This window comes from Homo sapiens, chromosome 1 (genome assembly GCF_000001405.40).
Source record: "Homo sapiens chromosome 1, GRCh38.p14 Primary Assembly".
NCBI classification, from domain to species: Eukaryota; Metazoa; Chordata; class Mammalia; order Primates; family Hominidae; genus Homo; species Homo sapiens.
The window spans coordinates 229,592,732-229,735,924 of record NC_000001.11 but is presented as its reverse complement, the minus strand read 5'-3'; the positions used below and the strand labels follow the sequence as shown (position 1 = coordinate 229,735,924).

At 42.5% G+C, this 143,193-nt stretch overlaps 2 protein-coding genes and 2 pseudogenes across 10 annotated transcripts, besides 11 other annotated features; 3 read left to right on the top strand and 1 right to left on the bottom strand.

Moving 5' to 3' along the window:
* Positions 28,206-28,733: an enhancer, noted in NCBI's record as "OCT4-NANOG hESC enhancer chr1:229842939-229843466 (GRCh37/hg19 assembly coordinates)". NCBI's record gives its function as "activates a minimal SCP1, AML or CMV promoter by ChIP-STARR-seq in primed H9 embryonic stem cells {active_cell/tissue: H9 hESC(primed)}" and the evidence as "EXISTENCE:reporter gene assay evidence [ECO:0000049][PMID:30033119]".
* HMGB1P26 (high mobility group box 1 pseudogene 26) lies at positions 29,903-30,914 on the top strand (annotated as a pseudogene).
* Positions 40,512-41,013: an enhancer, noted in NCBI's record as "OCT4-NANOG hESC enhancer chr1:229830659-229831160 (GRCh37/hg19 assembly coordinates)". NCBI's record gives its function as "activates a minimal SCP1, AML or CMV promoter by ChIP-STARR-seq in primed H9 embryonic stem cells {active_cell/tissue: H9 hESC(primed)}" and the evidence as "EXISTENCE:reporter gene assay evidence [ECO:0000049][PMID:30033119]".
* KIAA1191P3 (KIAA1191 pseudogene 3) lies at positions 45,830-46,993 on the top strand (annotated as a pseudogene).
* URB2 (URB2 ribosome biogenesis homolog) lies at positions 75,725-109,678 on the bottom strand. 3 transcript variants are annotated; one of them, NM_001314021.2, is made up of 10 exons: positions 109,569-109,678; positions 108,166-108,335; positions 103,480-103,656; positions 97,678-101,008; positions 92,232-92,392; positions 89,956-90,066; positions 88,173-88,415; positions 84,603-84,690; positions 81,537-81,676; positions 75,725-76,825 (listed from the first exon to the last, which is right to left on the bottom strand). In NM_001314021.2, the coding sequence occupies exons 2-10, from the start codon at positions 108,289-108,291 to the stop codon at positions 76,628-76,630; spliced, it is 4,575 nt and encodes a 1,524-aa protein (NP_001300950.1). In that variant the 5' UTR covers positions 108,292-108,335; positions 109,569-109,678; the 3' UTR covers positions 75,725-76,627. The 3 variants fall into 3 exon arrangements, with proteins under 3 accessions (NP_001300950.1, NP_055592.2, XP_005273417.1); NM_014777.4 differs by having other exon boundaries at positions 108,166-108,304; XM_005273360.3 differs by lacking the exon at positions 89,956-90,066 and having other exon boundaries at positions 108,166-108,304.
* Positions 91,384-91,543: an enhancer, noted in NCBI's record as "active region_2707". NCBI's record gives its function as "activates an Ori minimal core promoter by ATAC-STARR-seq in GM12878 lymphoblastoid cells {active_cell/tissue: GM12878}" and the evidence as "EXISTENCE:reporter gene assay evidence [ECO:0000049][PMID:35858748]".
* Positions 99,120-99,619: an enhancer, noted in NCBI's record as "H3K4me1 hESC enhancer chr1:229772053-229772552 (GRCh37/hg19 assembly coordinates)". NCBI's record gives its function as "activates a minimal SCP1, AML or CMV promoter by ChIP-STARR-seq in primed H9 embryonic stem cells {active_cell/tissue: H9 hESC(primed)}" and the evidence as "EXISTENCE:reporter gene assay evidence [ECO:0000049][PMID:30033119]".
* Positions 99,620-100,121: an enhancer, noted in NCBI's record as "H3K4me1 hESC enhancer chr1:229771551-229772052 (GRCh37/hg19 assembly coordinates)". NCBI's record gives its function as "activates a minimal SCP1, AML or CMV promoter by ChIP-STARR-seq in primed H9 embryonic stem cells {active_cell/tissue: H9 hESC(primed)}" and the evidence as "EXISTENCE:reporter gene assay evidence [ECO:0000049][PMID:30033119]".
* Positions 109,105-109,184: an enhancer, noted in NCBI's record as "active region_2706". NCBI's record gives its function as "activates an Ori minimal core promoter by ATAC-STARR-seq in GM12878 lymphoblastoid cells {active_cell/tissue: GM12878}" and the evidence as "EXISTENCE:reporter gene assay evidence [ECO:0000049][PMID:35858748]".
* Positions 109,375-110,074: a silencer, noted in NCBI's record as "silent region_1935". NCBI's record gives its function as "represses an Ori minimal core promoter by ATAC-STARR-seq in GM12878 lymphoblastoid cells {active_cell/tissue: GM12878}" and the evidence as "EXISTENCE:reporter gene assay evidence [ECO:0000049][PMID:35858748]".
* Positions 109,803-142,791, top strand: TAF5L (TATA-box binding protein associated factor 5 like). Of its 7 annotated transcripts, none has more exons than NM_014409.4 (5): positions 109,803-110,040; positions 121,440-121,584; positions 125,715-125,819; positions 133,006-133,730; positions 140,831-142,791. In NM_014409.4, exons 2-5 carry the CDS (start codon positions 121,443-121,445, stop codon positions 141,626-141,628), a joined length of 1,770 nt encoding a protein of 589 aa, NP_055224.1. In that variant the 5' UTR covers positions 109,803-110,040; positions 121,440-121,442; the 3' UTR covers positions 141,629-142,791. The 7 variants fall into 7 exon arrangements, with proteins under 7 accessions (NP_055224.1, NP_001020418.1, XP_005273156.1 ...); XM_005273099.5 differs by lacking the exon at positions 109,803-110,040 and adding an exon at positions 110,282-110,327; XM_047417996.1 differs by lacking the exons at positions 109,803-110,040; positions 121,440-121,584; positions 125,715-125,819 and adding exons at positions 128,090-128,151; positions 129,049-129,507; positions 129,732-129,806.
* Positions 110,165-110,354: a silencer, noted in NCBI's record as "silent region_1934". NCBI's record gives its function as "represses an Ori minimal core promoter by ATAC-STARR-seq in GM12878 lymphoblastoid cells {active_cell/tissue: GM12878}" and the evidence as "EXISTENCE:reporter gene assay evidence [ECO:0000049][PMID:35858748]".
* Positions 110,845-110,894: an enhancer, noted in NCBI's record as "active region_2705". NCBI's record gives its function as "activates an Ori minimal core promoter by ATAC-STARR-seq in GM12878 lymphoblastoid cells {active_cell/tissue: GM12878}" and the evidence as "EXISTENCE:reporter gene assay evidence [ECO:0000049][PMID:35858748]".
* Positions 111,739-112,289: an enhancer, noted in NCBI's record as "NANOG-H3K4me1 hESC enhancer chr1:229759383-229759933 (GRCh37/hg19 assembly coordinates)". NCBI's record gives its function as "activates a minimal SCP1, AML or CMV promoter by ChIP-STARR-seq in naive H9 embryonic stem cells {active_cell/tissue: H9 hESC(naive)}" and the evidence as "EXISTENCE:reporter gene assay evidence [ECO:0000049][PMID:30033119]".
* Positions 140,909-141,409: an enhancer, noted in NCBI's record as "H3K4me1 hESC enhancer chr1:229730263-229730763 (GRCh37/hg19 assembly coordinates)". NCBI's record gives its function as "activates a minimal SCP1, AML or CMV promoter by ChIP-STARR-seq in naive H9 embryonic stem cells {active_cell/tissue: H9 hESC(naive)}" and the evidence as "EXISTENCE:reporter gene assay evidence [ECO:0000049][PMID:30033119]".
* Positions 142,792-143,193: the final 402 nt, after the last annotated feature.

Below are 143,193 nucleotides of genomic sequence, written 5' to 3'. Positions count from 1 at the left end.
CAAAGATATAGACCAATGGAACAGAACAGAGCCCTCAGAAATAATGCCACATATCTACAACTATCTGATCTTTGACAAACCTGACAAAAACAAGAAATGGGGAAAGGATTCCCTATTTAATAAATGGTGCTGGGAAAACTGGCTAGCCATATGTAGAAAGCTGAAACTGGATCCCTACCTTACACCTTATACTAAAATTAATTCAAGATGGATTAAAGATTTAAATGTTAGACCTAAAACCATAAAAACCCTAGAAGAAAACCTAGGCAATACCATTCAGGACATAGGCATGGGCAAGGACTTCTTTCTAAAACACCAAAGCAATGGCAACAAAAGCCAAAATTGACAAATGGGATCTAATTAAACTAAAGAGCTTCTGCACATCAAAAGAAACTACCATCAGAGTGAACAGGCAACCTACAGAATGGGAGAAAATTTTTGCAAGCTACTCTTCTGACAAAGGGCTGATATCCATAATCTACAATGAACTCAAACAAATTTACAAGAAAAAAACAAACAACCCCATCAAAAAGTGGGTGAAGGATATGAACAGACACTTCTCAAAATAAGACATTTATGGAGCCAAAAGACACATGAAAAAATGCTCATCATCACTGGCCATCAGAGAAATGCAAATCAAAACCACAATGAGATACCATCTCACACCAGTTAGAATGGCGATCATTAAAAAGTCAGGAAATAACAGGTGCTGGAGAGGATGTGGAGAAATAGGAACACTTTTACACTGTTGGTGGGACTGTAAACTAGTTCAACCATTGTGGAAGTCAGTGTGGTGATTCCTCAGGGATCTAGAACTAGAAATACCATTTGACCCAGCCATCCCATTACTGGGTATATACCCAAAGGATTATAAATCATGCTGCTATAAAGACACATGCACATGTATGTTTCTTGTGGCACTATTCACAATAGCAAAGACTTGGAACCAACCCAAATGTCCAACAATGATAGACTGGATTAAGAAAATGTGGCACATATACACCATGGAATACTATGCAGCCATAACAGATGATGAGTTCATGTCCTTTGTAGGGACATGGATGAAGCTGGAAACCATCATTCTCAGCAAACTATCGTAAGGACAAAAAACCAAACACCACGTGTTCTCACTCATAGGTGGGAATTGAACATTGAGATCACATGGACACAGGAAGGGGAACATCACACTCTGGGGCCTGTTGTGGGGTGGGGGGAGGGGGGAGGGATAGCATTAGGAGATATACCTAATGTTAAATGACGAGTTAATGGGTGCAGCACACCAACATGGCACATATATATATATATGTAACAAACCTGCACATTGTGCACATGTACCCTAAAACTTAAAGTATAATAAAACAAAATAAAACAAAACAAAACAAAACAAAAGCTGGCCTTTAGTAAATGGCAAAATCAGTGTTGTTTATTCAGAAATGTTAATACAAATAAAGTGAATAAGTATTTGGGAAAAAAATAAATAAAATTAGTTTAATTATATAAGAATTTTGCTCCAATATAGCTTTGTGCCCCATCCTTTGTACTATTATTGTAATACAAATTACACCTTTATAGATTATAAGCCCATTAACACAGTTTTATAATTATTATTTTATGCTGTTGTCTTTTAAATCAGATAGGAGAAAAGACTTACAAATAAAATGTATTCAAATCGTCATATTTACCTATGTAGTTACTATTATTTCTTTATCTCTTCATGTGTATTCAAGTTATTGTCAAGTGTCTTTTCATTTCAGCCTGAAGGACTCCCTTTAGTGTTTCTTAAATGTCTTACTTAAATGTCTTAATTTCTCCTTTGTTTTTTGAAGGATAGTTTTCTTGGAGATAGAATTCTTGGTAACTAGTTTGGTGGGAGATAGTCTTTTTCTTTAGGCACTTTGAATATGTCATACTACCACCTTCTGGCCTCATGTTTTCTAATAAGAATTCATCTGTTAATCTTACTGGGGATGGCTTGTATGGAATGAATTGCTTCTCTTTTGCTTCTTTCAAAATTCTCTCTTTGTCTTGTCTTTCAACAGTTTGACAATGATGTGTCTAGATATGACTCTCTTAAGTTTTTCTACTTGGAGTTCATTGAACTTCTCAGATGTACAGATCAATTAATTTTTTTCATCAAATTTGAGATGGCTTTGGCCATTATTTCTTCAAATATTCTTTTTCCTCTTTCTCTCATTATGTATATGTTAGTATGTTTGACAGTATCTCATAGGTACTTACTCATTTTTTTTCATCCTTGATTCTTTATGTTCCTTAGACAGGATTATTTCAATTGGTCTGTCTTCAAGTTTGCTAGTTTTTCTTCCAATTACGATCTTCTGTTGAGCCCCTTTAGTGAGTTTTTCATTTCAACCTTTTTATTTATTTATTTATTTATTTATTTATTTATTTTTGAGACAGAGTCTCCCTCTGTCACCCAGGCTGGAGTGCAGTGGCGCAATCTTGGCTCACTGCAACCTCCACCTCCTGGGTTCAAGTGATTCTCTGCCTCAACCTCCTGAGTAGCAGGGATTATAGGTACGCACCACTGCACCTGGCTAATTTTTATATTTTTTAGTAGAAACCGGGTTTTGTCATGTTGGCCAGTCTGGTCTTGAACTCCTGACCTCAGGTGATCCACCCACCTCAGCCTCCCAAAGTGCTAGGATTACAGGCATGAGCCACCATGCCTGGCCTCAACCTTTTTACCTTTCAACTCAAGAATTTCTATTTGCTTCTTTTAAAAAATAATTCTAAGTTTTCATAGATATTCTGTATCTGGCAAAACATCATTCTCATTATTTCCTTTAATTTTTAGACATAATTTTCTTTAGTTCTTTGAATATATTTATTCATAATAGCTCATTTAAGATCCTTTTCCTAGTAAATCAAATATTTGGACTTCCCCAGGGATAGTTTATATTGACTGCTTATTTTTCTTATGTATGGCTATACTTTCCTGTCTCTTTGCATGTCTTGTAATTTTTTATTGAAAACTAGGCATTTAAAATAATATAATATGGCAACTCTTTTTGGCAGAATCTGTGGAAATCAGATTCCCTCAACTCCCTATAGTTTGTTGTTTTATCTTTGCTGTTGTTGTTCCTGCTCTTTGTTTAGTGATCTGCCTGGACTCAACCTGTAAGATCTGTGTTCTTTGTTATGTGCAGTCATTGAAGTCTCTGCTTGATTAACTTTGTGGTCAGCTAATGACTGGACAGAGATTTGTTTAAATGTCTTGAGCCCATACATCTCCTAATCTTTGTCAAGTGACTGTGTGTGAGTATTGAGGTATGCCATCAATGGTACTGGCAGGCAGTTTACAACCTCCCTTAGTCTTTAATTACTTCTTGGGTAGAGCCTGAAGGCCAGAAAGATGGGAGAAATTAGGGCCTTCTCAGTTCTTTCCTAGGAATGCACATTGTCCTGCACATATGTGTGGACTTGTAGATTCCCAGGATTGTGTTGGAGATTTTCAAATCCCCTTATAGAGATCTCATTCCCAAGTTTTTCCTTTTAAGTTTTTTGATCAATCTCTTATTATCCCCAACTGGAAATGCTACTTCAGGCAGCTGGAATGTTAAACGATTGCTGCTCATAATGTTTGGCAAATGTCTTGGGGATAGGGCTGCTTGCACTGAGTTCTGAATCTGATTAAATAAAGACAAGTCCTGAGAATGGAGCTTCTTAATAAGCTTCCAGACTACTTAAACAGTGGCAATTATCTTGGGACGAGGCTTCTGGGGAGCTTCAAACTCATTCTTCCCCCTCCAGCGGCTGTTGGGCTACTACTGTAGTTGCAGGCTACTTATTTTTAAGATTATTGTGAAGCTGGAGGGAGGGGAATAAAATGAGGACAAGTTAAAATGCCATAACACATATTGTTCTTACTGATGTTCAGCTGTTTTTCTTGAATAAATATTTATTGGATTTCTGAAAGCTTTTGATTTCCAGAGTTCTGAAACACCAATTTTGGTAAATTTTGTCAGTATTCTAGTTACTTTTATGGAGAAGCAGAATTTGGGAGGTCTCTTTCAGAAGTGCTTCCTCTCCTCCCATCATCTTTAGAAAGCCATGTGAAAACAAAAGAAAAAAAACTTAAAGCCAGAAATCTGGTTCTTAATCTAGAGTGGTTGAAGGAGTTTTCACAACTCAGTTCTCTAAGTCAGGAAACAAGACAGGGATTTGGGACTAAAAGGTAGATCTGGTCTGAACTCTTCTCTAAAGAAAGCCTTAGGAATCTATTGAGATAATGGGTAGCATTCTGGGGTTTGGGACCCTGGGCTTACTAATCACAACTAGCAGTTTGGATACCTTTGCCCTACACCAAGGATTTTGTCACTCATGGAACATTCTGTCTTTCAAATTCTTTTTACATGCGAGTAGATCTTAGCTTATTTTCCCAACAACAAATCCACTGATCTGTTCATTCATCTTTCTTCCACCCATTCTGTCTTGTTGTTAACTATGCCATCCTTTTCTGTGTCTTAGCTCCTCAACTCAAGTCTTAACAGTACTTTCTAATCCTAAAGGCTATCATATGGGTCTCAATGTTACAGTGAAGGGAAAGAACGTGAGTATAGCAAGTGCATGGAGAAATACCACATAAGTACATCCCTACAATCAGAGATCAAGGACAGATAATGTCACCATTCAAAGTCAGCTTTTTAACTATTATCAGATAAGTAGTAATCTTGGTAATTGCAACATTTTTATGGTAACTGCAACATTTTTATGGTAACTGCCAACTGTTGCATGGAACCTGGAAAAGGGAGAGTTCAGAAGCAAACAGTTTGCCCAGTTTATCTAGCACTTCCCAAAGTGGAGGGAAAAAGACTCTGAATTCAAAAGTGTTAAGAAATTATAGTTACTTCAACAGTAAAATCTACAGTGGCATTGAGAGAGCTTTCCATGGCCTTCCGTAGACTGGATGAAATTACCCAAAAAAACTGCCTTGGCTTTGATTCTCTGCTCAATCTCTCAATTACTCTTTCAGATACCTTGCTAGGAAGTTTTGCACAGGGCATCAGAATGTTTTTGTCCATATAAATGCCTAGTTCTCTGACTCCCATCTCATCCCCACACTCCCTAGTGTAAATCAGTGGTCTGGGTTCTGCTCCAGTCTCCACGGCCTTGGTTGGTGTGATTTACTCTCTCTAGAGGCTGGTCCTGGACCTGCATCATCCCTAGGATGCCTCAGCTGAACTAGCCTACCAACTTATTTCTTTGCTTTCAGTTATAACATTAGGGAAATCCAAGATCACAACCACAAAGATTAAGAAAAAAATGCACTATGAGAAAGTAGTGCAGCTATTTTGGAAACAGTGCAAATAAAAATGTCAGCAACCTTATTTGCAAATAACCAGGTCAATTCAAAAGGGCTGTTGATGTGGGTAATTACAAGCCTCAACCATCCATCACCTGGATCTGAGATACACATGCACTCCTGCAAGGGGAAGCCTCTCATTTCACCTACAGTGCTGCAGTTTTTCTCATTTAAAAATGCATCCCCTCACCCTGCCAAATGTAAACCACACTCATTTATATTAGTGAGGATTTTCCATGCCTCTGCGTTTCTTACTGGCGTCTCTCAAGACTGATCCTCACATTAGCTAGGCTGTGATATGCTTCCAAGCAAAAGGACCATCTCTGCAAAAACAGATGTCAACCTCCCCAGGCACAGTGTGCCCTCTCCCTGTGATATGCTCTCTAAATTTGCATTTGTGCTGTCAGTCAGGGAATTGCACAGAATGACAATTGATGCCACCAGTAAAGGAAGTTAGGATGGGAGTAAAGGATGGGGAAAAAGGATAGAATCATTAATGAATGGCTCCAGAGTGGGGAATGGGCTCTCAGCTCACATAAGCTTTTGAACTCTAGTAGGGTTAATTGTTTCTATGCCAGCCCCACAATAGCTTTCATCTCAGGAGATGGAAGTGAATTAGCCTTAATTAGCCAACCTGACCTAATCTCATAGTCAGCTACATATAGGACATCACCCAGTTTGTTCTCAGTTCTTCCAGAATGAATTAAAACACACACACACACAGACACACACACAGACACACACACACACACACACACACACACACTGAACTCAGGAAAGTGGATAGTTATCCCCTCATGGAAGGGTGAGGGAGGAAGTGCCGGTGTTGTCACTGTAATGCATCTGAACCGAGCCTTGCTTGAGGCAGGCCTGTATGTGGGTGCTGGTGGGTAGCCCCTTAGGTTTTTTGCTGAGAGACAGCCTCGTGATGGAGGTTGTGTGCAGGAGGTTGCTCTGAAGAACAGCACCTAGAAGGGAGAAAGGGAGGGAACAGAAGGGGAAACTGAGCTGTCATGCAGTTGCAACAAATGCCTCATTCGACCTCACAGTGGCTCTGCAACTGAGATAGCCCACAAAGCTGTCCTAGAATGAGGCCGGGGCTGGGCCTTTGTATCCAGCACAGGCCAGCCATTGAATGAGGCTGTCCCCAAGGAAGGGGCATAACCAGGTACCTCGGCACTTCCTTCAACCAAATTCTCAGAGAGGGATTCAGGTGGGGTCTCTCAGCAGCCTGCTGGCCTTGACCTAAAGGCAGAACTGGAGGGCACTGTGGCTTCTGCCCTATAGCTGCTGGCCCTTTAAGTAGCCTGGAGTGCAGGTGGATAACTACCTCACCACCTTACCACCTGCCAGCGTTCTGACCAGAGCAGAGTTTAGAAAGGGTTCCTATAACCAGCAAAAGGGTCTGGATGCTTGCCTCTTGTGGAAAGAAGTCAAAAGAATAATGGGTTATGACCAAAGGGGTGAGATTTTTCTATTATCCATGCTAAGAAGGAGAAGAGTAGAAAGCAATTTCACTCGTCCATTTGTGGAGGGAACACAGGGGTTGTTAAAGAAGGGGTTTGGAATGTAGAAGAGGGAAGAGGGGTACGAGGAGGTGCCAGGTGGCGTGACTTGCTCCAGTGGCTCATCTTGAGTTACTGTTCCATTTGGTGAAGGGGTGCCCCCGTAGATCCTGCCAGGTTATAAATTAATCACAGTCAATCTTGTAGTCAGTCTTCAGCTGGGAGCGGGTTCTGGCCTTGAAGTAATCTTTTGTTGGAGAGAGAATTCTGGAGGTGTCCGGTCCCCATCAGGATCTGACTCCTGAGGCTTCTAAGGAAATACATGACCAGACAAGAGAGCATGGTGTGTGCTTACAAGCATCTAGGTGGCACACGTCTGTGATTCCAGCTACTTGGGAGGCTGAGACACGAGAATCCCTTGAACCCAGTAGGTGGAGGTTGCAGTGAGCCAAGATTGCACCACTGCACTCCATCCTGGGTGAAGAGCAAGACTCCGTCTCAAAAAACAAACAAACAAACAAAAAACATTATTTGGCCAGTCACAGTGGCTCACGCCTATACTCTCAGCACTTTGGGAGGCCAAGGTGGAAGAATTGCTTGAGGTCAGGAGTTTAAGACCAGCAACATAGTGAGACCCTATCTCTACAAAATAATAATACTTTTTAAAGTACACCGTGTGCACCTGTGGTCCTAGCTGCTCAAGAGGATCACTTGAGCCCAGGAGTTCGAGGCTGCAGTGAGTCATGATAGCACCACTGCACTCCAGCCTGAGAGAATAAAACCATGTATTCAAAAAAAAAAAAGTTATTTTGTAAAGAATTGGGAAGGACTCATTTGCAAATGTGAGTTTTCCTGTGCTGTGGCTTACTTTAAATCCATCTCAAGCTACCAGTAGAGAAGGACCACCCGAGGGGTTTCTAGGCCCACGTTTGGCCTAGAAAGTCCAAGTTAATTGAAAACGAAGCAGTTGAAGTTCATTCCCAATTTGCTGCCCTGCTAGGATCAGAAGGAGGGGTTTTATGATGTTCCAGCTGGTTTTGGATGACACAGATCCCTGCTGTCCTTGTGGGGCAAGGCAGGCTGCCCTGGGTGGACCCCTGTGGTTTAGGGAGGGAAGCAGGAAGCAAAGGAGGAAGAAGAAGTGCCACAGGAGTTTGGGTAAAGTTCCTGCTACAGCACACAGTGAATTATCCACTTACAGTGTCCACGGAGTTAGGCAGCAGCAGAAACTTTGCCGGACAGAGTCTGCGTGTCACCTTCAATCTCCTCATTCGTTTACACAGTTCTATCCAATCGATGCCTCTGTTCCCAACCCCTTTCCCCTCCTCCGTCTGGTCACCTGGGGTTTCATCCTGAGTGCCATCGCCCGGACCCCTCCAAGGGCACTGAGTACACAGTAGCCGCATGATAGACATTGATAGATGGTCTTTTGGTCCCACAGGCTCTCCAGGTTGGCCCCAGAAGAGACCACAGGATCTCATCATCTTCCCTGTTTATATTGTCTGTGGCCAACCTGTATTTGTTCCTCAGATGGAGCTGATGTTTACATAACTTTTCCTCCAAAACACAAAACAACAACCCCCATACTGTGCAAATGACTTACATGCCACAGTCATGATTTATAACCAACCTAAGTTGTGGCCACATCTCAGGAACATGGGAAAGGATGGGTGGGAAGGAAGCAAATGGAAAAGGTTCCTCAGGACCAAGGAATCCTATTTTTCTAATATGATGGGATGCTCCAAATATGGGTAGGCTGCCTGTCCCATATCCAGGACTTGCTGAGGGCAAGAAGAGCAGGGTTTCTGAGGAGTTCATCTCTAGGCCTCAATCCTTCGCCTAGATCAGGCTGTTGCTCTAGGATTTTCCCATTGCTGGGGGTGGCAGGGAAGGTGTATGCAGGTGGCTTTGGCATTGGCTTTTTTCTTTGAAAACAAGTTATCAGTCAATGTAACAAGGATGGGGATGGCCGATCTTTTTTTTTTTTTCTTTTTTTTTTTTGCAATGGAGTTTCATTCTTGTCGCCCAGGCTGGAGTGCAATGGCGCGATCTCAGCTCACTGCAACCTCCGCCTCCTGGATTCAAGTGATTCTCCTGTGGGCTGAGTTTTTTTTTTTTAACCAATTGAGGGACTGGAGAAATGAAGTGTGATGAATCATTACCCACAATATTTCTTTTGCAGGTTTTCTCATGTAAGAGGAAAGATACATATGCCCATGCATGTACATATACATACATACACGCATTCACGTATGCACACACACACACTTTATGTAAAAGTATTGTGATCAGAAAACACACCCGATTTCCTGGGGAAAAAGCTAGACCAAAAGACCTGAGACCAGGGCACACAGCTGGCAACGCCTGCAGCCCTGGAGTCTCACTCTGTCATTTCTATTAAGTTGCAGTGCTGCCTTCAACAAGTCAATTAACCTTCCTTCCTTCCACTCCCTAACCTTCTAAGCAGAAAAGAACAACATGGACCCAGCTCAGAGGGGTGTCAGGAGATTAACCTACATCTTCAAAGGGCTCGTGATCATTAGAGTGCTGCATAAAGGATGGATATTGTTATTTTTATTAAAAGTTGGATGACTACTCCTCAGCTCTGTCTGCCACCTTCCCCAGGCCTCTCTGGATTCTGCTGAGTGAGGGGGTGAAGCTGTTTCTGGAATGTGTAAAATGGAAATGTCCTGGGCCTCCATGCTCTAAGGTTAAGTGAATGTTCTCTGCAAATAGCACTGGTTTGGTGCAACGTGGAGGCACTTCAACAGTGTGTATTTACTGATAAAATGTTAAAGAACAGGAATGGCATTTGGGTGTGAAATCGAACTTTCAAGGTGGTGGTAGGGTGGTGATGGGGGAAGGAGATAACATTTAGCCAGTGCCAAGTACTGTGAAAACTCCTTATCCAGTGTGAATAGAACTGGCATTTTGGTCTGCTAAAAAGTCAGTCGAAGCAGGGAACTGCACAAAGTGATATACTCATACCTTAAGCATTTTACTTTAACTTAAGACATGGATCTGTACATTTTCTTTGCCAATCTATTGATTAAAGCTCAAAACCCTGCCTTTAAGTACTGGTCCCTGACCAGTGTCCCAAATCATTATTATTGCTAAACCACATCTGCAATCCATCATCTAAGATCTCCAGTTTAAGACTCTTTAAAGTGGAGCAGGAACTTATAGATACGTGTGAGCAATGGAGAGTCTTTCTCGATGTTTGCTGTTTCCCCTACTCCTTTACAGTTGTCTCACATACACGTAATCTGATAGTAATATATTTTAACTGCTTGCCTTTATGGAGACTCTCCAAAGCATTTAAGTTACTGTGTCATAGAAACAACAATGCTCTTTCTTCTGCACTCATATTTCATGGATTTAGGTAATGTTTAATTAAATTACATATTACATATTGTAGTTGCAATTAGTAAAACAGGTTTGATAACAGATGCACCTAATTTTGGAATGCCTTTGTCTTAGCAGGTGAGGGAGGGCATGTAGGAAGGCCACGGGGGCCATGGGCCCGTATCTGGCCTCACTCAGGAAGACAGAGATGGTTAAAATGGCAAGTGGGTTAGGTAGAAATTGGGTAAAGGGGGCTTCTATTTGTTACTTACTCTACCGCATTTAATCCTTATGATGAGTTTGCTACTATCATCTCTATTTTACAGATACAGTATTTGAAGTCCAGAGAAACTGGATATCGCACCCAAAGTCACACAGGTAGAGAGCAGCGGACTTGGAATGTCAATCCAGGTCTGTTTGGGCCCATATACAGGCTCGTTGAGGACTACGGTTCTTTTAGGGAGTTATCTCTTCACCTGCAGTCTCGGATTTTTGAAAGAATATAGAAGTTTACGTATTGACTTGGAAATGTGAGCAGGAACCTGGTCCTTCAGCCATGATGATTGCTCCTTCTTCTAAATCAGTGGTTCTCAATGTGTAGCCCCCAATCAGCCGCAGCAGCAGCATCTGGGAACTTGTTGGAAATGCGACTTCTCAGGCCCCATCCCTGATCTATTGAATCAGAGATCTGACTCCAGCAAGCTGTGTTTTGAAAGCCCTCCAGAGATTCCAATATGTGCAGATACATTCTGATACTATATATTATGATACATATTGAGACCCACTGCTCTGTATGTTTTATTCATTCATTCATTCATTGGAAAAATGCCTATTTTCTGCTGTGTGACAGGGGCTAGTGACAAAACGATGAATGCAGAGAGGGCACCTGACTTCCTGGAGCTTACATTGTACAATGTACCCGATTCTCTACCACTGCCCAGGTCCTGATGCTCCAGGCAGGCCCGGCCAGCAGCCTGCTCCACAGACCCCTGAAGCTCCTCTCCCACTGCCAAGCAAGGAACTGCATCTGCTGTTCATGGAGTCATCCAAACAAACTGTATTTTTTACAGTCCTGGTAAGGAGCATCAGCTTCCACTCCTTTGCTTGGATTGTTCCCTTTATTTTTATTTATATTGTGATAAAGTATGCCTAACAAAATTTACCATTTTAACCATTTTTTAATTGAACTCTTCAGTGGCATTAACACATTCACAATGTTATGTAATTATCACCACTATCCAGAAATTTTCATCATAACAAATAGGAACTCCATACTCATTAAATAATAACTCCAGGGTTAGCTGTGGTGGCTCACACCTGTAATGCCAGCACTTTGGGAAGCTGAGGTGGGCAGATCACTTGAGGTCAGCAGTGAGACCAGCCTGGCCAACATGGTGAAACCCTATCTCTACTAAAAATACAAAAACTAGCTGGGTGTGGTGGCGTATGCCCGTATTCCCAGATACTCAGGAGGCTGAGGTAGGAGGATCGCTTGAACCCGGGAGGTGGAGGTTGCAGTGAGCTGAGATAATGCCACTGCACTCCAGCCTGGGCAACGGAGTGAGACTCAATCTGAAAAAATAAAATTAAATTTAAAAAACATAATAAAAAATAATAACTCCCACTCCCTCCTCCCCCCACACCATGGCAATCACCCTTCTACTTTCTGTCTCTATGAATTTGCCTATTGTAGGTACCTCAATAAGTGGAATCATACAATATTTTGTAGGTACCTCAATAAGTGGAATCATACAATATTTGTTCTTTTGTTACTGGCTTATTTCACTTAGCATCATGTCTTTGAGGTTTATCCATGTTGTTGTATGTATCAGAATTTTCTTTCTTTCTATGGCTGAATAATATTCCATTGTATATGTATACTAAACTTGTTTATTTATCTGTTGGTGAACACTTGGGTTATTACCATCTTTGGCTATTGTGAATAATGCTGCTATAACTATTGATGTCCATTTTTAAACTGAATTGTTTTATTTTGGGGTTGTTGTTGAGTTTTATTTGTTCTTTATATATTCTAAGTATTATTCTCTTATCAGATATAAGACTTGCAAATATTTTCCCCCATTCTGTACATTGTCTTGTTACTCTCTTGACAGTATTCTTTGATGCACAGAGTTTTTCAATTTTGATGAACACAACTTATCTATTTTTTATTTTGTTGCCTGTGTTTTCGGTGCTATATCCGAGAAATCATTGTCAAACACAAAGTCATGAGATTTTTCCCTTATGTTTTCTTCTAAGAATTTTAGAGTTTTAGCTGTCAAGTTTAGACTTTTGATCAATTTTGAGTTAATTTTCTTATATGGTGTAAGATGTAAGTCCAAATCATCCTTTTGCATGTGGGTATCTGGTTTTCCCAGCATCATTTGTTGAAAAGACTGTCCTTTCCCCATTGAATGATCTTGAAAATCATGTCAAAAACAATTGACTGTAAACATGAGAGTTTATTTCTGGTATCTCTATTCTATTCTGTTTATCTATATATCTGTCCTTAAGCTAGTACCACACTGTTTTGATTACCATAGCTTTGTAGCAAGTTTTAAAATCAGAAAGTGTGAGACCTGAAACTTCGTTCTTCTTTTTCAATGTTGTTTTGGTTATTGGAAGTCCTTTGAGATTCTACATAAATTTTAGGATGGCTTTTTCTATTTCTCCAAAGAATGCCACTGGAACTTTGATAGGAATTACATTGAATCTGTAGATTCTTTTGGTTTGTATTGTCATATTGACAATATTAAGTTTTCTAATCCATGAACATAGGATGTTGTCTTATTTCATTTGGCTATAACAAAATACCATACACTGGGTAGCTTATAAACAGCAGAAATTTATTTCTCACACTTCTGGAGGCTGCCAAGATCTTATTTAGTGTCTAGTGAGGGCCTGCTTCCTCATAGATGATATTTTCTCCCTGTGTCCTCACATAGTGGAAAGGCAAATGAGCTCCCTTTAACTTTCTTGGTAAGGACACTAATCCCAGTTATGACGGCTCCACCCACATGACCTCATCACCTCCCAAAGGCCCACCTCCTAATACCATCCCCTTGTGGGTTAGGATTCAATGTAGGAATCTGGGGGGCACATAAACATTCAGATCATAAGAGATGTCTTTTCATTAATTTAAATCTTTTAGAATTTCTTTCAGTAATGTTCTGTAGCCATCTTTCAACTGCCTGGCTACTTGTATTCTTAAGTTTTTTATTCTTTTGATGTTATCATAAATTGAATTGATTTTTAAATTTCCTTTTCAGGTTGGTAACTGCTGTTTACAGGAATGAAAGTGATTTTTCAGTGTTGATTTTGTATCCTGCAATTTTGCTGAATTCATTCATTAGTTCTAACAGGTTTTTGTTTTTTGTTTTTTTCTTTTTGAGGACTCTTTAGGGTTTTCTACATTTGAAGTCAAGTTATCTGCAAACAAAGATGATTTTACTTTTCTATTTGCAATTTGGAGGCCTTTGATTTCTTTTTCTTGCCTTCTTCCTCTGGCTAGAACTTCTGGTACATATTCAAGAGAAGTGGTGAAAGTATTCCTCATCTTAGGGGAAAAGCTTTCAGTCTTTCACCATTGGGTATAATGTTAGCTGTGGTTTTTTTCATACATGGCCTTTATTATATTGAGAAAGTTTCTTTCTCTTCCTAGTTTGTTGAGTGTTTTTAGCACAAAAAGGTTTTGAACTTTGTCAAATGCTTTTTCTGCATCAAGATGATCATATGTTCTTTTTGTTCATTTTGTTAATGTGGTATATTACATTGATTGATTTTTATGTGTTAAGCCATACTTGCATTCCAGGAATAAATCCCACTTGGTCATAGTGAATAATTCTCTTAGTATTTGCTGCCGAATTCAGTTTGCTAGTATTTTGTTGAGAATTTTTGTATCAATATTCACAAAATATATTGGTCTGTAGCTGTCTTTTCTCATAGTATCTTTATCTGGCTTTGGTATCAGGGCAATTCCGGCCACAGAATGAGTTAGAAAGTGTTCCATTCTTCAGACTGTTAGTCCAGAATGATGTCTTTTTCTCAATGCAGTGAGCTATAGATTCTCTAGTTTTCTCTCTAGGGATGGGAAGGGGGCATTGAGGCAAGCCTGGAGAGGAGCCTGGGGAGCAGGATCACGAACTTTTTTCTTTAGTGAAGGAGGAATACAAGCAAGAGTTTCGTATTCAGAATGTTGTGCAATATTTTGGAATGGGACACTGGTGTGTTTAGAGATTTTAGTTTAAAAACAAAACAAAAAGATTGATCAAATCTGTACAGTTTCTATTGTTCCAGATTTTTTAAGCTTGTATTAAAAGGATGATATATAATTCAAAAAAGAAAGTATTCCATTCTTCAATTTGTTAGAAGAATTTGAGAAGGGTTTATTGGAGTCTTCCTTGTTTTAAAATTATTTTGTATGCTTCTTTTTCCACCACCAGATTTTAAGGAAGTATCCTTATTTTCCCTTTTCCTCATACAGTCCACCCCATCCCAAGAACCAAACTTTGCACTTTTCACGCAGTAGGTTCTCAATAAATGTAAAAGTAATGAAATTAGTATTAAAGTGTCTGAACTTTGGAAACCCACTTTTGGAAATCTTTGGCTTTCATGTATCCAACTTCCAAATAGCTTGCACTTTCTTAAAGTATACAACTTGAAACTACTTTTGGTAAGTTCAGATGGTCATACTCCACTAATAGGTGAGCATTTTGATCTACAGTTTCAAGTGGCCTTGCCTGGCCAACAACAATGTTTGGGCAGTGGCATCATTTTCATCTGTACAATAATGTAGGTATTTAAACATCTTATTGCATTATTGTCTTATAAAGTAGAAAGAAAAATGAAAGTACCAATAATTGTGATAAAAAAAAAGAATAGGTCTCATAAACTTAACATGGTTGAAATCATGATGCAAAACATTAGGTATGCTGAAAGTGAAAAATTTTAACCATGGTTGGGTGTTCTTTGGAATTAAGCTGGTTGAGAGTGGGTTCAGCTGTGAAAGAAAAGAACAAAATTAAAGAATTTGAAAAGCATGTCATCAAATTTCAAGTCATAAGGCATAAAAAGCAATTTTACAATTTTTTCTAGCTCCTTGAGAATATAACCCTCCCCTCTTATAATGCATAAATGCATTTTAAATTTTCACATATTTGGCCAGGCATGGTGGCTCACACCTGGAATCCCAGCACTTTGAGAGGACAAGGCAGTGAATCACCTGAGGTCAGGAGTTCAAGACCAGCCTGGACAACATGGTGAAACCCTGTCTCTACTAAAAATACACAAATTAGCCAGGTGTGGTGCCACATACCTGTAGTCCCAGCTACTTGGGAGGCTGAGGCAGGAGAATCACTTGAACCCAGGAGGCAGAGGTTGCAGTGAGCCAAGATTGTGCCATTACACCTCAGCCTGGGTGACAGAGTGAGACCCCATCTCAAAAGAGGAAGAAGGAGAAGGAGAAGGAGAAAGAGAAGCAGCACTGGCCAAGATATGGAGAAGTTGGAACACTTGTCCACTGTTGCTGGGAATGTAAGATGATAGCTGCTGTGGAAAACAGGGCCTTGGACAGATATTTGAAACCTACGTTCATAGCAGCAATAGTCACAGTAGCCCAAAGGTGGAAACAACTGAAATGTCCATCAACAGATGAATGGAAAATCAAAATGTGGTATATCCATACAATGAAATATTATTTAGCCCTACAAAGGAATGAAATTCTGACACATGCTTCAACCTGGTTGAACCTTGAGAACATTATGCTAAGTCACAATAAGCCAATCACAAAAGGATGAATACTTTATGATTCCACTTATATGAGGTACCCAGATTATTCAAGCAATAGACAAAAAGTAGAATGATGGTTGACAGGGGACAGGAGGAGGAGGAAAAAGTTAGGAGTTATTGTTTAATGGCTATAAAATTTCAGTTGGGCAAGATGAAAGTGTTCTGGAGATTGGTTGCACAACAACGTGAATGTACTTAACACTACTGAACTGCACAGTTCAAATAGTTAAGATGCTATGTTTTATGTTATATATTTTATCACAGTTTTTAAAATCCTCAGAAATACTGGGCAACATAGTGAGACCCCCATCTCTACAAAAAAACTTTTTAAAAATTAGGCCAGCATGGTGGCTCATGCCTATAGTTCCAGCTGCTCATGAAGGCTGAAGTGGGAGGATCACTTGAGCCCAGGAGGTTAAGGCTGCACTGAGCCATGATTGTGCCACTGCACTCCAGCCTAGGTGACAGAGTGAGATCCTGGCTCAACAAAGGAAAAAAAAAAAAAAGTCCTAAGAGACCAATCACTGTGGAAATGTACTGGAAGATGTAATTTAGAGAAAAAAATTCATAAAATATTACTGAATGTCTTTAAAAAAATAGGTAGGCAGGGTGGGCGTGGTGGCTTGCTCTTGTAATCCCAGCACTTTGGGAGACCGAGGCAGGAGGATCACTTGAGCTCAGGAGTTCAAGATCAGCCTCAGCAATATAATGAGGTCCAGTCCCTACAAGAAACTAAAAAAGTAGGCCAGGCACGGTGGCTCACATCTGTAATCCCAGCCCTTTGGGAGGCCAAGGTGGGAGGATCACTTGAGCCCGGGAGTTCAAGATCAGCCCAGGCAACATAGTCAGACCCCATCTCAATTTATTTTTTAAAAAAATTAGCTGAGCTTAGAGGCACACACCTGTAGTCCCAGCTACTCAGGAGGCTGAGGAAGGAGGATAACTTGAGCCAAGATCACACCACCACAATCCAGCCTGGATGGCAAAGCAAGACCCTGTCTCAAAAAAAATAAAAATAAAAACATATAGGCAAATTTATAATTAATATCAGCACTGGGCAGATGATCAACTTTGTTAACAGAAAAATGCTTGTAGAAGATAGCAGCTTTAAAAATCTGCTAAGGGCAGACACAGCGGCTCACACCTGTATCATGCTACTTTGGGAGGCTTGAGCCCAGGAGTTGGAGACCAGCCTGGGCAACATAGTAAGATTCCATCTTTATAAAAATAAATAAATAAATAAATAAAATAAAAATAAAAATCTACTTTAAAAACATATTGTACTACCAAAAATTAATTAAAACAATAAAATTCCTTGTTGGCAATATTTTGTATAAATAGCTATCCTAGCACATATTACTATTATACTGTTGTGTTTTTTTAACCACAATTCTACTATAAATTGGTACTTTCTTTTCTAGAGAACAATTTGGCAACAGGTAATAAGGTCTTAAAAAATGTTTAGCTCTTCCAACCTGGTTATTCCACTTTGGGGAATTTATTCATTCAATGAATAGTCACTAAGCATTTTCCTTCTATGCACTGGGCACTGTTGTGAGTACTGTGAATACAGTGGTGAAGTCCATATAATCCCCGCCCTGAGAGCTTACAATCCTACGGAGGGAAAGAAACACATTTATTGATGTAGTGAATATATATTTTCCGGGCTCACAATCCAGGTGAGGCAGGAGAATAGGGTCTGGAGACAGGGAACCTAAGGCTGTTTCACGCCAACTTCCTAGAACTAAATTGAAAGGAAAACCCTAACTTTCCACGCCTAAGTGACAAAAAGACCAGAGGCTACTACTCCCTTTACAAACCCCCTACCTTTTCTGCACAGCAGATGGGAAATTGGCTTTCCACAACCTATCAGACTGGTTGCAGGCCAAGTCTTTGTTTCCATAGAAGCATAACTTTGTAACTTCATCCTAGCCTCTCATTGGTTGCCTTTTGTAACCGAGCAGATGTTTGCACAGCAGTGTGACCTTTGTAACTTCACTCCAGCCTCTGGTTGGCTGCTTTCTGCAACCAATCAGACTGATTGTGAGCTACCACTTCATTTACATGAGGTGAGCATGAAATGGCCAATGGGAAACTTCTAGGGGGCATTTGGACCCAAGAAGATTCTGTATCTGGGCCCTTGCCCAGCTGCTCGGGTGTGCTGCCACACTGTGGATTGTACTTTCGTTTTCGATAAATCCCTGCTTTCGTTCTTTTGTTGCTTCATTCTTTCTTTCTTTGAAGAACATTTTGTCCAATTCTTTGTTCAAAACGCCAAGAACCTGGACAACTTGCAGTCACGACCCTCTACCGGTGACACATGCTTCCTCTTTGTGTTAAATGTACTCGAAACCTTCTTTAAGAAACACCCCACCTGTAATCCCAGCACTTTGGGAGGCCGAGGCGGGCAGGTCACGAGGTCAGGAGATGGAGACCATCCTGGCTAACACGGTGAAACCCCGTCTCTACTAAAAATACAAAAACCAAATTAGCCGGGCATGGTGGCGGGCGCCTGTAGTCCCAGCTACTCAGGAGGCTGAGGCAGGAGAATGGCGTGAAACTGGGAGGCGGGGCTTGCAGTGAGCGGAGATGGCGCCACTGCACTCCAGCCTGGGAGACAGAGGGAGACCATCTCAAAAAAAAAAAAAAAAAAGAAAGAAAAGAAAAGAAAAAAAGAAACACCCCTTCCTCATTTTCCACCCTGTGAATGGATGGTCCACTCATCCAGCTACACCTATTTTAAGTCAGTTATTGTATTTCACCCCCTGGCCACTATGATTGGTTCAGAGACGGCACATAACTCATGTGGAGCTAATGAGATGAATAAAGATGTTTGCTCGGGCTTGTGGCAAAGATACATTTTCTTCTGCCGTATTGTATAAAGGTATGAGGCTTGGCGCTGCTGTAGGCATCTCCATTCCCTGGGCTGTGTCAGCCTAAAAATGAAATAACCCCTGGAGAAAGGCAGGGCAAAGACAGCAGGGCAAAGACATTAGAGAAATGGCCAGATGGTGTCCTCTGAGTCTCAGGACTGAAAGGCCTGTAGTCAGCTCCACCCTTGGACTTTCAGTGTGTGAGCCAATACGGCCCGTTTTGTGTATAAGCCAGTATGAACAGCACACTGTCACCTACAACGGAAGGAAAACCAACTTATACACATTTGCTGTCCGGATGGGATATCACAATAGAGTGACAGGCACTGAAGCGGTGAGCCAAAGGGTGGTATAGGAGAGAAGTCTAACCCAGACTTTAGCAGGGGAGCAAAGACTTTCCATTAGTAAATGCCATTTTAGTTGAGAGCTGAGGCATATAACTAAGGAAATAGCTAAGAAGAAAAATAGAGCAATTTATACCAATTATAGCAAGCTTGTTTCTAAAAAAGAATATATTGGAAATAACCTAAATGCTCAACAATAGGTGCATTATTAAGCACCCTATTGCATATAAATATAATGTAATACATACCAATATGGTGACAGCCATGACAAATATGTGCACAGTTTGGATACGTAGTAATACTCAGTCTGGTTTTGTTAAGCATTCTCAGCTCAGTGGGATATTAGCTCGAAATAGTGTAATGTTTTTCCAATCACTGTGCTCTGTTAATTCCCCTCTTTCTTTACCTTAGCAACATTTTTGGCAGAGCTGTGGGTTTCCAGTCACTTCGAATTATTCAAATTCCAGGCTCAGGTCGGATTTCAACCTGAGCTCATCCCTCCTCCACAGCTCCGCAGAGCTCAGGGGCCTGTTAGGAAGGAGGATGTGGGCTGCTCTCACCGGCCGCTCACTGCAGCATCGTGGAAGGAAGGTGTAGCGGGGAGCGGGGGTCTGATTTGAGGATTATTATTCTCTTGAATCTCACTTATTCTCAAGGCCTAATTCCTGTGGTGTTCAAGACCAGAAGAAGAAAAGAGGCAGAGTTCAGGATCCTGCGTTGAGAGTGGCCTCTCTTGCCCCCAGGCCTCCCTGCGGCCTCTGTCTCCTCCATCTTCTGGCTACTTGTATGTGGGGCCACAGGAAATATGTGATCCCCTCCGAACTCTGTGAGTTGCCTCCAGAGCTGGGAGGGGATACTAATAACCACTACCCAAGGCCTTGCTTCCCCCTCCACCTTTAGCTGCTCCTATAAGCTTTTTACTTCCAGAAATTTCCAGAAAATAAAGTGCCTTTTTGTAAATTCACAAGTGCTGCACAACTCCAAGAACTACAGACCAATCTTTTCCAACCATTCTCCAATTGCTGTCTCTCCTGCTGACAGTATCATTATGGGACTGCTGGTTTATAGTAACCCAGCAAGGATCCTGCCTAGAGAGAGGTAGTAGTCTTAGCTTTAGGCAGGTGCCCTCAAGCTCTACAAGGAATTTTCTTATGGGCCCCTTCCAAAGTTTATGTTTTGGGAAACTGACGCAGGACAGGCAAGCCTCCAAACTGGGGCTTGGGCCGGAAGGGTTCTTGGCTTCACCCAGGGAGGAAGTCAAGGGCGAGCCAGTGGTGTTAGACAGCAATCCTTTACTGAACGGTACTGTTCCTTGTAGAGCAGCACTACCTCATAGGCAGCCCAGAGTCAGCAATGCATGGGTTCTTAGCAACTGTGTTGATACTCAATTTCAATTATATGCAAATTAAGGGACAGGTTAATGCAAATTGAGGGGTGGGTTATTTAGAACTTTCTAGGAAAGGAATGGTAACTTCCAGGTCGTTGCCATAGCATTTATAAATGATCATGGTGCTGGTGGGAGTGTCTCATGCTAATGAGCAATGAGGGCAGCTAGGGATCACTTTTGTCGCCACCTGGCGGTTCCTGATGGTTTTTTTACTTTGTCCTGTCTGGACCAGATCCTGTTTGGGTCAGCAGGGTCATGACCAGAAAACAAGTCTTTCTGGTCTCCAACCTCAAAGGCTTGTTGCTATGAGCTTTGGACACTTCCCAAGGCCCGAAGACTTCCAACTTTCATTCTCCCAGTTGTTTCCTCATATGGGTTGGCAGTAAGGCAGGTAGTTGTTGGCATGACGGTAGGGAGGAGCAGGGCTAATTTGATGGTCTTCTACTAGGGAGGTGCTGGCCCCAATGTTTGGCAGCTTTCTCCAGAATATAGGGTACTTAAAGCCTGTTATTTTTATCTGTAGCCCCCAGTGCTAATTACAGGACAACAGTCCTACTAAACATCCAATATCATGTATTGTTTAGGTCTCATATATCTCCATGACTGATTTTCTGTCTATTTGTTCTATCAAGTACTGAGAGAAGAGTAACAGAATCTTCAACTGTAATTATGCATTTGTCTATTTCTCCTTTCAGTTCCTTCAGTTTTGATTTTTTCTGAGGCTTTGTTTTTAGGTGCTTACATATTTCAAATTATGATGTCTTCCTGACCCCTTTATCAATATAAAATATTCCTCTTTATTTCTGGTAATATTTCCTGTTCTGAGATCTAGTTTCCTGATATTAATATAGCCACATCAGCTTTTTTTAATGGGTAGTGTTTGCATAGTATATTTTTTCTCATTCTTTCACTTCTAATCCACCTGTGTTTTCATATTTAATGAGCGTGTCTGTAGACTTCATATAATTGGGTCTCGATTTTTATATCTACTCTGGCAATATCTGACTTTTGATAGTAGTGTTTAGATTCTTTATTATAATTACAAATATGGTTGGAATTGAGTCTACCATGTTGCTATTTGTATTTTATTTATCTTCATATTTTCTTTGTTGCTATTTCACTTCACCTGCCTTCTTTGGATAACTGATTATATTTTTAGGATTCCATTTTATCTCTAATATTGGCTTATTAGCTATTTCTCTGTTTTCTTTATTTTTAAGTGTTGTTCTAAGACTTAACATATGAATTTTTAGCCAGGCAAGCTGTAGTTCCAGCTACTTCAGAGGCTGAGGTGGGAAGATCTCTTGAGCCCAGGAGTTCAAGGCATTAGTGTACAATGATCACACCTGTCAATAGCCACTGCACTCCAAGCCTGGGAAACATAGCTGAGAACATGTCTCTAAAAATGACAAAAATGAAAAAAACAATATTATACTCCTTCAAGTACAATTAAGAAACCTGTAGGCCGGGTGCAGTGGCTCACACCTGTAATCCCAGCACTTTGGGAGGCCGAGGCAGGCGGATCACCTGAGGTCAGGAGTTTGAGACCAGCCTGGCCAACATGGTGAAACCCCATCTCTACTAAAAATTCAAAAATTAGCCAACAAGGTGGCACGTGCCTGTAATCCCAGCTACTTGGGAGGCTGAGGCACAAGAATCGCTTGAACCTGGGAGACGGAGGTTGCAGTGAGGCAAGATCGCGCCACTGCGCTTCAGCCTGGGCGACAGAGCAAGACGCCATCTAAAAAAAAAAAGAAAAGAAACCTGTAACACCATAGTTCCAAAGTATACTTTCTATCTTTATGCTATTGTTTTAATAGATTTTTACTTTTATATATGTTATAAACCCCATAATAGATTGTTACTACAGTCATACATTACATAACAATGTTTTGGTCAGTGATGGACCCCATACAAAACAGTGATCCCATAAGACTATAATTGAGCTGAAAAATTCCTATCACTTAGTAACATTGTAGCACAATACATTATTTACATGTTTTGGTGATGCTGGTATAAACAAATGAACTGTGTTGTCGGTTATATAAAAGTATAGCACATACAATTACACACAATATGTAATACTTGATAGTGATAATAAATGACTATGTTGCTGGTTTATGTATTTACTATACTATACTTTTTATTGTTATTTTAGAGTGTATTCCTTTTGCTTACATTATTAAAAAAAAGTTAATGGTAAGATAGCCTTGGCCAGGTCCTTTGGGAGGTATCAGAAGAAGGCATTGTTATCATAGGAGATGACGGCTCCATGCGTGTTTTTGCCTTGAAGACTTTCCAGTGAGACAAGATGTGGAGGTGGAAGACAGTGACAATCCTGACCTGGTGTAGGCCTGGGCTAATATGTGTGTTTGTGTCTGTTTTTAACAAAAACATTTAAAATGTGTCTAAAAATCTTTAAAAATAGAAAAATGCTTATAAAATAAGGATATAAAGAAAGAATATTTTTGTACAGCTATATGATTGTGTTTTAAACTAAATGCTATTACAAAAGAGCCAAAAAGTTTAAAATTTTTTAAAGCCTATAAAGTAAAAAGATTACAGGAAGCTAGGGTTAATTTATTATTGAAGAAAAAAATATTTATATAAACTTAATGTACCCTGAGTATATAGTGTCTGTAAAGTCTACAGTAGTGTACAGTAATGTCCTCAGCCTTCACATTCATTCACCACTTACTCATTGTCTCACCCAGAGCAACTTCCAGCCCTACAAGCTCCATATAGGGTAAGTGCCCTATACACATGTACCATTTATTATCTTTTATACTTTATTTTTACTGTATCTGTTCTATGTTTAGCTATGTTTAGATACACAAGTACTTACCATTGTGTTATAATTACCAACAGTATTGAGTACAGTATCACTCTGTAGAGGTTTGTAGCCTAGAACATAGGCTATACCATACAGCCTATGTATGTAGTAGGCTTTACCATTGAGGTTTGTGTAAGTACACCCTGTGATGTTCACACAATGATGAATTTGCCTAATGATGCATTTCTCAGAACATATCCACATTGCAAAGCAATGCGTGACTATATTTTGCTTTAAATAGTAAATTTATCTTTTAAGAAAAGTAAAAATAAGAAAAAAACATCTCATTTACCTACATACTAATTATATATGGCATTTTTCATTTCTTTGTGTAGATCCAGGTTATATCTGGTTTCCTTCTGTCTGAAAAACTTCATAAAGAATTATAATTCTTGTAGCAAAGGCCTACTGTTGAGAAATTCTTTCAGCTTTTACTTATCTGAAAGTCTTTATTTCACCTTTATTTTTGCACTGGGTATAGAATTGTAGGTTGATAATTTTTTCTTTTTTTTTCTTTCAGTACTTAAAAGATATTGCTTCATTGTCTTAAGGTTTGCATAATTTCTGATAAGAAGTTTGCAATAATTCTAATCTTTATTTATCTCTGATATAATGTGCCTCTCTTTTCTCCAGCTATTTAATAGTTTTAAGATTTTTCTCTTTATCACAGGTTTTCAGCAATTTGATTATAATGTGCCTTAGTGTTGTTTTAATTGTGTTTATGCTGCTAATTGGGGTTTGTTCCTAGATCTGTGGGTTTCATCAATTTTTGGAAAATTTTCAGGGACTATTTCTTCAAGTGTTTTTTTGTTGTTGTTTGTTTGTTTGTTTTTTGTCATCTCTCTCTCTCTGTCTCTCTGTCTCTCTGGATTCAAGTTCATTGCTCTGTTCTTCTAGAGTGTCTGATCTGTAAATTCCACTCAGTAAAATTTTGTTTTCAGATGTTATTCTTTTCATTGGTTTCTCTTTTATAGTTTCCATTTCTCTCATAATTATATTTATGTTTTTATTTAAATATTTTAGCATATCAATCCCATTCATAATACCTGTTTTAATGTTTTCATCTGATAATTTCATCTTCTTTATTATTTCAAAGTTTTTTTATTGACTGATTTTTTTACTGGTTATGTGGCACTTTTTTATTTCTTATAAATCTAGTAATTTTTTTATTGATGTAGGCATTTCTTTCGTTGTTGAGTGCTAGATATTATTTTATTCCTTTACAAGTTGGAGTTTGTTCTGACAGGCAGTTAAATTACTTGAGGATCAGTGTGGCCCACAGAGAGCTTGTTTTTAAGCTCTTATAAAGCAGATCTAGAGTAGCCTTTACTCTAGGACTAATTTAGTCGCATTCCTAACACTTGACCCTTCTGGGGTCTCTGCTGAGTGGGATCTCTGTAATTCAATGAAGTCTCCCTACCCTGTGGCTGGTGGACATTCAAATGATTCCCACTTCTGTGTAAGCTCTAGAAACTTTTTGGCTTACAGCTCTCTGGTAATTGTTCTTTTCCTGGAAATTATTCTTTGCTCCACCTTGTGGAGTTTTATCCTAACCACATAGTGACTGGTTTTTCAGACTCAAGGGACCCCTGTTCAGATTTCTGGAATTCTTTCTCTGTGAAATCCTCTCCTGTCTGTTCTCTGCCCCACATTCTGGCTGTTTGACCTCCCTGAACTCTGATTTATTTTGTCTCAATTTGGTGAGATTTCCAGAATCTGTTTGAATTCCCCTTCCCTGAACTGCAGTTCAGAAACTGCTTCCAGGCAGCAAGACTGAAGGATTATCCGACTTGCCCTCCCTGCTTCCCTTCTCTCAGGGGTCACAGTCCTGGGCAGTCCATAGTCCAGTGTCTGAACGCTGTTGTTTCACATGTTTTGTTCAGTTTTCTAGTGTTCTAAGTAATTTTGTACTGTTTTATTTTTCTCATGCCTATAAGTGTAAGTCCCTTTCAATGAGAACTAGAAAAAAAACAGAGATATAAAAAATTGATGGGATTTTATTTGGGGATGGGAGTGCGGTAAAGAAAATTACAACAAGCCGTTTATTAGTATGAGTTTGTAGGCTTGAGACAGATGGGGCTAATCTGCAAATATATAAAAGACTTTCTTATAAAGAGAAGCAGAAATGAGCTGAGGTGATGCCCAGCAGGCAGATCTATAGGTGGGAAGGGCTGGGCCAATTGTTCTAAAACTCGAATGCAAAGAGAAACATTTGGGTGTTTGTTAAAAGGCAGATTCCATGCTTCCTGCAAATGATCCCATGGGCCCCCCTAATTTGTATTTTTAACAGGCACCCTAAGGTGGTACTGATGCAGTTGGTCTGTTGGCCATTCTTGAAGAAATACCAGCTGAGGATCCTAGGTAGGGAATCCTCATATGAACCCAGACAACTCCATCTCAGGCACACAGGTAGGGCCCTCTATGTGGATAAAAGGCTAGAAGAGGAATCATTATGGAGTGAAAAAAGAGATGTCAAAGAGGAAGCAGTTGGCCTTCAGGACCAGGTAGAAATGCAAGGGATAAGGAGAGTCGTAGCAAGAGGTGACAGGGTCTTGGGTACAAGAATTGCTTTCCCTTGGCCAGCCTGATAGACCGTCTATGGAAGGTGCACCTTGGGATGAGGTAGCCAAAGGCCTCCAACAGGGAAAGCCTCAGACACATGAGCAGGAGCAGCCCTGAAGGAAAACAGCTGGAGTCAAAACAGAATGAAAACCTCACTTTGCTGGCTGCATAACAGCAACGACAAACACTGATTTAGATGAACCTTTTGCCTCTGCAGTGAACTAGCCTTTCTCATGAAATACTCATGTCCATTTCAGTGAGCTCTCTAGGGACACAATTTCAGCTTTGTAGTGATTCACGGTGGGTTGTTATATTGGCCAAATTGCCTTAGTGCTGTATTGACGAGCTCAGTTGAAACAGAGAGCTGAGTTCATCTCTTCATCAGGGTTCCTAAAAGCCCAATCTCAGCAAGAATTCTAGATTCAGGTCGATTGAGCACTGTTCAGAATCCTTTATTAATTTCCTCTTGATGTATCACCAGCAAGAGTAAAATCTTCCTACCTCTGACCAAGCCTGCTAACCACCACTAGGGCTTAAAGCCCAAAGAGAAGAATTTCAACTCCAGATAAAGGAAATATACCAGAGGCATCCTTGGAGACAGGGAATGTGTACTCTGATGAGCAGGCTCACCGCACCGTCCCTCAGGGCAGGCCATGCACTTGGACCAGTGGGGAAGGAGAAAACATGGAACTTTCATGTTAATTAACGACAGTAAAGAGTACAAGAACAGAGGTAAAACAATGGGTCAAAGTCTTCCTGGCTTAGTTTATGGTCTTTGGTGATTGAGAACAGCTCACAATGCCAAAATATGGCTCTGCTCAGAGGGACAGCCATGGAAGAAAGAAAATATCATTTCAATGAAGAACCAGCCTCCTGTGCAGGAAGTCAAGAAATCTCAATGTCTTGGGTCTTTTTAAGTTAATCACAGTTCTGTGATGGGATATCTCAGAAGAGTCACGGAAACCTTATTCTTAAGAGGATCAATAAATTAAGAAGGAGAACTTCTTAAGTGAAAAAGTTCACTTTGTAGAGAAGAAAACTGTTTTCAGTTAATGCATGGTTACTGAGTATCCACAGATTATTTTTCTTCTCTCTGTGAATGACAGCAGCATTTCCTAAATGAGTTTTGCCCAATATTCAACCTTTGGGATGCTCCATAGGCCAAAGAGTTCCATCTTCAAATTTCAGGGGAAAACTGCCTACTGTCTCTTCCTGTGGACAGTCATTATGCACATAGGCATATTAAAGATACTGGGTAGTCTTGTAGCATGGAAACTTACTTAATTAAAAACAAAAACTTCTTGAGTCCTAAACTCTTAATTGATAATGGAATCCTTTTTTAGATTATCCCTGATAACATCCCGAAGCTCTACTGAGCTCTGAAGCACCCTCAGAAGTGTTCATAAATACCACCAACAGAAAATGAATTGGACTCTTTCATGCTTGGTCAAAATATCATCAAAGTTTGACTTACACACCTATTAAGATGGCCAAAATAAAAAAAAAATTACTGATAATGCCAGGTGTTGGAATACATGCAGAGCAATACAAACTCTCACCAATTGCTGATGAGAATGCAAAATGGTCCGGCCACTCTGGAAGACAGTTGGATGGTTTCTTAAAATGTGACATATCTGTGTGTGTGTGTGTGTGTGTGTGTGTGTGTGTGTGCTGTATCACCCAACAAATCTACTTCAAAAATTTTTTTAATTTTTTAATTTTGATACATAGTAATGTATATATATATATATATAATAGTACATATTTTGGGGTAGATTTATGGGGTACTATTACAAACATGTAATAGTACATATTTATGGGCTACATATGATTTATGACATACTTATTTATGGGGTACATGCATAGAATGTGTAATGATCAAATCAGGGTACTTAAAATACTATTTAAGATACAACAAAAAAACTTACATTCACACAAAAACTCATCTATGAATGTTCATAGCAGTTTTACTTATAATTGCCAAGAGCGTCAAACAATCCAAATGTTATTCAATGGGTGTATGAGTAAACACACTGTTGTACACGTGTACAATGGAATGCTACTAATTAATAAAAGAGCAAACTATTCATACACACAACATGGATGAATCTCAAATATATTGTGCTAGCTGAAAAAATCCAAACCAAAAAGTTGCATATGGTGTGATTCTACTTATGTGACATTATAGGGGCAACCAGCCCCCAATATTTCAACGTAGATTCTTTTCTATTTTCTCTAAGTGTCAGCCAGTCTGAGAAATAAAGGGAAAGAGTACAAAAGAAAGAAATTTTAAAGCTGGGTGTCCGGGGGAGACATCGTATGTCAGCAGGTTCTGTGATGCCCCCTGAGCCACAAAACCAGCAAGTTTTTATTAGCGATTTTCAAAGGGGAGGGAGTGTATGAATAGGGTGTGGGTCACAGAGATCACATGCTTCAAAGGCAATAAAATATCACAAGGCAAATGGGCAGGGCAAGGTCACAAGGCCAGGGTGAAACTAGAATTGCTAATGAAGTTTCATGTCCCACTGTGCACGCATTGTCATTGATAAACATCTTAACAGGAAACAGGGTTCAAGAGCAGAGAACCGGTCTGACTAGAATTAGCCAGGCTGGAATTTCCTAATCCTAGCAAGCCTGGGGGCGCTGCAGGAGACCAGGGCGTGTTTCATCCCTTCCTACAACTGCATAAGGCAGACACTCCCAGAGCGGCCATTTTAGAGGCCCCCCCCTCCCCCAGGAATGCATTCTTTTCCCAGGGCTGTTAATTATTAATATTCCTTACTGGGGAAAGAATTCAGTGATATTTCTCTTACCCGTTTTCAGTAATAAGAGAAATATGACTCTGTCCTTCCCAGCTCCCAGGCAGTCAGACATAATGGTTATCTCCCTTGTTCCCTGAACATTGCTGTTATCCTGTTCTTTTCTCAAGGTGCCCAGATTTCATATTGTTCAAACACACATGCTTTACGAACAATTTGTGCCATTAACACAATCATCACAGGGTCCTGAGGCAACATACATCCTCAGCTTACGAAGATGACGGGATTAAGAGATTAAAGTAAAGACAGGCATAGGAAATTATAAGAGTACTGATTGGGGAAGTGATAGATGTCCATGAAATCTTCACAATTTATGTTCAGAGACTGCAGTAAAGACAGGCGTAAGAAATTATAAAAGTATTAATTTGGAGAACTAATAAATGTCCATGAAATCTTCACAATTTATGTTCTTCTGCCATGGCTTCAGCCGGTCCCTCCGTTCGGGGTCCCTGACTTCCCGCAACATGACATTCTGGAAAAAGTGAAAATATAGGAACGGAGAACAGATAGGTGGTTGCCAGGGACAAGAGAGTCTGGTTACACAGGGAAAGCAGAAGGGAATTCTTTTTTTTTTTTTTTTTGAGGCAGAGCTTTGCTCTTGTTGCCCAGGCTGGAGTGCAATGGCATGATCTCGGCTCACTGCAACCTCCACCTCCCAGGTTCAAGTGATTCTCCTGTCTCAGCCTCCTGAGTAGCTGGGATTACAGGCACCTGCCACCATGCCCAGCTAATTTTTTGTGTTTTTAGTAGAGACAGGGTTTCACTATGTTGGCCAGGCTGGTCTGGAGCTCCTGACCTCAGGCGATCCACCTGCTTTGGCCTCCAAAAGTGCTGGGATTACAGGTGTGAGCCACTGAGCCTGGCCAGGAATTCTTTAAGGTGTTGAAATTGTTCTGTATCCTGCCTATGCTGTTAGTTTCAAGATTCTATGCACATGTAAAACTCATAAAACTTTACACCAAAAAAGTAGATTTTACTCTATGTAAGTTTTTAAAATTAAAATAAAAAGATGATGCTGTTGGCAATATTTATCTATGTAGGAGCATTTTAACCCAGTAATACCATTCTATGAATTTACCCTATGAGTAAGTTTCTACAAGTACCTAAAGATTCATGTACCTGGCTACAGAGCAGAGAAAGTACAGAGGCTGCGTCTGGCTCCCGCTCTCACAGCCATTGCAGTACGTTGAGCTCCATAGAGACAACACTGGGACAAGGGAGAGCTGGACTTGCCAGATAGGCACTGGGCAACTCTGTGCCTCGCTGAGGAAAGATAACTAAACATGGTAAAGGGAGATCCTAAGAAGCCGAGAGGCAAAAATTTCATCATCTGCATTCTTTGTGCAAGCTTGTCAGGAGGAGCATAGGAAGAAGTACCCAGCTGCTCCAGTCAACTCCTCAGAGTTTGCTCAGAAGTGCTCAGAGAGGTGGAAGACCATATATGCTAACGAGAAAGGAAAATTTGAAGACATGGCAAAGGCAGACAAGACCTGTTATGAAAGAGAAATGAAAAGCCATATAACTTCCAAAGGGGAGAGAAAAAAGAAGTTCAAGAATCCCAATGCACCAAAGAGGCCTCCATGAGCCTTTTTCTTGTTCTGTTCTGAGTATCACCCCAAAATCACAGGAGAACATCCTGGCCTGTCCATTGGTGATGTTGCAAAGAAACTGGGAGAGATGTGGAATAACACTGCTGCAGATGACAAGCAGCCTTATGAAAAGAAGGCTGCAAAGCTAAAGGAAGAATACAGAAAGGATATTGCTGCATATTGAGCTAAAGGAAAGCCTGATGCAGCAAAAAAGGGAGTCGTCAAGCTGAAAAAGTGAGAAAAAGAAGGAAGATGAAAAGGACAAGGAGGAAGAAGTTGAAGTGAATATGAAGAAGATGACGATGGTGAATAAGTTGGTTCTAGCACAGTTTTCTTTTTCTTGTCTTTAAAGCATTTAACCCCCCTGTACACAACTCACTCCTTTTAAAGCAAGACATTGAAATGGGAGGCTGTGTAAGATTTATTCTTAACTGTACAGTGTTTTTTTTTGTATAGTTAACACATTACTGAATGTGTCTTTAGATAGCCCTGTCTTGGTGATATGTTCAATAGCCACTAACTTTGCCTGATACAGTATGGGGTTGTAAATTGGCATGGATATTTCAAGCAGGTTGTTGTTGGTGCACAGCACAAATTAGGAACGTATGGGGATGGTAGTTTTTTCATCTTCGGTTGTTTCTGATGCAGCTTATATGAAATAATTGTTGTTCTGTTAATGAATACCACTCTGTAGCCGCAAAACAAAAAAAAAGTTGCAGTTTGTTTTGTTGACATTCTAAATGCTTCTAAGTAAATACAATTTTCTTTGTTAATAAAATAAGATTCATTTAGCTGTGTATTCATTCATTTCATCATTGTTGGTAATAGTAAAACAAAAGAAGAAAGACAAGAAAAGACAAGAAAAGAATCTAGAAGGAGTCCATACATACGGAACCACTTACTTATAATTATTATAAGTAAACTTCTAATAATAAAATACAAATCAGTCATAAATCAGAAAATCGTATTATCAAAATCAATGCCTTGATTTTGATCATCATAATGTAATTATGTAAGATATTAATGTTTATGGAATTTGGGAAAAGGTATATGGTAATTTTCTCTAATTTTTTTGTAAGTGAGAAATTAGCTTAAATGAAAAGTTTTAAAATACAGAAAAAATAAGAAACCATCATAATAAGATAGAAACTTACCAAAGTTCCTGTTTTTATACCCCAAGGGACATAAGACACAGGAGACAAAGACCAGGGGCTGCCTAGGGTGGGAAATGTACTAAGAGATACCTTCGGGAGCTAAGCTATGAGGATGCAAAGGCCTAAGAATGATGCAATGGACCATGGAGCCTCAGGGAAGGGTGGGAGGGAGTAAGGGATAGGAAACTGCACGTTGGGTACAGTTTACACTGCTCAGGTAATGGGTGCACCAAAATCTTAGAAACTGCCATTAAAGAACTTATTCATGTTACCTAAATAAATAAATAAAAGGCTTACTGTTCAGAAAGAAAGAAAGGAAAGAAGGGAAGGGAAGGGAAGGGAAGGCTATGGCTGGGCGCTGTGGCTCACGCCTGTAATCCCAGCACTTTGGGAGGCCGAGGCGGGTGGATCACCTGAGGTCAGGAGTTTGAGACCAGGCTGACCAACATGGTGAAACCCCGTCTCTACTAAAAATACAAAAATTAGCCCGGTATGGTGGCATGTGCCGGTAATCCCATCTACTTGGGATTGCACTTCAGCCTGGGCAACAAGAGCGAAACTCCATCTCAAAAAAAAAAAAAAAGAAAGAAAGAAATGAGAGAGAGATGGCTTAAAAGCACTTGTGCAAGGTAATGGAAGGATCTTAATGGGGAAACTGAGTATGCAGGAACTCTCTGTACTCTTCGCAACTTTTCTGTAAACCTCAAACTACTCTCAAATGACTATTATTATTACTGTTATTAAACAGCAAAAAAAAAAAAAAAAAAGAAAGAGAGAGAGAGAGATACCATCATAATGCTAGGATCCCAAAGGGGTATACTCTCAGTGCAAGAGCAAATCAGAAGTAAGCCTGCCCTCACCCAGAGTAGACTATGAAGAAAATTGCTGTCTCATAAATTGGCATTATATGGATGGGAGAAAAAAACTCAGGGATTCATAACCTCATGGTAGTTCTCAGATAGTTTTGTAGCCCAAATCCATACTATTTTTATGGCTAGAAAAACTTCAAACTGAGTCTTTTTAAAAACCAGGTTCTGAGTTAATAGTGCCCATCTAGGCCAGGCACAGAGGCTCACGCCTGTAATCCCAGCACTTTGGTGGGCCAAGGCAGGTGGATTGCCTGAGGTCAGGAGTTCGAGACCAGCCTGGCCAACATGGTGAAACCCCATCTCTATTAAAAATACAAAAATTAGCTGGGCGTGGTAGCTGGCGCCTGAAATCCTAGCTACTTGGGAGGCTGAAACAGGAGAATTGCTTGAACCTGGGAGGCGGAGTTTGCAGTGAGCCGAGATCGCGCCATTGCACTCCAGCCTGGGCAACAAGAACAAGACTCTATCTAAAAAAAAAAAAAAAAAAAAAAATAGTGCCCATCTAGCAGATACATATCCTTCCTGAAGAAAACTACTTTCATCAGGGGACACAAAGAATTCCCACAAATAAAATTCCAACAAATATGAAGTCACAAAAAATATCACTTAATACCAAGAAAACAAATCTCCATGAGATGGACCCAGGAAAAACAACAAAATCAAATCCACAAGGACTTCTGAAATTTAAATTAGACATAGAACATAAAAGAATATATACAATATTTTTAAAGAATAAAAATGTTATATGGCCAAGATTTGGAAAATGAAAAACGTAATAATTTTTTATTGTTGTTTTTTGAGACGGAGTCTGTCTGTCTCTGTTGCCCAGGCTGGAACCCAAGCTGGAGTGCAGTGGTACAATCTCGACTCACTGCAACTTCTGGTACAAGCGATTCTCATGCCTCAGCCTCTCGAGTAGCTGAGACTACAGGCATGTGCCACCATGCCCAGCTAATTTTTGTATTTTTAGTAGAGAGGGGCTTTGCCATATTGGTTAAGCTGGTTTCGAACTCCTAGCCTCAAGTGATCTGTCTGCCTCAGCCTCCCAAAGTGCTGGGATTATAGGTGTGAGCCACCACACCCAGCCAAAACATGATAATCGAAATTAAAAACTCAATGTTGGTTTAACAGCAGATGAGACACAGATGAAGAGGGAATTCATGGAATGAAGAATAAATATGAAGAAGTGACATAGAATGAGGTGTGAAGAACAAGAGACAAAATTTTGAATCAGGCATGGTGGTGCATACCTATAGTCCCAGCTACTCAGGAGGCTGAGATGGGAGGATCCCTTGAGCTCAAGAGTTCCAGACCAACCTGGGCAACATCGTGAGATCCTGTCTCTAAAACAATTAATAAACACAAATAAATAAATGTTAAAAAATAGAATAACTGTTTTAATTTTAAAAATAAAAGAAATTTTGCAAGAATTTCAAATATGATGTGAAGGGTATTACACATACGTATGAATACCACTGAAGGCCATCTTGGAGGCCAGCTCCCACAATTGTGTCATTCAAGTCTTCTATATTCTTATTGATTCTTTTTACGTACTTGTTCTATCAGTCATTTAGAATGGAATGTTGACATTTGCAGCTGTGCTTGTGAATATATCTATTTCTTCTTTAGTTCCATCATGTTTTGCTTTATGTATTTTGGAGCTGTATTTTTCCATATCTACACACTTGGGGTTGTTATAGCTCCTTAAGGAATTGGCCCCTCCATCATTATAGAAAGGCTCTTCTTATCCCTGGTAAAATTCCTGGTTTGGGATTTGACTTTGATGTTAATATAAGCACTCCTGCTTTGTTTACTGTTCTCATCCATTTACTTTTATCCTCTATATGTCTTTACATTTAAAGTGGGATCATCCACATCCCTTGGCTTGTGACTCCCTTCCACCATTTTCAAAGCTGGCAACAGTGGGCAGAGTCCTTTTTATGGAGCCATTTCTCTGGTTCTCAGCAGCCAGGAAATGTTCTCCACTCTTAAGCACTCATGTGATTAGATTGGGTCCACCTGGATAATCCACGCTACTCTCCCCAGCACAAGACCCTTAACCTGGAGGACCTCAACCTCTTCAAAGAGCTTTATGCATGACTGAGTAGTCTAACCTTTCTCTCTTTCTCAGGTCTTAGCACAAGACTGTGAAGCCACACCTTTGATTTAGCACATTTGAAATTCAGTCCCCTGGTTGCTTTATAACCTATAACCTTGAAAAAATTATTATTTTGTAGATTACCTGGATTTTTCTTGTCAGGTAGGAGTGACATGTTCTTGCAGTATCCTAAGCAACTGTGGAAACTCTACTTACTATTTCATAAAAGCATTTTTTAAGAAACAAGAAAAAAAAGGAGAGAACATTATTGATTGTGAGGTGAGTGACAGTAATTGCTAGTCATATAACTGAGAAGTTGGTTCAAGACATCCAAATACATAGAGGGAAAGATAAGACCTGTGATGGACTTCATTTTTTTACTTTTCGATTAAAAACAGAAAAAGCCAATGTCCAAAGATATGATTCCTGGTTAAAGCATCCCCAGGCCCTCACAAAAAAATTGGCATATTTGATACCCTCTGATAAGCAAGATAAATGGTCTCTGGGGTACCCTCAGCTCAGCTGACCTCCATTACCAGTCATTAGCACAATGTGGTCAGAGATTAACTCAGCACATTTTTCTCCTTCCCACCACCATGGACACCACCACCATCTGAAGGCCGAGGCCAGGGCAACTCCAGCATTTACAATAAACGGCAATATGTATTGGGAGCTAGCAAAATCAATCCAAAGGTCTAGGGGGAAAAAGAAGGTATCTTCCTTGGGTCCTGTCTCTTGCCCTAAACGGAGATAAAACATGTTTCTAGTTCAATACTTGAAAGGGCAGGGATTTGTCTCTGTCACAGAACTGGAGACTTGGAAGAAACTCCAAATATAACTCCTCACCCTGGGCAAAACCAGCATAAAGTGATTTGTGGAGCATCTGTCAAGACCAGGAAGTGTGCCCTACATATATATGGAGAAGATGTGTTTGTCCCTTGAGTCTGGGCTGAGCCTATGTATAAGAACCATTTATTCATTTATATGGTATCTGTTCCTGTTATTTTTTTGACATAGTTAATAAAACGAACTAAAACTTATATAAAAGATTTTAGTTATTACATGATCTCAAGTAATTTCTACATGGTGGGGTTTTTTGTTTGTTTATTTTGTTAGAACTCCTGAGATGCTGTTGGGTCAAGCCAAAAAATCAAAGAAATGGCATCAAAAATGAAGGAGCAAGTTTAGTCTCTGCCAAGCTCACTCCTCTCCTACAAGTCACAGTTGGAGGGTGGGGAGCTGGCATAAAACCAATACATACTTCTCTCCCATCGGTGTGGAAATTTTTTTGTTTTCTTAGCATTAACACATCTGCTGAAAATACCTCGCGCTAGGAAGACTGTCTTCTCACAGAAGTCCTGAGGGATACGCGATCTTGTACATATGTTTACAAAATTGAGGCCAACAAAGTATGAGGGTATTTGAGGTCACTTGGTTCTGTGCACAGCAATCATTTGGAGGCTGTGTCTTTGGTGCCTGTTTAAGTCTGGCCTTGCATGGGAGTCCCAGAGGAGCAAGAAAAGCAGGACAAAGAAGATACAGAAAAGACTCTGGCATCCCTGTGACGTCATGAAGGGTCTGTTTGCTGCTGCCCAGAGTAAGTTGGCTTCACTGTTCAAGTTCTGGTCCAGTGCCTGTAGGAAGAACACATGCCCTGTAAATGAGGAAGAGAGGGCCTGTTGTCTGCCAAGGTCTAGCTGCACATGAACCTGAATCCTAACACAACCCAGCAAGATTAATATTGGATCGCACTGGGCCAACACCAAAACCAGCTCATAAAGGTTAAGTAACTTGTTTAAGGTCACACAGCCAGTAAGTAGCAAAGCAAGGATTCGACCCCATTAAAGCCTTCCCTCCTTTGAGGGCACCACACTGCCCTCAGAGAGACACATCCTGAATTAGGTTGTGTCCACCCTCACCCTGGGAAGCAGCTCTACCTGATAGATAGAAAAGTGGAATACAATTGACTCTTGAGCAATAGGGGTTTAAACTGTGCAAGTCCACTTACATGTGAATTTTTTTTCAATAAAATTTATACCAAGTTCACCTGCCTCCCTTTCCACCTCCTCACCTCTTCTCCCCCAATACCCCTGAGACAGCAAGACCAACCCCTCCTTTTCCTCCTCCTGCTCAGCCTACGCAACATGAGGATGAAGGCCTTGATGATGATGATCCACTTCCACTTAGTGAAGAGTAAATATATTTTATCTTCCTTATGATTTTCTTTTCTTTTTTTCTGAGATGGAGTCTTGCTTTGGTGCCCAGGCTGAAGTGCAGTGGCTCAATCTCGGCTCACTATAACCTCTGCCTCCTGGGTTCAAGCGATTCTGGTGCCTCAGCCTCCTGGGTAGCTGGGATTACAGGCACCTGCCACCATGCCTGGCTAATTTTTGTATTGTTAGTAGAGACAGGGTTTCACCATGTTGGCCAGGCTGGTCTTGAACTCCTGATCCACCCACCTTGGCCTCCCAAACTACTGGGATTATAGACTGAGCCACCACGCCTGGCCTGTTTTTTGGTTTTTTTGAGACCGGGTCTCACTCTGTCACCCAGGCAGGAATGCAGTGATGTGATCATAGCTCACTGTAGCCTCAACTTCCCGGGCTCAAGTGATCCTCCTGCTTCAGCCTCCCAAGTAACTGAGACTACAGGCACAGGCCACCATGCCTAGCCCTGGTGTGAGTTATACCCTCAGAGCTGGTGGCTCAGTAGGGCTTGGCAGTTTTGCAGCGTGGTGAATATATGCAGAGACATACATCAGCCAGTCAAGTTCAATTCCAGCTCTACCTCTCCAGCTGGGGGCCTTTGGGCAAGGCCTCACTTGAGTTTCCTCCAGCGTAGACTGTAGATATTAACAAGATTCACCTAATAGGCCTAAGGGAGGGAGTGGGCTAAAGGAGATAATCCACAGAGCCGCCTGTGAGAGCAATGCACGATAAATGTTAGCTATCTTGATTTTTCTTCCTTGCATTTACCATCATTTGCAATTGCAAATTCATTTGTGTGATTATTTGACTAATAACTGTCTTTTTCACTAAAAGACATGCCTGGTGAAGCCAGGGACTGTGTCTGTTTTGCTCACCAGTGTATCTTCAGTGACTCCCAAGCAGAGTCTGACACCCAGTACATGATTGTCAAATGTGCAGTGAATCGGTAAAGGCATGAGGAATAGAAGGCACTTAATACATGTTTGTTGGATTGTAAAAGAACAAAATGCTCTGGAAATGGCTGGTAATGTTTTTTGACCTTGGTGCTGGTTACAACTTGTGACATTGTAAAATATATATTTGGTCTTTATCCCGTTTCCTGGCATTTAACTCTTAAAATCCTTGGAATCTCCAAAGTGATGCATTTTTGTATGCTTATGTTGACTGATAGCTTTAGGATGGGGCCCAGTCAGGTCACCAGAAAGAACAAGGTATAATTAGAGGGCTGGGACTTTCAGCCCTACCCCCTAACCCCTGGAGAGGTGAGAGGGGCTGAAGGTCAAGCTGATGGCCAATGACCAATGACTTAATCAATCATGCCTACCTAATGAAGTTTTCATAAACCCAAAAAGGGCAGGGTTCTAGGAGCTTCCAGATAGCTGAACACATGAAGGTTCCTGGAGGGTTGCATGCCCAGAGAGGGCATGGAAGCTCTGTGCCCCTTCCCCCATACCTCACCCTACGCATCTCTCCTTTGTAATATCCTTTATAATAAACTGCTAAACATAAGTTAGTGTTTCCCTGAATTCTATGAGCCGCTCCAGCAAATTAGCTGAACTCAAAGAGGTGTCATGGGAACCCCAACTTGAAGCTGGTGGGTCAGAGTTCCAGAAGCCCAGACTTGAGACTGGTGTCTGGGGTGGGGGGCAGTCTTGGGGACTGAGCCCTCAACCTGTGGGGTCTGATGCTCTCTCCAGGTAGACAGTGTGGGAATTGAATTGGAGGACACCCAGTTGGTGTCCACTACAGAACCGATGGCTTGCTTGGTGGTGGGAAGAAATCCCCTCCACATTGGGTCGCATTAAATTGTTGTGATGTAAGAGAGAAGAAACTTTCACTCGCGTCCATGTGAAGAGACCACCAAACAGGCTTTGTGTGAGCAACATGGCTGTTGATTTCACCTGGGCGCAGGCGGGCTGAGTCCGAAAAGAGAGTCAGCCAAGGGAGATAGGGGTGGGGCCGTTTTATAAGATTTGGGCAGGTAAAGGAAAATTACAGTCAAAGGGGGTTTGTTCTCTGGCGGGCAGGAGTGGGGGTTGCAAGGTGCTCAGTGGGGGAGCTTTTTGAGCCAGGATGAGCCAGGAAAAGGACTTTCACAAAGTAATGTCATCACTTAAGGCAAGGACCGGCCATTTTCACTTCTTTTGTGGTGGAATGTCATCAGTTAAGGCGGGGCAGGGATTTTCACTTCTTTTGTGATTCTTCAGTTACTTCAGGCCATCTGGGCATATATATACGTGCAAGTCACAGGGGATGCGATGGCTTGGCTTGGGCTCAGAGGCCTGACAGAAACAGTTTGAGTTTTTCCCAAACGCAATTCTAGGGCAATACATATATGTTTTGAAATGTAGATTTTATCATTATTCAGGTCTGATGATGCCAACAGATCAGAAGACTGCCATTGATAAGGTGGCTTGTTGCAATTACCAAGAGGAGGAGGCACTCACTCCTCCACACGGGGCACACAGGCAAGCACTAGAGTTGGTTGAAGACAGAGGGAGAGGGGAAAACCATGGGCAAGGCTCTCTATTGTGGTTTCCAAGGGAAAGAGCATGCAAAACAGGGCAAGCGGGTTGAGGATTGGCTTGTCTGAGTAATTTCAGCAAGCTCTGGGGTATAGGGACTGTGCCTAGTTGTTTGCTACCTGGCCCTGGGGTGATGAGGGCAGGGAATCATGGCCTGGTCAGGAGTGTAAGTGCAATAGAGGAAGTGTCGCTGGTAGGCATTCTAGATTGGTTGGTTTGCATATGAAAGGTGCGCTCTCAGGCCAGCCCTTGACTTTCTCTAGTAATTAGCCCTGGGAGGGGGGACTCCCGCCAAGACAGCAAGGCCCTAAAACAGCAAAGCATCAGAATACAGAAAATAAAAAGACGCAGTTAATACAACATGCGACTGGGGCACCTTCCAGGGCATAGGTGTCCACAAAAAGTGCACACAACAACAAGGACACAAAACAGCGTTTCTAAAGCCACACTGACACTGTGAGAGAGATGCCTGACTTCTCAGGGTCACAAAATGGGAGACAAAGGCAGGCAGAGGGTGCAATTTTAAGAGGCTGTTCTCTCAGCTGGTGACTGAGGCTAAGGGAGGACCATGTGGGGAGGTTCTGTGCCTCCTCCAGGGGAGGGCACTAAGGCTCTGTTCTCCCTGCCCAGCCCTGTCCACCCGCACACTTGTTCCTCTGCCCTGTGAGCTTCCTAAGCTGCTTGTTTTGAGGGGCTTCATCTGAGAATGTTGGCCAGGGGTATTTTCCTGAACTGTGCTGCCTTCTCTGACAGACGTGCTTCCCATCCAAGACCAAAGCCCACTCCATTCTGGCCTCCAGGGGCCTGAGCTTGGCTGGGCCTTTTTCACTCGGATGAGCTTTCATTGCATTTCTAGCAACTACACTGTGGTGTAGCGATCAGAGCCACCAGTTCCGGAACCAGGCTGCTCCTCATTTGCAAACTGCAAATGATGAAATTAAAGTTAATAAGACTTGCTCATAGGGTTACTATATTAAGTTACTCTACTTAGAACATGCCACTTACACAGAAAGTATTATGTAAATGTTATGTTTGCATACATTACAGCACTGCCTAATAATTGGGCAGAAATGACAATCAGCTCAAAAAAACGGATTATAATTATTGATGATTTTAAGAAACTTATCAGGTTCTTTCTCCCTCAAGTAGTCCTTGTCAGACCCTTACTGGACCCACACTAAGTGCAGGGCCTGAGCTAGTCCCCGGAGGCAGATGTGGAAACCTGTCATCCCAGAAGAGGAACAGTAGCAATCACTTGTTGATTGGAACTATGCACCTTGTCTCCCTGGCTCGTGGTCTGATATTTCTCATGGCTATCATGTAGCCAGGCAAAGATCCTATTAGTATGGTTATGCTTTCAATTATTCAAACATTTACTAACTATCAGATGGCATTTTAAACACTGGGTACAAATGAGTCAACTTCATCCTTGCCACATCATTAAGGGATGGGTATTACTAGTCCCATCTTAGATGCAAAGAGAATGTGACTTGGAGCGGCTCAGTATTTGCCCCCTCTGCAGCAGTGCATGGCAGAAGGGATCCAAGCAAGCTGCACACAGGATCTTCTATGATGCAAATTCACACAGGGAGGAGGCAGAGCACCTGCCTGGAAAAGTGTCTCAAACTGAGTTTGGAAGGATATACAGGGGTTGGCCCAGCAAAATGGGTAGTTAGGATAAAGTCAACCTATACAGAGAAAAAAACACATTTCCAGAAGTGGAAGTGTGGGGTGGGCCCGTGCCTGGAAGATGCCAGTGTATCCGTGAGGTGTAAGACATGAGGCTAGAGAGGTGGGAAGGGCCAGGCCATTCTCCAGAAGATTCTAGATCAGTCCAGAATTTATTCTCAGGGGTTAAATTCAGTCATTTTGTGTACCCTCCTACCCATTTGAAATAGCCAAAATTTCAACCACAAACTCACTAAAAAAAAAAAAAAATTCCATTATTTGTCTTTTCAGATGCCAGAGGTCAAATCTTAAAACTATCTGGCCTGCCTTTGACCTTCATGGGAAAACCTAAAGTGTTCTGTCTCCATAGAGCTAGATGTTCATCAAATCCAATTACCTCTCCCAGCTGCACCGCTCACCAGGAGGCAGGGCTCTGCTGGGGACAAAGAGAGGCAGAGGAAGCAGACTGTCCCCAGCCCCGCTTCCTGCTGCAAATTAAGCCAGGCATCGACTGTGCCGACTCACCACCTGGCTGCTGCCACAACAGCAGCTGCAGCCTGTTAGCACTGAAGAGTTTCTCTCCCAACTATTCCCATTAGTGTGGCCAGCGAGGGGGAGGATGAGTAAGTGTCTGTGCTCAGCTTGGGGCTCTGGCTCCTGCTGTCTCTTCACTGGGCTCTGACCTCCAGGGGCTGGGCGGGACATCCAAGCGTCAGAAGCCAACATAGGCCTGCTGACTCCCAGAGTTCGGCGCCTAACTTGGAGACAGGGCAGCAGAAGAGATTCTCAGCCCTGGCTGCCAAGCATTGCTCAAGAAGCTTCAGATTCAGAGAGACTGGGTAAGGCGGCCCCTCTGGGTCTGTAAAGCACCACTGTGATTCCAAAGCACAGCCAGGGTCAGCACTTCACCGATCTGTATTCACCAGCTGTCCTGCACATGTGTCTTTGATAGGACATGTGGGAAAGACATTAGGCCCTTCCAGCTCCCAGTAACTAAATATAGTCCTTCACATATCTCAGGGTAAGGCACTCTGTACCTTTTCAAACTGCTTTCATATACCTTGTCTCATTTGAGCCTGTGAGCAAGGGGAGGAGGCCGCTGAAACCCCAAGGTGCACTGAACGCCCCTGATGCCTTTAATCACGCAGCCAATTAGAGGCAAGGTTGGAACTATGCACCTTGTCTCCCTGGCTCGTGGTCTGATATTTCTCATGGCTATCATGTAGCCAGGCAAAGATCCTATTAGTATGGTTATGCTTTCAATTATTCAATACTTCTGTGTTACAATACACTGCTTATGTGGAACTGCTTGTAAGTGGCCATCATTGACTTCACCGATGAATCTGCTCCCCCTGTGTTGGAGAAAGTACCGAGTCATTGCCTCTAACCCCTAGCAAATGTAAAATACCTTTGCAATAGCTGGAAAAAGAAAATCACTGATGCCGACAGAATCTCCTTCATTCTCATAGACTAGGTAACAAAAGGGGAAGAAATCATGTCAGCTGAAAGATCTGGGGAGAAATCGATTTGGGACTGCTAGAATCACAGGAAGTTTTTGTTGAAGGATCAGAAACCCACGCAAGCCAGCTCAAGCAAAAGGTTTATTGTACAAGACACAGAGCGATGTAACAGAACCCAGCTGTAGGAAGTGCAGCTGGGTCTCCAGGGAACCAGAGAATGAATGGCAACCGTTTCTCAAGCCACATCATCTCTCATCTTGGCTTCTCTCTGTACACCTGCTCCCATATCCTCCCTATGGGCTGGCTTCCCCTTGCTGTTCAGGGTTTCTGCTCCTTCACAACTTCAGTTTGCTTATTGCTTTGTCTAAGTAAGCCTCACCATGAAACTTGACTCTACATAACTGTACTTGGAACCTATAGCTAATCAAGTCAGTCCCCGGAACTGGAAGCATCCCTATTCCAGATCCTCAGGGAGAGGATCTGACTGTTTGGCTGGGCTGGCAGGGCCCACCCCACTGTCCACTCATCTGATTCCAGGAAGGATTGAGTCTCATGGGATGCTGCCTAGATCTAAGCTGGCAATGGGGATGACAGGTAAAGAGACCAGTCACTTAGAACTGAGCCAAGACAAACTCAGATGACTCTATCCCAGGAAGAAAGGCAAAGCCTCCCTTCTGAAAGCCATTCAACAAGCAGGTCATTGAAGTGTGTTGGAACACAGGTTAGAATAATAAATAATAGGCTGGGTGTGGCGGCTCACGCCTGTAATCCCAGCACTTTGGGAGGCCAAGGTGGGTGGATCACCTGAGGTCAGGAGTTCAAGACCAGCCTGGCCAACATGGCGAAACCCTGTCTCTACTAAAAATTTAAAAATTAGCTGGGCATGGTGGTGCATGCCTGTAGTCCCAGCTACTTGGGAGGCTGAGACATGAGAATTGCTTGAACCTGGGAGGCAGAGGTTGCAGTGAGCCAAGATCGCACCACTGCACTCCAGCCTGGGTGACAGAGCGAGACTCCGTCTGAAACAAACAAACAAAAAAGAATGATAATAATGTGTGAAAAACCAGGACGCACAATCTACGGGACCACATTCTCACTGAGGAAGTGGTTTTCTAGAGCAGTGACTATATAATCCTTTTAGTAGGTGAATCAGTCAAGCAGGTCAAAATACCTCATTTCCCAACAAACCTTACAAGAAAAAAAGCCCTGCCAGATTAAACAAGAATATGAGTCTCTTCTAGACGAGATTCTGAAAACCCAGATAAGTAAGAAAAACACTGGACCAGGACTCCGAAATCCCGAGTTTTCATTCAGGCTTTGTTATGAATTTTTCATCTGGTGGCCCTTCCTTCTTCATTTAGCTAACTTCTCATCAAGACTCAGCTCCCAGGGCTGAGGCCGGTGACTTACTCCTGTCATTCCAGCACTTTGGGAGGTCAAGATAAAAGGATTTCTTGAGGCCAGGAGTTTGAGACCAGCCTGGGCAATATAGTGAGACCCTCTGTCGGCAGAAAATTTTAAAAATTATCCAGGTGTGGTGGTGCATGCCTGTATTCCTAGCTACTCAGGACACTAAGGCAGAAGGATCGCTTGAGCCCAGGAGTTGGAGGTTACAGTGAGCTGTGATGGCACCACTGCATCTAGCCTGGGCAACAGAGTAAGACCTTGTCTCAAACAAACAAACAAAAATGCTCAGTTCCAGGAAGTTCCTGCTCTGTGCTCCCACAGGACCATCTACATGCCTCCATCATGGCAGCTCCCCATTGTCCTAAAATTGTTTGCCTACCGTCTGTTCTCTCACTGGAAGTACATTCCTCTAGCATGGATCCTCTATGTCCTCAGTTATACCCCCATGTGTTCTGCCGTACTTGACATATAGTACTCAATAAATGTTTTTCAGCTGAACTGACTATGAGAAGATATTTATCTGAGCTGCAAATCAAGGCACACACACTGTTGTCTGGCTGAAAACCTCGAGCCCTTTGTGGTAGGAGATTGGGTACCACTTGATAGACAGTAGAGAACACAGGGACAGCCAGTACTCTAAAGCATAGCCAGCCCCGCCTGGGACACTGATGTATCCGCCTGCCGTATGTGAAAAGAGATAAAATTTTAGCACCTTCCAAATGTACTGTGCTAAGAATAAAAGTTAAGCCCTGCAAACTGAGTCATATAACATGACCGTTCTTTTCCTCTGGTGCATGACCATTGCTTCCTGACTTTTGTGTTGAGATGTTACATGCCAACCAGACTTCCCATTCTTCATTCAAACCTACACAAAATGATGCTGGAGACCTTGTGGTTGTTATCTCCCTACAATAGGATGTTAAGCCACCCCCTTAGCGTGGAATCGATAGTAGCCAATCAAATCTTATATCTGCATGTTAGCCTCTCTATGGAAAATGCTGTGATTCCATTCAACACTTCCATTTTTGACCTCATAAGCAGCCCTCACTTTTCCCCACACCAGGACACCAGGAGCACCAATCACCATTCTTTGGTGTCCACGTGTCCTGAGATGGCCACCCTGACAGTGCACTTGAATAAACTCTCTTAACTGGGTCCTGAGCCTTTTGATTATTTCAAACTGCCAAATATTAGGAAGAAAATGTGCATATTCTCAAACTAAAAATGAATAAAGCCACACCACCACTGATGCTTTTCAAGATATATTTTATTACAAAAGAAAGTTTGAATGTAAAAACAAATACAGCAACGTCAGCACAATGGCAGAGTATGACCCTCCAAGCTCTTCTCCCCCAACAGAAACTTTCTTTTTTTGGAGACAGGGTCTCACTCTGTCACCCAGGCTGGAGAGCAGTGGTGTAATCTTGGTTCACTGCAACCTCCACCTCCTAGGCTCAACAGAAATATATTTTTTTACAGCAGAAACTTAAAAAAAAATGTTTCTATTGAGCCCAGGAGGTGGAGGTTGCAGTGGCTCACGCCTGTAATCCCTTTGGGAGGCCGAGGTGGGTGGATCACTTGAGGCCAGGAGTTTGAGACCAGCCTGGCCAACGTGATGAAACCCTGTCTCTACTAAAAATACAAAAATTAGCTGGGTGCGGTCGGTGGCGGGGGTGCTTGTAATCCCAGCTACTCGGGAGGCTGAGGCAGGAAAATCGCTTGAACCCGGGAGGCAGAGGTTACAGTGAGCCGAGATCGTACCATTGCACTCCAGCCTGGGCGACAGAGCGAGACTCCGTCTCAAAAAACAAACAAACAAACAAACAAACAAACCAACCATTTGTAACTACTTTAAAAAATAGTCTAATGTTTATAGCAACCACGTAAGGGCTGAGTACAGAAAAAGACACTTCAAAACCATAGCAGGGGGGCAGTGTTGTCTGCTGGGTCCTGGAGACCTTCGGTGTTGCCACTGCTCTCACCATGCCTTCAGTCCAGACTGCGTCACAGCCTCTCGGGAGACGTGGGCCCTCAGAACCTCTTTAGCGCTGGACTCCAGGCCGCAGGCAGCCCAGCAGCAGCAGCAGCAGGATAGCAGAACCTCTGGATGCACTCTTCCTGGGAAGCTTTGCTAATTTGCAGCTGCTGCACTGTGTTCCTCATTAACATCTGTCAGCTTAGTCATTACATCATTTCACTGTGGTGGGAGGGACTCAGCTCAGAATTCTATATATATGGAAAAAGCACCTGGGTCCCAGTCTTTCACTGGCTTCAACACAACCAGAAGTGCCTGCTCTTGAGGCTGGGTGGGCTTCTAGGAAAGATGTCCCTGCCCATCAGGATAAACTGCTGGGCATCCAGCTATGATGATGCCCTCGAGGACCCTGTGCCCATGACTCCTCCATCGGACACGGGCAGCGTCCACTGGAAGCCAGTGATTCCAGAGTGCAAGTATCAGTGCCTCACCAAGGAGGAGGAAGGAGAGACCAGCCTACCCGCCCCTGCCATGACCCTGTCATTGACAGTGTGACACAGTCCCAGTGGTGAAGTCTAAAGCTACCCATATCATCATGAATTCTCTGTTCACAAAACAGACCCAGGAAAGTACTCAGCATTTTGGGCGACAGGCAGGGTTGAGAGGTGCTGGCTACACACCACACAAGGGCCTCACCGCAGAGGAGACCAAGTACCTTCGAGTGGCGGAAGTGCTCCACCAACTAAAGCTACAGAGTGGAGAGAGAACAAGAGAAGAGAGGCAGCCTGCATCAGCCCAGTCAGCCCCAAGCTGCACTCCTCACTCTTCCCCTGAGCAGAGACCCAGAGGCTGGTTCACTTCTGGTTCTTCCACAGCTTTACCTGGCCCAAATCCCAGCACCATGGATTCTGGAAGTGGAGATAAGGACAGAAACTTGTCAGATAAGTGGAGCCTCTTTGGACCGAGATCCCTTCAGAAGGATGATTCTGGAAGTTTTGCCACCCAGGCCTACCAAGGAGCCCAGAAGCCCTCTCCAGTGGAACTGATCCATGCCCAGGCCAACCACATGACTAGAGATCCAGCAAACTTGAAGCCGCCCAAGATGGACATCCCAGTGATGGAAGGGAATAAACAGCTGCCACGGACCCATCATCTCAAACCCGGTGACTTGAATGTGCTCACACCCACTGGCTTCTAGAGTGCTTTCTCTTCCAGTCCTCTGGTAAAGAGGGTTTCTTGCCCCACTCCCCTTTTAACTTGGCTCTCTCTCTATATATATATATGTTTTGTTTTGTTTTGTTTTGTTTTGAGATGGAGTCTTGCACTGTCGCCCAGGCTGGAGTGCAGTGGCACAATCTTGGCTCACTGCAACCTTTGCCTCGCAGATTCAAGTGATTCTCCTGCCTCAGCCTCCTGAGTAGCTGGGATTACAGGTGCCCACCACCACGCCTGGCTAATTTTTGTATTTTTAGTAGAGACAGGGTTTCACCATGTTGGCCAGGCTGGTCTTGAACTCCTGACCTCAGGTGATCCGCCCTCCTTGACCTCTGAAAGTGCTGGGATTACAGGAATGAGCCACCATGCCTGGTCAGAAAGGTATATTTTTAAAAACCTGTTAATTAGAGGCCAGAGCTGGAGACATTATTGGTGTTTGAGAAACATTAGTACAAAGCTTGCCCTTGTTGTGTGGAAGAAGCCATTTTGTACTGCTTTAAAGCTAGACTATATCACTTCGGCAGTGATGTGTGGGGGACCTCATTACCTAGTTTTTCATCATTTACCCTAGATAAGAACTTTAAGAGATGCTCACTGACTCGCTGAGATGACTCTGGCCCTCTTGACGACTGGCACTGTGCTCCAGCCTTGTCACTTAGGGAACCCAAGATCTGTTTGGGACCTGGGTACAGGTAAAAGCCAGACTTGGCAGGGACCCTCTTTCTAGGCTGAACCTTGAGTCCCCCCGCTTTTTGGTAGACTTAATGGATCACTGTCCTGCAGCCAGTTCTTCATGTGGGGCCTCTTAAGTCAGTGCCAGGGGAGGCATGCTCCTCTTTCTATGCCACAGAACAAACACTAGTCTTGCAAAGCTTTCCTTGCACTTTAAAATGAGATTAATTTAACTCCAATTTGGTTAAAAACTTACTAAGAGAGAAAATTCAGTCTACTGATTTGGTATAGGTAAATGGACGTTAAACATTTTTTTTTTTTTAGACGGAGTCTCGCTCTGTCACCAGACTGGAGTGCAGTGGTGTGATCTCGGCTCACTACAACCTCTGCCTCCCGGGATCAAGTGATTCTCCTGCCTCAGCCTCCTGAGTAGCTGGGATTACAGGCAGTGCTACCACACCCAGATAATTTTTGTGTGTTTTTAGTAGAGACAGGGTTTCACCATGTTGGCCAGGATCGTCTTGATCTCTTGACGAGGCCACCCACCTCGGCCTCCCAAAGTACTGGGATTACAGGCATGAGCCACCACACCCAGCCTAAACTTTTCTAAAGTAAAGAAGATGGTAGGTACAGTTAGATTATAGTCTTGAGGTTCATGTGAAGCCAGTGTTACCGTATTTTGATTTCCTTGTTCAGAGCCTGAAACATCTACAAGGGGAGGTAAAAGAATTCAAACTTTTCTGTATGAAAGCATTTTTCACCAAAATGAGCCACCTCCCTTTATGCAACACATAACCTCACTGAGGAAAGGAAATAGGGAAACTGCCTTCTTATTTCTCCTCACTGTGGACAAGTTCAGTCATTGTCTTGAACACCGTCTCAAATACCCGTTTTTGGTTTTGGATAGTATCTTGTCTGCATAAGAAGCTGACCTTTCCATAGAGAGGCCCTGGAGTCTAAAATTATCAGAACAATTAATTTATTTGTGTCTTCTATTATGACATCTTGTTTGACAATAAAAATCCTTACTACTTCCAAAAATAAAAAAAAATGTAGAAGGGCTGGGCGTGGTGGCTCACACTTGTAATCCCAATACTTTGGAAGGCTGAGGCAGGCAGATCATTTGAGGTCAGAAGCTCGAGACCAGCCTGGCCAACATGGCAAAACCCCATCTCTACTAAAAATACAAAAATTAGCAGGGCATGATGTCACGTGCCTGTGGTCCCAACTACTCAGGAGGCTGAAACAGAATCACTAGAACCTGGGAGGCAGAGGCTGCAGTGAGCTGAGATCGCGCCACTGCACTCCAGCCTGGGCAATAGGGCGAGACCCTGTCTCAAAAACAAACAAACAAACACCCACACACACACACACACACACCTGTAGAAGGTTTTGAGGTGATTCTAGATGTCTTTGCCCCACCCCTCTCCTATGTCACAGCTATCTGAAAGCAGTAGTGATTGATGCTGATGAGGCAATGGCCCAAGTTCCCAGTGCAAGACCATTTCCCCAATTCTGGAGGGATCAGAGCAGACTTTATTTGCAAGTTATTGTATATGTCACATTTGTCTGAGCCACATTTCTATTCTAACCTGTATAGGGGCTAACACAGAAAAATTGATGCAAGTTGATTTTCTCTCTGCTTTGCCTAACTCAGGACTGAGGCCAAAAAAAGCTAAAAAATATTGCAAACCAAAATAACAACCCTAAGATGCCTGGGAGAAAAGATTACAGGTCAACATATAACAGACTACCTAAGGCAAAATCTGTGTAGAGTTTCTCTGGGAAATTAGGACACTCAAAAGTAAATGGGGAATTTTGACAGACATGTCCATGCCCAGAACAAGATGCATGCTCAGAAAAGACCTGAGAAAACCTAAGCTTTCACCTTAGACTGATCCCTAGACACAGTGCAAGCCTAGCATGGAGTTGAAGGAAATCCCAAGCACAGAGTCAATTTGCAAAGAGTAGGACAGCTCCTAGCATTCAAGGAATTCTCCGTCAAAACACTAGCTGAACTCAAGCTAAGGAACAGAGACTTTAGTTACCATGTCAACAAAAAATATAGTATTTGAAATATAGCTTGGGAATGTCACTAAACAAACAGGCTACTATAGACTTCAATAACAGAAAGAAAAAAAAAAGAAAAGGAGCCAGAAAATCCTGGTGAAGGGGAGAATCTGATTTTCAGAGTTACCACATTGTAGTAATCAAATGTCTAGTTTTCAGTGAAAAATCACAAGGCATACAAAAAAATACAAAAATATGACTAATTCAAAGGACCAAGGTTAATTGACAGAAACCATCCTGGAGGAAGGACAGAAATTGGAGTTACTAGACAAAGGTTTTAAAAAAACGGTTTAAAGTATGATCAAATCATTAAAGAAAGACACAAAAAAAATAAAGGAAATCAGTATAACAATGGATGAACAAAATGAGAAGTCAGGTACAGGGGTACATGCCTGTAATCTCAGCTATTTGGGAGGCTGAGGTGGGAAGATCACTTGAGCCCAGAAGTTGAGGCTGCACTGAGCTATGATTGTACCACTACACTCCACCCTGGGTGACAGAGTGAGACCCCAACTCTATAAAACAGAGAGAGAACGAGAGAGAGAAAGAGATTATCAATAAAGAAATAAAAAATATCTAAAAAGAACAAGACAAATTTTGGAACTGAAAATAAATAAAATAATTGAAATGAAAAAATTAACTATAGGGTCCAACAGTAGATTTGAGCAGGCAGAAAAATGAATCAGCCAACTTAAAGATAGAATCATTGAAGTCATCAAGTGTGAGAAAAAGAAAAAAAAAAGAACGCAAAAAGTGTAGAGTCTAAGGGACCTGTGGAACACTGTCAAGTAGACAAACATACACATTATGAGAGTTCCAGAAGGAAAAGGGAAAAAGGAGCAAAAGAATATTTGAAGAAATAATGGTAAAAAACTTCCTGACTTTCATAGAAGATATAAATATACAAATCCAAGAAACTCAATGAACACTGTTAGGACAAACACCAAAATACCCACACCTAGACACATTATAAGCACACTGTCAAAAGCCAAAGACAAAAAGAGGATCTTAAAAGCAACAAAAGAGGCCAGGTGAGGTTCACACCTGTAATCTCAGCACTTTGGGAGGCCGAGGCAGGCAGATCACAAGGTCAAGGGATCAGGACTATTCTGGCCAATATGGTGAAACCCCATCTCTACTAAATACAAAAATTAGCCAGGTGTGGTGGTGCATGCCTGTAGTCCCAGCTACTTGGGAGGCTGCGGCAGGAGAATCACTTGAACCTGGGAGGCAGAGGTTGCAGTGAGCCAAGATCATGCCACTGCACTCCAGCCTGGTGACAGAGTGAGACTCTAACTCAAAAAAAAAAAAAAAAAAAAAAAAAGGCAACAAAAGAGAAGTGACTAGTCACATACAAGGGATCCTCAATAAGATTAACAGCCAATTTCTCATGAGAAACCATGACCAACAGAAGAAAGTAGGAGGACATATTTAAACTGCTGAAAGCAAAAATATGGCCAGGCACAGTGGCTCATGCCTGTAACCACAACACTTTAGAAGGCCAAGATGGGCGGATCACATGAGGCTAGGAGTTCAACACCAGCCTGATCAACATGGTGAAAACCTATCTCTACTAAAAATACAAATTAGCCAGGCATGTTGGTGCATGCCTATAATCCCAGAGGCTGAGGCATGAGAATTGCTTCAACCTGGGAGGCAAAAGTTGCAGTGAGCCAAGATCATGCCACTGCACTCCAGCCTAGGCAACAGGGCGAGACCCCGTCTCAAAAAAAAAAAAAAAAAAGAAAAAAAGAAAAAAAAAGAAAAGAAAAAAATCACCTGAAGTCTTACATATGATCCATGAAAATAAACAAATAAATAAAAATAGTCAATGAAGAACTCTATACTGTCCTTCAAAACTATGGAGAAATCAACATGTTTCCCGACAAACAAAAGCTGAGGGTGTTTGCTACCAGTAGACCTGTCCTGCAAGAAATGTGTTAAAAGATTAAAATTATACAAGATATATTTTCCAGCCACAATGGAATGAAACTAGAAATCAATAATAGAAAGAAAACTGGAAAATTCACAAATATGTGAAAATTAAACAACATACTTTTTTTTTTTGAGATGGAGTCTTGCTCTGTTGCCCAGGCTGAGAGTGCAGTGGCGCGATCCCGGCTCACTGCAACTTCCACCTCCCAGGTTCACGCCATTCTCCTGCCTCAGCCTCCTGAGTAGCTGGGACTACAGGCAGCCACCACCATGCCTGGCTAATTTTTTGTATTTTTAGTAGAGACGGGGTTTCACTGTGTTAACCAGGATGTTCTTGATCTCCTGACCTCATGATCCAACCGCCTTGGGCTCCCAAAGTGCTGGGATTACAGGCGTGAGCCACCACACCCGGCCTAAACAACATACTCTTAAACAATCAATGAATAAAACATGAACTCACAAGGAAATTAGAAATACCTTGAGACATGACAATAAACCACAACACACTAAAACTGATTCAATGCATCAAAAACACTACTAAGAGGAAATTTTATACCTGAAAATGCTTACATTAAAAAAGAAGAAAGATCTAAAATCAATAATCTAAACCTACATCTTAAGGAATAAGAAAAAGAAAAGCAAAACAAAATGACAGCTAGCTGAAGGGAGGAAACAATAAAGATGAGAGTGTAGATAAATGAAATAGAGAATAGAAAAACAATAGAATCAATAAACCCAAAAGTTGCTTATTTTAAAATACTCACAAAATTGACAAACCATAACCTAGACTAACAAAAAAAAAAAAAGATGGGAGAAGACACAAAGAAATAAAAATCAGAGATGAAAGTGGTTGTTACTATTGGTTTTGCTGAAATACTTAATAAAAAGGATTATAAAAAATAGTATGAACAATTGTACACAAAAAAATTGGATAACTAAGGTAAAATAAACAAATTCCTAGAAACATGCAAATTACCTGTACTGACCGAAAATGAAATCGAAATTCTGAACAAACCTATAACAAGTATAAAGATAGAATTAGTAACTCAAATTTTTTAAAAAGTCTAGAATTAAATGGCTTCACTGGTGAATTCTACCAATCATTTAAAGAAGAATTAACACTAAGTCTTCTAAAAACTTTTAAAAATAGATAAGGAGTTAATATTTCCTAACTCATTCTACGAGGCCAGCATTACCCTGATAAAAACATCACAAGATATAAAACTACAGACTAATAACCTTTTGAATATGATGCAAAATTCTCATCAAAATGCTAGCAAACTAAATTCAGCATCATATTAAAAGGACTATACATTGCCGGGCGTGGTGGCTCAGGCCTGTAATCCCAGCACTTTGGGAGTCTGAGGCGGGCGGATCACAAGGTCAAGAGATCAAGACCATCCTGGCCAACATGGTGAAACCCTGTCTATACTAAAAATACAAAAAAATTAGCTGGGTGTGGTGGCACACATCTGTAGTCCCAGCTACTCAGGAGGCTGAGGCAGGAGGATTACTTGAACCCAGGTGGTGGAGGTTGCAGTGAGCCAAGATCACACCACTGCACTCCAGCCTGGCAACAGAGCAAGACTCTGTCTCAAAAACAAAACAAAACAAAACAAAAAACGAAAAAAACAAAAAAACAAACAAAAAAGGACTATACAACACCACCAACTGGAATTTATTCCTAGAATGCAAGGTTGGTTCCATATATGAAAATTAATCAATATAACACACTGCATTCCAAGAATGAATGGGGGAAACTTCATGATTATCTCAACTGATATAGAAAAAAGGTTGAAAATTTTAACACTTGTTCATGATAAAAACAGTCAATAAACTAGGGTAAAAGGAAACTCCTTCAACAAAACAAAAGCCACATATGAAAAACCTACAGCTAACATCATACTCAATGGTCAAAAACTGAAAAGTTTTTCTCTCAGATCAGGAACAAGACAAGGACATCCACTTTCACTACTTCTGTTCAACACAGTAGTAGAAATTTTAGCCAGAGAAACTAGGGAAAGAAAGAATGAAAAAAGAAAAAGAGAGAGAAAAAGAAAGGGAAGAAAGGGAAGAAAGGAAAGAAAGGAAGAAAGAAAGGAAGAAAGAAAGAAAGAAAGAAAGAGAGAAAGAGAAAGAAAGGGGAAAGGAAAGAAAGAAAGAGAAAGAAAGAGAGAGAGAGGGAGGGAGGGAGGGAGGGAGGGTAAAGAAGGAAAGAAAAAAAGAAAGAAAGAGAAAGAGAAGAGAAGAAAGAAGGAGAGAGGAAGGAAGGATGGAAGAGTGGGAGGGAGGGAGGGAGGGAGGGAGGGAGGGAAGAAAAAGTCATTAAATGGAAAGGAAGAGTATCATTATCCCTATTTGCAGATGACATGATCTCATATGTAGATACTCAAAAGAAAAACTGTTAGACCTAATAAATGAATTCAGGAAAGTTGCAGGATACAAAATCAGCACTCAAAAATCAATTGTATTTCTATACATTTACATTTAACAAACCAAAAAGGAAATTAAGAAAACAATTTCATTTGCAATATAATAAAAAATAATAAAATACGTGGGAATAAGTTTAACCAAGGAGGTAAAGACTTGTACGCTGAAAACTGCAAAATATTGCTGAAGGCATCTTTTTAAAAATAATAAATACAGTGACATCCATACTCATGGATTGGAAGACATTGTATTGTTTAGATTACAGTAACACTCAAAGCTATCTACAGATTCAATGAAACCCCTATAAAGTCCTAACTGTTTTTTTTTCAGAAATAGAAAAACCATATAGAATTTCAAAGTACCCTAAACAGCCAATCTTGAGAAAGAAAAACAGAGCTAAAGATCTCATACTTCTTGATTTCAATATATATTACAAAGCTATAGTAATCAAAACAGTATCGTACCGGCAAAAAGACAGTATACACACTACAATAGAATAGAGAGCCCAGAAATAAGCCCTCATGTTTGTGGTCAAATGGTCTTTGACAAGGGCGTCAAACATACACAATAGGGAAAGGATAGTCTCTTCAACAAATGATGTTGGGAAAACCACACATCCACATGCAAAAGAATAAATTGTACCCATCTCACAGCATATTAAAAAATTAACTCAAAATGGATCAAAGACCTAAATTTAGACCTAAAACTATAAAACTCTTTGAAGAAAACAGGGCACCAGCCCATGACATTGGATTTGGCAATGACTTCTCGGACCTGATACCAAAAGCACAGGTAATAAAAAAAAAAAAATAGGTAAATTGAGCTTCATCAAAATTAAGAACTTTTGTGCATCAAAATACACCATCAAAAGATAATTTATACCATCAAAAGAGAAGTAATATATCTTATATTACTTATACTAATAAATTACTAATTATATATTATTAGTAATATATTTTGATGCACTTACCTTTTGTGCATCAAAACATACCATCAACACATAGAATGGGAGAAAGTATTTACAAATCATTTATCTAATAAGAGGTTAATGTCCAGGATATACAAAGAACTCTGATAACTCAATAACAATAACATAAACAAACAAATTTAAAAATGGGCAAAGGACTTGAATAGACATGTCTCCAAAAAAGATAGACAAATGGCCAACAAGAACATGAAAAGAGGCTCAGTGTCACTAATCATTAAGGAAATGCAAATCAAACAAAACCACAATGAGATACCACCTCACTCCCATTAGGCTGGCTATAATCCCAAAAGCGGAACAATAACAAGTGTTGGTAAGGGTGTGGAGAACTTGGAACCTGGGTGTGTGGCTAGTGTGAAGGTAAAATGGTGCAGTCACTGTGGAAAACATCTGCTTCCTTCTCCTTGGCAGGTTGGATTTCACTGCTCTTCCCATCTATATGGCAGAAAACATGGCCAGTGATTTCCATGTTACTGGTCTAGACTCCACTCTCTCTCTCTGCCTTAATTCCAAATTCCTAGGAAGGAACATTTTAAGGCAGGTATCAACCCTTAAATTCCTCAATTGTGGCCTAAAGTAAAGGACAACAATTGATGTATATTAGCTGCCTTCTGGTCCAATCAGCTGTGACCAGGAGACAGGGTCACATGGCACAGGTAGCCACAAAGAGCCCACCATGGCTATCTGAGGACTTGAGAGGAGAAATAACAGAAAAGTCAAGAGGTTGTTTATTATAGGGGGGTGTGAAACATCAGAATATAATCAGTAGCACAACATACTAAAGGTACCATTTTACCTTCCCACTAGCCACACACCCAGGTTCCAAGTTCTCCACATCCTTACCAACACTTGTTATTGTTCCACTTTTGGGATTATAGCCCTGGAACCTACATGGTAGGAGCAGAAAGAAACAGGCATCATAGAGTTCTAGCAAGGTAGAAATGGGAAACCCAGGACCTGGGACTGGTCAGATGGAGCCAGAAGGATGCACAGTTGAAATTCACACGGCTAATAATTTATAGATTGAGCTCTGACACCACCTCTATCCAATTCCAAAGCCCGTGCTCTTTCTTCTACTCATCATTGCCACTCTTTGGGCAGAAAAATATTTTGCTAGTCTGAGCAAGTATGAAAAGAGAAAAGGTCATAAAAGTCTTCATTTGTTTGCTGATAGAATACCTTGTTTTTATAAGGTTTCTGAGAGGCATACAAACACATAATTTTCAAAAATTACTTATTTATCATGTGGTAGGCATATATTAAATTTTTTACCTACATTATTGTATTTAATCATCAATAACTTTATAATAACTAATATTATTATTTCCATTTTCTGGATGAAAAAACTAGAATTTAGAAAGGCTGTCTGGGCGTGGTGGCTCACACCTGTAATCCCAGTACTTTGGGAGTCTGAGGCAGGCAGATCACTTAAGGCCAGGAGTTCAAGACCAGCCTTGCCAATATGGTGAAACCCCGTCTCTAATAAAAAATATAAAAATGAGCTGGGTGTGGTGGCACACACCTGTAATCCCAGCTACTCTGGAGGCTGAGGCAGGAGAATCATTTGAACCCAGAAGGCAGAGGTTGCAGTGAGCCAAGATCACGCCACTGTACTCCAGCCTGGGCAACAAAGCGAGACTTTGTCAAACAAAGAAAGAGCTAAAGAGAGAGAGAGAAAAGAAAGAAGAAAGGAGGGAGGGAGTGAGGGAGGAAGGAAAAAAGGAAGGGAGGGAGGGAGAAAGGAAGGAAGGAAGGAAGGAAGGAAGGAAGGAAGGAAGGAAGGAAGGAAGGCAGGCAGGCAGGCAGGCAGGCAGGCAGGCAGGCAGGCAAGCTTTTAGTAATTTTCACAAAGTGATATATGTAGTAAATGACAAAGCTAGAGTAGTTAGGTCTGAGCCCACAGCCTTAAGCTCTGAAGTGTTAGGCTACATAGTTGAGAAGTCAAGATGAAGAAAAAACATGGTTAAGAAATTACAGTCTGGGTCAGGCGTGGTGGCTCACACCTGTAATCCCAGCACTTTGGAAGGCGAGGCAGGTGGATCACCTGAGGTCAGGAGTTCGAAACCAGCCTGGCCAACATGGAGAAACCCCATTTTAGTCTCTACTAAAAATACAAACATTAGCCAGGCGTGGTGGCACATGCCTATAATCCCAGCTACTTGGGAGGCTGAGACAGGAGAATCGCTTGAACCCAGGAGGCAGAGGTTGCGGTGAGCTGAGATCGCACCACTGCACTCCAGCCTGGGCGACAGAGCAAGACTCCATCCCTGCCCCCCAACCCCGCCCCCAAAAAAAGAAATTACAGTCTGATTATCCTCTAGAATCATACCTCATAATGTCTTGATTGGAAGCCAAGAATATAACAAAAAAATTAAAGATTCCTAGTGGCCAATGCAAAAAAAGGAAGAAAATGATTTGTAAAAGTTGTGATATCGTTAAGATTAATAGAAGTTTAGGATGGCCCCAATTTTTTTGATAACTCTCAGTACCCCATGAGTCTTTATAAAGAGAATAGTATGTGGTGTCATAGATAATGTCCTTGACAGCATCTTTACAAAAAAATACCATGACGAGTTTTATACTCATGCATTTGCAATTCACCCACTTAATCACAGTCAGTATAAAGTCAAATAATGTGAGTTTAGGAAGTTCCATATGAGGCCAAACCAACGTCGTCTCATTCACAGCTCTCTGGAGAACTGGTTTGAACCAAGGTTGTATGTATGTGTGTGTATGTGTGTCTGTGTGTGTGTGTGTGTGTCTGTGTAAGAAAAAAATGGATTGTATTTTCTTCAGGGAACTTACCATACATATTTTAATAAGAATTATACAGAAAGCCATGGTTGTGATTTCTGAGATAAAACCTGGAGTGCAGGTAGTCTATGTTGCTGATTAAAAACAGAGCCCCAGGCCGGGTGCAGTGGCTTACGCCTGTAATCCCAGCACTTTGGGAGGTTGGGGCAGGTGGATTGCTTGAGCTCAGGAGTTCGAGACCAGCCTGGGCAACATGGTGAAACCTCGTCTCTATGAAAAATACTAAAATGAGCAGGGCATGGTGGTGCCTACCTGTAGTTCCAGCTACTTGGGAGACTGCAGTAGGAGGATGGGTTGAGCCTGGGAGTGCAGAGGTTGCACACTGTACTCCAGCCTGGATGACAGAGCCAGACCTAGCCTCAAAAAAAACAAAAACAAAAACAAAGCCCCAGAGAGAGATAGAGGTTAAACTTAAGGAACTAATAAAGATTTACTTGGATGGGGTCATCCTACCTAAATGTTATAATTTGGTTTTGATCAACACGAATCAATATTATCTCATAAATATTATTTTTAAATGTCAATAAGCAAAATTCTAACCTATTCTAACCAATTTTAAGAGAAATATGTAAAATGAGAATCCATATGCCAATGCTATTTTGTGTTCCTTCTGTTGTTTTCAAAATATAAAGAGGAGTGACTCTTACTGTTTACTTGTAAATAGAAATTTTAATCTCATAAATAATGACCAGGACTTGCAATCATATTACAAATAAAAGCAAATGAGACAGCTCCCTTTAAACTATAGCTTTGATTATGCAATACAGCATTGTGGTTTGAAAGATGTTCTTCTCTTTTCTTATAATGGAAATAAAATGCCTTATAAATGAAGATTTTTATTAGGTATTGAAAAAAAGCAGTAAGAATAAAAAGAATTTGGAATAAAGTGGGATTGGTGAGAAAGAAGTATTAGTAGAACATACATCAAAATATATGAAGTTGTCAAATAAAATATTACTTGAAATGTCAGCCAGGTAATATTCATCATGCAGCTTGAAATATAGAACAAAATATTCAGATGTTTCTATTTAAGTCAGAAATAACTAATATGCCTACCACCATAAAGTTAAAAAGTCACAATTTGGCTCATCAAAAGATATTCCTGGGTTTCAACATAAAAGCAAAACTATTAAATTCATTTGAGAATCATCTACAATCATTTTGGTTCATGAAATGGTTTGCATAATATAGACTGAAATTACTGGTAGCTAAGATCCAAGGACTCCGCAAAAGTGAAATATATTGAGTGCAAATCTTAATGAGAAAGGAAATGATAATTAGGGACAATGGGCTGACGTCTTAATAGGACTAATTACAGAAACCAGAAAAAGTTCACTGAAGAAAAATGTGAACCTGTACCAACTTTTTAAGCAACATTTTTACTGCTGTTGTATATGGTAAAGAAATTATATATTTATGTTTAAATTATGATGCTGATTTGGCCAGGCGTGATGGCTCGCGCCTGTAATCCCAGCACTTTGGGAGGCCGAGATGGGTGGATCATGAGGTCAGGAGTTCAAGACCAGCCAGGCCAAGATATTTCGTGAAACCCCGTCTCTACTAAAAATAAAATTAGCCAGGTGCAGTGGCAGGTGCCTGTAATCCCAGCTACTTGGGAAGCTGAGACAGGAGAATCACTTGAACCTGGAAGGCAGAGGTTGCAGTGAACCAAGATCATACCACTGCACTCCAGCCTGGGCGACAGAGTGAGACTCCATCAAAAAAAAAAAAAAAAATTATGATGCCGATTTTAGGCAAATTCCTTAAATTCACTTTTAACTAGCATTAAAATAATTTGGTCAAAATACTTTCCTTATAGCCTCATTCACATGATACCTTTGTAATTATAGCTGGATGGCACATTAATCTTCATGGCATCACTAGAATATAAGCTCCATGAGGGCAGACCTGTCTATTTGCTTCACTACTATACCCCTGGCACCTATAACAGTATGGTGCATAATTGCTGCTCTAGAAGTATTTGTTAAATAAATGAGTGAATTTTCTGTAAGATATGTCATTTAGACACAGAAGTAAAATGTCCCCAAAACTGGGAAATAAGGTTAACCCCTGGGAATAAAACTCAGCTAGCAGGGCATACGAAAAGATGATAGCTATCTATAAAAATAATGTAAAAGATTATCTATGTATATGAAAATGAGGAAACTTAGGGCTCCTGAGTATAATCAGATATGGGGTATAGTATCAGTGAGTCATGATACAAACATGATTGCCACCAAGAAAATAAAAGCCTAATTTTTCACATGTTGTTAGAAACTATATCTAATGGAATAGAGTCCTGGGGAATAGGGAATAAGAAATTAAAATTTTTTATTCCCCTGGCTCCTTTACTAGTAAAAAGATAAGCTCCATGAAGGCAGATATATTTTTTTTCCTGTTTGGATGGATGGATGGATGGATGGATGGGTGGGTGAGTGAGTGGGTGTGTGGGTGGATGGATGGATGGATGGATGGATGGATGGTTGGGTGGGTGGATGGAGAGAAGTGTGAAGGGAAAGAGGGATGGAGGGATGAGTGGATGAACAGAGATTTATTTGATCATTTATTCATGTATCAAAGAACTTGCCCATGCTAATCCAGCATGATTCAGGAGAAAATTATGAAATCTGGCAGAGGGCTGTGGCCACCAGAATGATATACTCTATTTTAAAAGAGAGATAGGTCATTCCACTTTACTGTGCCTTGGTTCCATTAACAAACAGTTATTGAGCACTTGCTATTGAATAGTTCTCAAATGAGATATCAAGACTCATGGGAGGTCATTAGGATACAGAACCAGTTGGTTGTGATTAAAAACATAATACTAACAGTGGCCTAAACAGGTAGAATTGTATTTCTCTCCTGTGTGCATGTCTAGAATAATATGGTGGCTCTGCTCCATGAAGTTACTCCACAAAAAGCCAATGTGCTCTTCGGGTTAAGTTAAGCTATGTTGCCTGAAAAACAATGCTGAAATCTCAGTGGCTTAACAACGAAACACTTTTTGGTTCTTCTCCTGCTCATGCCAATGGCTGCTGTGGATCTGACTGCTCCTCTGGGAAGCTCATTCAATAGTGGTGCAAGGATCCACAATGATTCTGCCTTTTTTTTTTTTTTTTTTTTTTTTTTTTTTGAGACGGAGTCTCGCTCTGTCGCCCAGGCTGGAGTGCAGTGGCGTGATCTGGGCTCACGGCAAGCTCCGCCTCCCGGGTTCACGCTATTCTCCTGCCTCAGCCTCCCGAGTAGCTGGGACTACAGGCGCCCGCCACCATGCCCAGCTAATTTTTTTGTATGTTTAGTAGAGACAGGGTTTCACCGTGTTAGCCAGGATGGTCTCGATCTCCTGACCTCGTGATCCGCCCGCCTCGGCCTCCCAAAGTGCTGGGATTCCAGGCGTGAGCCACGGCACCCGGCCTGATTCTGCCTTTTTCTCAAGCACAAGGCTTGGAGGCACAGCCCAACCCCTAGTAAATTCAGCCAGGAAAGCGACAAGAAGCCCCTTTTTGATTGTGACAGTTTACTACGTACATAGGCCGTGAAAGGAAACACAAAGGTGCCCATTCCAGAAGTCCTTGTCCCACACACTAAAAGGATGACTCTGAAACAAGAGGCCCAGTGAATACAACATGAGTTGTAGGACACCCCATTGCAGAGGAGCTAATTCCCACCTCTAACCATGTGATTTTATAGTCTGCAGCTTTATTCTGAGAGAGATGGTGCACAAAGCCCCACACCTCCTCAGAACCAGGAGGCAATGGGAAACGGTGTAACAGCTGAGCAGGGGGAGAGGGAGGCTGTGGGCGGGGGCTCAGAGCAGCTCACGCAAGCCTGCCAACTTCCTGTGTTCTGAGAGGGCCGTGAGGCATTCTGGCAAGACTCAGATTCACTGCAGGGCAAGCCAGTGCCTAGGTGGTCAATATAGATGGTGCGAGATCATCAGGGTGCCATGTGGAGCTGTTACCTACATCTGCATCTCCATCATCCCCACCTGTCTCAGAGGAGAGGATCAGGCTGGAGAGTTGTGTGTGCTCCAGCCCAGAAGCGATCATATGTCACAGTTGAACATAGTTCTGCCTGACTCCTGGAGGGGAGTCAGGGAACTCGAAGGTGTTTAGCAAACTATAATCAATGTCTCTGCCTCAGCAGGCATGGCACTCAAGGCATGGGACCCAGGCTCCTTCTCCCTGGTCATCGACCGTCCCCCAAGCATTTGCCTCGTCTGTATGATCCAAGGTGGCTGAACTCCAGAAAGCAGGAAGGACAATGTATTTCCCTTACTTTTGAAGGAATGACCCCAAAGGTGTGTGCATTACTTCACCTCACATCCCACTGGCCACATGACCATGTAGCTGCAAGGTAGACTAGGATATCTAGTCTTTATGTTTGGTAGCCATGTGCCTGGCTTAAACTTCAATATACTGGAAGAAGAGGAGGACAGATCCAGGGACAGTGTGTAGAATTGGTCACAGGTATGTTGGGATCATTTGTAAGGTGTTTTCCAGGTAATCTGGCACCAATAAAAGTTAAAATATTGAAGCTTGTGAATGGTTTTTTGCCATTTGCGATTTATATATCTTTCATTGTGTTTCATGTTGACATGGTTTTGAAGGAAGAAGAGAGCTGCAGGTAGCACATTTGAGAAAATGAACCTAATCTTGGTGGAAAGGCCAACATGAAATACCCTTTAGAATAATGCAGCTCCTTTCACATAATGTCATCCTCTGCAAGCAACCCTCCAGATGACGAATCCAGCTTCCCGAGGATTCTGAAACCAGGTAGAGCTCGTGCCTTAGTTAAGAGCTTAAATAGCGCAGTCACTGTTGATGAATCTTGTCCATGGTGAAAACTCTTTTTATTTGGTTATCATGATATTGTAAGTTAGCTCTAAGTATCTAGTTGATGCTGATTTACTGATATAGTGAAGTTTCTAAAGCTGCTAATAAGCTTAACCGAGTCCCCAGGACATAGGGACTCTGAATCAGGGGCCTGCCACACTGTAAGCCCTGCCTGTGCATGCAGCCAGCTAGCTTCCCTCTAAGTGGTTTCTATTGCAGGTATGTCTTAGAGCAACAGAAGGTTATTCTGATACTTTGCAACCTCATAGCCTGAAAACACATGTTTACACCAGCATGATTTCCCACCGGAAGCTGCACTGTAGAGGCAGAACATGTTCATACAGCAGCATCCCTTTGGGATAGGAAGCACTACTGACATCACCAAGAATCACAGAAACTCTTAGGGCAAATACACATAGGAATTCCCAAATGCCTTTTCCCCAGCACTGAAAAATAGGACCATTCCAGTATTTCTGATTTAACATCTGATTTAAGATTCATTGACCAGGGGAGAAAAAAGAAACAGATCTCATGCCAACACGATACCTTGAAAATAAAATATTGAAACCTTACCAAAAACTCAAGTCAGAAATACATTGCAAATATAATAAAAGGTGTACAGCACCCTGCCTATCAATTTTCTTAAATGATCTTTTCATGTTCTGTGGAAATTATAAACATAGCTATTCTCAATAAATGTGTAATTTGGATGGAGAAAAGCCCAGAGCTGGCATAAAACTCATCTCTGTCGGTAGGTTTTCAGATGTTTCTAAAATGAAATAGAGCAGAAACAATTTCAAAGCTCTGAGAAAGTGAGCTGTTTCAAAGAGGTAGCAAATAAAAATGAAACACCTGCAAATCCTGCAGAGACGTGTACAGCATCATCAGCCTCTGGCTTCCAGGCTCAGTGGTGGAGATTTTGATTCCAGTAGGATTGTGTCCACATTAGAAACTCCAAAAGGCAAGCTTTTCTTTTCTTTTCTCTTCTCTTCTCTTCTTTTCTTTTTCTGTGCCAAAACATTCTTTATTGCCTACAGCTACGGAGAGCAACTCAAGCTTAATGAACCAATGGCAAAGACGACAAAGAGAATAGTAGCTAAGGTCGGGGTTTTTCCTAAATTCCATTATGTATTTTATCATCACTGATTCTGTTATAAACAACTTCTGACCTTTGAGACCAACTTCAGTGTCCACAGAGACAACCTACCAAACCCTGTCTCCAAGCTCTGTGATGTCTCAACATAAATGTCCTTCTCCTGCGCCACTCTGTCCCAAGTGGGCAGAATAGATCTTGTCTGACTACCTAGAATCACGCCAACCTTGACACTTTAAGACATCAACAACGCACTTTCCAATCAAAACCTCCAGAAGAACCTACTAACAACCCTCTCTTGAGCTGCCTGGAATGTCCTCATTGAAGTGCACAACCTAACTTTCACCATCTAGTTCTTGCTTATCTTTAATAATAACAGCTTCTAAGAACATTTCTTATGGCTTTTGAATGAGTGATGGTGGAGAGGGGAACATTCCAATTAAGGTTTAAATATTGTTGGTTTTATCTCATAATCTCTTAATCTAAAATAACCCTTTCACCTTTTCCTTTCTTTCATGACACTGACGTTTTGAAGAGTTTCAAACATGCCCCACATTCTGGTTTTATCTGATTGTTTCCTTGTGATATCATTTGCCTTGTTCCTCCACCCCCTGACTTTCTCAAAGTTAGGTCTACAGCAGTGCTGTGCAGTAGAAATCTGTAAACCAGCCCGGCGCAGTGGCTCACACCTGTAATCCCAGCACTTAGGGAGGCTGAGGTGGGTGGATTGCTTAAGCCCAGGAGTTCAAGACCAGCCTAAGCAATACGGCAAAACCACATCTCTACAAAGCAAAAAAAAAAAAAAAAATTAGCCAGCTGTGGTGGCATGCGCCTGTAGTCCCAGATACTCAGGAGGCTGAGATGGGAGGATCCCTTGATCCAGGATCACATCAATGCACTTCAGCCCAGGTGACAGAGCAAGACCTTGTGTCAAAAAAAAAAAAAAAAAAAATCTGTGAACCACATACATAATTTTAAATTACCCAGTAGCCACGTTTTAAAAAATGTAAAATAGGTAAAGCTAATTTTAATAATTATTAACTCACAAAATGCTGATTTCAACACAATGTTTTCAAATTATCAGTGAGAGGCTGGGTGCGGTGGCTCACACCTGTAATCCTAGCACTTTGGGAGGCCGAGGCAGGTGGATCACCCGAGGTCAGGAGTTCGAAACCAGCCTGGCCAACATGGTGAAACCCCGTCTCTACTAAAAATACAAAAATTAGCTGGGCATGGTGGTGTGGTCCTGTAATCCCAGCTACTTGGGAGGCTGAGGCAGGAGAATCACTTGAATCCAGGGGGGTGGAGGTTGAAGTGAGTCAAGATGGCACCACTTCATTCCAGCCTGGGCGAAAGAGTGAAAGTCCATCTCAAAATAAATAAATAAATAATCAATGAGAGATTTCACATTATTTCTTCATCCTGAGTCTTTACAACATAGATAATACATGCCTACAGCACATCTCAATTTGGACTAGCTACATTTCAACACTGAATGGCCACACATGGCTAGCGGCTACCATATTGAACAGTGCAGGTCTACAGGCTTGATTAGATGACAGGTAAAATTTTTGGCAGTGATACATCTTAGATGGTAGTATGCACTTCATGTTACACTGCCGCAGACCACTACTTATTATTGTTAACATGGACCGATATTTCTATAATAAAGATACTTTCCTCCCTAATCATACTCAGCAAGTAATCCTTGGGGTAATTCTTTGGCACCATGCAAATATTTTTGGAACAAGTGAAAAAATATTGACTATAGACTGGACAATAGAGGGTTTTATGGAATTTGATTTTTCTTAGGTAAGAGATGGGCATTATGGGATACAAGAGAATGTACTTTTTACTGGGAGCAGGATGAAGTTTTTAGGAGTGAAATATAATGTTGGCAACTTCTTTTCACACTGCATTAGCAAAACATATAGTGTGTGTGTGTGTGTGTGTGTGTGTGTGTGTGTAGAGAGAGAAATTAAGCAAATATGTCAAATAGTAACAATTTTTTAATATAAGTAGAGTATATGGATGTTTATTGCACTATTTTTTCAACCTCTATAATTTTGAAATTTTCACAATAAAAAGTTGGGGACAAAATTTTTAAAATAATAATAACAGCACTTATTCTCTACCTGGGACTGTACTAAAGGATTTTTGTGCATTTCAAATTTAATCCTTGAAACAACAATACAAGGTAGTTATAATTATTACCATAGTTTTTCCTGACAATGAAACTAAGGTACAGGGAAGTTAGGTGGTTTTCACAAAGTTACACGGATAATTCTATCAATGACAGGTGAGATTCAAATTGAGTATATCTAACTTGGAATCCGTGTTCTGAATAACAAAAGTATATTGACTCCTGAGCATTCAAAGGAAATATTTCAAGTTCAGAAAAGTCATTTTTCTAGGTCTTGATAACCTCAATCTTTATTCTAAAGACCAAGCAGCGTGCGAGGTGAACCCAGAGAGATGAAAACCCTAATTCAAGACCCCAGATGACAAGGCCACATACCATAATGGTAGTCCAGGGCATCTGCCTACTTGCAGGACCAGATTCACTGTGTTCTTACATCAAGAAACCTTTGCACTGGCTTGGTCTGTTTCCAGGAACTGGAACCAATGGTTTTCTCCAGACACCCACAGGCAACGAGCCAACACTAATAATTTCAAATATAACTGGCTCTTAAGCCAGGTTTTATTTCAACTCACTTCTCTCATTGGCTATAGAATGACGAGGATGATGACAGCCACTATTTATTGAACCCTTATTGTTTATGTGCCACACACTAAGTTCTCTTCATATAGCACCTAGCTTAATTATTTCAACAACTCTGGGAGGCATGTTCTAGAAGAAAAATGAAACACAGACACTGAAAATAGTATGTAGGGCTGAGATAAGACAATTCCAGAATAGTTACTTCTCACCACTGCATGGCAGAGTGAGAGGTGCCATCCCCAGAGAGCTCGTGTATACTGGAACTAAGCAGAATGGCCATGAGCTCCTGGGTAGCAGCCACTTCATCATATTCCCCACTGGGAACCAGATGAAGGGATGGCATCAGGGGGGACATTCTTACCCACTGGACACCTTCTGGGCTGGCATCTGATGAAGCCCTTTAAAGTCCACTATCTTGTTCAAGGTGCAGGACCACACCGGAGCCAATCATTATTACCTCCATTTCACAGAGAAGAAAATGACACTCAGGAAACTTAAGTGATTTATCCAGAGTCTCACAGTTATGAAGTGGTTTCTGCTATGTAAAAAACTTAATAAATGTTGGCTAAATGAAAGCACGAATGAATGTATAAACATACATATAATTTCATAAATTTAGAAACACATGTTTTGTAAGCCATACATATTTATTCACCAAAGAAAAACTATGGCCCGAACGCCCAAGGATCCCCTGTCAATAGAGGTAGCCCTGACGCTGAGGCCTGCAGGGAATACCTGGCAGAAAGGAGGGAGGGAGCTGAGGAGGCCAACAGGAAGAAAGAAAAAGGACCTAGGGCCAAATCCACAGATCTGAGCAGGCACAAGAAATCCAAGGCAACACCAACTCACCACAAGAAATCAGAATCTAGACTAGAGCACAGGGCAGGTGAAAAAAGGAGGACTTTTGAGCAGTGATTCTGTTCATGAGGAGGGTCTGGGATATAGTTCAAGATGCCTGGTCTGGGCCACAGGGCCTGATGGCTCAGGCAGAAACTAGAATGTGAAGGGAGCTAAGGAAAAGGAGGCTGGACGGGGTGATATAGTTTGGCTGTGTCCCCACTCAAATCTCATCTTGAATTGTAGTTCCCATAATTTCCACGTGTTGTGGGTGGGACCCAGTGGGAGACAACTGAATCATGGAGGTGGTTTTCCCCATACTGTTCTTGTGGTAGTGAATAAGTCTCACGAGATCTGATGATTTTATAAAGGGAACATACTTTTGCTTGGTGTTCATTTTCTCTCGTCTGCCACCATGTAAGATGTGACTTTTGCCTTCTGCCATGATTGTGAGGCCTCCCCAGCCACATGGATCTGTGAGTCCATTAAACCTCTTTTTCTTTATAAATTACCCAGTCTCAGGTACATCTTTATCAGCAGCATGAAAATGGACTAATACACGGGGCAACCTACCCCTGACTGGTCACTTTGGAAAACCAGGTGAAGAGAGCTCCCCCTGAGCTAATTTGGAAAAGGCACCTGCTCTGGGTGGACAAAGGTACAAGACTCTGTAAAGAGAGCTCAGGTCAGATTCTGGTCCCAACTTGTTCCCTCAGCCAGGAATCTTTGGGCAGTGCACAAACCATACAACTGTATGAAGCAGACTTGAAGTTAAGCAGGTAGTTGGAGAATCTGCATCAGATACCTCTTTGCCCCACTGCAGAGCCTCTGGACCTCACCTGTCTCTCATTCCAGCTGTGTGGATTTTGACCTCCTACAGACACAACCTGACTGCACCAAACCTCCGGCCCCAGTTCTTCTATTGACAGAGGCCTCCTCCCCACTCCCCCACCAGATGCCCAGACAATGCAGGTGCAGCTCACAGGGCAGGGGTAGAACATGCCCTCCTATTAGCTCTTTCTATGCTTGGTGCCCCACGTCCCTCGCTCCTGCTGAGATTGAACTCCATAATAAAGTAATAGCACCTGTGTCCTCCATCTCTTACTTTGCTTTCTGGAAGCCTGCACTAAGGTAGAATCAATGGAAGCCATGGGCCCACCCAGAAAAGTGCACATACAAGCAGAAACTGGTACGGGTTCTCAGCGGGTTTGTGGCTCCCCTGAAGGCCAGTTTAAAAACCTCAGCCTTGAGGAGAAAGGTAGAAGTTACAGTTCCTGAGCAGAAGCATGTTAGCTTTTTCTTACTCCTGGACACACCCCAGCTCTCTGATTCTGAGGGTACTCAAGAATTGAGCATGGAGAAGGGAGCTCAACACAGCAGAGTGCAGCCTTCACTCACTTACCAGAAGCCCAAGCCTAGCCAGAGTGAGGCAGCCGTCAGATTACTGAAGAACTAGATGAAGATTTAAAACGGATTCCGAGATGAGAGAGGGTATTTCACCCCCACCACTCTCTGGGTTTTGAGCAGCCATCTCCTAATCTCTGCTTATATAGTCTTTTCACAAAAAGTCCTTTGCATCTTAGCAAGAAGCAACAAAATTGCTCTATAAGATAAACAAAAGGTTAATTACAAAACCCTGCGTACTCCAGAAGCCCACAGGCAAGAACAGCTATTTATTTCCCCAGCTCACAGCTCTGTCTGCCCTGCTGCAGGTGTCTGTCCAATGCATGCAGCCATCTGAATCACTGCACCTGCTCCCACCACACAGCAAAAGAAAATACCACCTGGGATTTGGACAGTTTCCCATAAAGCATTCCAAAGTGAGTATTCCAAAGACAGAAACATTTGCCCTTTTGGAGACCTTGAAAGGAACCTTGGCAGTTCTCCCCATTGTCTTCTAAGGAGGGAAGAAGAATCCCTCAGACTGATGCCCCATCTGTGATGAATATGCGTTCAAGAAGCTGGAGGAAACCACTAGCAATTGCTGCATGCACGCGTAAGGCACCAGCCGTGGACGTTCATGCTATCATTCTGACAACCTGTCCATCAAAAGTGGCATCCAAATGCCACCCAGAGAATCCCAGAAGTGGACATTTAAGTCTCCCCAGTGCCCTTGCTCCATGCAGATGTGCTGTGGATGAACAGCTGCTTTTCACCAGCCCAGCTCCTCTGAAACTTCCCATTGCAAAGGGAGCCACCAGACCCTGCACTTCCAGCACCACAAGCCAGCGCCAGCAGCAGTACATGTCACAGGAGCCTCATCAGAAAGTCGAATCTGGCAGAGCTGTCTTCTGCCTGTATCTCCAATCCCAATGACAATCAGAACTAGGTGTGTGGCAAACAGGTGCTGAAAACCTCAGCCCCCAGAGTATAAAGCAGCCCTCCTGACATTTGCTGGATTAGGGATGAATGCATCTGGAAATTGAGACAATCAGGAAGCTAATGTCACATTTCCAGATTTTCTGAAAACCTAAGCTGTGGGTGTTTAGTGAAACAATGACGCATTGTAATAGGAAGCATCAGCAACACTTTGCTGTGGTAAACTGCAGCCTCTGTACAGTCAGGCCACGCAGCCACACATAGTGCATGGAAAATTTAATTCAAATATTTATTCTACAAAGACGCATTCATTGACATTTATGGAGACAGGCGGGTGGAGCGCAGTTTTCAAATTGTTCTACTCTGCTGGAAGACCAGTATTCCCAGGGCATTCTTCATCCAACAAGTATTAATTGAGCACCTACTATGTGCCAGGTGCCCATTTCGGGTCCATACTCAAGCTGTGAGTAGCACAAACAGGATCCCTGCATATGCGGAGTTTAACTTCTACTGGGAAAAAAGACACCAGACAACATGCATAAGCAAAACACCTAGTAAATTGGAGAGCAACACATACTGAGGAAAAAGTAATGAAGCAGGGAAAAAGGGGACAGGATGGTCAAGGCAGGTGGGTGGGATTTTAGATGGAGTTTCCAAAAGTCATCATAAGGCCAGGCGTGGTGGCTCATGCCTGTAATCCCAGCACTTTGGGAGTCCAAGGATGGTGGATCACCTGAGGTCAGGAGTTCAAGACCAGCCTGGCCACCATGGTGAAACCCCGTCTCTACCAAAAAAATATAAAAATTAGCCAAGCATGGTGGCACGCACCTATAGTTCCAGCTACTCAGGAGGCTGAGGTGGGAGAATCGCTTGAACCTGGGAGGCAGAGGCTGCAGTGAGCCAAGATCATGCCACTGTAACCCATCCTGGGCAACAGAGCAAGACCCTGTCTCAAAAAAAAAAAAAAAAAGAAATTTGTTTTTTGAAAGGAGACTCTTTGGAGGTTTGAAGGAAGATGGAGGGACAACCACTAGGACTATTTAGAAACAATCTCTAGGATGAGTGACCACAGGCAGTAAGAGAAAAGAGGGAAGATGCTAGTGAGAGCTGGGACTGAAGGAGAGTGAGGAATTGGTTATGTCTTCCAGATTTTCAACTCAATTCAATGAGCAGAAATTGGCAAGTTTGAAAAGGACTTGCCCAGAGGCAATGGTGACATCAGGGAGTGGAAGGTCAGGAAAGTTAGAAGGTCTAGAGAGAATTGTCAAGGATTAATCCTTGAGGACACCAGTATTTTAGGGGAAGGGAGAGAAAAAGGTAACCAAGAGCATCAGAGATAGTCGAGGCCCTAGAGGATGCAGAGAGCCAGCGGGGGGTCCGACCAGCCAAGGGTGTCCAGCGATGGTCAAGGACCTACCACACATTCGTGAAGCCAGGTGTCTTTCAGAGGGCAGTTTTGATGGGAAGGATGACCAAGGAGCAAAGGTAGACTCCTTATAATTGTTGGGTAGTCAAGAGAAAAGGCTGATGGAAATGTGAGAGGATAACAGGATCGAGACTGAAGATAAATTAAGAGTATTCTGTGTGTGTCTATAAACAGCAGGGAAAGTGATAGCAGAGACTCGAGAGACAGAGGGCTATGGTTAGATGGGAAGAGATTGTGTGCCTGATTTAATCTGTTATAAAGCTCAAAGAGGGCTTAGAGAAAATACCAGTGCAGGCTGCATGCCAAGTCAGAGAATACCAGACACTGAATGGCACCGGCACCCACATCTGTCCCCACAAGAACAGCCATTCTGAGTCTTTGAAATGGCCATAGTTGGGAAACAGTTGGCCATGCCCTCTAGCATGACATTAAGGTACAGGAAGACGCAGGGCCGTGCACTGATTTGTGTTTCTGTGGGTGCTTCTTTATCACCACCTTGGCAGCCGGCCAGGCGTTACTGCTGGGATTTCCCGTGGCCTCATTTTTCTGAGTGTGTTTCTCGCCCCAGGCCCCAGCACACTTTCACCTCCGTTGAGCCTGGTCTACTGAGTCACATCCCCTCAATCCTCCTTTGTAATGAAAAACCACTCCCACTACTACTAGTTGTGTTCTTTCTGGAGCATTTCACAAACCTCTTCCTTCCTCTCATCCAAATATTTATGTTCTACGATCAACCAGAACTTCACATTAAAACCATTGTAACAATCCAGTCTCCACAAGCTCCTAACATCCCAAAGCTATGCTGCCTCATGGATGTTTCTCCCTCTGATGAAAAAAGAGATCTTCCTCCCAATAGGTGACCCCAGCAGAAGAGAGAGAACAGGATTTTGTAGAGAATCAATCCCCATGACTCCATTCCTTTCTCCCTCAACAGAGCTGGCTCTGGAGTTAAGGGTAGGGCAGGACAATCAGGGAACTCCAAAGACGAGGAAGGAGGTGACAGACCTAGGGATGCCAGTGAGGCACAGTGGTCATGGTGGCAACGGGGAACAAGCTGGGTAGAGGGACAACAGGGCAGGCCAAAGAAAGGACATTACAAACAGGCTCATTGGGCCAGGCACGGTGGCTTACACCTGTAATCCCAGCACTTTGGAGGCCAAGGCAAGAGGATCACCTGAGCCCAGGAGTTCAATTCCAGCCAGGGCAAGAGCGAAATCCCATCTCTACTTAAAAAAGATTAGCGAGGCGTGGTGGCATGCACCTGTAGTCCTAGCTACTTGGGAGGCTGACATGGGAGGAGCACTTCAGCCCAGGAGTTGGAGGCTGCAGTGAGCTAGGATCACACCACTGTACTCCAGCCTCTTAAAAAAAAGGAGCAAGGGAAGCCAAGAAGAGTCCAACAAGGAGGCTCAAGTGTGAGTTCTCACATCAGCGATGGCAGATGGGCAGGGGTGGCAGTCCTGGGAATGTGGGGTCAGGACATTTCAGAAGGGTCCCCAGTGTGGACATGAGGCTACAAAAAATATCAGCAGGAAACAAGAGGGAAGACTGGGAAAGAAGAGAGGTCACCAGCAAGCAGGAGTGATTGAGAGAGGTGGCCCAGACACACCAGGGAGGGAGGGCAGAGAAGTCAGTGAGTGGGGATGGCAGAATGGTGTTGGAAGGACGTGGGGACAAGAAAGCACAGGGCAACAGAAGTAACATCCATTAGAGAGACACGAGAGACATACAGGCTGAGGGGGAAAGGGTGAATATCACCTCTCCCTCCAGCCACTGAACTTGTCTGCTGGAAGAGATGGAAAAGGTAAACGACAAAGTAAAATTTAAAAAAAAAGGAGAGTGTTCAGAAGTTGCACAAGGGAATGAGGAATCAAAAACGACACTGCTGCTGCCTCTACAGCGGCTTTTATGAGACATAAAGCAGAAACGTATGAGCTTATTAGACAAAAGAATTCAGGCTATAGCCTGGCATGCCGGCAATAAATCAAAGTTACCTCTATGAGTTATGAGAAACCAGGGCCAGGTGCGGGGGCTAACACCTGTAATCCCAGCACTTTGGGAGGCCAAGGAAGGGAGGACTGCTTGAGGCCAGGAGTCCCAGACCAGCCTGGGCAACATAGTGAGACTATCTCTACTAAAAACTTAAAAATTAGCTGGTTGTGGTGGTGTGCACCTGTAGTCCCAACTACTTGGGAAGCTGAGACAAGAGGATCGCTTGAGCCCAGGAGTTGGAGGGTGCAGTGAGCTAGGATTGCACCACTGCACTCCAGCCTAGGCAATAGAGCGAGACCCTGTCTCCAAAGAAAAATGAAAAAGAGAAACCGAAAAAAAAAAAAACTCCCCCAAATCCCTTCAAGTAGACACCCCCTCTTTGCTGTCTTTTTTTCTGGAGACTTCACATCACTCCTTAACATTGGGCAGTTTCCACAGCTACTGTAGGAGGCTGAGTCCGGGAAGCTGCAGAAGACAGGCTGTGAAGGAGACCCACCCACTGTGGTCCACAAGCAGGGCAAGGTCGAGAACGGGGCTGTGTGTTGTCTGTGCCATTGGGGGCCCCCTGATGTACTACTGTCCAGGACCGCCCAAGGCAACATCCCAGGCAAAGTCACCCCGCTGAGCCTTCTCTCACCCAACTCCCCTTACGCCCACCCCTCCCTTCAGGTGTCCGCCCTCAGCCAAAACCAGGCTGCCACATGGATTCAGTGCAGGCATTAAGGATCAGCACCCCAGGCCCTTCCAGGGGCGCCTCTCACCACCCAGGCAGGTCTCAGTTCAAATATCACCTCTTTCTCCAGCCACTGAACTTGTCTGCTTTGCTGCCAACCCCGCGATCACCCCCTGGCCTATTTGTTTCCTGGCTCATTGTCAATGTCCTCTACTAGAAAGCTCCCTGAGGACCAGGGCCATGTCTCCGTGCCTGGTACAGACAGGTGATTCATGCACATCTGTCAGGTGATGGGGGTCTGGAGCCACAGCAAGTCCAGTGGGGACAGTCTCTCTGAAGCCCAGCATTTTGCCGTTCCCCAAGCTGAGTCCCCAACTCTGCCATGTGGAGAGCTGGCTGGGCCAACTCTCTTTGCTTGTGAGGTCTATTCTAACAGGATAAAAATGAACAACAGAGCCTCCATATTTGCCAGCCAGAAACATGTTTCTTCTACCCTATGAATCAGCAAAATGGAGTTAAAACAAATTCTTTGCTGAGGAGCGTTTAGAGTTCAAATAGAAATGACTGTGAGGAACCTGTGACTGCTTCCCCAGAAATGGGAACACAGCAGAGAGCCCTTCAGAGCTGTGCAGGGAGGAGGTGGAGTCCCAGCCTTCTCTTCGTCCTTCCCTTCCTTCAAGGCTGACTACCTGGCAGCCGCTGCCAACTCCCTTCGAAAGGCCCTGCAGTGCCACCACCAGGACGCCTGATGAACTGCTCCACGTTCGTCAGCTCACCCAGCATTCCCAAGGCAGGGGGAAAGGATGGTCCCCTCACCTCTGGCCTTCAGAACTTTCAGCACAGGAAAAACTAGCCATGGCTCCATGAAGGCCTTGGAGACAGTTAGCTTCCGGTCTGGGCACTTGAACCAGAGGCAAACCTAAGACCGTGTTTTAGCTCCCGCTTGTTTACAGCTCGTGTCCTTGAAAGGTCGCCCGCTCACACCAACACCCATCTCCAATTGTGAACAAGAAATGGCGCCACCAGACTCTCTTCGAGGCTCCTGCAGGGAGTTTACTACAGAAACAAAATTCTGTCAACACAAAGCATTAAGCGAAAGGATGCCAGACCAGCCGAAGACATTTCTGGTGGCCAGAGCTTCGAAAGGCCCTCTGCACACACAGTCTAGATGAGGAAGGGAAGGGAACAGATGACATGTGCAGTGCGTAAGGCAGGACTGTCCCCCAGCCCCCACAAGATAGCACAGGAAATAAAATCAAATGTGGGGCGTAAAACAAGGGCCATTTCTCTTAGGTATCAAAGACATTCATTTTATATTGTCTGCTCCAATCACATCTGCTTGAAAATACAGTGTTAAAAAAAAAAAGCCTTTGCTTAAGGATGATCCTTCAAATAACTTCAAAAGTCTGCATTTTGAACTAATTAAAAAGGGAATTCCAACATGATTCCCCCAAAGACAGTGAATAAGAAAAATGGTAAATATCCCAATTGAGAAATGTGCTATTACAGAAGAAAGATAATTATATAAACATAATTTACATAAGAAATAAAAATGGTAAATGTGAAAAATGTATAATCTCTTAGTAATTAAAGAAATTCAAAACAGAATAACATCTCTCTCCTATCAAGGAAGCATAAAGAAACAAAAATCAATAATATTAAAGTTGACTCACTAGTAGGAAAATAAATTAGTAATATTCTAGGGGGCAATTTGGCAATATTTATATAAATCCTTTAAAAATGATGTGGTTTTCTGACAAATAATACAACTCATGAGAATTCATCTTCTGAAAATAATTCAGCTGCAAGCACCATCTATAAAAGGGAATTTGGACAGATACCTATGTCTAACCATGGTGTACTTATTAAATAAAACAACAATATCTACTCAATGGACTACTATGCAGCCAAAAAAAATATATGTCGAATGTTTTCACTGACCCAGAGTTACTTAAAATATTACACAGGAAAAAAGGTAACTTTAAAAAAATGCATTTATGATCCAATTTAGCTACTATATATATTTATATGCACATCTATATACATACACATAGTAAAGGGACTACAACAAGATACTCCAAGGTGACAACCGAGGTTATCTGGGTAACTGAGACTATGAATGAGTTTTTTAAATTATCCTTTTATTTTTCTTTTCTGAGGTTGCTATAATAAAAATATATTGCTTAGGTAATAAGAAAAAACAATTAGGATTATTTCTTAAACTGCATAGGAAAAAAAAATTCCTAAATGAACTTCACAGAGCTAACACAGGAGGAGCAGGCAGGAGCCCTGGCACCTGTGCTAAACGTCACCGACCTGCCTGAGGTGCCCACTATCGCCACCCAGAGCAGACACCTCAGGCCACAGACTCTAACTTTCCCTGACTTCTTCAGAAAGCATACTTAGAGGGAAGGCAGAAAATGTGACATTTCAAGAATACTTCCCATGTTACTTGAAGAATTTGAAAGGCAAGTATATTTAAACAGGGCTGAATTATACGCCCATGTACCCAAAGTAAAAAGCCAAGTTTTATGTAGTTTCCAGTGCAGACGAGGGAACACCAAACCACTGAGCCAAGACGAGAACCAAACACAGAAAGGTCCCAAGAGTCAGCAATTTTTCTATTGAATTAATCTCATCCCAGGGTCAATTTTCAGGATTCTATTGCAATACTTACTGCATAAAACTATGTATTAAAAAATAGTAAGAAAAACACGATGTAAAATACATCAAAATATACTACATAAACCCCAAAGGATTTTCTATGTATACCAATACTACGAATTAGAACATCTTAAGTCTTTCATTCTCCAGCTCTTTCAGACCATGCAGCCAAAGCCTCTGGACAGTGTCACTGGCGGCACTTCTGTCCCATAGCCTTAGGCCGTATATCTTTTCTCTCCTTCATGTTTGGCCTTGTGGTACTTGAGATAGTCATTATAGAGCTCCTTAAAGATGTCTCTCATTCCCGGCTGCAGCGAGGCCCGCAGGAACTGGACGTCAGGCTCGATGCAGAGGTCCAGGATGAGGTAAATGCCCTCCTGCAGCAGACTTTTCACAGCTGGATATAAGGTCACCTGAGGAAAAAGGCAAACCTCTGTGAGAACAATTGGGGGCAGAGATCAAGCCGCACCACCTGCCAACAATGCCTTGGGAAGCACTAACAAGTAATTTCAAACTGACCTCCAAATTGAGAAAAAAATCGACATTCACTTTTAAAATATAATTTTATTACTAAGTCAAACCTTTAAATACTCATATTTTTAAAGTTTGTATTTTGGGGAAATAGAAGCTAACTCAAGCAAACACAAACCTGGAATAAAACTCCATGAAAGCAAAAGGCTGGCTTTGCTGTTCAGTAAATGATGCTTACATGTTTACCAGGGGCATTTTAAAAAACTGGAGTCTTTAAATTTAAAAACCTTATAAGAAGATAAGCTGCCTGCCCATTGTGTCAAATTCTTCTACACCGTCAATCACCTTGGAAGCTATGCCAACCCTGTGGGACAATGACAACTACGTTCACCATAACACTATGACCCCCATCTCACCCCAGAGCAAGGCAGCAGGCAGGCTCTGAAACTACCAAAACAGACCACTGATAAGCCTACACTAGTAATTAGATCACATCATATCACCCAAGAGCAGAAGTGATTTCATGATTGCCATTTAATAGATTCCTTTTTTATTTATGTCAAGAACAGCACAATATGCACTTAATTCCTAACAGCCCTGGAATGGTTGAACTGGTCCTCATCCCTAAAGATGCACTTCTCCCCTGAAGTTCAGGGTTACCTAAAATCTGGAGCACAGGAGTGTGGGTGGCAGCCAGCTCCAACCTGGCTGTATCTGATGCTCCACCCAAACTTCCAGAGAAGAGACTCAGACTAATATCAAACCAACCTAAAAGGCTGGGGGAACAGGTTCTCTTCACACTTACCACATCCATTCAGGTTTCAACTAAATGTGGGCTGAACAGAGTTTGAAACCCTAGTAACTGAAACTAAAAAGCAGTAGTAATGAACAGTTCTGGGAACAGATGGTGGTGATGGCTGCACAATATAAGAATGTATATACTACTACTGAAGTGCACACATAAAACAGTTAAGCTGGTAAAATTCACCTTATACTAGATGTATTTTGCCATTACTTTTAAGAAGTAGAAAAAAACCAAAGCAGTGGTAGAGCATCAGCAGACAGGCCTGGAATTTGGCTGATCATTTATTGCTACCCTGATAACCTGAAAGGGTTAATGTGTCTCTGCAAACACAGTTTCTAATGAGGACATATTTTATTAACCAGAAGAACTGATTCACGAAGGCAACCACTGGGAAGTACATTCCTAAAGAGGCAATTTGTTTCTGTCTCTCAGACGATGCTACTCTTCAAAGTTATGATCCTTTTCATGTAATAGTTCAGAAATTTCTGACAAGTGATCATCTTAAATTTTACCATTTTATAGATGATAGCAACACTCAAGGACCGAAGGTAGAATGGCGTGTCTGTGAATTTTACAGCAAGGTAATTGGGAGGGAAAGAAAAAAACAAAACAAAACGAAAAACAGACAAAAACACAAAGTCCTTGATCATACTGGCAGGGTGAGGGCTTTGTAAGTGGACTACTTATTCATACTTGTTCATTCATTTAATTATCACTTACTAAATAAATAATTCCACTTCCAAAGGCAAAAAATGAGGTTCAGTGACCTCCCCAAAGTCACACAGCTAATAACTGGCAGCGCTAAGACTTGAACCTAGGCAGTCTGAGCCCAGAGCCCATGCTCTGAACTACTTACACAGTTTCTCAGTAGTGAAAATGCAGCTAGACAGCCTCTTGCAAAGAGCTCTGGGGGTAGTAAGAAGGCCAGTAGGTTTTAGACAACACAACCACTTTAAATCTTTAGGTTTCAGATAACTTATTTATAAAACAAGAAAAGAGTCAATTTCTACAACACTAAGATCACTGGCCAACAAATGAAAACATCACTAAGTAGCTTTTAAAACCTTAGATAAGATGAGCAGCACAAACTACTTATTCTAAGCTATCACCATACAGATGGTTCCTGACTTAAGACGGTTCAACTTAACACTTTTCAACTTGACATTTTTTGAATTAACAACAGATTTATCCAGATATAACTGCATCATTAAGTCAAGGAGCATCTGGACTTAACAATGGTTCAACTTACGATTTTTTCACTTTTACGATGGGTTTATCAAGTACTGAATGCATTTCAACTAATGATATTTTGAATATACTATGGCTTTATTGGGACACAGCCCCCTCCTAAGTCCAGGAGCATCTGTAGAGGGACATTGTAAATTTGCTCTACAGGTAAAAAAGGAGATGAAAGTAACCATAATTTCCCTGCATGTTTCCATGGGGACTCATTACTGCTTGGAGGAAAGAAGACAAGCGGGCCTCTGGAGCTGCCCCTTCTCCTGACTGACACATCTCACCAGGTCGTCTTCCCTGACTACTGACAGGTCCCACCAGCAATACTCAACTCTGCAGAAGTACAAGGAAAATGCAAAGGAGATCTATTTAGCATTAGATCTGGTATTTAATTAAACTTAAACACGCTGGTCTAGAAAGATTTATGGCTCTCTCAGTAGAAGCTGCTAATGCATATGGAATATTTTCTTCATTGCTGAATTTAAAAACAAAATGAAAGATAGAACATGGACTGTGGTGCCAGTGGATTCTGGGAGGCTATGGCCCTAGCTAATTCCCAAAGCCTTTGGCTTTCAAGATTAAAAATAAAATATAACTAATGAGCATAAATTAGACATGAATAATGAGGCCAGGAAGCCAGAGGCTTTTCATAAAGTAAATTTCAGAATAATAATTAGTGACTGAAGGGTTCAAATTACTGCTTCTCTTCTTGGCTCTTAGTGAAGTGATATTACTATGTCTCATTTTATTATTCAGTAAGACAGAAAATAACGCCAGCTTTTCTTTCATCAAAAGCTTACATGTTAACGACTGGTGTGCTTGGGAAATACTAAGATTCCATAAAAAGGCCAAATAACTGCAATGAAACCAAACTACAAGCCCACATCTTGGTCAAAGGACAACGTGAAGGGGTGTTCTCAAGATCCACAACACTTACCAGGTGTGGGCTCCACACCCGGTAAGGTGTGTGCACTCACATGGCCAGGCTGCCCCCATGTCCCCACCCACAGGACAGGCATCGCCACCTGCCGAGGTGAGCAAGGCCAGCGGGGTAGAAATTATTTAGTAGTTCTAGATGTATCTAAAACAGGAGCAGGGATGAAAAGTGATGCAGCTCCAGGTTTTCTAAGGAAGCCCATTCAACCCAGCCTCCCTGGACAAATGCTGACACCTCTACCCTAACAAGCTTACTTGTGATTTTACTATTGTTCTTACAAGATTTACAAAGGGGAAATGGGTATTTTACAGAGAGATTGAACACAATATAAATGTATATCTATACATACAGAAGAAGACAGTCAAAAGAATACACCGCACTTTGCTCAAGCCTATGACAGTCAATTTAAACCAAGATTTATACAGCATAGATTTACAAAGTTCTGTAGTGAACTTACTATGGGTCACACAGGATCCTGTGGAATTTTGAAAATAGCATAATGACATTCCAAAGTAAGATAACTGTTGAATGGCTGGGCGCGGTGGCTCACACCTGTAATCCTGGCACTTTGGGAGGCCAAGGCGGGTGGATTACCTGAGGTCAGGAGTTTGAGACCAGCCTGGCCAACATGGCAAGACCCTGTCTCTACTAAAAATACAAAAATTAACTGGGCGTGGTGGTGGGCACCTATAATCCTAGCTACTCAGGGGGCTGAGGCAGAAGAATCACTTGAACCCACGGGGCAGAGGTTGCAGTGAGCTGAGATCACACCACTTCACTCCAGCCTGGGAGAAAGAGCAAAACTCCATCTCAAAAAGAAAAAAGATAACTGTTGAATAGTGAATTATCCAGAACACTGAATCAAAAAGTCAGATTAATTTGGACAAACATGTTTTTTCTTAATCTGTCTATTTTAACAACTACCTGTATCTCCACCTTGTCATCGACTTTGAGTGTCTGAGAGCAGCTGAGTCACATGAGTGACACACCGCCAGAGTAAAGATACATGAACTCTTGCAGCTGAGGGGATCCCAGAATCCTGAGGTCTAGAACTCCTCTTTCTAGTCTCCATTAAGCCTGGTCCTATGAGAGCTCCTGTTCTTGGACCTGAGTAACATTTCCTCTCCTTTTATATAACTCAAGAAACTAACCAAATAGACCCCGAAGTTTGTGCTAGAGCAAGACAGATAATCGAGCATTTTCTGTGTACAAGGCACCACTGAGCCCTCTGTATGTCATTTCATTTGGTCCTTACAATAACCCTGTAGGAATGCTGCTAAACACCTTGAACTAGACAGGACTCCAGAGAATGGGAAGGCTGAAGAGAAAGGAAGGCCTGAGGCCAGGAGTTTGAGACCAGCCTGCACAACATAGGGAGACCCCATCTCTACAAAAATTTAAAAATTAGCTGAGTGGAGTAGTACATGCCTGTAGTCCTAGCTACTTGGGAGGCTGAGGCGGGAGGAACATTTGAGCCCAGGAGTTCGAGGCTGTAGTGTGCTATCATCGCACTAATGCACTCCAGCCTGAGTGAGAGAGCAAAACCCTGTCTAAAACTTGCACACAGCAACAGAGAACTGTCAGATCCAGAACACCGCTTGCCATTTTGGTTGAGAAACCCTGCTTAAGGACCATAAACACAGTACTTGGTGAAAGACATTGAACCCAATTTTACCTTCTGTACCTCCAACACGTACTGGGCCACCATAAATGGGGAAAACACAGCAAACTCCTCAGCTCGTGCGGCGATGTGGCTGTACATTCTTTCAACCAGGCGTGCACACTTTAGGACCGTAGGCAGGTCATCTATGCTTCCTACAGACAACAAAGTGTTTCCCAACCAATTAGTTCAAAAACAGCACATTTTAACTCTTCTATGTTAGACTTTTAATATGGGTGAAAATTATCTCAAGTGTTACATGTTTTCCCAGACTCTTTAATTGGCTTATTTTGCAGACAGAATAAGGGAGAACAGATATGTCCAAACAGTTATCTACACAACAAAGGGAAGGACACTTTAAAAAACTCAAGAGTGCTCGGGTGTTTTTAAGAGTCTAACCAGAAAAGTAATCAAGATTTTTAGGATGAAATCTAGGATTACTTAAAAAAAAAAAAAAAAAAAAAAAACACCAAGATGGAGTTCTATAATAAAGGCAAATGGAAAACAAATTGAAAATTATCTTAAGTGGAGAAAATCATCTACCGACATCATATGATTTAAAAAATGAGATACCCTAAATTATGTCTTTGCCTCCTTACATTTCAGAAATTGTTTGTGTATGTGCCTTTTATAGGTGGACAGACATAGGACTCAATTATCATTAGCAGACATTCTACTGTCTTCTTAGATTTACTTCTGATTCCTAGTTCTTTTCCTACCATATGGTGTCAGGACCGTCCAGGGCCTCTTAACAAACTCCTCCCAAGAATCCTAATTGCATGAGTGTCCCCACAGCTTGAGTTACAGCTCATGGGGAAGTTCTAGCACACACCAGAGCACCTTCCCTGCTGTCATTCAGCACAATGGTAGGCACATTTTTATAAAACTCCAGAAAACACAAACAAATCCATAAGGACAAAAAGCAGATGGGTGACTGGGGCTGGGACCAGAGTGGAGAAAAAACTGCAAAGAAACAAGAGGAATCTTTTAAGGATGATGGAAAATATTCTATATTTTGATTGTGGGGACGGCTTCATATATACATAAAACCCATTAAATTTTATACTTTAAACAGAAGCAATTTGTTATGCATACATTGTATATAACTCAATAAATTTGATTTTTAGAAGGCATATCTTTTTTGAAGACCGTGAATAAGCATACAGACATCTTTTATAGATGTAATTTTTCTAGATCAATGTAATTGTATGAAATGATGTCAACTGTTAACATTCATGTAGCATTTCAACAGACAATATACTTTAGTGATATGCTTTAATATCTAACATTGACTGTTTCTTCTCTTTTCAGACTGTTCACCATATACATGCTATTTACAACATGAATACATAGCACTTGTTATTTCGGCCACCAATTTAATGCATGCTCATTAGAAAGAGCATATTAGATACCAATAAAAGAGATAATAAAATAGTTAAAACTCTACTCAGTTAAGCCATGAATGTGTCTGAGAACCAGGTCTTAGCAGATAAGATGACGAAGCTACCTTCACATGAACACAGCACAGAGTCCCAGAAGTGTGATGTGCTCCTGTGCTTCCTCAAATACATGACAAAGGACATGCCTGTGGCAGTGTGACCAGGCTGTGCTCCACCACTGCTGAGCAAGGCCCCGGCCTTCCGTCCAGGCAGACATGACTACAAGAACAGAGATTCCTCCTTGCTGAGCTCAGACATGATGGGAGAGGCTTTGACACAGAACTGTAGGCAGCCACCACCAACTTGCTGAGGCTGGCATGGGAGGGGAAACTTGTTTACTAAGGCTGCTCCTAAATCGATTCACAATATGAAGCTGACGTGCTCTGCACCAGATACAGGAAGAAGCGAAATATCTAACTGTGCCACTGATTGATCCCAAAACCGGGCAGAGGAATTGAAGCCTAGTCTTAACAATGCCCTTTTCCTTTTCTCAAAAGATGTCTGGTTAAAAGCCTATTGCTTAGGTCTACAAAACTGAACCACAATGGTGGGAGAGAAGCTGAGCACCACTCCTGTATTTCCAGTCGGCCCACAACTACGGTCACAGGCTCTTCTCTGACACCCCGAGTTGAGTTATGGTCCCAGAGCCTCTGAGCTGACACCCTGACCTACTGCTTAGCACATCAGACAGTACAGGGCTGGTACATGCTATGCAATTTCAAAATACTGCAAAATAAAATCGAAATTCATGCAATTTTTTTTTTTGTTTTTTATTTTTTTTTGGAGACAGAGTCTTGCTCTATCGCCCAGGCTGGAGTGCAATGGCGCGATCTCAGCTCATTGCAACCTCCGCCTCCCGGGCTCAAGCAGTTCTCCTGCCTCAGCCTCCCAAGTAGCTCGGATTACAGGAGTCCACCATCACGCCCAGCTAATTTTTGTATTTTTAGTAGAGACAGGGTTTCACCATGTTGGCCAGGCTGGGCTTCAACTCCTGACCTCAGGTAATCCACCCACCTCAGCCTCTCAAATTGCTGGGATTACAGCCATGAGCCACTGCGCCCGGCCAGCAATTTTTAAAATAATAAAAGTCTCCCTCAAATTAGAAATTCAACAAGAATCAACTTCAAAGCTGAAAAATGAATTGTACACATAATATATGCTATTGCCATATGGCAGTTAGTGTTTCCCTAGTAAACAAACACACCCTTGCCAAGGTGAGGCTGGAACAGTGAGCGGCAGGACCTTATCCCTTTTATAAAATGAGATTGCTCTATACCTGCCTGTTCCTTTTCATCTCCCTATTGAACTATAAGCTCCTTAAGGGCAGGAATGGGGTTGTAAGTCATTTTTATATCCCCTTTACATGATATACATGCTCAGTAAACATTTCCTAAATCTGATATTTTTTTTCCCAGAAAAGGAACTATTTCAATAAGGAGATGCCTGATTCATCCACTGTTTTGGATAAGATAAAATGTGACCATTTGAAATTTTAAAAAATATATATTTTGAGTATTCATTTGATATCATTTCTCTTATTTAAACACAAGTGAGTAGTTTTATTTTCAGTAACATATGTGGCCAGCAGCCACACCTCATGATGAATATATTTGAAACTGTGTCTGATGTTACTCCAAATTACCTTTGTCCTTCTGCCGCCCTTCCCGCATAACTGAAAACACCAATCTATTGAAAGAGTTCAAGAAAGAAGGGATGGCTTTCAGCATTACCTGTAATGACAGATAACAGAATGTAAAAGTACATACGTGATTATTTAAGTTTTTCTACTTTAAAGGAGCTCATACTTATTTCTTTCTTAGCCTAGTCTATCGGGACACTCAAACCAGTTGTGTGTGCCCAGGGATAGCCACATCCTTTCGCCTGGACATGCTGCTGTCACTGCTCACCCATCTTGTATTAGACTCTTTGACCCTTGTTTTAACTATCTAGGGTAGAGAACCCACACTGCGTAACTTCAGGAGGTCTATGGGGCAATCCTGGTTTGGAATTTGCTGAGTCTGTACCTTTTACTCTAAGCTGGTGCTAATCCATTCTGGAAATGGGTAGAAACAAACAATAATAGGAACAGTACTAATTAATATATTCAAGTATCATTGGTACAAAAAAAAAAAGATTATGTTGAAGCAAATGCACTTAAAATAGGGACCAAAACCTCTCAATTAATAGTGGTGAAAAGGTCTGCTTGAAAACTTCATCTCGAAAAATGAGATTTCAGCCGGGCGCAGCAGCTCCCACCTATAATCCCAGCACTTTGGGAGGCCGAGGCAGGCGGATCATCTGAGGTCAGGAGTTGGAGACCAGCCTGGCCAACAGGGTGAAACCCTGTTTCTACTAAAAATACAAAAATTAGCCAAGCATGGCGCCGGATGCCTGTAATTCCAGCTACTGGGGAGGCCAAGGCACAAAAACTGCTTGAACCCAGGAGACAGAGGTTACAGTGAGCCAAGATCGCACCACTGCACTCCAGCCTGAGTGACAGAGCGAGACTCCATCTCAAAAAAAAAAGAAAATGAGATTTTGATGACAAAACATGCCTCTTTTATAGTCAATCATCTTTAGGTCTGAATCACAACCACACACTGTCCAGCAGAGCACCACCAGCCACATGTGACTACTTACATTTAAATTAATTAGAATTAAATAAAATTAAATATTCAGTTCCTAGTCATACTGGCCACATTTCAAGTGGTCAAGACAGCTGTGGCCAGTGGTGACCATACTGGACGATGGAGACACAGCACACACCCACCACTGCTGACCACTGCTGGACAGTGCTGCATCACGTGTGAGAGTGAACAGAGAGTAAGTCAAGTGTCGGGATTATTCTCTTTGGCATAATCTGTCCAACAAAATTTTTGATAGCATAATACCACATTCGTCATGTCAAATTACTGACTTTTTGCAGCATATTCAGAAAGAAGTCGTTTTTGCAAAAGTATTCCAGCGTTTCACCCAGTTCCCCAAGGACCCTCTCTTAATCCTTTGCTATCATACTGATGAAAAGCACACAAATCCTTTTGGAACTATCTGGGTTCACACTCTGGCTCCTTATGATCTTGAACAAATCATCTAGCTTTTCTTTGTATGTGTGCACCTCAGTTTCCTCATCTGCAAAATGAGGATGATAGGTTGTCATGAGGATTGAACAAGCTAAGCCATGTAAAGTGCTTGGAACAGCACTAGCTGCTGATCATTCTGCTGGGTATGCTGGCTGTGCTGACTTCTTACCATACCCTTTAGATGCACCTAAGAGGATTCTGGCTGCGTGTTTACATCAGTGTGGGCCTACCATGCACACTGTTGATGCTGTGATCATCCATCAGATTCCCTACACAACCCCAACAGATGAGAGTGAGCTATGATTAATTCACATCATTCTTTACTGTAATACCATGTCATTATCCTTGTCAATTTTCTCCATTCGTTAAATGATCTAATTCCACTAAATGGTCATTTGCTAATGGTTTTGCAGAAGAATCAAGCTGCTTTCTAGTATTACTTTCATCAACTTCATGAAATCCTGCACCTGTAATTTCAGTTTGTAATTTATGTGCATTGCATTTATATTGTACAGTTACATACAAATCTAACATCAGCAGAGAGATTTTAAAACAAAGATGCTGACAAGATAAATAGGGTCAAAGGCAATTGTTAACAGGGGAAGGCTTTAGAGTTAGAACCAATGTCATGAGTGTTTAGCTTACCAGAGAATATTTTTCTTAAAAACTGCATTGCTGGCAGGTCTCTATCCTTAGGACATCAAAACACTTAAAAGTATCTGAATGTGCATGAATATATGACACACAGCCATGCACTACAAAACAATACTCTGGTCAAAGGCATACTGTATAAACAACAGTGGTCCTATAAGATTATAAGATTGTATTTTTAATGGAACTTTTCTCTGTTTAAATGCACAAATACTTACCATTGTGTTACAACTGTCTACAGGATTCATTAGTCACATGTTGTACAGGTTTGTAGGTTTCTAGCCCAGAAGCAACAGGCTATACCCCATAGCCTAGGTGTGCAGTACTCTGTACCATCTGGGTTTGTGAAAGTATTATACGATCTATGGTGTTTGCACAACAAAAATGCCTAACGACACATTTCTCAGAACAAGTCTCTGTCATTAAGCGATGCATTAACCGTCGTATCTATGAGTTCCTACATACATAGTCAGCCACACATACAGTGGTGGCACCATGAAAAGAACACTGGTCAAAGATAACAAGTCTTGAGTCTAAGGTTTAGACTCAGCTAAGTGACACTGGTCAAATTATTTGGCGGCACTGAGCCTCAGTTTACTCATCAATAAAATGGGATTACTGCCTCCTTCACAGGCTTGCTATAGGGGTGGAACACATCAAATGTTCAATAAATGTTAACTGAACTGTAATTTTTTCTGTGGGACATTTATCCCTAGTTTCAGTTTAACTTAAAAAGGAGCATACTATAAAACTGGAACTCAGGATGCTTCATTCCCTATATCCATTTGAATTATAAGCCCAGCAAGGGATCTATGCGAGTGGCTTATTTAAAGACGTGGTGAGCAAAAACAGAGTAATTTTTAATGAGCTTCCTTAAATAGTATAGATTGTGTATGCCTTATCCTAAAGCTTTGGGACCAGAAGTGTTTCAGATTTCAGATTTCGGAATATTTGCATATATACAATGAGATATCTTGGAGATGGGACCCATCTAAATATAATTTAAAAGTTCATTTATGTTTCACTTTATATAGTTTATACACATAGCTGAAGGTAACTTTATGCAATAATTTTAAATAATTTTTTGCATGAAACAAAGTTTTGACTGTGTTTTGACTGCGACCAGTCACATGAGGTCAGGAGTGGGATTTTCCACTGGTAGCATGATGTCAGCACTCTAAAAGTTTCGAGCTTTGGAGCATTTTGGATTAGAAGTGTTCAACCTGTAGTATACAAACACTATTCATAGCACCAGATCCAATGAAGAAAAACTCGCTCACAAACCCAGTATGAAGGTCGAGCATTTTTATGCTTGAGAAACCACCTGGCTCTGAAATTTACTAGAACAGAAAGTTTGCCTAGCAAATCGTTATTTGTATTATTATCCTGCAACAGTAAAGTTTTGCTGCCACTTTTCTACAGACTTCAAGTACCCTGCTCGCAGAGGAAAAGCTGCCTGCCACTCTCACCCTCCTTCTCACCTTAGGGTGACACTGCAGGATTGAGAAGAGCACGTTGTGCAGCCTCGGGAAGACGCTTCCATACTCCAGCGGCTTCAGATGGTCCAAAGGGACAGTGAGAAGGATGCTGAAGGCCAGGCTGACGTGGTGGGGGTTGCCGATGGCCTCCTCCCCCTGCCGCAGCAGTGCAGCCAGGACATCTAAGACAGGCCCGACCACTGTGAGGGACACAGGCTGCTCCTGAGAAGCTTCTCGGTTTAAGAGCTAAAGGGCAAAATAAAATAAAGGAAAAATGAAAGTAATTCCCCAAGGAAATAACACAAACACTGCAGCTCTGAGTGACTGAGGTAGAAATGTCTGTGCTCCAAAATGAATTGATGTGGTCCGTGGGCCGTTAAATACTATTTGCTAAACTTCTTACAGATCAGCTCTAGTGAAAGATATTCAATTCATGATCTAGAATATAAAGAGAACAGACCCAAGAGGAAGGACAGCTCAAAGTCTTACCTAAGTAACCTGGGACAGCTCACCTGTGACCCTCCTTCTCAGATACACAGCAGCCCTGGTGAGGCCTTTTGGGTCCTGTCTCTCACAATGCTCACTGTTCTGCTGGGTATTCTGGCTGTGCGGACCCCTGCTACACCCTCTGGGTGGACGTAAGTGGATTCTAGCCCAGTGTTCTTATCAGTGAGGGCCTACCACACGCATCATCAACACTGTCCCTGCCCGTCAGCATGGGTCACGTGCCTCTCCTGATGCTCACCACACATGCTCGGTGACGATGACCCCTGCCATCCACCAACACGGATGCTCAGGAAAATGACAAAGCAGCCAAATTGGAAACAAGAGAGAATATTAAGTCTGTTTTTTAGACCCTTTTGCCCCAGGAACATGCTAACCCAGGGCAATTGTCTCAGGTAGCAACAGCTAGAATTAGGGCAGAGTATGATGGTAAAATAGATACTGCTCCTTCGCACCTAAGTGTAAGAACACCCAGGTCAGGGTTTTTAGAGGGCAGGAGGCAGTCCCAATCTGAACCAGACTGTTCTAGTGAAACAAACAGCCTAGCAACAACTGGACACAAATTTTAACATTTGAGTAAGACTGTAACAAAATAAACTCCTATCTGCAACATTACTATCCCATCCTGTAAAGCATTTTATTCTCACTGTATCATAGGCCTTAAACACACACACACATACAACTCCTACAAATAAATGAGTGCATTAAACTAACCACAACATTTTGTGGGGACAAAGAAAGCCCCAGAATTCCTTCTTTTATCATCTGATTAAATAGGCATCTACAAGCTGGCTGCAGTGGCATGCACCTATAATCCTGGTGACTTGGGAGGCTAAGGCAGAAGGATCACTTGAGGCCAGGAGTTTGAGGCTGCAGAACACTACATTTGCAACTGCAAATAGCCACTTCACCTTAGCCTGGACCACACAGTGAGACTCCATTTCTAAAAAAATAATAAAACATAAAATTTTAAAAATTAAGCAGGCCTCCACGATAGCCTCCCTTTATCACTACATCCCTCTTCTTACTGCCTGTCTGATGCTTCCCAGTGCTACTAAATGTCCCTTGTTAGCACTTCCCTTCCACTGCTCCAACCGTTGATACCAATGTGCTCAGGCAGGACACACAAGCTCGGCATCCTGCTCACCACCGCCCTTTGGAAGTAGCCCACACACACGTTCTGCATAAAGCTACAGGGCAGCAGACCCCAAAAGGCTGACTTCTGTCTTTACAGGAAGAGGGAGGGGAGGAGCTAGAGGACACATCTCCAGAGGGTACTCACTGTTAAAGCTGTGACTATCTGGGGACACGCACGCCACAACAGACTTGCTTTCTCTCCACTGAGTGGGCAGTTCAGTAGCAGCCTCAGCAGTGTAACAGCTGACACAACAGCCTGGGGCAAGAGAGAAAAAACTTAGCGGCAGAGATAGCGTGTTCTCCCTTAAGAACTCCGCCTGGGGAAGAAGACTGCTCTCTGGGGCTGTGGCGTTGGAGTGGATTGAGAGCCCTGGTGTCAGGGGAGGTGGACAAGGCCTGCTTGGGGTTAAGTCCTGGGAGGGACACCCTTCACATCAGCATGCAGACAGGAAGGAAGTGAAGAAGATGAGCAGAGCTGGGGCAAAGTCAGGGTCTTTCAGCAGCATTTCACTAAATCAAGCACGTAAATCGGCCAGGACAGTGAATTGCAAAAGGGTCACACACTGTGACCTAATTACAGAGAGCCCGTCTTGTCAAGGCTCTGTCCACGCAGAGGACACTGGCTGTTACTTCACTGAGCAACGATGCACGCTTACAGATAGGAGGGGCTGGAGGAAAATGTGAAAACAATCGGATTAGGTGCTGTGGTCACGGGTGCTACATGCTGACATGAGGGCAATATGACCCAATCGGGTCACATGTTTCAAAATATATGGTGGGAGAGGTCTTAAGCACAGAGTGAGCAGAATTTAACTTTTTTTTTTTTTTCGAGACCGAGTCTCGCTCTGTCACCCAGGCTTGGAGTGCAATGGCATGATCTCTGCTCACTGCAACCTCCACCTCCTGGGCTCAAGCGATTCTCCTGCCTCAGCCTCCCAGGTGGCTGGGATTACAGCCACCCACCACCAGGCCCAGCTAATTTTTGTATTTTTAGCAGGGACGGGGTTTCACTATGTTGGCCAGGTGGTTTCGAACTCCTGACCTCATATAATCCACCCACCTTGGCCTCCCAAAGTGCTGGGATTACAGGCATGAGCCACCGCACCCGGCCAGAATTTAACTTTTATACATATCAGTATTGTGAATATGTAATACTTAGTATTTTACATAATAAGACCACACATTTGTAATTTGAAAAACTTCCCCTTTGAAAAATAAGGTTTTAAACCATGAGATGTGGGCAGAGCCCTACCTTTACGGGGTGCCTATATGAACAAACAGACCCAGTGCCAGGCATTTCACATTGTCAGTGAGTTCCTATTTCAGCCTCACACCGTCCCTTTCTCCCCGAATGCTGTGCAGCCCACCCCACAACCCTAGCCAAAGTCCTGGCTTCTGCCTTTCACTCTCTTCCCTTCCCTGCTCCCTCTGACTAGGCACACCCCAAAGCCCCATCTCCACTCCCACTCTCCTGCCCACCTACAGGCTATCTCCCCACCAGGGCCTGCCCCCCTGGCACCACTTCTCCCTGTCCATCTTCTCACTCTTGCACATCCCCTGCTCCTGGCAGCCCAACACGCTGCCTGCACGGTGCACGCCTCCCTTCCCCTCACCTCTGCTCCCCAATCAAGTCCCCTGCATTCTTCAGTGCACAGCTGGAGTTTCACTTCCTCCGGGAAGTCTCCTGACCAACTGGTCCAAACAGAAATTTAGGTTTGTTTCCTCTCCTGCCCAAATCAGTACCCAATACCAGTGTGCTGTATATGACCAGGAGTCAATAAGCCATTCATGAGGCAGAATATGCCTAGACCAGAGACCTTGGCTGGACTCTCTGCCCCACCAACCATTGGCTCTGTGGCCTGTGGCCTTCTTCCTTGCGTAAGAGATGTCTGACCAGTCCAGTGCCCACAGGCATTCAGAGAAACAAATCCCAGCATGTGAGCTCTGTGCAAAGGCACTCAGCAAATGCAACACCATGCAGGCTGTATTAGCGACTTCTGTCAGAACTGAAGGGGGTAGGCTAACCTAGGTGCTTCTCAAATGCTGGCATGAAGGCAGTATGGCCCAATCAGGCCACATGTTTCAAGAAGTATGGTGTGAGAGGTCTTCAGCAAAGAATGAGCAGAATTTAACTTTTTTATGGATCAGTTTTGTGAATGTGTAACACTTAGTATTTAACGTAATAAGACAACACATTTGTTATTTGAAAAACTTCCCGTTTGAAAACTAAGGCCTCCCTATGCCGCAGCCTGGGCTGTCCCACAGGCCAGGGCTCCCTCTCACAGCCTCCCCCTTTGCCTAGAGTCTCTACCAGTTAGAACTTGTTTAGTTTTAAGGGTGACACCACATCTCAAATCAGTTTTCCCATTTGAGCCGACGTGGTTTCTGAGCCTGCCACACAAGGAGGGAGAAGGCACCCACCTGCACATCTGCTTTCCACATGTTACTGACATCCAGTCCCTGGAGAATACACTGCATCACCAGCCTCAAGTCCTCTGTCGTCCCAACCTCTAACATTTGGGTGAACAAGGCTCCCAAATGAGGCTCAATATCCTGAGTGACCTGAACAGGAATTTCAGGATCTGTGTGGGAAAGAAACCAAAATTGTTAAGATGTGACAGGTGAAATAAACTACCAAGTAGCCATAGGATGAAACTGCGCACAGCTGTGGCCGCCATCAAAAATCACCAAGTTAGGGGCATGGTGATATAAGCACTGGTGGAAAAAGCAGGTACACGTAGTTACTGTGATGCCATGCTCTCACACGCACAGCTACGCCTGTGCATTGTGTGTACACACACAAACACAGAAGACGACAGCCATGCTTAGGAGGTAAACCTGAACCACAGAAGACAGTGATTATTGCTTTGTGCGGTTGACCCTTGAACAATGTTTGAACTGCATGGATCCACTTATACATGGGTTTTCTTCTGCCTCTAGCACCCCTGAGACTGCAAGACCAACCCCTCCTCTTCCTCCTCCTCAACCTACTCAGTGTGAGGATGAAGAGGATGAAGACCTTGATGATAACCTACTTCACTTAATGAATGGCAAATACATTTTCCCTTCCTTGTTATTTTCTTAATAACATCTTCTTTTCTCTAGCTTACTTGATTGTAAGAATATAATACATAAATACATACACAAAATACGTGGTAATCGACTGTTTATGTTCAGCAAGGCTTTGGTCAACAGTAGGCTATCAGTAGTTTAGTTTCTAGAGAGTCAAAAGTAATACAAGATTTTTTTAATAGAATTGTATCAGAAGGATATACACGGAATTTTTTACTGTGCTGGGGGTTGGTGCCTTAACCCCTATGTTGTTCAAGGGTCAACTGTATTTTATTTCTCTATTTTCTTTGTGTTTCTTTATAAAATCGGTAGGGCTGCAAGAGTAGGTGGTATTTTAAACAGATGGGAAAGTCAGAAAGACTAAGAGAGCTCCACTTTTCAGGCCTGGATGACTGTCAGGAAGTCACCCAGCTGTTCCCCATCATCCCCAGTGTCCTTGGGCCCACGGTTTCACAATAACGCCCAAAGCCAGGGCACTCAAGGCCCTTTATCGTCTGGCCCCAGGTCATCTTTCCAGCCAGCGCTTCAGCCCCATCTGCCTATTCCACATTGCCAGAATACCTTCCTGCTTTCCTGTCTTTGCTTACTATTTACAGCACTGGGGGAAAGGGGACTTTTGAGAGGTAAAGACCTAGGTCCAAGTCTCCCACAAGCTGTAAAACCCTGGACCCATGATCTCTCTGAACCTCAACTCCCTCATCAGTGAAGTGGGCATAACAGCACCAACTCCTGTGGCTGGCAAACAAAAAAAGGCCACAGAGCTCACAACATAGTGCCCTCACATGAAAGGCTCCCATTTCCACCTGCCCTAGCTACCCTTCAAGGGCCACTCACACGTGGCCTGTATGTGGCCTCTCCACCGAGTCCCATCGCTCTGGTTCGCTTTATGGCGTCTCCCCCACCTTTACCCTGTGATTTGTGCGAATGTCTGTTTACTTAATTACATAGGCCAAAATCAACACCTCACTCATCTCCAGAGCAGGATACAGCCTCAAACATACAAGCATTTTAATTGGTTTTTTTTATGTTTCTGGAGACAGGGTCTCACTCCATCACCCAGGCTGGAGTGCAGTGGCACAATCATGGATCACTGCAGCCTCGACCTCTTGGGCTCAAGGGGTCCTCTCGCCTCAGCCTTCGGAGTAGTTGGGACCACAGGTGCATGCTACCCACACCGGCTTTTTGTAGAGATGGGGTTTTGCTTTTTCACCCAGGTTGGTCTCAAACTCCTGGCCTCAAGTGATCTCTTGGCTCAGCCTCCCTAAGTGCAGGATTACAGATGCCAGCCACCACTCCCAGCCAAGAAGCATTTTTAGAAGTGTTGATTTCTGTAATTGAATTCAGGTCCTCTGTTCTGCTGTCAGAAGGCATTCTTTACAAAAGCCCACCTCTGAGCCATCCTTAAGGACACAGGGAGAACTCCATGGCTGGGGCACCTGCACGGCGCCTCTTCACACTCCCTCTCCCTGCCCAAAGCCTTGGGCCACTCCTCACTTGGCATTTCTTCCAGAGCACTCACAACTCTGGCACTTCCCTGGACAGTATCTAACAGCTCAGGTGGAAGAGGCCTGGACACAGCAACACCCCAGGCCCATGAGCTGAGGGCACAGTGTGGCAGGCTGGCCTTGCCCAACCCTGACCACACTGTGACCGAGGTGCTCTGTCCCTGAGGAAATAAGGTACCAGCAGTCCAGGGACATACACTTAGGACTTAAAGACTGCCTCAACTTGGCCAGGCACGGTGGCTTATGCCTGTAATCCCAGCACTTTCGGAGGCTGAGGCAGGCAGACCACTTAAGGTCAGGAGTTCGAGACCAGCCTGGCCAACACGGTAAAACCCCATCTCTACTAAAAATACAACAATTAGCCGGGCATGGTGGTGCATGCCTGTAATCCAAGCTACTCAGGAGGCCGAGGCATGGGAATCGCTCAAAGCCGGGAGGCGGAGGTTGCAGTGAGCCGAGACCGGGCCACTGTACTCCAGCCTAGGTGACAGAATGAGACTCTGTCTCAAAAAAAAAAAAAAAAAAAAAGAGATTGCCTCAACTCAGTAGGGTTGAAGAGGAAAAGGAGGACACAATATTCTCTTTAGCTAAGGGGCACAGGGCAGAGCTTCAGACCACCAGCTGCCATTTCTTGGGCCAGTCACTTAGAACACTGTAATTAGGCTTAATAAAAGACTCTATTTTAGCCCCCATTAAGAAGGTGAACACCATTCGCTAAAAGAGACCCTAACACAATAAGACAGAACAATGTAATATCAAAGCCTTTCAGTTAATCCACAATCCAGCCAGAGACAGGTTACTGAAAGGGAGACAACAGCAGCGTGATTTGGCCCATGGCACTTCAGTTCTGGCACTGGCACAGGCAGACCAGATGGCTTTACTTTCTGCGAGAACCCATTTAACCCTCACGTACCGAAAGGCACGCCCGTGGCCCCACCCGTCACAGCTTCTCCACCCAGAAACACAGAGGTTAAGGTGTGCTTAACACAGACGTTAATGTGACATTAACGAGGGTCAGATTCGGCTGACTTCCAGACCTCACCTCAAAAGACTGACCTGACCCCAGCCCTTTCGTTACCACCAAAACAAAAAAGAAAAGACCCCCCACAACTGTGATGTGTGCCATCTTGAAACAAGAAATCTCTTCCATTAACTGTTTGTTTGGGAGGAGTAAAAGTGTGTTTTATTTGTATACCCTAATAAAGGTAACAAATCTTAATCATCCTTCACTGTAGAGGAAAACCTCAACAAACTCTAAATGGGCCTCCAAAAACATTATAATCTATCCCCTGCTTATGGCATATTTAATTAAATCATAGAAAAGTATTTTGATTTATTCTTATTAAAATGCAACATTAAAGTGTACAAAATAAGAAAATAGCAACAATCACAACATGTTAATGCAATAATACAATGCATGTTAATACATGCATGTTAATACAATAATTATTTTAATTTTTGGATGGGTTTCTAGCCTTTGTCTGCACGCATGTATATCTTATATAGCTGTAATTGTGGCATATTTAACATTTCATACTGTACTTTTTTTGCTTAATATTTTCTAGATATTTCTAGCCCTTGTCTTCATAATAGTTTTCATAATTATATTTTTAACGGCTGCATAGTAACCCATTAACCTTTCACCAGGGGGGCTGTAAAGGTCGACTCTGTGCAGGAAGACATGAGCTCTCTTGCTTCGAGGCTGTGTACGAGGTCCTAGTTTGCTGCTTGGAAGGCTGCCTTCAGACTAAAACACTTTGATGACATTGAAGGTTAGCCTTGGTCCAGTGAGCACTTGCACCTGGCAGCACCCTAATATGGTGGGGGGACAGGGGTGAACTAAGGAAGGCACAGTCCTGTCCTCAAGGAACTGTAAGAGGCTCTTTGGAAATTAAGTGATTTGGCTGGACATGGTGGCTCACGCCTGTAATCCCAGTACTTTGGGAGGCTGAGGTGGGCGGATAATGAGGTCAGGATATCGAGACCATCCTGGCTAACATGGTGAAACCCTGTCTTTACTAAAAAATACAAAAAAATTAGCCGGGCGTGGTGGCGGGTGCCAGTAGTCCCAGTTACTTGGGAGGCTGAGGCAGGAGAATGGCATGAACCCGGGAAGCGGAGCTTGCAGTGAGCTGAGATTGCACCACTGCACTCCATCCTGGTAGACAGAGTGAGACTCCATCTCAAAAAAAAAAAAAAAAGAAATTAAGTGATTTGTACTTTTTTTAATTTATTTTTTTATGAGACAGGATCTCACTGTGTCACCCAGGCTGGAGTACAATGGCAGGATCAAGACTCACTGCAGCACCGACCTCCCTGGGCTCAGGTGATCCTCCCACTTCAACCTCCTGAGTAGCTGGGACTACAGACGCATGCCACCATGCCTGGCCAATTTTTGTATTTTTTGTAGAGATGGGGTTTTGCCATGTTGCCTGGACTCAAGCAATCTGCCCCCTCAGCCTCCCAAAGTGCTGGGATTACTGGCGTGAGCTGCCACGCCTGGCTCTGATTTGTACTTTTTTAAAGTTGGCAGATTTTCATATCTTTTTAAAGTCAATTTATGGCACTGAAAGTCTGATACATAAGAACCTACTAAGGATGCAGGTATCTATGTATCTCATTGCAGCCAGGACAAGTTAAAGGCTAAAAAGCTGAAGAGGAGCAGATTTCAAAACTATAAACGTACACAGAGCAACCTCCAAAATCAGTGAGCAACTGAGGTGCAGAGCAACATACGGAGGAGGCTGCTGTTTGCACAGAAAGCAAGGAAACCGTTGTAGCAGTAATTGCTTATGTACGCCTAGAATGTAAATAGAGGGCATGAAGTCGTGGGTGCTGGGCCTAGAAGGGAGGTCTTCTCACTGTCCACATGTAGTACTTTTTTTTTTTTTTGAGACAGACTCTCGCTCTGTCGCCCAAGCTAGAGTGCAGTGGCGCGATCTTGGCTCACTGCAAGCTCTGCCTCCTGGGTTCACGCCATTCTCCTGCCTCAGCCTCCCGAGTAGCTGGGACTACAGGCGCCTGCCACCACACCCGGCTAATTATTTGTATTTTTTACTAGAGATGGGGTTTCTCCGTGTTAGCCAGGATGGTCTCGATCTCCTGGCCTTGTGATCCGCCCGCCTCGGCCTCCCAAAGTGCTGGGATTACAGGTGTAAGCCACCGCACCCAGCCGCACATGTGGTACCTTTTGAACACATCACGTGTTCACTTATTCCCAGTTCCAAAAAGGGGAGCAGTGGAAACCAGACCTCTATAACACAGAATTAGCTCAAGAGAAAATATCTTACCTGCAAGAACTCTTCTCACAGAATGAAACATGGAGGTAAACACGGAGTCCTTTTTGGGATGCAGTTCTGGGGCCAAAAAGAACAGAGTCAAAAACTGCAAGGCTGCCTGAAAAGACTGATCATGTCCCGCGAGAGCTGGCAACTCCAACAGTATCTGAGAGTAAACACCCTGGTAGAGGGCAACATGGGAGAGCAGCGTCCTGTCGCTTCCTTGGGAAATGTCGGCCCCTCCATCCCTGCAGTGCTGACCCAGGTCGGCTTCCAAGAGCGTGCTGACGGATGAGATGAGGACCGAGGGAAGGCGCCAGCCCCGGGCCCCCGGCACTGAGCAGAGCTGCAGCACAGCTCCTGTCTGCAGCACAACCTGCTGCAGCAGCTCAGACAGTGCTGCTGGGGCCTCTTGGCCCAGCTTCTGCTCTTTGAGGAAAGGTCCCAGGACATGGCACAACCTGGTTAAAGACACCAGAAGGAGCTGCCTGCCCTGGGGGTTCTGATTTTCTAATTGTTTGCTTGAAGCTGCCTCCGTGTATGGTTTGGAACTAGAGAGGAATGCGGTGATTTTTCTAAAATTGAGCACCAAGCTCAGCTTCATTTGGATGAGCATCTGCATTAGCTCCTCTAAGAACGTCCCTATCACTTGGAGGAATTCCAGCCAAGCGGGATCATCCATCTCAATAAGGAACCTACTACTAGCTCTGAACAATGAGGTCAGTACAACCTCAAAAATATCACTACCATACATGATCTTGAACACAGAGCGAGCACTTTTCCCCTTTTGCAAGTAACCAAGAAGTTGGTAGCAAGTCGTCAAGAACTTGAGAGCCAGTGAGGAGGAGCAAGAGCATCCTAGTTTGGTGACGGCCATGGACAGTAACACAAGAAAATAATGCACATGATAGGGTGGCAAGAGGCTGTCCAGCTGTAAGGCAGAAATCACTTCCAAAAGCCCCAGGATGCTTTCCAACTGCTCTCCCTCCAGCTGGATAGGGAAGTCACTCTTGACCAGGGACAGTAAGTTCTGGGCAATTTCTCCTCTAGGTTCTATACCTTCGGGTCCAGCTTTTGCAAATCTGTTTTCCCAATGACCCACAACCATGTGGTCCTTTTCAAAAAGCCAGGGAAGCTGCTGACTGACAAGACCTGAGTCACGCTGGGCACCAGAACACAGAATGCTGGAGCAACTTGTGGTTACGCACGTTAAGAAAGCAGAATGAAGGGACTGCATCTCTGGAAAGAGAGGGCTATGAAGGAAGGCTTTGGATATTTTTTCCAGTGTGATGTATGCCTCTTCATCTATTGAGACTTCCTGGGCTTTGCCCATGGGTAAAGTTCTCAGCAGGACACTGGCCAGGTATCCCACATCATCTGGACACAGATAGGATATTAAAATTGTGAGATTTGACACAATCAAGTGCCAGTGTGCTACAGGGTATGTGAGTCCACTCACCATCCCAACTTGGCCATCCCAGGAAGCCGTCGTTCTCTGATTCAAGCTTTTTCTGCCGGAACCAATAATAAAGGCAGCATCGCACCTCAAACTTTGGATGGCTCCTTCAGACCGGAAACTAGTTTGCATTAAAGTCCTTTTCATTTTCTGCAGGTACAGCTGTTCTAAGCAATATGTACCAAGAGAGCTGAACTGAGCTGTAAACTTCTCTATCTTCTTCCAATGCTGTGTTTTTACACCTGGGAGCAACGAAGGGAGGTTCGAGATCTCCAGAGCAACACCTATAAGGGGCCCAGACATAGAGTGATACTGGCTACAGTTCAAACTGAACATAGCGTCCACCTGGGCCCAAGTGTAAGAGAGCAGGAGCACAGAGTCACTGACCTTCTGCAGCCACAGCTCTGGCTCTGGGCCTGGGGTGTCCGGGAGAAGGGCCAGCAGGGGCTGCACGAGCTCCCTCATCATCCTCTCCATCATGCACTGTGTCCGTCTGACAATGGGCAGAGGCGTGCTGCTGTCCAGGCTCCTCATGTTGAACATGATGCAGTGCAGCAGCAAGCTCAGTGACAGTGATTTCAGGGCCATGTCGGCATCACTCTGCAAATAGGGCAAGACTAAAGACTGGAACTTCTCCAGCACAAGGGACCACGTGTCCAGGATCTGACTTGGAGGCAGCTCCAGGAGGCATGCAGAGAGTACCGTGGAGGGGCCCGAGGCCAGCACAGGCTGCCTCAGTGCCTCAGCAGCTGGACGACAGATCACCCCCAAAACCTCTTCAAACAACCGTGGCACTTGTCGGAGTTTGGCATAAGTCTGGAAGACAGTACGAATAAGCGCCTCCTGGGCTTTTTTGGTTCGAAACTCTGTTACCTCGGCATCGATCCACGCTGAAGCCAGCAGGTCATCCAGGTCTGGCTCCAAAATCAAATGATTCAGAGATATCAAAGTCTTCAGACAGCGGAACCAGGCCGGTATGGGTGCTTGTGCATGGTTTATCAGCAGCTCAGCCACGTGGCGGTAAAAGCGGAACTGAGCCTCTTCGTGCCGAATTCTGTCGGCAGCGATGTTGTAGATATTGTTGTTGGCCACTGAGTTTAGTAGCTGTTCCACAACCAAAAGCTCTGTGGTCCAATCTGATGTGGACAGGGCTTTGCTCTGCTCCTCCTGCAGGTGTGAAATCTTCAAGCAGCCAAACAACCTGGGGAGAACCTGGAAGCAGAGAAGCTGGTTTCCCTCCTTAAAGTAAGAATCTAGAAAGAGCTTATACAGCAAGGCCACTGAGTTGGCCACAACAGAGGTATGAAGGGATGCTGCACAGTAGCCAGCATCAACCAGCCTGTTAAGCACGGTGTCCATGGGAGCCAGAAGGTTCTTCATGGCTCCCGTCTTCACATCCCCTTGCTGCTGGTCCAAGAGCCCCTCCTTGTAGGATGACAGTAGCTCAGGCTGAAAAATCCCTCCTCGGAACATGGCCTCAATCTGACTCCTGATGTCCCGGCTCAGCACCTGCCTCAGCTGGCCCTGGCCAGCCTGCGTCCATGTGCCCCCAGAGAGTAAGTGCCTCAGGACCAGGCACGGCTGGAGCAGGTGAGCAGTCACATCCCCAAAGGCACGTCTTGGGTTGACCTGCTGCTGCAGGATCAAGAGATAATGGCCAAGGGCCAGGTGAATGACCTCAAACAACTGGGCTACCACAGCTCCTTCGGGCTGCCTGCAGGCCGACCAGCAAAGCTGGCTCAGCAAGGCCACCATCAGCTCCTGTTTGGCCGTGTAGATGACAGCCAGGGCAGGTGTCGACAGGATGCCCTGGCAACATCGAAGGACAGCACAGATGTTTCTTTGGGATCCCGAAAGAGAGAACTCAGCTACTCTCTCATTGATGATCTGAACATTAAGAAAGAAAGAAAATTCATTACTGACCTTAAACCCATACATACACAAGAAAAGTATTAAAAAAAAAAATCAACAAACTCACCCCTTTCCCTCATCTTGGTAAGAAAGAAATGCCCAGATTACCATATTTCAATGAACCTGACATAAGCTTAGTGCATCAAAATAAGGCAAAGCATCTGTTTCAATTCCTCCACCCATCCATCTTCTACCAATGCAAATCTAGAAAAGGATCCGTGCCTTTGTAAATTTGCTGTCCCTTTTTTTAAAGCTGGGTTTTAAAGGGCTTAAATACCAAATGTCACTTTCTCTTAGATCCTAAACCTGCAATTGAGCTTAGATGTTACCAGGCAGAGGGAAAGTTGCACTTAAATTATGATCTTGTGGTCCAAAATACATGTTTATAGGCCAGGCACAGTGCCTCACACCCGTAATCCCAGCACTTTGAGAGGCCGAGGCAGGCGGATCACTTGAGGTCAGGAGTTTGAGAACAGCCTGGCCAACGTGGTGAAACCTGACTCCACTAAAAATGAAAAAATTAACCGGGCATGGTGGCAGGCAGCTGTAATCCCAGCTACTTGGGAGGCTGAGGCAGGAGAACTGCTTGAACCTGGGAGGCAGAGGTTGCAGTGAGCTGGGATCGAGCCACTGCACTCCAGCCTGGGTGACAGAGCGGGACCCTGTCTGAAAAAAGAAAAAAAAATGCATGTTTATAGTCAATTATACTTTTTCTATTTAAAAAAGCCAAAGCAAAAGGCACTCTTTTAAAAAGGAAAGCAGCTGGGCATGGTGGCTCATGCCTGTAATCCCAACACCTTGGGAGGCTGAGTCGGGGCGGATCACTTGAGGCCAGGCGTTCGAGAACAGCCTGGTCAACATGGTGAAACACCATCTCTACTAAAAATATAAAAATTAGCCGAGCATGGTGGTGCACACCTGTAGTCCCAGCTACTCGGGAGGCTGAGGCACAAGAATCGCTTGAACCCAGGAGGCAGAGGTTCCAGTGAGCCAAGATCACACCACTGCACTCCAGCCTGGGTGACAGAGACTCTATCTCAAAAAAATTTTTTAAAAAGGAAAGCAAATGTTATGTTGCTACTGCTTATTATACAGCAAATCTATTGTCTACTGCTCTCAAAATTCCAAAATTCACAAACACCAGAAATTATGAGAATCAGGCAGATTCTATAATTCAGTCACAGGTTAAGTTACTTGCTCCCAGCCTTATGGAATCTGAGAACCAAACCTATCCCAGGTGCTAAGTTATCAGTGCCCTAATGAGATAGGTATTATAATTTCTATTCAAGTAATTGCTGGCTTTTAAAGTTACTCTGGAAACGCTGTAACAAAGATGAGAAATCCTTAAATGTCAATGCACTATTACAGTGATCTCCAAATTTTTGATGATGATACAACTCATCGATTTTTCCTGCATTTATATTCAATAAGTGTAATTTATTTATAAATTATGCACATATGCTGCAGCACTAACATTTTATATAATTATGAAGCATACATAAAAATAAAATTTAAGTATGGCTTTTTAAACAAGGAGACATTCTAAGATTTTCTTCCCATATTCCAAAAGATCCTTTGAAATAAGCCACTTTGGTGACCACTGGTTTATTATTTTAAAAAGTGACCCAGTTTGGAACACAATCTCAAGAACCATTAAGCCCTATGCGCCATTGGGCAGCTCAACCTTCGTTCCCCTCCGTTACTAGCCTCTAACGATTTTCTCTCAGCCCGCACACTCATGAGGGTGAGGCAGTGTTATGGCTTCATAGCCCAGGATTTACACTCAGGCAGAGTGAGGTTCAAATCCCAGCTGTGCCACTAACTAGCCATGTGACTTTAGGAAAGTTAAACTTCTTTGAGCCTGGCACACATGAAGTGCTCACTAGTAGTAGTTTTTATTGTATCTAGCTATTCTCATGGTATTTAAACACACTCAGTTTTGACAATGAAGTTCCTACTTCTGATCTGAGACTTCAAAATCACTTTCAGTCAAAAACTGAGGTGGCCCCGGGTTGCCGGCCAAGCCACTAGTGGCACTTGTGGCTCGAAGGCCGTAGTGGCAAAAAAAAAAAAAAAAAAAACCTTTGAGGAAATTCCTGTCCGGATTTTGGCCTTTGATCTCCCTCTAGCCCAAAAGAAAGGTAAAGAAGAAGAAAAACAAATCAGAGAAGCATAATTTGCTAGCTACCTTTTCCAATTAAAAAGGTAATCAATGACCTGTTTATGAAATCGTTCCAAGCTTTTTTTGAATATTAAATAACAAAATGCTTAGAGCATATGATACACATTCAATAGTTACTATTTTAATTCCAATAATATTACATCCTTTTTCTCCTACCTTAGTATTTCCTATATCTTCATACAATTGACACTAAAACAAGTTTCCAGCATTAACAAGAAATCAATGGAGATGCATGCAACACATACAGAACAGAAAAGTGAATTACCTTGACTAGGGAAATCTGAAGATTAATGGTCTTTCCATTCTTGAGGAGATTCTGCAATTTTCTGCTATGTAAAATGTTATCTATATAGATCCAAAGCCTTTCAACAATATCTTCCTTCAGTTCAAGCTTTTTCTTATAAAATGCAACCAATGATTGTCTTGCCCAATCAAGTAACACCTGAATTTGAAGGACACATACACTGAAAATAAATTTATTTGCTGAGAGAAAGATGTTAGACATTATAGGGACATTACAGGTATAAGCAAATCCAATTGCCACGGGGGCGGCGGGGGAGAACCTCTCTTTTACAACTTACCTTTGATAATATTACTTACGTGTTCTGGTATTTTAAAATGTTTATTATTAAAGGATAAGAACAGGAAAACAACAAATTTGTCTTCAGCTAGGGCAAATTAAAAGTTTCAGGTGAAACTAACACGTCTTAACCCGTTTTTTGAGGTTATACAGGCATACCTCATTTTATTGTGCCTTGTAGATACAGATATTGCATTTACAAATTGGAGGTTTATGGCAACCCTGTGCCAAGCAAGTCTATCAGATCCTTTATTCCAACAGCATGTGCTTGCTTCATGTCTCTGCCACATTTTGGTAATTCTCCCAGTATTTCCAACTTTTCCATTCTTATATTTGTTAAGGTACTCTGTGACCAGTGATCACTGATGTTACTATTCTAATTGTTTTGGGGCACCATGAACCGTGTCCTTGTAAGTCAGCAAGCCTAATCAATAAATGTTCTATGCATCCTGACTGCTCCACCAAAATGCTATTACCCTGACGGGCTATTTTCCCCTCTCTCCTTCTCCTCTGGCTTTCCTATTCCTTGAGACGCAATAATATTGCAATTAGGCCAGCTAACCCTACAATGGCCTCCAGGTGTTCAAGTGGAAGGACTAGCTGCATGTCTCTTTAAATCCAAAGCTAAAAATAATTAAGCTTAGTGAGGAAGGCATGCTGAAAGGTGAGATAGACCAAAACCAAGCCTCTTGAGCCAATTAACCAAATCGTGAATGCAAAGGAAAAGTTCTTGAAGGAAATTAAAAGTGTTACTCCAGTGAACAACAAATGATAGAAAGTGAAACCGCCTATTGCTGATATGGAGAAAGTTTTAGTGGTCTGGATAGAAGATCAAACCAATCACAGCATTCCCTTAAGCCAAAGCTTAATCCAGAGCAAGGCCCTAACTCTCTTCAATTCTATGAAGGCTGAGAGAAGTAAGGAGGCTGCGGAGGAAAAGCTAGAAGCTACCAGAGGTTGGTTCATGAAGTTTAGGGAAAGAAGCCATCTTCATAACATAAAAGTTCCAGGTGAAGTTATGTAGAAGGTCGAGCTAAAATCACTGATGAAGTTGGCTAAACTAAACAACAGATTTTCAGAGTAGAAGAAACAGCCTTCTATTGGAAGATGCCATTCAGGACTTTCTTTTTTTTTTTTTTTTTTTTTTTGAGACGGAGTTTCGCTCTTGTCACCCAGGCTGGAGTGGAATGGCGCGATCTCGGCTCACTGCAACCTCCACCTCCCAGGTTTAAGCGATTCTTCTGCCTCAGCCTCCTGAGTAGCTGGGATTACAGGTGCCCGCCACCATGCCTGGCTAATTTTTTTTTATTTTTAGGGGTTTCGCCATGTTGGCTAGACTGGTCTCGAACGCCTGGCCTCAGGTGATCCACCTGCGTTGGCCTCCCAAAGTGCTGGGATTACAGGCGTGAGCCACTGTGCCCAGCTACCATCTAGGACTTTCATAGCTAGAGAAGAGAAGTCAATGCCTGGCTTCAAAGCTTCAAAGGACAGGCTGACTCTCTTATTAAGGTCTAATGCAGCTGGTAACTTTGACGCCAGTGCTCATTTACCATCCCCAAAATCACAGGGCCCTTAAGAATTATGCTAAATCTACTCTGTTTGTGCTCTGTCAATGGAAAAACAAAGCCTGAATGACAGCATATCCGTTTACAGCATGGTTTACTGAAGATTTTAAGCTCATGTCAAGACTGATCAGAACAAAAAGATTCCTATAAGAAGATTACTGCTCTTGGGTGACCAAGAGCTCCGATGGAGATGTACAAGGAGATGAATGTTGTTTTCATGACTGCTAACACAACATCCATTCTGCAACCCATGATCAAGGAGTACTTTTGACTTTCAAGTCTTATTATTTAAGAAACACATTTCCTAATGCTATAGGTGCCATAGTGATTTCTCTGACGGATGTGGAGAAAGTCAAACTGAAGATCTTCTGGAAAGAATCACCACTCTAGATGCCAGTAAAAATATTCCTGAATCATGGAAAGAGGTCAAAATATCAACATTATCAGGAGTTTGGAAGAAGCTGATTCCAGTCCTCATGGATGACTTTGAAGGGCTCAAGACTGAAGTGGAGGAAGCAACTGCATATATAATGGAAATAGCCAGGGAACTAGAATTAGAAGTGGAGCCTGAAGATGGGACTAATAAAACTTGAATGGATAAGTTGTTTCTTAGAGATAAGCAAAGAAAGTGGTTTCTTGAGATGGAATCTACTCCTGGTGAAGATGCTGTGAACATTGCTGAAATGACAACAAAGGATTGAGAATAGAACTTAAACTTAGTTGATAAAGCAGTGGCAGGTTTTGAGAAGTCCAATTTAGAAAGAAGTTCTACTGTGGGTAAAATGCTGTGTCTTTCATGAAAGGAAAAGCTCCATCAATGCAGCAAACTTCACTGTTGTCTTATTTTAAGAAGTTGCCAGTCACCCTAACCTTCAGCAATCACTACCCAGATCATCAACATTAAGGCAAGACCCTCCAGCATGATGACTCCCTAAAGGCTCAGATAACCAATAACCACTAGCATTTTTGGGCAATTTTTTAAAATTAAGATATGTACTTTTTTTAGGCATAATGCTATTGCATTCTTAACAAACCACAGTATAGTATAAACATAAATTTTATATGCACTAGGAAACCAAAAAATTTCTGTGACTCACAATATTGTGATCTATTTCAGTGACGTGGAACCAAACCTGCAGTATCTCTGAGATATGCATGTACCAAGTTCTAAAAGTTAGAAATACAAAGACTGCTCAGAATGACCACAGAATGTATCAGACACACGAAGCAAAAAAGTAAGTTAAGAGTTGAAAGTCTGGGATTTGTGTCCTGGCTTCCCCCACATTACCTACAGCTTAACCTCTAATACTACTAATATTTATACATCATCTGGGAGACAGACACAGTTGATATGAAATCATACAAGTGCTTTATGAAAAGGAGGACTGTGCCTATCTATACAGGTTCCATTACGTGTCATGTTTCCTCTTCACAAAACATTGAAGAAAGCTCACAATCCCAGAACTGTCAATAACAGTATGAATAGTGACAGATGCCAGAAGGAATAAAATCTCTCAGTATAACAACAGCAGAAACCTTGATCCAATTGGCTGCTAGAGCCTCCCCTTTGTTTCACCCTGGGCAGCACCTGCCAGGTGATGGCCACGCTGCCAAGATGACTCCCAAGTGCAGCCAGGTGTAGAAAGCACTGGATATGACCGCTGCTCTCCACACCACACGTCATCATCGCTTTACATATGTCATCCATCTTGGAAGCATTTTGTGCTGTCTTCCTTGACAACAGCAACTGGATGTGTATTAATCCAATTTCATGAGCTTGTCATCCTGGTGTTTATCATGCCAACTAATTTTTAGCCTAAAAAGCCTGAGAAATTCTAACAAAATGCAATGCCTTTCTTGGTACCTAGCCCATTTCTAAAATGGCTTTATACAAATACTAACATTTCTCTACTTCCCAACCTTCAATTTATCCAATGCGGAAGACTTTTAACAAAGCACCACCAACCAACAGTTTAAGAAACATCACTTTGGATTTATAAGCAAATGCAGCTATCAATGGACTTTCAGAACCTAACTTCTGTAACTTAATTCCCAATGTGTTCATTAATGCATATACTTAGTTTGTAATATAATGTCTCCAAACAAAAGAAATGCTAAATTCGGTGGGTTCATTTATTTTAAAGAGACAAGGTCTTGCTCTATCGCCCAGGCTGGGAGTGAAAGTGGCACAATCATAGCTCATTGCAGCCTCAAACTCCTGGGCTCAAGGGATCCTCCCACCTCAGCCTCCCAAGTAGTAAGGACTACAGGCACATGCCACCATGTCTGACTAATTTATATACATATATAATATGTATATGTATAATATATATACATATATAATATGTATATGTATAATATATATACATATATATTATATATATTATATACATATATACTATACATATACTATATATATTATATATATATTATATATGTATATATACATATATATACATATATAATATATATAATTTTTTTAAGAGATGGGATCTCATTATGTTGTCCAGTCTGGTCTAGAACTCCTGGCCTCAAGCGATCCCCCGCTTTGGCCTCCCAAAATAGAGATGACAGGCATGAGCCACTGTCCCCGACCTAAATGAGGTTTTTTAACAGAAAAAAAAAATGTATTAATGAAGTACCTGACTCATTACTTTTTTCATTGACATTACATTTAACTTCCAACAAAGTTCCCTCCCCAACTTTTTCTCTATTTTTTTATTTTAACCAATTGTCAATATCCAAATTATAAAAGTGATAATTATCTTGACAGACTGTAAAAATATGAGTTTCACATTAAACTTACTTGTTCTTTATTTGGAAGAAAGCACTGGTGAGAAATCCAAGCAAAGTGAGCTAGTTTTAGTTTATCTTCCCAGGAAGTTGTCTTGCTTTTAAGCTTAAGGGAAATGCCAGAATAAACAGCAGCCATGGCTAGGCTTTATCTAAAATTTAAAAACAATGGGAAAAAAAATACTATAACAATGTCAGACTGAGCAGGCACCAGAAAACCAACAGTATTGCAGTACTGTATCTTGTTTACCTAATATGTATTCTTTTAAAAGTTTTTAATGAATCAACAGATTTGTCGGGGTAAATCTACATACAAGATGCTTGACTCCAGAATTTTCTGGGGGAAATTCAGACAAAAGCAAGCAAAAGATGGACTGCACACACAGAAGATGGACTATATGTATTCCAGCTATGATCAAACATCACTTCCACAAAGGTGAGTGTTCAGGAATTCAACAAGGCCAAAATCAGTGATTACATTACTTGTGGAAAGAGTCATTCATACATGGTTTCAAATTGAAAGAGGAAAAGATACATAAGCAATATCCGGAGAAAGTAATATGTCTCCAAGTGAAAAAGAAAACCCCAAAGGAATACAGTTATTTCAGCTGCAACAGTAACCTTCCACTAACACTTTTATTCAGTCGTGTATAAATTTACAACGCACATACACTTCAAAAAAGACTCTACAAGAGATACTTGCACAAGGAAAAGACTAAAAATAGAAAACAAAAAACCATGAAATCTCGGGGGTAGCAAACATACCAAACACCTACAGTTACTATTAAACTGGGTAAACTTGGCTTTGAGTTTCCTAAAAGTTATAGTAAAAAGGAACGTTAAGACGTTTTCATTTTAGAAATTAAGTTATCCTTCACTCTACTGCAGAGAACAAGAACGTCAAGTGCTGTCAGTTTTCCTATTTTGTCAAAATGTCCAAAACGAATTCAACGATGCCTGACTTTCTAAGTTCAATACCATAGAACCGCCATCGCGACAGCTACAAAGTGCATAACAGGTGTTTGCTGAACTGGCTACAAAGACAACCGAGATGCTCTCCCCGGCTCCGCCAGAGTTCGGCTCTCCGGGCCTCCAACCGCCCTTACCGGGCAATGCGAAGTCCAGGGCGGACAGCACAGCCCTGCCAGCACTCCCTGCCCAGCAGAAAGAGACCAAGCAACAAGAACCAGGGGAGAGCAGCTAGGAGCCAGGAGGGAGTTCGCCTTCGCGAATGGAGCGTGCCGAAGCCGCTCCAGCCCAGAGTCTGCTGGCGGCACCGGAACTGGGCAGGGTTGGGGGGCCCCCCATCTGGGCCCGGCCTTAGGTAGGGGGATCTCCTCTGGACCAGCCCCGGGTGGGGGGACTCACCTCGGGACCTGGCTGCCCGCAGGGGCTGACCGCAGGTGGGGGACTCACCTCGGGATCCGGCCCGGTAGGGGGCTCAGCTCGAGACAGCTCCGGGTAGACAGGGGAGGACGGCGGCAGCGGCGGCGGCTGCTGTCCCGGTGCGGCGGAGGCCGCTGTACGGGTCCCGCGTCCCCACCACGTGGGACCGGTACCCGCGCTCCTTCCGCCGGACGCCGGCGGCGCAGCGGGGAGGGGCTGCACGCACGCCAGGCGTCGCCAGCCGAGCGCCGAGGCGCCTCGCCCATTGGCGGAGACGGTTGCGCGTTGGAGGCCCGAGCGGCCCAGCCCGCGGCCCGCTCCGTGTCAGTCAGTCATGGAGCGGCCGCCCAGAGCGGCGGCGGGGGCGGCGGGGCGCGGGGCGCGGGGGCCCAGCTGAGCCGGCCGTCGGAGTGAGACCCTGCGGCAGAGACGACGGAGGCGGAAGCAACCCGATCCCGGAGGCGGCGGCGGCGGGGGGAGCCGGAGCCGCCTGGGATGTTCAGTGAGTGCCGGGAGCACGGGCGGGGAGGGCCGGGAGGGTCGCGAGGCGCGCGCGCGCGCGGGCGGGCGGGGGCCGGGGCGGTGGGGCCTCGGCGGGGCGCGCCTTGGCTCCCGCCGGCGGGCGGTGGGGGTGGGGCGCGGGAGGCGGGGCTGGGGGGCGGCGGGCGGCTCTGCGCGGGCGCGACGGCCGCGCCTCCGCCCTCGGCCTCCCGAGTCCCGGGCTGCGGCCGGCGGCGTGGCCTGCAGTCGGCGGCTACACCTGGACTGGCGTCGCGTTCCTGCGCAGGGGTGGGTCCTGCGGGTTGGATGCCGGGCTCGGGGAGGAGGTGGCGGGCGCCCGCGGGGAAGGTATCCCAGTGCCCGACAGCCAAGCAGGGAGCACGGCTCCACAGCTCCTTTGCATGTAGGGGAAAAGGAAATGTCTTTGCGGCGAAGTCGGGATTCAACTTTGCACATGGTGATCGTGCGTGGGTGGGTGTGGAGTCGATCTCCGCGTGTGACACGGGGGAGCCAGAGTTAGACTAGCTGCTGCAGGAGAGTGCTTACCTGCAAGGGTGTCTCTCGGGGCTCGTTGCCTCATGACAGCAAGGTAAGGTTGGTGCGCCCATGGTGTGGGACGGGTTCACCACCTCCAGCTCGCGAAGCTGCCAGGCTTTTGAAAATGTATTCGATAAGGCGTTGGTCCGAAGTGAGTGGATGGTTAGAAACAGTGGTGTCATTTTAGACTTAGCGGAAGTGGAGTGCAGGAACGCTACATGCAGTTCTCCCATCAGTTGTGAAAGTCGTTGTAATGCGGATCTCGCAGTCTTTGTGGTTCTGGGATCAGAAGGTAAGTGCCAGTCCCATGCAGTGTCTGTCTTAAATTACTGTACCTAAACTGACCTTGCAGATTGGAATCTCGGAATGGTGACTCCTGCTAACAAGCAGTTGGGAGCTGTGCTGAGAGGAACATTAAGTGCGGAGCGTGTCTTATATCAGGCGATTCAAGTGTGCCAACACCTGAGTTGGGGATGTAGGGGAGGACACGGAGGCTGTGCCCCAGTTCCTGGTCACAGCTCTACTTGGAAGGGGGAGTAGGAAAGGGAGTTTTGTGCTTAATAGGTTAAATGCATCTGGCCACATCTTTAAACTTTGGAACAGCATAATGTAGTGGATAGAGCTTGGTGACAGTAGACCTAGGATGGAAACCATGTAGCCATCTGCATAACCTCTCTGAACTGTAGTTTCCTCATCTATAAAATGCGATGATAAGGAATAACTTAAACGTGGATTTTTTTTTATCTTTAAGAGACAGGGTGCCTCTATGTTGCCCAGGCCTGGGCTCAAGCAGTCCTCCCGCCTCAGCCTCCCAAAAAACGACCTTTTTAAAGGTACCCAGAAAAAGAATGATGTGTATGAAAATAGCTAAATGTTAGCTATTATCGTTTCCTTTTTGGCAAAATACCTTCTAGGTTCCCTGTAGTCCTAAGTTTTTGCGTTAAATGGAATATATGCTAATTTTTTAATGAATCGTAAATTCTTCCTGCCTTAAAAATCAGCGCTAAGCTAGAAAATTAAAAGGTGGGCTTGTTTTGAGTATTTTTCTTTGTCATCAACAACAAATTAAATTAGTGTATCTTGGAATAGTTTTGTTGCTCCTGCCTGTAAATGTGAGGCTTATGTGAGCTTCTGTCACTGTGAAACTAGGTAAAGGCCTCACTTAACTACTCAGTAACTGGTTTTTGGTTTTGCAAGCAATATATTAGCACCTGTGAAGGACATCTCTGGGGAAAGAAAGGGGGTTTTGTTTCTGCTAATTTGTTTTGCTGGAAGGGAGCTCTAGGGGTCATCTGTTAAACCAGTATTACTCAGTGGACAGTACTAGAAGTCACGTTTCCAGCCTGTCTTGTATGTGACTGGTGGCTTCTCAGGTAGTAAGTGTTCTGATCATTCTCTCAGCAAGCTTCTAGTAAGCATTCATTGTTGTGCTCCCTCAGGAAGCCCCTGGTCACATGTAGAATCCTTTGAGCAGCAAGATGCTGTAGAAGGTGAGAGCTCAGACCCTTCAGCCAGGTGTCCTGAGTTCCCATCCTGGCACTGTGTAACTTCTTTGCGCCTCAGCTTTCCCATCTGAAGAACGTTACCTACCTCATAGGTTTGTTGTGAGCTTAAAGAAGGCAGTCTATGTAAAGCACTTAATTTTAAATGCTTTAAGTGTCTTAGCGTCGAGTATGCTCAGTGTTAAGTATTCGTAGTGGTAGTGTATGAAACAGACAAGAATAGGGTAAGTTCTGTGACAGATTTGTTCCTGGGTTCGTGTGTGGAAGGGATTGTGATCAAGGAAGCTTTTGGGAGGAAGACATGGCTAAGCTGAGCTGCGAAGTGCGGGTGGGATTTAGCCAAACCAGGTTGTAGTGCCAGTGTGGCAGTGCCTCCAACTACTGGAGGGCCCCTGAGGGGAGAAGGTGGAGTGGGACCCACCAGTAGAGTAAGAAGAACCAAGGATTGGTCCAGTGAGGTAAACAGGCAGATTAGAGCAACCTGGAAATGACACAGTAGACACTCAATTTTTCTATCCTTCACACTAGTGGAGGCAGTAGAAAGTATTTTGTTTTGTTTTGTTTTGTTTTTGGAGACGGAGTTCCACTCTTGTTGCCCAGGCTGGAGTGCAATGGCGTGATCTTGGCTCACTGCAACCTCCGCCTTCCGGGTTCAAGCGATTCTCCTGCCTCAGCCTCCCCAGTACCTGGGACTACAGGCATGCACCACCATGCCTGGCTAATTTTTGTATTAGTGGAGATGGGATTTCACCATGTTGACCAGGCTGGTCTTGAACTCCTGACCTCGGGTGATCCACCCACCTCAGCCTCCCAAAGTGCTGAGATTACAGGCCCGAGCCACCGTGCCCGGCGGCAGTAAATGTTTTTAAGCTTAGCAGAGATAACATCAGATTAGCTCCTTGGAAAGATTGTGCCTATAGTAGTATAGTATTATGTTTAAAGTAGGGCCAGGTGTGGTGGCTCATGCCGATAATCCCAGCACTTTCGGAGGATCACTTGAGCACAGGAGTTTGAGATCAACCTGGGCAGCGTAGTGAGACTCCGTCTCTACAAAAAAAAATTTTTTTTTTAACTAACCAGGTGTGATGGTGGGCATGCCTGTAGCCCCAGCTGCTGAGGAGGCTGACTCAGGAAGATCTTTGAGCTCAGTCAAGGCTGCAGTGAGCTGTGATTGTGCCACTGCACTCCAGCCTCGGTGACAGAGCAAGACCTTATTTCAAAATTAAAAAGAAAGACTTTTATTTTTATTTTATTTTACTTTTATTTTTTATTAAGATAAAGTCTTGGCAGTTCCCTATCTGCCCGTGATTTCAAAAGGAAAATGGTAGTAGAGTTGGGCATTTTATTCCAAATCTCAAAGCTTAGACAGCACTTACAGAAAGCATGAAGAAACCAGGCAGCCTTCCCTCTTAAAAATTATCTTCAAGTATGTATTGTATATGCTTGATCACAAGCAAGGTTTTCCCCCAAAAGTCTCATGTTTGGGGCTCCCCTGTTACAGGGCACTCTTTCTCAGTCTATTTTGAACAACAAGGTGCTGTTTGGGAAGGACATAATGGGCTGGAACAACTGGAGCAACCTCAGCTGGTGCTAGTTTGGGATATTTATTCAATCTTACCAAATAAGTGAAACAAAAAAATAGGAAAGATTCAGTCATTAAGTCATTCTTCCTGATGGGGGTGGGGGGTATCACAAAGTGCAAGTGTTAAATGCAAAACATAATGTATGTATAATATATATACACACACATATCTGTATATCTATATATATCTATCTGTATAGATAGATAGATAGATAGATAGATAGATAGATAGATAGATAGATAGATGATGATGAATGAAAAGAAGTTCTGCTCACCCGAACAGGCATTGATGGCTTGGGTTGAGATTTCCAGCAGGAGTATATGGATTTAAGACGTGCTTTATTGTAACTGATTTAGTAGATGGGAAAGGTAAAGTGCTCTGGAAATGGAATTTGATGATTCATAGTGGCTTAATTCATCACAGACACTGGTGTTTAAGATATTCATGAACAGTTGGAGTGAATTTCTTTAGTGAATTAATATATTGCCTTATATATTTTAGATATGTGTAAATTAATAGAGATTATAGTTAGACATTTGATTTTCATCTGTAACCCTCAGAGTTTCTCTTTTTTTAAATTAAAGTTGACTAAAATGTTTTCTTTTTAATTTTCTTATTGGTATGGTAAGGTAGTCATAGGTTTGGGCTTACCTTTTAGTTGGACATTTTACAGAAAGAAATTAGCTGCTGTTTCTCCACTGAAGCAAATTGTCTTTTTCCTTCCTATTTTTTAATTTACAGAAGATTTGAAGAGTGTTGTATATTGTCAGTGTTTAGAAAACACTATAAAATACTTCCATTTATAATTGTTTAGTAGTCAAAGAAGATATCCTCCCAGTAAGGTGTATCAAGGTGGATGGGTATGTTAATAACTTCACAATGTTTGGCAATAATAAAAGGTAGCTGTGTTTTTAAAACAAAATACTAACTTTTGGAGACTTTGTCATTAGTAAGCAGAAGTGTTATGCAAAACTTTGTGAATTAACTTTTTTAAGCCAAGATGCTGATGCATTAGTTTCACCAGGTAATGTCATTCTGTAGAACTCTGTTGTCCAATACAGTAATCATTGGCCACTTATGACTACTTAAATTAAAATTAGTTAAAACAATTCAGTTCCTTAGTTGCACTAGTCATATTTTCATTGCCCAATTGCCCTGTGTGGCCAGTGACTACTGTTGTGAACAGTGCAGACTTACAACACCTCCGTCGTTTGCCAAAAGTCCTCTTGGACAGTACTGCTCTGGAATGAAAAATTGAAGATCATTCCATCCACTTTGAGACACACACACACACACACACACACACATAAATGTTTTAATGAAGCGTCTTCAAATCCTCATGTACTGCATTTGAATTCAGTTTCAGGAACAGTGATAAGCATGGGAAAACGTCTTATCCCTTATTTTGAGAACAGGACATCCTATTTCTGTCTGCAGTGGTGTTTGCAAATAGAGCATTTGTGAAAGTTTTCTTTATGTAGTCAAGCATAGTAAGTAATGTAAAGAGCCATTCTGTAGATTGTGCCACACTCTTCCATGTTAATAAGATTTTGTATAGAAAAGCAGTTTTTCTGTGCTGTAAAACAGTATTAAAGTAGAAATTCAAAAAGATCACGAGCTTAAAATAAACTCTCAAGAATTCCAAGAAGCTAGATAGCACTCACGTTATTTTTATGATGAGTTTCAAAGATAAGGCCTGTCCTCAGGGAACTCTCCATCTGTTTAGGGGAACTGAGGAAGAGTGATGGCAAGAGGGGACAACCTGCATGAGGGTTGGGGTGATTTAGGCTTGGTTGTAACATCATTAGATTTGTCATGTACTTTGGCTGCTTTTCAAAGGGCCATATGAGGAGGGCCTAAAGGTGGAAGAATATTGGAATAGTCCAGTTGAGAAGTGATTTGTAGAGTCGGGCATAGTGGCATACACCTGTAATCCTAGCTACCTGGGAGGCTGAGCTGGGAGGATCATGAGCCCAGAGGATGGAGACCAGCCTGGGCAATATAGCCAGACCACTTCTCTAAAGAGAGCGAGAAGCAATTTGTGCTGTCAAATAGCAAACAGTCAAGATGGGGTAGCAGAAATGGTTGAGTTGCACTAGCCGCAATTTTTTTTTTTTAAGTTGAGAGAGAATTCCCATTTAGAATAGGAGTTGGTGGCCTCTTTGAAGTAAGGGAGAGAGAGAACAGAATTTTATCATGACTGGCTTTTTGGTTGTTTTGTTTTCTTTTGTTTTGTTTTTGCTTTAATGGTGGATAGTGGCACCATTAAGCCGGCTAAGAAAACCGGGAGAAGGAAGAGGTATTGCAGGTGGAAATGTCTGTTAATTGACTGAGTTGAGGAAGGTGGTCTGACTGTAAGTCTTGCATGGTGGTGTGGTGAAGCCGGGAATGTGAAGAAGCAGTGGCAGACAGTAATGGGAGGGCAGAGCCACAAGAGAGGCTTGCAGTGGGAGGGACCAAGAGAGTTTCAAGTAGGAGGTGAGTTCAGCAGCATCACATCCAGCTGAGAGATCGTGAAGGGTGGTGCTGGAAAGTGACTGGTTAGATCAAAAAGTTAAGGAATCCCAAGTCTCAGTAGCCCACTGAGGTCAGAAGCAGGGTCAGCTGGCTGGGTGAGGAGACTGGTGAAGGTTTAGAATAGCGTAGGTGGAAGGCTGTAGGGTAAGTAGTTGATGAAACAAGACTTCTGGAACATCATGGAGGTCCCAGCTGATGTTGGAGAAAATCTACTTCTCATGACATCTGTTTGCTGGATTTCGTGATTTCCACCTACTTTCTACCACTGCTGCCATCCCCACCAAAACGCCACATTCTTCACTGCGTCCTGAGCCCAGCTACGGCCTTATCCATGTGCCATTTTATTTCTTAGGACACCATGGGAAAAAACACAGCTTCTAGTTCAAGTGTATTTATGTCAGTCTGAGCAAAGATTGAATATGAAAGGCTATCATAATTTTTAAATTATATGAGGTATGACTGAAACTGAAAGTAGTATGGCTCATTTATTTTTCAGTTGTGATTTATATTTTCACAAAGCTTATTGAATACACTTTATCATGATGATTAATGCAAAGCTAGGGCTTTAGGTCCTACTTAGACTGATCTTTTGATGTTACAACCATTTAGTTGCTGTGAGTGAAGAGAACTAATAACTTGAGTTACCTAGTAGACACTTTACAAAAAAATGCAAAAAAATAATTTTTTTCTTCTGTTATAAACATAAATTTGCCATTGGAAAAAAGATACAATTACTCAAAAGCCAACAGTCAGAAGTCTCAGTTGAAGAGCTGATTTGAGGATTGTGTAGTGAGTTTGCCTGAATTTATCTTGAACTCACCCCTACTCAAAACTGCCACCTTATTGGGGCAGGGGGAGGGATGGGGGAGCCAGGTAGTACTCTTTTGGCATTTCGTGGAACTGTGTAGTACTTTAACCTGTGATATGGTGGATGAGGGTGCCTCCCAGCCCTCCTCTACCGACCGTGTACATTAGAGCCTAACGGGGGTGGGGGTGGAGGGATAGGATGCAGCGTGTAACCACTGAAGGGATTGACCAGACTAGAGTTCCACACTGACAGCATCTTAAGAGGATGCCTGGGTTCCATGTATCTCCACCTCCCCATGTTTCTGTAGTTGAATGTTAAGTGTGGCTGTGGTTTTCCCTGCAGAGTTGTTACATTGAAATGATCATGTGGGATTTTATATAGCAACTTGGTTGAAGTATCTGGCAACTGTTGATACATGAGAATAGATATACATTGTGTCAAAATCCTCCAGAAATTTTTGATTTCCAGAAATACCAATCTGGCAACTGTTGATACATGAGAATAGATATACATTGTGTCAAAATCCTCCAGAAATTTTTGATTTCCAGAAATATCAATAATGTGATATGAAGAGCAGAGTATTTGACATCTGTTTTTACCTCTGAAAGTTAAGTATTTTATATAAATTGAAAATGATGAGAAATTCTGAAATGTTAACAAAGAGTATAATTATATTTAAATCCAATTTCAGTTTGAAAGATTTTATAATTATAGGAAAAGCTAGGCAGGTAACGAAACTGCACTGTTCGTCTCATGTATGAGTCTCTCCAGAGACTTAGGTCTAGTTTAAGGAGAGTTTTTTTTCTTCACTTGTCCCTTTTTGGATATTAGTACTCTGGAAATCAGTCTGGGTGGAGGGGACCGATTTATCTCAGGTTCATTAATTATCCATGTCACTTGAAATATATGTACATTGGAATAAAACCCAGCTGAGTTGATTGGGTCGTGTCTCTAGTATTTGAGTTTAGCGTGGTTATGCAAGAGAGTCATTGCCAGAATTCCTGCCCTTAAGATCCATGGCCATACAGTTGATTCACCACCCACCCTCAGGGAAGCGCCCTTATCATAAATGGTAGTTTGGACTCAGAGAAATTGCTATTTGGGGCAGCTAATTTAAGCATATTTGTTAGAATCAGTATTACAGACTAGTTTCTAGCAATCTTAAATATGGTCAGTGTTGACTATCATTCATTCTTACTCCGTTCTGTTTACTCTTTCCTAACTTCACATCTTTTCCCTTCCTCCTCAGACACATAGGTATATTGTCGCACCTTGAGGACACTGTGTCATTGCAGAGCCTGTTCTCCAGATCAGTCATTCACATGTCTTTCACATGCAGAGTTTTTTCCTGTCAGAGGTGATCTAAGAGATCGAGGCCCATCTGCCTGGAATGCTCACGGATGTGCATCAATATTTGCATGCATTCCCAAGTCAGCAAAAGATCGGCAGTGTGGAAGCCGGAAAGATTTCAGTCTCAGCTAGAGTAGGGAATTGGGCTGCTTTGGGAAAGCCCGCAGAGTAGGAGATCTTGAAGTTAGATGAAAAGCAGCTGTAGCAAGTGATAGGAAGAGGCACTGGTTGGATTGACTCGTCTTGACTTTGGGCCACACGGGAAAGGACAGTACTGTCACAGCCTCCGTGTGCATTTAACTTTTTTACTCTAAATATAACACAACCAGAATCTGCAGGGCTGAAATTATTTATATACATATCCACACACTCATGGGATTCTTATGTATAGCCAGGTTGGAGGATCACTGATAGAGCAGTGCTGATCAGTGGCCACAGAGAATGGGAGCAGGGACCCCACTCTCAGAGTATCAGAATCCCTGTATTAGCAATTTAAAAAAACAGCTTAATTAAAAAGTAACCTAAGTCATCAATACAGTGAGAGAATAATACACCATACCCAAGCAAGGTAAATTTCATAGTGAGAAGAGAGTTCAGTATTTGGAAATTTATTATTGTGTTTCATTATGTCACTGATTCACAACCATAGTGTTCCTTCTTTTTAACAATCACACACCTAGTACCCCTTCTTTGTAACAAATATTTTGAACTCTTTGGCAACCTAGAAATAAAATGCACAGATAATGTAATCTTTCTGGGCATATAGTTTAATATATATATAATGTCCTAACATTTTATATTTACATGTATATATACTTGTGAGTATGTCTCTAGCCTTCACAGTTTGCTCTGTTGTATGACTTGTAGGGAATTGAAAAGTAGGTCTTCAGAGTATATTTTTAAAGGGCTCCCACAAATCAGTTTAGAAGGAAATAATTACTTGCAAATGGTATTGGGACAGTGTGTTAGCTACAGTCACTGGGCAAAACATTTGTTTGGTTATTCACCACACATACACTAAAAGAAACTGCAGATGGACGAAAATTAGATACAAATAATTTTTTTATGTTTAAAGAAAAATAAGACCAGGCATGGTAGCTCATGCCTGTAATCCCAACAATTTGGGAGACTAAGGAAGGAGAATTGCTTAAGCCCAGGAGTTTGAGACCACCCTGGACAACATAGCAAAACCCCTTCTCTACTAAAAAAAAAAATATAAATAAATAAATAGACTTCCGGAAAAGGTGGAATTTTACATCTTAAAAAAGAATGGAAGAGCAGGCACGGTGGTTCGCACCTGTAATCCCAGCACTTTGAGAGGCCAAGGCAGGCAAGTCACTTGAGGTCAGGAGTTCGAGACCAGCCTGGCCAACATGGTGAAACCCCATCTCTACTAAAAATTTAATAATTAGCCAAGTGTGGTAGCGTGGGCCTGTAATCCCAGCTACTCGGGAGTCTAAGGCAGGGAATCACTTGAACCCAGGAGGTGGAGGCTGCAGTGAGCTGAGATCATGCCATTGCACTCCAGTCTGGGTGACAGAGCAAGACACTGTCTCAAAAAAAATAAAACAAAATGAAAGAATGGTAGAACTCTCAAAGGAAAATACTAATGCATGTAACTGAAACTGAGAACTTAAAACACATCCAAATAAATGATCAAAAACAGATCTCCCACACAAAACAACTGGGAAACCTTGATTTAGAGAATGTTACTTTGGTTGGGATGATTGTGTGTGTATGCGTACATGAAATGCATTCCAAAATGGACACAATATTTTGGTCCTGGAGGGGAAAGTATGTTTTACATGACAGAAGTGAACCCCAAAATTCATCCAGCTGTCATTGGTCATCTGGACTGCAGTATTTATTTCTGGCAAAGTAGTGTTTGAGGCCATGGCAATACTAGGGGTTCCTGTCATTGTTGATAATAAACTCAATAGTCAAAGGAAACAGTGCCTCTTTTTTTTTTTTCTTTTTCCCTTTTCTTTTTATTTTTGTGAACCTACAAATTAGCTTGAATTATTCAAAAATAATTTACTTCTGTTCAGGTCACTTCCTACCACTTTCCTTTCTTACAGGAATTTATGAGACATATGCTAACACATATACATACCCTCTTAGTGTTGTGCTGCCTTTCTATACCTGTGGTTTAAATAAAGAGCAAAAAAGGTAAATAATATTATACAATTAAAATGAAAACACGGCCAGGCGCGGTGGCTCACGCCTGTAATCCCAGCACTTTGAGAGGCCAAGCCGGGCAGATCACAATGTCAGGAGATTGAGACCATCCTGGCTAACACGGTGAAACCCCGTCTCTACTAAAAATACAAAAAATTAGCTGGGCGTGGTGGTGGGTGCCTGTAGTCCCAGCTACTTGGGAGGCTGAGACAGGAGAATGGCGTGAACCCAGGAGGCAGAGCTTGCAGTGAGCTGAGATCGCACCAATGCACTCCAGCCTGGGCGACAGAGCGAGACTCTGTCTCAAAATAAATAAATAAATAAAATGAAATAAAATAAAATGAAAACACATTTTGCAAATCCCTAACTTAGAGCTGGCAGTCTTTTCCTGGCTATTAAGCAAAAATATCACAATCCCCTTCACCATTGTTAACTTCATGCTTTGTTAACATCTATTTATCCAGTTTCTGTGGTCTTTGATTTGGCACTGCCTCCTGCCTGCTTTTTTGGCTAGTTCACTGCTAATTAACGCCTCTCTCACAGAGTAGGCAGGAGAAATCAAAGGCCCTAAATTTCAGACTGGCCCTGTTTGCTCTTTGTTAGCTTCTCTAATGAAAAGTTTCATGGGGCTGATTGGAATCTTGGTATTAAACAGAGTTTGGGGGTGATCTAAGGACTTTATTATCGATGCTTTTCCTATTTTCTGTAATTGAAGTTGGCTGTATTGTCATTGGAGAAACAGACAAAATGGAAGAGTATACCACGTTGGTATTAGGGAACTTAGATTTGCGTCTTAACTAGGCCACTTAGCCACATGGCTGGTCTTTCTCTCCCATGTGTCCTACCCATCTGCGATGGTGCAGTTAGATAGGTTGCTCTCCCAGGCCCCTGATGTCTCTGTATCCTGTCGTTGCCTCCCTTGAAGGTCATGAAACGAGTGCGTACCGAGCAGATTCAGATGGCAGTGTCCTGCTACCTCAAACGCCGGCAGTACGTGGACTCAGATGGTCCCCTGAAGCAAGGACTGCGGCTGTCACAGACTGCTGAAGAGATGGCGGCCAATCTAACAGGTAATGGTGGGGGCTCGTCTGGTGGGGTGAGCCTGGAGCAGGAGAACTCACGTCAATATCCATGTGGAATTACTTCTCCTCTTCTCAAGACAGTGCCAGAGAGAGCAGACTGACCAAAAACCTCAGTGAGCTACGTTAAGTGAATGATGTTGGCCTCAGAGACCCTGTCTGTCATTTAGAGCGGTGCTCACATTGTCACTTCTGATAACCTCTGTGATTCCCCTGGCTAAAGTCATTTCCTTCCTCAGGACTTCTCAGTTACTTTATCTGTACCTGAAAGTACGTGCAACTTTTTCCTTCTGTAAACAATTAACCTACAAGACCCTTAGGGACAGGGTCTCCCTCTGTCCCCTTCTTGCACAGGTCCCCTCTCCTCCAGCATGGAGCCTCACATGTAGAAGTCAGGTTTGTTGAATAAATTGGTACTTCAGGATCTGTAGTTGGAAATATTATTATTATTATAGACACATTCCTGAAGTTTTTTTAATTTGTTTTTGTTTTTTAATGTTTTGAAATCCGATTCTATTTTAGAAAAACTTGAGTTGACTCCATCTGGATTAATAAGTATAGTCATCCCTCAGTATCCATAAAGGATTGGTTCCAGGACCCCTCCATGAATACCAAAATCCACGGATACTCAAGTTCCTGCCTGATAAGATGTGGTATAATATTTGGCATAGCAGGTTACATCTACAGACATCCTCCTGTATTCTTTAAATTGTCTTTAGATTACTTATAATTCCTAATACAGCCTACATATCACCTCATTCACATGGATTCATCATAGTATTCAGCACCTGGTAAATTCAAAATTTGCTTCTTGGGACTTTGGTGGTTTTTTTCCCCAAATATTTTTGACTTGCAGTTGTTTGAATCCATGAATGTGAAACCCACAGATACAGAGGGCCGACTGTAATTGTTAGCTATTTTGTGAGTTCATGTTTTTATGTAATATGACTTTATGACTTTCTTCTTCTTCTTCTTCTTTCTTCTTTTTTTTTTTTTTTTTTTGAGACAGAGTCTCTCTCCATCACCCAGACTGGAATGCAGTGATGCAGTCACAGCTCACTGCAGCCTCAACTTCCCAGGCTCAAGTGATCCTCCATCTCAGCCTACCAAGTAGCTTGGACCACAGTCATGCACAACCACCTGGCTAATTTTTTTTTTTTTTTGCTTGTTATTCTTGTTAGAGGTGGGGTCTTACCATGTTGTCCAGGCTAGTCATGACCTCCTGGCCTCAAGTGATCCTCCCACCTTGGCCTCCCAAAGTGCTGGGATTACAGGTGTGAGCCACTGTGTAACAGGACTTTCTTTTACTGAACTTATTTACTAGTGATTCTGGGGGAAAAAAATTGCTGGGATACTTTAGGGTGATTATAAACTACTTCAATGGCTGTGTGTGGAGGTGGAGTTAGCAGTGATTTCTGCAGCTCAGCCCTGGTTCCCTTTCTTATATGCTCAGGCTACATTCTTCTCTCTTCTTTGTTCCTGGGCTTTCTGTGATCTTCCAAATATCTTTCACCACGTGCTCCATTTCTTAATGGTTTCATCCTCCATCCTAGTAGCCGCAGTTACCTCAGCTCCCTCTTTTCATATACCTTCAAAGTCAAGGACCCAGGGTTCATTGCCATAGGAAGAGAGTGCTAGGACAGTAACAACCTGAGGATGCTCTCAAAGGAGTGGTTCCTGACTTCCTCTGAAACACTAACAGAAGCCCAGTCAGCAGCCTGCCATCACGTATTTCAGGGTTGGATCCACCCATTATTCCTTGCCTTCAAACTCCTCAGAGATACCCTTGACCAAAACAGGGCCAGATGATGGCCTTGGTATAGAATACTAAGTGCCTTATTGTTTGAATAGGGGAGTCCATTTACAAGGCCTCTGTCCCATTGTAGAGTAATTCCTTCTGAACATGCCATCCTAGCCATTTAAAAAATCTGCTGCCCTGCATCCTTTGGAACCAGAGAGCAGTAATTCTTGCTGTTGTTGATAGAAAGTAGGAATGAACAATATTAAACAGACTTCCAGAACTTTGCTCGTCTAAGTTGTCTTAGTTTCAATAGAATAGCTTATTAGGAGAAAGTGTTATTGCTGGAAAACCACCAGGAAAAGTGAGAAACATGAAATATGATTATCAGAAGATTTTGTCCTAGATTTTTCCATTAATTGAGTAATCTGAAGAATTCTTTTTTCAGCAGACATTTAGTGAACATCTGCTATAGGCCAAGTGCTGAAAAGTTCTAGAGATAGCTACGATTTGACCCTAGCTCTGAGAAGCTAAGTGTTCTAATTGGGAAGTGAGGCAGGTAAGTCAGTGATTGTAGAAGAGCATGAGGTAGTAAGTTCTGTGAGGGGGAGGTTCAGTGGTAGCAGAAAAGATCATCCAAATTAGGCTGGCAAGCCAAGGAAGGATCCCCAAAAGGCCTTGTGATTCCTGACATATAGTTGGGGGTCACTAAATAGTTGAAAGAGTGAGCTGAGTTGCAAAGGAACCATTAGATGTTTACCAGGGAACAAATTGGAGGAGGGTATCCAGGTTTTCAAATGTGAATTTTAGAAAACTCAGTCTGGTGGCAGTATTGATAAGGCAGCCCAGATTAGAATCGAGGAAACTAGTTAAAAGACGCAGTCCAGTGAGAAGTGAGGACAGCCTCAGTTGAGGAAGTGGTAATGGGAGTGGAGAGGAGAGGATATATTTTAGGAATCTGTAGGACTTAGTGACAGAGTAACTAAGCGGGGGGCAAGAAGAAGGAGGAGGAGTCCCTCCCTTGCATGCAGGCTTGCAGCAGGTCCTCTCTTCTGACTGTCTCTTCCTTCTCCTGGAGTAGGTTGGCTTTCCTCTCACCTGTGTTTCCCTTTCTACGTATTTCCTGTTATGGCGCCCTCAGTCCTGCCACATTCATCACCATTTCTCCATCCATATTCCATTGACAAAATGCATTCATGTTTCATTCAGGACGCGGTTAAAGGTGGCTTCCCTTGGTTTTTAGCCACCTTCTTTCCCCGGTGTTCCCCACTCCTCTTGTAAACAGGAGGAGAATGGTTTTTGTTTTTTGTTTTTAGAAAGCATAAACTCACAGATTGGAGATTAAGTGTGTGTTTACATACTGAATATTGAGACTCCAGCCTTGTTTCCCCTGCACCAATTCATATGCCCGGAATACTGCAGCCAGGCACACATGCTCCAGGAAGGCAAGTAAACAATCCTTCCCTGGTGAGTCCAACTTGCCCAAGAAGAAAGACGAAAAGACAGTGATGTTGGGACATTGCTCACCCTGGTCACCCTGGAGGATGAGCCTCACCACCCAGAGTGCCTCACCGTAAGACAGCCAGGGGCCATTGAACCCTAGAAGAAACATATCTCATAAGAAGGGCAGATGGAAAGAAACAGAAGAAAACTTCAAAAATACCTTGTTTTAAATACTTAAGATTCAAAAAGCATAGCGTGTTTAGGGGAAAAGAGAATGTTGAGAATGAAAAAAGTTACCAATTAGATACATGATAGTAAAAAATAAAAACTCATTAGGTATTATAAGTAATGTAGGGGGAAATAGTAGAAGGGCTGAAGGGTGAGGAAGGCTTTCAGAAAGTAGAGCAAAAAGACAAAGAAATGGAGTAATAGGAGAAAAAAATTAAAGGATTGGTTCAGGATATCCGACCTTGAAATTGTAGGAGTCTTGGAAGATAGGGAATTATCAAAATGATTCCAGAAAACTTCACAGAACTAGAAGACATGAATTTCCAGATTGAAAGGGCCCACTAAGTGCCCAGCACAGTGATTGACAATGAACCCACACCAAGGCACCTGTGAAATGTCAGAACATAGGATCAAACATTTCCTGATGAATCTCATGGATTGATGTACCTGTCCTCTCTCATTCACCTTATCCTGTGCTTTATGCCTTTCCTTCCCTGGCCTTCATTTTATTGGGCTTCAGGAGGGAGGGGAGAGAAACAAGTGTCATCAGTCTGTCATGTTTAACCAGGACCCAGCATGCTTTGGAAACCTGCTGAAATGTCAGTTGCTGTGCGTGTGTGCACAACACCCTCCTTCACCCATCCTGCCACGTACTGGGTTAATAATCGTCTCTCTGTTTCCCGCCCTGACTTGTGTATCTTCTCCTCTTTAGTGCAATCAGAATCTGGTTGTGCCAACATAGTGTCTGCAGCCCCTTGCCAGGCAGAACCCCAGCAATATGAAGTACAGTTTGGACGACTGCGGAATTTTCTCACTGGTAAGTACTCAGCTCTAGAACCTTTTCTTTTTAAGAAAACAGAGTAATACAGACCAACTTTGGGCACACTGCTTGTGAGTTAGCCCTGCTCCACAAGGAGCGGTAAAAAGAAAAATTAAAAAATAGAGTAATGCAGATTTCCCTCAGAACCAACTATATTCCACAATTGGTTTGAGGTACTAGGGATTCGAAGGTACTCTTAACACAGTTCTTGCATTCAAACTTATGGTCTATTGGAATTCCTGAAGAGTTCAATCACGAGGTTTAAGTTTACAAGGGCAGAGCTCTGGGTGTTTATTCACTGTTTTATTCATGGCCTTCAGCACAGTGACTTGTGACTTGTATTGAATAAGTAAAAACTGTCAGCTATGCAGAGAAGCATCCTTAAATACAGCACATTTGAAATGTACATGACATCTCTACTAATAATATAGTACATTTCACAATGGTCTTTGCCCCGTATTTCCAAAAGTGCAAGTAAATAGTCCTTATGAATGAACAGGCAAAAATGCTAGAAGTTGTCATTTAGACCAGTTTTTGAGTGGCAGAATGACCACTTGAGATAAGAATAAAAAAGATACTGTAGAACATTAGGAAGAAAAACATTAAGAGCCCCAGAAGATAAATCGGAAAGGGATGTGAACATAAAAATTTACACCAGGATAACTCACTTTAGCAATCAACCGAGTGTATTAATACTTCACTGCAAAAATCATTACAGTTCTGTAGCAATAAAATTATGCCATTGAGTTTATTTTATTATACACCTATGCTTCAGTGATTAAAAAAATACAAAAATGTATGTAATGTCATTAGGGTCATCTGAGTGTCACTCATAATAGAAATAAGTCATGACCATGACAAGAGCCATCTCACTGTCATGAGTCAGAATATACCACTATTAAAATTATACATTTGGTGATTTACTTTTGTGTCTGTTTTCCTCATTAGACTATATGCTCCATGAGGGCGGGGACCATATCAATATATCTTAGGACAATATCTATCCTGGCATGTAGTCAGCACTTAACATAAATACAGGCTGAACGAATGAAGGAGACAGGCTCAAAGAAGCCAGATAATTTGCTTCTTTTTCTTTTTTTTGAGACGGTATTGTTCTGTTGCCCAGGCAGGAGTGCAGTGGCATGATCACGGCTCACTGCAGCCTTGACCTTCTGAGATCAAGTGATCCTCCCATCTCGGCCTCCTGAGTAGCTGGGACCACAAGCATGTGCCACAACACCTGGCTAATTTTTTTAAATTTTTTTGTAGAGACAGGGTCTCACTGTGTTGCCCAGGCTGGTTTCAAACTCCAGGCCTCAAGCAGTCCTCCCATCTTGGCCTCCCAAAGTGCTGAGATTGTAGGCACAAGCCACCACACCCAGCCAAGACATTTGTTTCTAAACCAGCTTCCCCACCACTAGTATGGTGAAAATAAATCTGTCATGGAGAGATTAATATCATATTTTTTTAACTGAGTAAAATAACTTTCTAAAAACTGAGTTAAATTTTTCTGCAAGTTGCTTAAAGCCTCAGAAACCAATGCCAATGATAAAAAATATCTCTAAGTTCTTACCTCTCAATGAAAGAAACCCTTATTATAAATTCGGTTTTTCTTTTTTTATCCTTAGTGGAAATTGATCACTGCACTGAAATATTTAAGATTTATATGATATGCAGAATTAATGGAACTTCCTTTTTTTCAAACATAATAGAGTCATTTTACTAAAGCCTTAATTTTCATGATTTTTCGTTTTTGTAACTATTAAACAGACTATTCTCTACTTATGAATTCTGTCACCCAACAACCATGAAACTGATAAGATAACCCCACTAGAGGGTTTTATTTTGTAACCCTTATTTCCTGTAATATTTTGACCATTTTCTCCAACTGTAGACTATAGTAAATATAGATTCTTTGCTTTAAAATACCATTATGGGGGCCAGGTAAAACTAGGATAATTCTATGCGTGTGTAAGGCCAGGTGTATTATTTTGGTTTATATATTGATTACTGTATACTCGTCGTTTACCATTAAAAATTATTACCACAAGGATTGTTTGGCCAGAACTTTACATTTCAAAAGATTATAGTCTATCAACCATTTCCTTTAAGTTCTTACTTTATTTCTGAACTGAGAAAGTTGTCTGTTATTTTGTCTGTAATTTGATTCTTTAATCCTTTGGTTTAAAGGATCATTATTTTAAAGGGGTTAATATATATTGATCACTTTGGACTGCTGCTCCTGGAATATTTTTCTCTACCCTCAGGTCTCTGAAGAGCAGTTAACCAAATCAAATGAATAGTTATTTCCTGATCACCAAGATAAAGTGTAAGATATACTCATTAATCTATTTTAGAAGCAGTCCTAGCATAAAAACACTATAGGTAAAAGTTTTTACATAAAATTTGAATATCACAGAAGCACTTTCACAGACCAGCATGAGATCAATTGCTGAATCATATAGGAATTGCATTCAGAATGAAAGGAGAAAGTGATTTGGTTGGCGGTAGTCAGAGAAGGCTTTACTGAGCAGGAGGTAGGCTTTAAGTCAGCACTTGAAGGATGGATTGAGTTTCAGTAGACTGGAAGAGGAGGAGGAAGAGGAGTAATTTGGGTAAGAAATAACATGAGCAAAAAGGCAGGCTTGACGACTGTACAGGAACAACTAAGGCTTTGTTGTGAATGGGGGTTTCAGGCTGGAGATCAATGAATATTAGTCTGAAAGCAGTTTGTAAAATTATTTGTAAGAGGAATGGCAGGGAGACTGACTGTGAATTAAAGTGCTTGGCAATCTTGAGAAATGAGGTGAGAAAGGACCAGAATTTGACAGCATTGTGGAACTGGAAGGCAGGAGCTTTATTTCATAGTTAAATTACCAAGGTGGAATCTCCAAGGCTCAGGAGTAAAGGAGGAAGAAGAGGTGACGATGGCTCAGGCTTTAAGACTGGAGTGGAGATGAAGATTTATTGAAAATAAATAAGTCAGAAGGGTTTATGTTTGTTAAATTGTCATGACAGTGGCATCCTACTGCATAGCTTGCAGTGGGAAATTTGAGGCTAGGATTTAGGAGAAAGATAAAGACTTGTAATAAAGAACATGTAGCATCAGCTACATGGAGATGCAAATTAAAGTCTTAAGAAGTGATAAAATCTCAAAGGAAGATACTAGGGAAAGATATAAGAGTATCTATGTCTATATCCACCTGAATGTATTTTTCCTCCACAGGTTGTCTGTAGATGAGAGATTCTGTGAGCTCACCTATTGCCGTAGGTCCTATTCTTCAGGAGGTGTAGTGGGAAGAACACAGCCTTTGGAGTCAAGCAACCTCTGGATTTGAACCAGGGCCAGCTGTGACTCTTAAACATGATCATGGATGCAAAGTACCTGGCTCCTAAGAGGCACACACCCAGTGTTAATTCTTTAAAGTGAAATGAGCATTTGAGGATTGACAGGAGGAAGAGGAACCAAAAAGGGAGTGACGACAGGACCAAGTAGTGTGGGCTTTCAGAATAAAGGACAGAGGAGTGCTAGTCAATAGAGCCAAACCTTGAAGAAAGGTAGAGGAGAATGAGGACCGACAGGATTAGTTTTGTTTAATTTAGTATCCTTTTTACTACTAATTTCCATGAACTCATGAAAAACTCCATTGTTCTCTCATTTACCGCCAGTAGAGTTGGGCACCAGGTAGGCATTCATTACATTTCAGTGGGTAGATAGAAGGAAGAAAAAGTGTACTTTCAGAGGATATGTTTGTTACTTTTGCAGTTAGAAAAAAATATATTTTAAGTGAGTACACTTTCAGTAAAATACAGAGTATGTTAGATTGCAAGGGAATAATTTAAAATGGGAGTTAGAATTCTGAATCTCACCTTCTTCCAAATTGATCAGTTTTTTTGTTTTATACCCAGCATACTGTTCTCTTCAGACAAGAGAGAGCAATTAAGCAATTTTGAACCTATGAGCTGAAGCAACAGTGAATTTCAGTAAGTTTTAAAGTAGTACATCACTATTTCTTGATAGCTAGGTTTTTTTCTAAACTTACTCAATTGAAATGCCTCTCATTTTAGAAAAGGAGCCTGAAATTTTGTTTCTAAGGAATTGAAAACAATCCTTCATCCCAATAAAAAACAAAGGGAAAAGAAAAACCAAAATCTAGTCACAGTTCTCGAAAGAAACAGCCAAGAGCCAACAGGATGGATATGTAGAGGTTTACTTTAAGGAATTGTTCCATGCAATTGTGGAGGCTTGGCACATTCAAAATCAGGGCGGGCCAGCAGGCTGGAGACCCAGGAAAGAGTTAGTGTTGCAGTTCAAATCCAAAGGCTCTCTGCTGGCAGAATTCCTTCTACTAGGGGAAGATAAGTCTTTTTCTATTAAAGCCTAAACTGATTGATTGATTGATTGGATGAGGCCCACACTTTATGGAAGGTAATCTGCTTTACTCAAAGTCTACTGACTTAAATGTGTTAATCTCATCTAAAAAAAAAAATACCTTCACAGAAACATTTAAAATAATGTTTGACTGAATATCTGTGTGCCGTGGGCCCCCCCACAGTTTGACATGTAAAAGTAACCTCACAAGTCCACTCCTTATTAACTTGGCACCTGTATGCATCTCCTTATTCCATACTTAATCTCCAAATAAAGAGAATAACAAGTTCATACTTCCACCTAACCTAATAAAATTATCCTGTGTACAACCAAAAAACACACTAACCTTTTCCCCGGAGGAGAATGCAAAGTCCTTGGATGATGTTTACTCCTCTCCGTGATATTCCATAATTTTGATACGGTGAGGTAAAGTTAACAATACTTAAATACTATGATATGGAGTCAGTAATCTGGCCAGGCACAGTGGCTCACACCCTTAATCCCAGCACTTCAGAAGGCTGAGATGGGTATATCACTTAAAGTCAGGAGCTCAAGACCAACCTGGCCACCATGATGAAACCTCATCTCTACTAAAAAAAAAATACATATATATATATATATACATACAAAAATTAGCTGAGCGTGGTGTCACACGCCTGTAGCTACTCAATAGGCTGAGGCAGGACAATCACTTGAACCCAGGAGGCAGAGGATGCAATGAGCCGAGATCGCGCCACTGTACTCCAGCCTGGGTGACGGAGCGAGACTCCATCTCAAAAAAATAAAGTCAGTAATCCGATGTTCCATGATAAGGGAACGAGAAAGGAAAGAATGCGAAGATATTTTCTTTTTATATATCTATATATAGATATTCACACCAAAACATTCGTAACAAAACAAGAAATACAACAATTACAGTCCTCGTTTCTGTAGCTGGTCACATGGTGGTTGCTGGTATTCATGGTTGCCTCTTTCCACTACCCATTCTGTATTCCCTTTGCACTCATCTCGCAAGCTGATCGTGGTTTACCTGGTGGGGTGACCCAAACCTTCATTCTTCAGGGGTGTGGGCCATTCATAGTCCTGTATGGATTGTTGTCATTTTTATCGACTGTAATCACAGGGCAGGGTACAGAGATGTCCTAAGGGATCTCCTTAAGCCAGACATACTCCTCCTTACCTCCATTGTGTAGCAGTTCCAGTTCCTCTTGGGCAGGATCAATTACCCCAGCCAACACTGTAACTCCCTTCCTTGCCTATTGATTCAGAGGTGTGAGGAGCCCAAAGTGGCTGGGTGGCTGTCTTAACTTCCAGTTCAGTGGAATGATTGTAATTTTTCATCCTCTAAATAATGAGTAGGGATACATTTATTCTAAAATGCATATTATGAATATTATGCAGCAGATTCATTCACCTTGTGATAAAGTGAAATAGGGTGTTAAGCAGAAATAACATGCAGATATCTTTTATCATCAAATTAGGGAGCAAGATTCTCTGATGCAGTATTCCTCAGTCTTAAACCCTGTATTGATGCCTTTTCATGAAAAAAAAAAAAAATGCTACCAGAACATAAGTGCTGACTTAAAACATTTTTATTTTAATTTATTTAAATATGTACAAACATTACACTAGATCTAAAACCTTTATGCTTATTATATTTCTTTATGAAACCCAGACTCATTACAGATAAGGGACAAGCAAAACCCCAAAGGCAGTCAAGTTGAAAATAACACTGAGTGAATGTAACGGATGGATTTTGCCAGAACTACCTTGCTACTGCAAGCAGGCATCTGGACAGCACTGGTGACTGTGACACGGGCTGGTCTCAGCTCCTTGGGGGGCTTCTGCCCTGCAGTGGCCCTGCTGTCTCCCCACTGTGTATGAATCACATCGAAACCTTTGCTCCCTCACAGCATGCCTTAAGCACTTATTTAGGTGTCAATTATACCTCTGTTCTTTTCTCATTCACCCATGAATTCAAGCTGTACACCTTTTAAATAACATTCTCTGTCTTACAGTTTCATGGCGCTAAACTCCCAAGTTAGTAAGTAGTTGAGTCTTAATGACGTAAAATGGTCTTATTTGTAAATTATCACTGCAAAAGAGAATTTAACTTGTTAACCAACAAAATCAGAATGAATATGCTGATGAGACAATTGTTAATGAAGGCTGTCATGTTAACACAGGACACGCCAGCCTGTATAACCAGACATGTTAATGAGCCCACTAAAATAAGTGCTTTGATTTTACTTGAGACAATGGATGCCAAAAGTAATCACAAAACACAAACTAGAGCACTAAAATCACTTGTCAGTACTTACTTGTTAAGCGGACATCCAGATAATTCTGAATATACTGTGTGTTGATTATTTTTTATATTATCATCACATTAAAAAATTGTGAAGAACTCAATCTTCCAAGAATATGTCTAAGTACCCTCAGATATCTGAGGTCCCCAATTTGAAGAAACACTAACATATTGGGAAAAAATACTAAATCTTGAAGACCTGGGTACAAGCCACTGTATTGTTGTGAACTCTGGCAAGTCACTTAACCACTCTGGGCATTAAGTTCCTGCGTTGTGCCCAACTTCAGGCCCTGATTTGCTGGACTTCAGAGTTCATGCTCTTTCTTCAATCAAAAGGCCTTTGAAATTCCAGAATCCTGTGTTGGGCTTATAGTTCAATCAGTACTCTTAAAAAATGGGGTCCTGGCAAGAAAGCATTATATGATGGTGGTGATCCCCAGGAGGGATCACGTTATTCTGTAAGATTATGCTGATTATAAAGCCTTCTTTTTCTTTCATTATAGATTCTGATTCCCAGCATAGCCACGAAGTGATGCCTCTCCTCTATCCTCTCTTTGTCTACCTCCATCTCAACCTGGTCCAAAACAGTCCGAAGAGCACAGTGGAAAGTTTTTACAGCCGCTTCCATGGAATGTTTCTGCAGAATGCTAGCCAGAAGGATGTCATTGAGCAGCTACAGACCACTCAAACCATCCAGGACATCCTATCTAACTTCAAGCTTCGAGCATTCCTAGATAACAAGTACGTGGTCCGTCTCCAAGAAGACAGCTACAACTACCTTATCCGCTACCTCCAAAGTGACAACAATACTGCCCTGTGCAAAGTCCTCACCTTACATATTCATCTTGACGTGCAGCCTGCCAAGAGAACAGACTATCAGCTGTATGCCAGTGGCAGCTCCTCCCGCAGTGAGAACAACGGTTTGGAGCCCCCCGACATGCCCAGCCCTATTCTGCAGAACGAGGCTGCCCTAGAGGTCTTACAGGAGAGCATTAAGCGAGTCAAGGATGGGCCTCCCTCCCTCACTACCATCTGCTTCTATGCCTTCTATAACACAGAGCAGCTGTTGAACACTGCAGAAATCTCCCCCGATAGCAAGCTGCTTGCTGCTGGGTTTGACAACTCCTGTATAAAACTTTGGAGTTTACGATCCAAGAAGTTAAAATCAGAGCCCCACCAAGTAGACGTGTCCCGCATCCATTTGGCTTGTGATATTCTGGAGGAGGAGGTATGAATACCATTTTTTTCTTCCCTGCACCCGCCTTCCTAATTTCCTTAGAATGTCCTTACCAAACACGACATATCTTAGAATGGACTTCCTAGTTTCCCTCATCATATAGCTAAAGCCAGACTAATGACATGTTACCTGTAGCCATTGAATTCCTGCACATGCCTAACCTAAGATGCAAAAACAATTTTTAGCAGCATTAACTTCTTATTAATGAATGGTCAGTATTTATACTATGTGAAATGTGGATAGCAACACTAAGCCTAATGAAAGACCTTTAGCTAATATTGACTTTAGCTGAGATTTGCAGTAAATATACACTTATGTGTGTGCACATTTGCTCAGGTACAAATAATCGGTAGTAGGATAACTGAGTCGAAGGGCCTCCATTGTCAACTGTAATGAATATTATTTTCCCCACAGAAGGTTGTGCCATTTCACAGTCTCAGCAACAGTAGTAAGAATACTGGCATCCCTGCACCCTCACCACACTGGATGGATGGTATTGGCTTTCTGAGGCCAGTGCATATCCTGTGGCTCCATGTACCCCGGGGTGTTCCCAGACCCCACTTGGAGAAGTAACACAGGAAGTAGAGTTGCCAGCTCCCCTCCCCCCGTCAGTCAGTGTTCAATCTTGTTTGGCTTGTAACCGTTTAGGACAGTCATTGAAAAGGGCAGGCGCAGCTTGGGTTTCAGGTCACCAAAAATCACTACCTTAGAAAAAATGTGGGCCAAGGAAGATAGAAATTAAACTTCACAGCATTAACTTTTCTTTAGAGTGGTCCTGAAAAAGCTGTGGGCCAAAGTATTTTTGTCTTATCACCACTGAAATTCAGGTAGCTCTGCCTCACATTACTTTGGATGGAAAATTCTTTACACAATGTTGAATAATTAAGGAGCAAAAAAATCACTCTAATTAAATTACAGTTAATGATAAGGATGTCAAGAATATTGGGTGCCCTAAATTAAACCATTGTTTTCCTGTTCCTGTTTTCTGAGTCCACTTCCAGTTAGGATGGCCTTTGAATTTTTGATTCTTGCAACCGAGACAGTATAATTGAAGGATTTCCTTGTGATGAGTGAAGAGTCTAGATTCCCATGTAGAAGCTTTAATTTCTAGAATTTTATAGTACTCTCCAAAATATTTTTTATTACATTTGTATTTGAATTTTCAAACATCTCTTTTCCTTGGAGACAGTTCCCTTTTTGGGAGTTCTTCTGATAAAACTGAGGAATACTGCCTGCATTTGCTTTCGATTTTCTGTAAATACAAAAAAAAATTACACTGACCTTATTAGCTTTGATGATACAGAGTTTGGAGATTATTCTGTGCATTAAAAATTAATATTAAAGAAGATAGCATTATGACATCTGATAACAGTAGACCAAAATAAAACATTTTAAGACTCTGGCCACTACTGGTAACTAGCTCTGTGGCTTGTCCTATGTTTATTTCCGGGTATCAGAAGTGTATCTGAAGACTCAGAAGTGAGGAACCGCATGCGGAATTCCAGGAACTGAAAGAAATTAAGTATGGCTGGAGTTAGGAGAGGGGCCAAGACAGGAAGTGATGTAGTGACACTGTCTTATATGAGCAATTATGGCGGCCAAACTAGGGTAGTGGCAGTGGCAAAGGAGACATGGATGGACTAGAGAAGAGCTCGGTTATTCAATTACTGTAGGGGATAAGGGAGAGCAAGCATCAAGGGTGACGTTTGTGTTTCAGGCTTAAACAGTTGGATGTCCATCAAGAAGAAAGCAAAAGACGTCATTGGAATGGTGGTTTTGTTTAAGCATTTCTGGCTTTCCATCATGGTTCATACTGAAAGTACTGTAGATGCTAGCTAACCTCTGCCCTTTTTAAGAATAAACCTTTTTTTTAAACTTAAGAACTAAAGCTGAGATTCTCCTATTCTGTTGTTGAGGGGCTTCCTGCATGCCCGCCCATTTTATCACAGCAATTTGAGAAGTTTTCTTTTTGGTTTCTGACAACAAGCATTTGGGGAGAAAGCCAGGCATAAATTAGTTACGATAGTTGGTGTTTAATGTTTCTCCAGTGAAAATTTGGACTTTTCTTTTTCCCTTATAGAATGCATAATTAAAACAGACTATTATTTTGAAATGAAATATTGAATATTAAAAAAAATAAAATAGAGACTCTTAATACAGGAGCCACAAACTCACATACCTAGAGAAACCAAACAGGTAAAAGCAAGTGGTGAAGCCACATGGATTAATGAGATGATAGAAAGTACAAAATCACTATGTAAGTCAGATTAAAAAGCCAGCTTGCACTCTCTGCTTTCATCTTTTTGAAGCAATAACTATTACATAAATCAGTGAATACAGTATTTCTACAGTATTTGAAACGGTGTTCACACCCAGCAATTCCACTTCTAGACATATATCCAAGAGAATGGAAAACATGTGCACACAGGCACTTGTACATGAATATTTATGGAAGCATTATTCACAATAGCCAAAAAGTGGAAACAGTCCAAATGGCCATCAAGATGAATGAATAAATAAAATGTAGTGTGTGCATGCAGTGGAATATTATTTGCCCATAAAAAGAAATGAAGCACTGATGCAGGCTGCAACATGGATGAACTTGAAAGCTTTATGCTACGTGAAAGAAGCCAGTCATAAAAGGTCACCTACTGTTATTCCTTTCATAGGAAATATCCAGATAGGCAAGTCCATAGAGACAGAGAGGAGAGGAGTGGTTGCCAGGGGCTGGGCAAGGAGAATGAGAGTGACCGCTAATGGGTGTGGCATTTCTTTGTGAGGTAATGAAAATGTTCTGTATTAGATAGTGGTGATCATTGCACAACTCTGTGAATGTACTAAAAATCATTGAATTGTACACTTTGAAAGAATTATATAGTATGTAATTATATCTCAGTTTAAAAAAAAAAACAGGATAACAGTAACCAAAATCTTCTATGTAAGCTTAAAATTTTCTCTGTTAATTATGCCAAATAAAACTGAATTCACAGCACTGTCCTGTAGCTTCTGTTGTCTCCCACTTAAAGATCATCTAGGTTAACCTTTGGAAAGGTGTTAAGTGACATAGCAGTCCCTTGCTTTTTACCTTGGTATGAGCAGCCCTCCTCCTGTTTCAGACACTGAGATGAAGAGTGAAACCTTCATTCTCCATCTTTTGTTCTATATGAAATGGAGATAGAAATGATATCTGGCTGGGTGCGGTGGCTCACGCCTGTAATCTCAGCACTTTGGGAGGCCGAGGCAGGTGGATCACAAGGTCAGGAGTTCAAGACCAGCCTGGCCAAGATGGTGAAACCCCATCTCTATGAAAAATACAAAAATTAGCTGGGCGTGGTGGCAGACACCTGTAATCCCAGCAACTCAGGAGGCTGAGGCAGGAGAATCACTTGAACCCAGGCAGCAGGGGTTGCAGTGAGCTGAGACCGCGCCACTGCACTCCAGCCTGGGCGATAGAGTGAGATTCTGTCTCAAAAAAAAAGAAAAAAAAAAAAAAAAGAGATATCCAACCCTTACCCCTGTTGATTGATACCTATGTATTTTTAATATTTGAGCAACATGGCAAAACCACAGAGATACCAAACCAAGGATTTGCTCTTCTTTCTTTTCAGCTGTGTGTATGCAGCTACCCTTATCACTACCAGCACCCGCCTCCTTAACTCAGCAGTAAAACAGCTGTGTGCAATTCATTTATATGTCTGGTGGTTTTGCCCCCAATCTGGTCTTCTTTAGGTTTGAAAAGTAAAGAAGGCAATATTAGCAGCAATACTCAATTCTATAATCTGTGTATCAAATTGTCATTTAGATTAATGCTATCCAATGGGAATATGATGTGAGCCATATAGTAATTTAAATTTTTCTAGTAGCCACATCTAAAAAGGTTAAAAATTTGTTAATTTTAATGATGTATTTCATTCAAACTAATATGAACAAATTATTTCAGCATGTAAGCAATATAAAAAATCATTCATGAAACCTGTTACATACATCTCTTTTGGTCCTAAGTTTTAGAAATCTGATATGTATTTTACATGAACAGCACATGTCAATTCATGCTAGCCAGTATCCAACTTTTCTGTTCTAGTTCAGGCTGCTGTCATCTCCCACGTAGATAGCAGTGATTCACTTGCTTCCAAGTCTAATACACTCACAAGTCCAGCCAAATTTAATGTCTTCCTGTTCCACTGACAGCTAATTAGAGAATAGATGGAGGCTAAATTCCAGACCCCAAGAAAGGACCCCTGGTCTGGGGGAAACGTGAGTGTGAGCTCTGAGGTAGTTGGAGCCTCAGAGTCCAGGAGCAGACGGCCATAACAAATCTGAGGTTTTAGGGACTCCATAGTCCAGAGCAGGGGCAGCAAACTACAGCACAAGGGTGCATGAGATGATACTTGATCTCTTTATGTTTATTTTTCTTGTTAAATTTCTATTTCATGTGTGTTTCATAATGTATATAATAAGATTTATTATTACATGAATATGCTTTACAAATTAAACATTTCTATTTGGGATGCATACCCAATTACTGTGGAGTATTCAGGCTGAATCGTAGGGTATGGTATTATCCTGTCGGCAGGAGAGAGAAGTGAAAACCCATGGCGTTGGGCCCTTGTAAATCAGCTGCTCGACCGTGCTGAGGCCCGTGTGGGACTGGTTGAGCCACACAGAAAATGTGGCTGGGTTATTTTAAGCTGTGGTCCTGGCAGAGGGCTGACAGTGATAGCCAACAGGAACATTCTGGTTTCTCCATTCCTTGGTCTACAGAGTCAGCTGGACACGTTTCCACCAGCCTGGGACAATCATCAAGATCCCTGGGGAGCACCAGCTGGACTCCCAGCCCATGCTCCTAGCCCATGCACCTTCATCTCCAATTGTGATGCCTTCACCACTGAGGAGGTGAAGGCCACTTCCATAGCTTCTTGTTCCAAATGAAGACCACTTACACCTCAGAGGCAGTAACATGTCCTTTAATTCACAGTTAACTTTCACAGGATCTTTGTTTAATTCATCTGGTGTCATTTTTGTTCCCACAGTCTTTATATAAACTTTCTGGTGTAGAGCAGTGAGTCATTCTTGAAATTTTAAAGTGTTGTTGTAACTTCTTTGGAAAGGAAAATTACTAATATTCTTGGTAGCACTCAGTAGACCCTTAAGCTCCCAAATACTTAATGTATTTTTAATGTTGAGTGTTTGGAATAGCCATTGTGAATATTCATGGACATCAGTGTTTATTTTCTCTCAACTTTTTCTTAAATATGTACACATGGGAGGCATTCATTTTATTTTGAATTTAACTATTTTCAAGTAGAAAAAAAAGGTGCCCTTTTCTTATACAAGAACCTAAGGCTGCCACAATGAACCAACAAAGCTGACTGGTTTGGGGATCTTCATCATACTCCTTTCTTCTGGTGTTTAATTAAAACCCATTTTAATTGATGAATTCTGGGACAGAAGAGACAGCTGTAGTTTTGAGGAGTTTATCTATGTGGGAATAAAGGGAAATGAATTTTGAAAACAGATGGTATACTTGTGGGGAGAGGACCAGGAAAGAGGACTCTTTCTGAGTACCATTAGTTGCCGTCTTTTCTGTCGTCACACACAGGAAATTATTTCGAAGAATCACATGAATCGCTTGGCTTTGCTTCAAGCACTTCTGAATCCACACCTTGTTTTGTTACGTTGGGGGAGATGTTTTTTGAGACCCTCCAGAAAGTCACTTTAAAAACTTCATTCTTATTTATTTTGAAACACTAAGCAGTTTGTGGCTGGTCACTAGGCAGGGGGAGCTGTGATTTACTAGTAACTGTACCTTTCTAGCTTAGTGTTAATTCTTAAACATCCAGGTTTTATTTTGGCTAAACTCCTCTGATAGTTCTGGGTTTTGTTTGTGTTTGTTTTTGTTTTGGGTTTTTTTGGGCACAGGGTCTTGCTCTGTCCCCCAGGCTGGAGTGCAGTGGTGCCATCACAGTTCACTGCAACTTCAACTTCCCAGGCTCAAGTGAGCCTCCTACCTTAGCCTCCCAAGTGTCTGGGACCACAGGCATGCGCCACCATGCCCAGCTAATTTTTTAAATTTTTTTGGTAAAGAATCTCCCTATGTTTCCCAGGCTGGTCTCCCAACTCCTTAGCTCCAGTGATCCTCCTGCCTTGGCCTCCCAAACTGTTGGGATTACAGTGCGAGCCACCATGCCTGAACCAATGGTTGTGTGTTAATCTTGAAGTGAGGCTGGGCGCGGTGGCTCATGCCTATAATTCCAGCACTTTGGGAGGCCAAGGCGGGCGGATCACCTGAGGTCGGGAGTTCAAGACCAGCCTGACCGACATGGAGAAACCCCATCTCTACTAAAAATACAAAATTAGCCAGGCGTGGTGGCACATGCCTGTAATCCCAGCTACTTGGGATGCTGAGGCAGGAGAATCGCTTGACCCCAGGAGTCGGAGGTTGTGGTGAGCCGAGATCACACCATTGCACTCCAGCCTGGGCAACAAGAGCGAAACTCCATCTGAAAAAAAAAAATCTTGAAGTGATACCACATCTGCCTTCATGTGTCGCTGTGTCCATCATTAACCCCCATCATGGGAGTAAGGAACATGTCAGGACTTAACGAAATGTTGTTGTCAGTTAAATGGAGTAAAAACAGCAGTATGGCTTATAAAGCAGCTAAAACTGATGGATGAAGGCAATGCCCATAGAATAGAACAATCTAAGAGCCTCACGTAAATTCAAAAGTAAATATTTTCAAATGGCACACATCAGAATTAACCATACAAGCTATCCTCAATCAAAGGGTAAGGTCCACAGTCATTACTCTGTAATGGCCTTGCATTTCTGTATCTTTTAATCTGATATAGTCTGAGCTGCAAGGTGAATTTAAGGGGAGCAATTTGTAAGTCGTAAGAGACTTTTATTCAGTTATGAGTTATCTTCCTGGGGTAGCGTTCAAGGGCAAGGCCACTGTCATTTGCTGGATAGATGCTATTTCCCAAGCAGTCTCAGTTCTCTACTTTTTTTTCTCCTGGACTTGTTTTCCTTGTCAGACCACTGAACATTTTTTGTGTGTGTTTCTTTTCCCACCCCACCCCACTGTTCCCAGGATGATGAGGATGATAATGCAGGCACGGAGATGAAGATACTGCGGGGCCACTGCGGACCAGTGTACAGCACGAGGTTCCTCGCGGACAGCTCAGGGTTGCTCTCTTGTTCTGAAGACATGTCCATCAGATACTGGGATCTGGGGAGTTTCACCAACACTGTGTTGTACCAAGGACATGCCTATCCTGTGTGGGATCTGGACATCAGTCCATATAGCCTGTACTTCGCCAGCGGGTCCCACGACCGCACCGCCAGGCTGTGGTCATTTGATCGGACGTACCCGCTGAGGATATATGCAGGACACCTGGCAGATGTGGACTGTGTCAAATTCCACCCTAATTCAAACTACTTGGCCACGGGCTCAACCGACAAGACCGTCCGGCTGTGGAGCGCTCAGCAGGGGAACTCGGTGAGGCTTTTCACAGGCCACCGTGGCCCCGTGCTTTCTCTCGCCTTTTCTCCCAACGGTAAGTACTTGGCGTCTGCTGGCGAGGACCAGCGGTTGAAGCTGTGGGACTTGGCCTCTGGGACCCTTTATAAAGAGTTGAGAGGCCACACAGACAATATCACCAGCCTCACCTTCAGTCCAGACAGCGGCTTGATTGCCTCTGCCTCCATGGACAACTCGGTGCGCGTCTGGGACATCAGGAACACTTACTGCAGTGCACCTGCCGACGGCTCCTCCAGCGAGCTCGTGGGCGTGTACACCGGGCAGATGAGCAACGTCCTGAGCGTGCAGTTCATGGCCTGTAACCTTCTTCTGGTGACTGGAATTACACAAGAAAATCAGGAACATTAATTTTTTAACTTTGTTGGAACGGACTGGGGTAACAGTGGAAAGCCTCCAGTTGCAATCCTTCAATGAGCTGAGATTGAATCATTGACTGTGAAAGAGCCCCCTCCTCCCCTCTCTCCTGGGCCCTCATTCCGGGCAGGTCCCCCTTCACTCAGCCCCCCAGTGTCGAAGGCCAAGGTTGGGGAGGGGAACAGGAGAGAGGCAATGATGAGTGATCAAGAATTAGAGTGCCCTGGAGGTCACTCACAAGTCCTCATGGAGACTCTGCCGTGACCTCGCGCATGCGAGCACCTTCCTGTCTCTCATTTTCACCATCTGACTGGGGCTAGGTTTGGTTAGAGGGCGGCTGTAGAGCACCCTCAGGAGAAGTGGCGCCGCAGGGGTCACGCATGGTCCAGCCCTCAGGTGGGAGGGAAGTCCTTGTTGGCAGAGGGATGTGGGGCGGGAATGAGGAAAGGGGAGGGCATGATCCTGGCAAATAGTCTTTCCTTTTCCGTAATTACAGAGAACCAGGATTTTTTTTAATTATTGTTATTATAATTATAATTATTATTATTATTGACATGAGGAAACCTAGCACTGGCAGAGGGCACCTTCTCTGCTTTTAATCTTTCAGGTTTGACTCCTGGCACTGGTTTTGATACTTGGAATTTTGAGGTTCAGGGAATTCAGAGAATTTGGTAGCACAGTGTATTGGGAGAAAGGGAAATTTCGGGTGACAGATTGATCACCCTGGCTGACATGTTTCTGGAAGTGGGTGGGTGGGTTTGATTGAGAACACTTTGGGCTCCTGCAGTGATGGTGGGAAAGAAAAATTCTTTCCAAAGCTGCACTTCTCTTAATAATTCTCTCCCCTCAAAAGAAAGATTATGATAAAGAATAATTTGGAGTAATAAGTAACAAGATAGAATTAGAAAAATGTTGAATTTCTGAATGACCATTCAGAGGTGTGGCTTTTTCCACGTCTTTTTCTCCTGCAATGAACTGCTCCCACGTCCTGCACTGCAATACCAGTCTAATGAACACTTTGTGAAACAAATCGTAAGTATGTACGCACGCATATCAAACTATGCTCTGAGGATAAAGCAAGTTCTAATTTGTGGAAAAAGGATTAAATATTTCTGTTTTCTGAAAAGAGTTATTTTGTATTTTGTTTTCTATTAAAATGTATTTAGTTTCAAAAAAAAAAGTGTTGGCATCTCATTTCATCTCTGAGGACAGGCGGGTGAGTGTTCTGTCCTGGGATGGTGTGTCTCTCTCACCTCTCATCAGGGCAATAACCCGTCGGTTACCTAGGCCACACTGTCCCCAACGAAGGTGCATTTTTATCTGTTCTTGGGTTCTGTTTAGCTTACTTTGAATCATGATTCCCTTAGTATTCACTTGGATTATTGATGGCATTTAATGCTGTTTGTACATCCAAGATTGATAGTTGCTGACTGGAGACCACATATATTTCACCATCTAGAGTCATTTGATGAGATCCTACTTTGCACTTCCTTCAAAGACCCCACTATAAAATCTCCAAGGGGCATAAGAACTGGACTGTTCAATAAACTCAAACTATG

What these genes read in the sequence shown, in the direction of transcription:
- URB2 (NM_001314021.2), bottom strand. Translation starts at nt 108,291, where the DNA reads ATGGCTGCTGTTTATTCTGGCATTTCCCTTAAGCTTAAAAGCAAGACA. An exon ending in TTCTTCCAAATAAAGAACAA is followed by an intron (nt 103,657 to 108,165) that starts GTAAGTTTAATG and finishes CTTCAAATTCAG; the next exon opens with GTGTTACTTGATTGGGCAAG. An exon ending in TGTGGAAAGCAGATGTGCAG is followed by an intron (nt 90,067 to 92,231) that starts GTGGGTGCCTTC and finishes CTCTTGCCCCAG; the next exon opens with GCTGTTGTGTCAGCTGTTAC.
- TAF5L (NM_014409.4), top strand. Translation starts at nt 121,443, where the DNA reads ATGAAACGAGTGCGTACCGAGCAGATTCAGATGGCAGTGTCCTGCTAC. An exon ending in GATGGCGGCCAATCTAACAG is followed by an intron (nt 121,585 to 125,714) that starts GTAATGGTGGGG and finishes TCTCCTCTTTAG; the next exon opens with TGCAATCAGAATCTGGTTGT. An exon ending in GTGATATTCTGGAGGAGGAG is followed by an intron (nt 133,731 to 140,830) that starts GTATGAATACCA and finishes CACTGTTCCCAG; the next exon opens with GATGATGAGGATGATAATGC.